This window comes from Prionailurus viverrinus, chromosome C2, assembly GCF_022837055.1.
Source record: "Prionailurus viverrinus isolate Anna chromosome C2, UM_Priviv_1.0, whole genome shotgun sequence".
Lineage (NCBI taxonomy): Eukaryota > Metazoa > Chordata > Mammalia > Carnivora > Felidae > Prionailurus > Prionailurus viverrinus.
The window spans coordinates 85,424-210,000 of NC_062569.1; the positions used below are offsets into that span (position 1 = coordinate 85,424).

The 124,577-nt window shown below is 41.4% G+C and overlaps 4 protein-coding genes and 1 long non-coding RNA gene across 22 annotated transcripts in view; 2 read left to right on the forward strand and 3 right to left on the reverse strand.

Annotated features, from left to right (window-relative positions):
- Positions 1–10,839, reverse strand: part of ZNF35 (zinc finger protein 35) — an 11,759-nt gene extending 920 nt beyond the window's left edge. The window contains exons 1-4 of one of the 2 annotated variants that reach the window (XM_047874347.1): positions 10,726–10,839; positions 8,047–8,352; positions 6,916–7,060; positions 1–1,172 (exon numbers count right to left, since the gene is read on the reverse strand). The exon at positions 1–1,172 is cut by the window's left edge and continues 920 nt beyond it. In XM_047874347.1, coding sequence (XP_047730303.1) covers positions 1–1,172; positions 6,916–7,060; positions 8,047–8,238 — 1,509 coding nt within the window. In that variant the 5' untranslated portion in view covers positions 8,239–8,352; positions 10,726–10,839. Of the gene's footprint in view, positions 1,173–6,915; positions 7,061–8,046; positions 8,356–10,725 lie in introns of both variants that reach the window. The other variant, XM_047874346.1, reaches the window with a different exon arrangement.
- Positions 10,840–15,052: 4,213 nt separating this feature from the next.
- Positions 15,053–38,743, reverse strand: LOC125174695 (zinc finger protein 197). Of its 5 annotated transcripts, none has more exons than XM_047874344.1 (6): positions 38,619–38,743; positions 31,030–31,499; positions 29,669–29,825; positions 29,159–29,250; positions 28,796–28,922; positions 15,053–17,702 (listed from the first exon to the last, which is right to left on the reverse strand). In XM_047874344.1, the coding sequence occupies exons 2-6, from the start codon at positions 31,426–31,428 to the stop codon at positions 15,385–15,387; spliced, it is 3,093 nt and encodes a 1,030-aa protein (XP_047730300.1). In that variant the 5' UTR covers positions 31,429–31,499; positions 38,619–38,743; the 3' UTR covers positions 15,053–15,384. The 5 variants fall into 5 exon arrangements, with proteins under 5 accessions (XP_047730300.1, XP_047730297.1, XP_047730299.1 ...); XM_047874341.1 differs by having other exon boundaries at positions 31,030–31,508; positions 38,610–38,743; XM_047874343.1 differs by having other exon boundaries at positions 31,030–31,508; positions 38,619–38,723.
- A 19,776-nt stretch (positions 38,744–58,519) lies between these two features.
- ZNF660 (zinc finger protein 660) lies at positions 58,520–90,984 on the reverse strand. Of its 12 annotated transcripts, XM_047875001.1 has the most exons (8): positions 90,641–90,776; positions 90,268–90,349; positions 88,573–89,113; positions 84,293–84,461; positions 82,748–82,839; positions 82,332–82,458; positions 78,848–80,260; positions 58,544–63,459 (listed from the first exon to the last, which is right to left on the reverse strand). In XM_047875001.1, exons 3-8 carry the CDS (start codon positions 88,993–88,995, stop codon positions 62,609–62,611), a joined length of 3,075 nt encoding a protein of 1,024 aa, XP_047730957.1. In that variant the 5' UTR covers positions 88,996–89,113; positions 90,268–90,349; positions 90,641–90,776; the 3' UTR covers positions 58,544–62,608. The 12 variants fall into 12 exon arrangements, with proteins under 12 accessions (XP_047730950.1, XP_047730948.1, XP_047730947.1 ...); XM_047874989.1 differs by lacking the exons at positions 58,544–63,459; positions 90,641–90,776 and adding an exon at positions 90,894–90,984 and having other exon boundaries at positions 78,292–80,260; XM_047874990.1 differs by lacking the exon at positions 58,544–63,459 and having other exon boundaries at positions 78,292–80,260; positions 90,603–90,742.
- On the forward strand, positions 90,891–103,519 carry LOC125174922 (uncharacterized). Its single transcript, XR_007155601.1, has 2 exons — positions 90,891–91,028; positions 103,344–103,519. It is a non-coding gene; the product is annotated as an uncharacterized LOC125174922 (long non-coding RNA).
- A 6,067-nt stretch (positions 103,520–109,586) lies between these two features.
- LOC125175259 (zinc finger protein with KRAB and SCAN domains 7-like) lies at positions 109,587–120,544 on the forward strand. 2 transcript variants are annotated; one of them, XM_047875654.1, is made up of 4 exons: positions 109,587–109,680; positions 115,790–115,881; positions 116,171–116,297; positions 118,368–120,544. In XM_047875654.1, exons 2-4 carry the CDS (start codon positions 115,867–115,869, stop codon positions 119,807–119,809), a joined length of 1,584 nt encoding a protein of 527 aa, XP_047731610.1. In that variant the 5' UTR covers positions 109,587–109,680; positions 115,790–115,866; the 3' UTR covers positions 119,810–120,544. The 2 variants fall into 2 exon arrangements, with proteins under 2 accessions (XP_047731610.1, XP_047731611.1); XM_047875655.1 differs by lacking the exons at positions 109,587–109,680; positions 115,790–115,881 and having other exon boundaries at positions 117,401–120,544.
- The last annotated feature ends 4,033 nt before the right edge of the window (positions 120,545–124,577 follow it).

The following is a 124,577-nucleotide window of genomic DNA, read 5'->3' on the forward strand; positions in this document are numbered from 1 at the left end:
CTCGTAGGGCTTCTCCCCAGTGTGGGTTCTCTGGTGCACAGTGAGACTCGACCTCTGCCGGAAGGCCTTGCCACACTCATTGCATGTGTAAGGTTTCTCCCCATTATGAATTCTCTGATGAATAAGCAGGTAGGAGCTACACGTGAAGGCCTTCCCACACTCATTACACACATAAGGGAGATCTCCACTGTGAATCCTCTGATGCACAATAAGGCAAGAGAGCTGACTGAAGGCTTTTCCACACTCACTGCAATCATAAGGTTTCTCTGCAGTGTGAATTCTCTGGTGCACAATAAGGTGCGAAAAACAACTAAAGGCTTTTCCACATTCTTTACACTCATATGGCTTCTCACCAGTATGGCTTCGCTGATGCACAATAAGGTTTGCACTCTGGGTGAAGGCTTTGCCACAATCGTTACAGGCAAAGGGCTTCTCCCCAGTGTGGATCCTCTGGTGGACAATGAGGTTTGAGCTCCGAGTAAATGTTTTCCCACACTCATTACATTCATAGCATTTTTCTGTAATGTGGACTTTCTGGTGCCGAGCAAGTTGTGAGCTATAACTGAAGGCTTTCTCACATTCACTACACTTAAAGGTTTTTTCTAAGGAGTGGATTTTTTGATGTACGGTCAGATTTGAACTCTGAGTGAAGGCTTTCCCACATTTTGAACAGACATACGGCTTCTGTCCAGTGTGGATTCGCTGATGCACAACAAGGTTTGCACTCTGAATGAAGGCCTTCCCACACTCATGACATTCAAAGGGCTTCTCCCCTGTGTGGATTCGCTGATGCACTACGAGGTTTGCACTCTGACTAAAGCCTTTTCCACACACACTACATGTAAAAGGCTTCTGTCCAGGCTGGCTTTTCTGATTTTTAACAGAGCTAGAACTAAGGCTATACCTTTCCCCAGATTCCTGACATTTCTGGTTTTCCTCTACTTTGAAGCTTTCAGGTACATGACAGTCCTTCACTGTCACTTGTCTGAAATCTTTCTTTTCCCTCTTGATTCTCTGCTTCTTTAACAGGTTCCCTTTTTCGCAGGCTTCTCCTAACTCAGGTTCTGGAGGATTAACTTTCTGGATTCTTCCTGGCATTATGCAGGGTTTTTCTGCTTCATCACATATCTCAGTTTTTGGAACCAGTAACTGTGGGTTCTTGGTTTCAGCACCTGAAACAATAAACAGAAAGTACAAATGTCAGCTTATTCTGGCCCATAAAAAGAACAGGATCACGAAGTGATAAACGTCAGGAAGTATGTGACTTCAGCGTATGTAAAATGGCTTCATCAAAGGAAAAGTATTCCCCCACGCATCACCTCTCCCCTGTAGGTTCTTTTGCCAGGTGTATGCCCTCTCCCGCACCTAGAGCAGAATCTACTAATTCATGGTCTTTCCAGCACTTCCACTTACCTCAACTAGACATCTAATCCAGTGCCTCATGCCAGGAAAGTCATCTTCAGACATGTCTCCTGGCTGTCTTAATTGTAAGACCAGTTATGAACAACACTAGTTTCTCCCCAGGCCTTCTTAGGTAAGGTAAGGCCTTCTTACCTTAGCCAATTAGTGTGAATTTGCTTACAACCCACCAATTAATTAGGGAGAGTCCCTCCCTGGGAATGAAGATCTATGCAACTTAGATTTCTGTGTCAGAGGAAGCTAGATATCAAAGAAAGGATAAGCATGGACAGAGAGGGTCACGCTGGATGCCAAAAGGACCAGCACAGCTAAGAGCACCCGAAACATTAAGGGTTTATGCAGCTCAGAGGTTAAGAACATGGATTCTGGAGCCAGACTGCCTGGTTTCAAATCCCTGCTCTGCCACTTACCAGCTGCAGGACTTTGGGCTGGTAACTTCTCTGTGCCTCAGTTTCCTTATCTCTAAAATAGGGACACTAACAGTATCTACCTCATAAGACCATGAGATTAACTGAGTTACTCTATGGTAATGGCTGAGAACAGCCATGGAGCATAGGAAGTGGCTCTGTGAGAGTCTGCAGTGACTCTGAGCCTGACTAGTAGTGCTGTGAGTCTAAGTGTTGGGGCCCAGGAGCAAAGATGAACCTTAGAGGAGAGGAGTTGTTATGGTGACAGATGGCAACATTAGAAGGGACTAAAGAACAATGTGAACAGTAACAGCTGAATCCTTGTATTAAACAAACAGCTTATGTCTTATGTCATATGAAAGCCTTATGTCAAGGAAAGCTAACCTTCCTAAGATTGAGTCATGGTATAGCCTGCTCCATTATGCCATTATCATGAAAACACCAAAACTTCCTCAAGTTTTAAAACTCTGACTAGTTTCTGGCTGCTCCACATTGCCTCAGAACCCTAATGGTGTCAAAAAGAAGTCCTGCTGTCAGCGACACCATAATTCTTTGTCTCCTCTCCACCCCTACCACTCTTGGTCCTGGAATGTCCATCCCATGCATCCATACCTAGTGTTGGTAGAGGGAACCCTTCACAGAACTTTAAATATACCAAACTCAGAAACACCACCCAGACAAGGCACATGAAACCAGGGCAAACAGCAGTGGGAGGCAAGCCTGCAGTGGAGGGAAGTGCTCCCACTGGTGCCGTCAGCCTAGAAGTGAGCAGGAAAGCTGTGAGCTGCAGCTCATGAAGCAACTGCAGCTGGTCAATCCTGCATCTACACAACATCCCACAAGTAGAGACCAGTGCAACTCTCTAATCTATGAGATGAGTGACTGGGACAGGCACGTTGAGGTACAAAGCAACATGGGGGGGGGGGGGGGCAGGGAAACAGTCCAGTTTGGCTGCCTGGTTAAGACAACACTAATATGACATTCCCATCACAATCATTCAGATAAGATGGGCAGTGCTGGAAAAAGGGAATGCCTGAGGGCTGCATATAGCAGAGCACTGAATGTAACAACAAATTCAGAAATGCTAGCCTTTTTCCAGTTATTTCTATTCCTACTGTTCTGATGTCTTTCTTAAATCTATTTTTCTCCCTGTAGATTTACTGCCCTTACATCATTTTCTTTTTTTCTCTTTATTTTTTTTTAACTGAAATATAATTAACATAGTTTGATATATTAGTTTCAAGTGTATTAACATAGTGATTCAACAATTCCATACACAACTCAGCGCTCACCACCCTTAGTCACATTTGTCACCATATCTTTTTTCTTATTTTACTTTTTTTCCCATTACCCCTTTCCCCTACTGCCTCTTCATCTGTCCTCTCTTGGTTTTTATTTTTAAAATTTGTGTGTGAAATATTCTGATTTTTTTTTCCCCTGTATGGTTTCATGTCTTTTCTGCTCTTCTTTTGTCCATTACTTTCTTCCATTGTTCTCTACTTTTCTTTATCCCATACATCTCACCTAATCTTCCCTCCTAATGTCTCCCACTCTGCTTTTTTTCCATCTCCTTCTTCTCTCCTTTAGCACCAGCCATCACTGACACTGGGGGCCTCCCATCCCCACCAAGCATCTCTCCAACAAAAACCAAGTCTAAGAATACTTCAGTCTATGACCTCACTTCCCCTAACCTCACTCTACCCTTTTTACCATGATATTTTTTTTTTCAACGTTTATTTATTTTTTGGGGGACAGAGAGAGACAGAGCATGAACGGGGGAGGGTCAGAGAGAGAGGGAGACACAGAATCGGAAACAGGCTCCAGGCTCTGAGCTGTCAGCCCAGAGCCTGACGCGGGGCTCGAACTCACGGACCGCGAGATCGTGACCTGGCTGAAGTTGGACGCTTAACCGACTGCGCCACCCAGGCGCCCCTTACCATGATATTTAGAACACGAGAAAGACATGAAAGATTAAGATGGATGGGGACTACTGGACCAATTAGAATAACAGAAACAAGTCTTTATATGTACATCATGCTTTATGTCAAAATTATTACAGAAGCGGATACAACTTAGGCCTACAAGGTCTTCATGTAGTGGCTACCTGACAGTTTCATCACAGGGATAAAGAGCTAGGATCTAGGCCAATGCCCAGGGTCTAAGAAAAGGAAAGAAGGCCCATTCTGTGTACTCAAGCTCAAATCCCCTTGGGTTAATTAATTAGCCATCGGCTGAGAACCTGTACCCCTGGCTTGTTTGAGATGCTATTTTTCCTCTTTTGGATCTTGAAAGATTACTGTAATCCTAGTACAGAAATAAGTATAGAAATAAACTAAAAACATACTTGTGATCAACTAGAGCACAAAGTAATAAGCTTTGAAATCAATACTTTTCTTTCATTTTTTTTTTTTAATTTTTTTTTTTAATGTTTATTTATTTTTGAGACAGAGAGAGACAGAGCATGAACAGGGGAGGGTCAGAGAGAGGGAGACACAGAATCTGAAACGGGCTCCAGGCTCTGAGCTGTCAGCACAGAGCCCGACGCGGGGCTCGAACTCACGGACCGTGAGATCATGACCTGAGCCGAAGTCAGACGCTTAACCGAATGAGCCACCCAGGTGCCCCTCTTTCATTTTTTTAAAAAGAAGAGTTATGAAATGCTATATAAGCCTGCCATCTTAGCTGGTGGATGTGTTCTGACATATGAAAGATAATTTACTAATTTTGTAAGTCATTACAAACTCTTTAGACTTACAAAAGCCATGTGCTTATCTAGGTTATAAGTGTAATATTTGTAAATCTAGCTACTTAGGTGTTTGAAATGTTTTAAAAAATTGGATATATTAAATTTGAAATTTAATACATTTTATATATTTTTAAGAAAATAGAAATAAGGAAATTTTTATATTAAAAAAATGATATGTAGGTGGAACAAATCTTTTAAAAAGTACAAAATTCTTTTTTTTAATTTTGAGAGAGAGAGAGAGAGAGAGAGAGAGAGGTGTGCACGTGAGTGAGCAGGAGAGGGGCAGAGAGAAAGGAAGAGAGAGAGGGAGAAAGAACCCCAAGCAGGCTCTGCACTGTCAGTGGAGAGCCCGGCAGGGGGTTTGAACTCATGAACCATGAGGTCACGGCCTGAGCTGACATCAAGAGTCAGACACTCAACAGACTGAGCTACCTAGGTGCCCTGTTTTAAAAAGCTTAAAAATTTAATCTGTAAAACTTGAAGCTTAACTAAACATGAATTAAAGAAAAAGTACAAATATTCTCATTTTTATAAAAAAATTTTCTAGATGTAGAAGTGAAATAAAAATGAGTTAGGTTTAAATGCTTAAAAACTTGGCTTTAAATGTATAAACTTTAATGAAGTCAATATTAGTTAATACATAGGAAACTGTAGATAAAACTCTCTCAGATATTAATATCTCAGTAACACATCAAAGTTTCCAAAGCACATTCATGTATATTATACAATTTTGTCATCAAGATGAAACTATTCTTTCACCTGTGTAGGAGCTTAAAAAAAAAAATAGTAAAATTTTAAAAAGGACAAGACTGTGTCTCATTCAGTGTATCCCCAACACCCAACACACTACCCAGCACAGTAAGCATGCCCCCAACAAATCCTCTATCTACTGAATCAGTACACCCAAGTTGACAGAACAGGAAATGGAGGTCCAGAGAGAAAAGACTCATTCAAGGTCACAGAGTTATCAAAAGTAGGAGAGCAACTACACTCAGCTCTCTCTCTCAATTCCTAGAGCTCATATCCCTGCTGTTACCTACAGCTATGCAAACGTCTGGCAGCACAAAGAAAGGTAAATCTTGGCTGGGAACAGGGTCTTGAGGTAAGAGGCAGAGAAGGAAGAAAGTCACCATTCCTAGTATATGGGTGCCACTGCTGGAGTTCAGACATTGAATGACTGATAAAGCAAGGAAACAGGAAAGAAGGGATGATACATCAGAGAGAATGGAACAGAGAGCAGAAAGTGGGCAACAGAAGCTGCTGAGAGTTAGGGGGAAAGATTAAGGAACAGATAAGAAAATGAAAGGTGGGGGGCGCCTGGGTGGCGCAGTCGGTTAAGCATCCGACTTCAGCCAGGTCACGATCTCGCGGTCCGTGAGTTCGAGGCCCGCGTCAGGCTCTGGGCTAATGGCTCAGAGCCTGGAGCCTGTTTCCGATTCTGTGTCTCCCTCTCTCTCTGCCCCTCCCCCGTTCATGCTCTGTCTCTCTCTGTCCCAAAAATAAATAAACGTTGAAAAAAAAAAAAATTAAAAAAAAAAAAAAAAAAGAAAATGAAAGGTGGTAATTTTAACCTTCCCCACAACAGTGGTTTAAGAAAGTGAGTAACTTGGTCAGCCTGAGGAATGGGCTAGGGACCAGAGTGGGTTCAAAATATTCAGGCATAGCCCTGTACCCAGCTGACATAGAATGTGAGTGCCAGAGGGGCCTTGGCAGTCATGCAGGGATTACTTCTACAACACAGGACCCACAGCTACCATATTCTTGGCCCACAGTTACACGTCACTTTTTCATAGATAAGTTTCTTCCACTGCTTGTCAGATATATCCTGAGTCCCAGCTTAGAGAGAAAACCAGGTGATAAAACCATGAAGACCTAGCTTTGAACATCAATATGGCTGACACAACTGTTCAAAATCCTCTGGAATCTGCATAAAGATCTATAAAAACAAAACATCTCCAGGGCATTTCCTCAAAATCACCACAAAAACTGACCCTTCCTACTTTAGCTAGCTTTTCTTGCAGGCTCACTGACCTATGATAAACACAAAGCATATGAACAGGATATGTCTCCATGTATGAATAGATAGGAAACAATAAATGGGATTAAAAGGTGAATTTGGAGTTTGCCTGTGTTTGTCTGGTGTCTTAAGACCGTGTGCAAAATATGGCATTTCCTGTGACAAATGCATAGGCATCTTTCACCATTCTATTATCCAGCTTTCCCTGATGGTTTCAATACCTCAATACTCTTACGTTTTTCAAGCTGGGAGACAAGACCACCAGTCTCTGAATGGATTCTGAGAAACCCCAATGGTCAGATTCTGAATCAGGGGTTGAACCTTACCTAGAGAGGTCATGTTCCCATGTGTCTCCAGTATCTCACTCTTGGCCAGAGTCCCTGATAATGAGCAGGTGCCAAGGGCTGAGGCAGGAGGTGCCTCCTGTGTTGCTTTCAGGACTACAGCCATGTTCCAGAACATGTTTGGATCCTAGAGACAAGTAAGCACAGGTGGATTTCTGAGAAAATTGTCAATGGGAACCAGTATGATTAGTTTTAAAGATGAGAACATAAAAGTACCTATTCCTGAACACCATAAAAGATTTTTTTTTTTACATTTTTTAAACTTTTTTTTTTTTTTAATAAAACAACAAAAACAGAAAATAAAGGCAGTCTTCTCTGATCCCCAAGGTGAGTTAGGCAGAGAATCAAGCCTGTGACTTTCTTCTCTATCTCTTTGATTTCACTTCACTGGCCACTCTGGCATCCAAGCCTGGCTTGCTAGTGGGTGCATGACAAAAGAGCAACACATGGGGAGATGTTCCAGGGTAGAGTTTTCTGAGGTCTAAAGACCAAAGAAGCAAGGTTATGATCTTTGGGGAACCTCAGCTCATCTGGCTAGTGATAGTAAGGAATGTTTCTGAAAACATCAAAGGCCACTGTATAGTGTATAGCCCCACTACTCAAAGTGTGATCCATAGACCACTATCACCTGGGAGCTTGTGACAAGTGTAGAATCTTAACCCAGACCTCCTGAATCAGAATCTGCATTTTAACAAGACCTCCTGGTGATTCCTATGCATATTAAAATTTGAGAAGCATATGTTAGAGCTATCAAACCTTGACTAGAGTCACCTGAAGAGGGTTTTGTTTTTTGTTTTTTTTAAATCTCAGATGTCTGGGTCCCAGACCAAGATTCTCCTTTAACTGGAATCAAGTATGGCATGAGCATCACGATTTTATAAAAAGCTCCCCAGGTAATTCTGTGCAGCAAAATTTGAGAACCACTGATTTACAGAAGGCATTAATGTCCCATCAGTCAGAAGAGACTGTTTCTATTACATACCAAAGGACAACAGACTTGAGCCCTACCCTGAAAATAATACTCCAGGTGGAAGCAGAGGAACATAGTTCCCTCTGAAACCACTTGAGGTGTTCAGGTCTCTCTTTCCTCCCTCCTCCAAGACTATTATTTACCTTTTCCTCCTGTTCTGATATGACAAGGCCTGTCTGGGGACTTTCCCCAGGAGCCCAGACTTTGATGTTCTCCGAGTGCACTTGTTGGCTAGATGCCTGACCTAGGAAGTTTTCTTCCTCTTCCTCCTCCTTTTTCACTGTCACTGAGCCCCAGGGGGCTAAGGCCATGGCCTCTCTCAGTTCTGCAGTCATCGTCTCTGCTCAGAAGGGGAACTCTTATAGCTGGGGGCTGCCCAGCAGAGGTCAAGCCCCATCTAATCTTTAAGTTTCTTCTTGAGTTTCTTCTCAGGGCCAGGATGATACTGTCTACTGAAAACCAGAAAACATTGTTAGCATCAAGGAGAGGTGTGCCTGGATGCCATTAAGCCTACTGTTGCCCAGTGCCTACACAGTAGCCACAGCAGCAAGAGTCTGCTCTGCTCTTCCCTCATAGGATAGAAAGGGTTCAATGGCAAACATGTAATTTGTTCCCATCATAATCACATTACAAACAGCTTTATTTAAAGTTTACTGATTTTTCCCCTGATTATAGAGTTAACGTATTTTTATTATAAAACTTGAAAAATACAGAAAATAACAAAAAAAAATCAACCCTACTCCACCTCCAAAAAGGTAACCACTGTATAGCACAGAATTTAAGACACTTCTTTTAAGGGAAAACCTTCAACCACACTAACAATTATGACTTAATAAACTTCTTGTTTTTAACTATGGGCATATATATATTTTCACAATTATCGCCATGGGTTTTTTTTTTTTTTTTTAAGTAGGCTTCACACCCAGTGCAGAACCCAATGCAGGGCTTGAACTCATGACCTGAGCTGAGATCAAAAGCGAGACGCTTAACTGACTGGACCAACCAGGCACCCCACCATCATTGTTTTGTTGTTTTTCTTAAGAAGGACTATTACAACACAAAGAACTTTTTTAATTGCCAAAGATACACAAAAGCATGAACTAAAGAAACTCAAGAAAAAGTTTGACAGTCTAGACACCAACATTTAGAGATAGATGGTCACCTCTGGGTGATGTAATTACAGATAGTTTTGAGATTCTTGTTTGATGTTTACTTTTTCCATTTCTTCCAAATGTCTTGTATTACTCTTAAGATTTTTTAAAAAAAAAGATGTTTTGGGACACCTGGGTGGCTCAGTCGGTTGAGCATCCAACTTCAGCTTGGGTCATGATCTTGTGGTTCATGAGTTTGAGCCCCATGTTGGGCTGTGCTGACAGCTCAGAACCTGAAGCCTGCTTCAGATCTTGCCTCCCTTTCTCTCCAACCCCCCCCCCCCCCAGCTCACACTCTCTCTCAAAAATAAATAAAAACATTTAAAAAAAAAAAGACGTTTTATGTTGCCAGTCTTCATACTTATCACTTTTAGTAGGTATACAATAACCTACTGGTGTTAATTCTATTGTTCTCATCCAAAAAGAGTCAAGAAAGAGAAAAATACATAGAATCAAATATATGCCCTACATACACACACGCACACGGTAGTTATCAGTGGTTTCTCTGCATTTCCAGATATGCACACCTTTACACACACTGCTTATTTTCCCAAAACAGAAATTAGAACACACTTGTACATTTTTCAGCAACTTGCATTTTGTTTTTTGAACTCAATGTCTTTATTTCACATAGTATTCCACAGTGTTAGACCTTTCAATATATGTACATACAGAGTTACTTCATTCTGGCATAGCATTCTAAATATAACTTCCTTAACCAATACTATTTATAAGCCATTACTTTGGTAAAAGGAATTCTGATCGTTTCCAATTTATTTTCTTAATAATTAATGTTAAATTTTTTTCTGTGCAAATAGCCTTTTCTTCTGCTGAATTATTCCTTTAGAATTGAGGGATACTAGTTCAAGCATTGACATATAACGCTAAACTGCTTTCTAAAAGGACCACATCAAATCACACCACCACCAACTTAACCATACCCCTTTATCACACCCAAGCCAGCGGTCTTTGCTGAACATGTGAGAAAAACAATCTTACTAGTTTAGTTTATTACGAATAGATTAAAATTTGTCTATTCCCCTTCAGATGTTTTACTGGGGTGGGGGGGGGAATGCCAAATTTTACTAAGTCTCCTTTTGCTACTATTGAAGTGATCACATACTTTCTCCTATGTCAACTTATTAGCAATGTAGTGTGCACAATTTCCTGAATAACGCAGTAGTACTTTCACTCCTGTAACAAATCTCGATCTGGATGATTATTTTTCCTATGACTAGCTGAATTCCACCAGGCGGAAAGGCCCTTAACATTCATTTCACCTGTGTATAAGCAAGACCGCCTACTGTGAGTATTCTTACCGGCCTGCTGACCAAACTCAAATCCGCCTCCAGCCCCACACAGCAGAGTCCCTTATCAAGGGATTCCCTTTCAGTGTCCTTTCCCTCTTTCCCAACGTGGCAACCTACCTCCCCCACGTCCATACCGTAAGCCCTATTCCCGGAGTAAGCCTGGCCCCTGGGGCTGTCCGTGTCCAAGCTCCCCCAGGCCAGACCCCCGGTAGGCTGCAGCCGTGTTCCCGAAGTAGAGGGACGCGGAGCCCGCCGGGGATAGACAGGCCTAGGCCCCAAGGGAAGGTCGCGGCGGTGCGCCCCTCTAATGGCCCCTTCCGCGCCTGCAAGGTCCGTGCCCAATCCCGCCGACCCCACTCACCGTGCACCGCGGAAAGGCCGGGCCAGACCTCGCGGGCTCTGCACCAGAACATAGGCTAGATCAGGCGCCCCGCGCCTACCGGTGCGAGAACAATGACCGGACAGGAAGTGCCTGGAGACGGGCTTCCGGCTTCCCAAGTCCCCAGGCCGGCCTCTCTAGGAATGTCGGAGGTGCTGTCTTCTCGATAGGTGTCCAATATCGCTGCGGACCAGGGATGGGAATAAAAGTGCGTAGGAGGGTGCAGGTGGACTGTGGCCCTAAAGCCTCAGGAAAGGGGACATCCCCTGGCTCGGCAGTGGTTGGGCGAAGCGTGTACGCAGGAACCTGAAGCTACAAAGCATTCGTCTGTAGAACGCCCTGATAATTTTGCCCCAAACGTTTTATTTTGAAAATATCAACAGTACAGAAAAGTTTAAAGAATGGTACAATGAGTACCTGTATCCTCCATCTGGACTCAACACTTGCCTACGTTTGCCTGATCTCTCTGTATATACTGAAAAAAATTTTTTGAAAGTTGTAAAGTTCAAAACACTTCATTCCATTCCAAATACTTCAATATGCATTCTTTCATAATATTCTCCAAACGTTATACCGCCATTACATAATGGTAAGAAAATTAACAATTCCCTAATATCATCTAATATCCAATCATATTAAAATCTCCCAACCACCCTAAAATATATATTTCATAATTTGGTTCTTCCAAATCAGTTTCACGCAGTGCATTTGGTCATGGTTTTTTAGGGTCTCGTTTTACCTTTCATTTTGAGTTCAACTCACAGCAAGTTGGAAAAATAATACCCTTCCCCCAGTTTCCCTCAACAAGTACAACTTACATAAGTAGTTTAGTATAAAAATCAGGAAATTGACACTTGTACATTGTGTATACTTCTACTTTTTATCACGTGTATATTTGTGTAACCACTACCACAATCAAGATATACTCTTTCAACACCACAAAGACCTTCCTAAGTGTTACCCTTCCCTCTCCCTGCTGTCCCTTCCCACCATCCCCAACCTCTGGCAACCACTAATCTTTCATCTCTATATAGTTTTGTCATTTTAGATTATATAAATAGAATCATACAGAATACCTTTTGAGATTGGATTTTTTTTCACTCAGCATAATTTTGAGATTCACTTGTCATTGCAGCATTAGGTCATCCCATCTTATTGTAGAGTAATAAGTATTCATGGTATAGATATAATACGGTTTTAGCCACTTGTTGAGGCTATTTGGGTTACTTACAGATGTTGACTATTACAAATAAAACTGCTATGAAGTTGTATACATGTTTTTCTGAACATAAGTTTTCATTTCTCTGGGATAAATGCTCAGGAGTACAAATACTGAGTTATATCGTAAATGCATGTTTGGGTTTTTAAGAAACTGCCAAACAGGGTGCTGACTGAGCATCTGACTCTTGACTGACTCAGGTCATGATCTCAGGATGATGGGATTGAGCCCCGCATCAGGCTCTACACTGAGCATGAAGCCTGCTTAAGATTCTCTGTGTCTGTCTGTCTGTCTCTCTCTCTCTGTCTCTCCCTCTCTGTCTCTCCCCACCCCCCCAACCTCTCCCCCGCTCAACATGCTAGCTCTTCAAAAAAAGGCAGGGGGCGGGGGAGGGGGGGGGGCGGGGAGGCTTAAAAAAAAAAACAACTGCCAAACTGTTTCCAAGAGTGTCTGTACCATTTAACAATCCCAGCAACATATGAGATCCAGTTACTCTGCATCATTGCCAACATGTAGTAATATTATTTTGTCCCCTTTTTCTAAGCTATTCTGATAGGTGTACAGTGATTTTTAACTTTTATTTTCCTAATGGCTAATGATAGTGAACAACTTTTCATTTATTTGCTACCTATTCTTTGGTGAAATCTTTACATGTCTTTTGCCCACTTTCTATTTGAATCTATTTATTATTGGTGGGTTTTGAGATTTTTTATACAGCCTAAAAACAACTCCTGTTGGATATATGGTTTGCAATTATTCCCCCCAAGTCCGTTATGTCTTGGCACTCTTAAAGTTTCTTTGCAGAGCAAATTAATTGTGATGAGGTCTAATTTGTCATTTTCTTCTTATGGACCCTGCTTTTGATATAAGTCTAAGAGTTCTTTGCTTAGTCATAGTTCCTATGTACGTATGTATGTGTTTTTGCCTATGGATATCTAATTGCACCAGCAGCATTTGTTGAAAAGGCTCTCTCTCCTCTACTAAACTGCACTTCTACCTTTGCCAAAAATCAACTGGGCATTTGTATGAGTCTCTTTCTGTCTTATGGCTCTTTAATACCTTTTAAAAACAACCTCCCTTGGGGTGCCTGGGTGGCTCAGTTGGTTAAGCAACCGACTTGGGCTCAGGTCATGATCTTGCAGTTTGAGTTTGAGCCCCGTGTAGGGCTCTGTGCTGACAGCTCAGAGCCTGGAGCCTACTTCAGATTCTATGTCTCCCCCTCTCTCTACCCCTCCCCTGCTCATGCTCTGTGTCTCTCTGTCTCTCAATAATAAATAAACGTTAAAAAAAAAAGTTAAAAAAAAAAAACCTCCCTTGTCCACTTTCATACTTTTCATTCTGGAAATGTTAATATATATACAAAAGCAGACATCAGTACAATGAACTCCCAATACTCATTCAGCTTCAACAATTATCACCTCCTGCCTTTTTCATCATATTTTTGAAGAATCCAGTGCAGTTTTCGTATACAATATCCTGTGTTCTAAATTTTCTTGTGGTGCCATTTATCTTGTTCCTCTGCCTCCTTTATTTCCTGTAAACTGGCAATAGGTCTAAGAAGCTTGATAAATCCAGGTTATACTTTTGGCTTACTGCATCACATGAGGAGGCACATTATGTAGGTTGCCTCAGTCTTAATGATGGTGTATTTTAAGTGGTTAAGAGGTGAATGCCAGCTTCTCCATTGTTAAAAGTACCTCTTTCCCTTTGTAATTATTATACAATCAGTAGTGATTCTCCTGTAGCACAAATAGAAAGCAGCTTTATATTCACTACCTCATAACAACTTTGTGAGGTAGATTTTCACCTTCCTGTTTTACAGATAAATCAAGGCTCAAGAAATGAAGGCATTTGTCCAAGGCAAGTGACAGAAACTGACTTGTATCCAGGCCTTACGACTTTAAATCTTGCGCTCCTTCCACTTTTCACTCCTGTGTACCTTTCAGTCTAATGGGGAACCAGACCTCAAGGAACTCTGGGGCTGAATTAGGATCATTTATCAACACGCCACTTTAATACTACTAGTATTAGAAACACAATCTTGATATTAAGGTTTTTTATAGACCAGTTACAGAACTGGGAATTTTGAAAATTACAGTATAAAATTAGCAACTCAAGAATACAGGATGAATTAGATCTAAGATTGGTTCATAAGGAGTGATGGGCCTGATTACTCAGAGGTAGATTCTGAATTGATTTAGTTAGAGCTTTAAGAACTCGGCTCTTTGTGAACCTTATGTAGTAAACTGAGTACTGGAACAGGATGTTGTTTCTTGAGTAACAACCTTTCATATGTCAGGAATGGTGAAATGTTGATCAGAACTGAGAATAAAGTGGCAGGGATCATTAGCTCAGGGGCTGGGGTTAAGGATTTTTCCCTATGAACAAGGAAAGCAACATAGGACTGTCCTTCCATTTTGAAATTCACCTTCTGCTAGGTTTCAAATTTGAAGGTCGAAAAATACTTTTCCTTGGCTTCAGTGTTAACAGCTGAACAGAATATTGCTTTTTCCATAATACGCCAATACTTTGCTATCAAAACAAACTACGCATATTATCTATTAACTCATTCTGAAAGCTATATTTTTAAAAAGTCTTCTTAAGACTATTAAAATCCAAAGTTAGCCATCTACCACCATACTTCCTCTTACTGTAAAAATGAGTGTTTTTGAGGCTCCTGGATTCAATTGTTCATTGACGTAATGAACAAACATTACATTATGCCATGTTCTGTATTTTGACCATACCTCTTTTATCCAACTTTATTGACAACTAAATTATTTCACAAAGTACATTCACAAACATCCTTTACTTAATCCTCAAACCTTGTGAGGTAGGCATTATATCAGCATTTCACTGACAGAGAAACTGAGGCCTAGAAACTGACTTAACAACATCACATAGCTAGTAAGAGAAAGAGCCAGGACCTAAAACTAGGTCTTCTAATTCCAAATACAGCACTCTTCTTAAGTTGCCCTCAAACAGCAGACTCTTGCCCACCCACATCCATGTCTGGCATGTCTCCATCATACTGTCCACAGAGACTTTCTGTAGCAGTGATGCAATTTTTAAAATGTACAATTTACACACTTTCAGAAACAATGTCCATTTTTTAATACAAAAATATTTTTGCTATCATTTACAACTACATCATTACATCTCATAAATTTTTTTCAGAGTCTAATTGCTCTAAGGTCCCTTTCTAGAGTCATAACAAATGGCCTGGAACAAAGTATTCTTTAACTAGAATTTGGTTTACGTTGTTGCAGTCTTGAAAGTCTACATTAGCTTTCTTCCACATGCAAATCACTGGTTTACAAAAGAGTCAATCATGATTTTTTTTCCTTGCAAGAATGATATACTGCCATTTGTCTAACAGTTACTTAGGTAGGTTGGAATTCTATCCCATTTTACATATGACACTAGATTTTCTGAATCTCTGTCTTAGACTCATTGGCATTTTGGAGCCAAGAGAATCCCTGCACAGTATGGATTTCTTGTTGAAGGTGAAGGTTTGAAGTCTGAGAGAATTCCTTCTCAGACTCATCACATTCACAGAGTTTTCCATCTGTATGAATTTTCTGATGTACAGTAAGGTTTTTTCTCTGCCTAAAAACTTTACTACAATCATTACACCCATATGGTTTCTCCCCTGTATGGATTCTCTGGTGGCCAACTAAATTCCTCTTAGAAGTAAAAGATTTTCTACACTTCTCACACTCATATGGTTTTTCCCCGGTGTGCATCCTCTGATGTACAACAAGGTTTTTATTCTGACTGAAGTCTTTTCCACACTCGTTACATTTATATGGCTTCTCTCCAGTGTGGATTCTTTGATGTACCATAAGATTTCTACTAGAGGTAAGAACTTTTCTACATATGTGACATTCATAGGTTTTTTCCCCACTGTGAATTCTCTGATGTTCAATAAGGTTTCTGTTGTAAGTAAAGCCTTTCCCACATTCATTACATGCATAGGGCTTCTCACCAGTATGGATTCTCTGATGGGCTATAAGGTTTGAGCGGTAACTGAAGACTTTCCCACAGTCACTGCATTTATAAGATTTTTCCCTTGTGTGAATCCTCTGATGTCCAATGAGGCTTTTCTTCAAAATGAAGCACTTACCACACTCATTACACTCATAGGGTTTCTCACCACTGTGGATTCTCTTATGTTCAATGAGGTTTCTGTTTGAACTGAAAGCTCTTCCACACTCATTGCATTCAAAGGGCTTTTCCCCAGTGTGGATTCTCCGATGTACGAGCAGACTTGAATTGTAACTAAAAGCCTTCCCACAATCCTCACATTTGTAGGATTTCTCCTGTGTATGTAGTTTCTGATGGACCATGAAACTTTTGCTCATAATGAAAGTTTTCCCACACTCTCGACATTCATAGGGCTTCTCCCCATTGTGGAGTCTCTCATGGTCAGTGAGGTTTCTGTTAGAACCAAAGACCTTGCCACAGTCTTTACACTCATAGAGATTCTCTCCAGTGTGAAACCTCTGATGTAAAATGAGGCTCTTCTTTAAAATAAAAACTTTCCCACATTCATTACATTCATAGGGTTTCTCTCCATTGTGGAGTCTCTGATGGTCAAAAAGGTAAGCACTCTGAGTAAAGGCTTTCCCACATTCAGTACATTTATATGGTTTCTCTCTGCTGTGCATCCTCTTATGGTCAATGAGGTTTGACTTTGAATTGAAAATCTTCCCACATTTTTTACAACCAAAAGTCTTCTTTTCTGTGTGTACTCTCTGGTGTAAGAGAAGGCTTTTGCTCCGAATGAAAACTTTTCCACATTCTTTACATTTGTACGGGTTCTCTGCACTGTGGAGTCGCTGATGGTCAACAAGGTAAGTGGTCTGAGCAAAGGTTTTCCCACATTCATCACACTTATAGGGTTTTTCCCCAGAGTGGATTCTCTGGTGTAGAATGAGGCTCTTCTTCAGAACGAAAGCTTTCTGACACTTGTTACATTTATAAGGCTCTTCCCCTTTGTGGAGCCTCTGATGATCAATGAGGTAAGCATTCTGAGAGAAAACTTTCCCACACTCGTTACATTTGTAAGGTCTCTCCCCAGAATGGCGCCTTAGATGTATAATAAGGCCTGAGTGCCTATAGAAGCCCTTTCCACACTCCTTACATTTATAAGGCTTCTCTCCAGTGTGGATTCTTTGATGGTTTAGAAGGTAAGCACTTTGAGAGAAGGCTTTCCCACATTCATTACATTTATAAGGTTTCTCCCCAGAATGGTTGCGTAAATGCATTAGAAGGCTTGAGCGCTGAATAAAGCCTTTTCCACACTCCTTACATTTATGAGGCTTCTCACCAGTGTGGATTCTCCGATGGTTTATAAGATGGGAGATTTTATTGAAATGTTTACAACATATATCACATTTGTAAAACTTCTTTCCTTCATTACCTATTAAACTTTCAGAAAGAGCTGAACCTAGAGTCAAGCTTTCTCCAAATTCCTTCCACTTTTGGCCTTGTTTTTCTGGTAGAGCCCTTTTCTTTGTATCTCGTTCACAGAGGGGACCTTTCTTCAGCGTATCTCTTTCCCCTGTTTCAGTCCCCCACTGACTTGCCACAATTTGCCATTCACATTCCTCCTCAAAATCAAGGGTCTGGGGAACACTTCCTTGAAGTCTTTTGGATGTTCCTTTCTGAGAATCTGCTCTTTGAGAAATGCTTGGCTTTGGTGTCACCTCCTCATTCTCAGTCATGGTCTCCCATTCTGGTAAAAGGAATTAAAAACGCAAATGTTACCACATCCCTACATTAGTAAGAACAAGATCTTCAAATGATTTTCAAACAAGCCAGGAGGTACACTTTTATATGGATACAAAAAGAACTTTTCACGAGATGAAGGTACGAGGCAGAATACTACCCTGACAAGGCTGACACAGTGGATTAACACAGAACTCACTCCGACACTTCTAAGCATTTTGTCTTCAGGGAGCAGATGGAGAAATATAAATGATGTTGAGTAAACAGATGCAAGAAAAAACCAAAGAGATAACATGAGATCATGTGTAGGCAGTTCAGACATGAGGCTCAGGAAGTCAGATTGAACAGGGAGAATCATTTGGCTTATAAAGAATTATCTTTTTATTTTCTTCATGCTAGGAACGGAGAGAAAATATACCTAAGAACCCTAAAGGCAATCTTTAATTTTTGAAGAGTCAAGGGCATAAACATTTTTTAATTGTTTGAAAGCAAGTAAACTACAGGGAAAAAAATCCACTAAAAAGCAACTTAATGCTTAGAATTCATATATAACTCCCACTATTCCTTTTAAAATTGAGAAATGGAAATTTTAAAATTTCACAGGAACATCAGGTCTGATTAAGACTCATATTAGAAGAAATACAGAATGAAAAGAAAAAAACATAGAGACATTTTAAAAACATAAATGTATCTACAAAATGATGCAGCTGAACTAGTAAACTGCCAAAGTCCCTTTCTACTCTGATGTTCTCAAATGTTATAAAATGTGAACTTATATTTTTGAAAATGTTTTTACAAACATTTTTCCTCACAAACGTGAGGAAAAAATATGAACTAGTTCCCCAAATTACCTAATAAGTAAAGTAATGTGAATAATAGTAATATTATCTTCTACTAGAGTAGAACAACACTCTTCTTCTACCTAAATAGAGAGAAAAGACATAGGAAAGGAGTAGCCGTTTTATTTCATTATAAACTTCTTTAATTTATGAGATGGTAAAGATAGAAAATATTCAATAAATGTTAACTTAAATTACATCCTTAGGTCAGGTTTTCCTATCTCATCTCGACTGCCCCTTTCTCCAGGATTCAGGCAGGGCTGTCAATCAAACTATTTCATCTGGCTACAGGGATGAGCATGTGTCCTATCCAGTATTGGTACTCCAGTTTCCTTATCCACAGTGATTGGATGAAGGAATGGTTTCACAGTTTAAGCTGGATGCTGGTCTCAGGAAGATTCTCTTTAAGTGGAAGTAGAAGTGTTTTAAAGGAGTAGAAGTGCTTTTAGGAAGTAGAAGTGTTGTAAGTGGTTAACTGAGATGAAAAATTGTTTAAGAAATTAGCAATTCTTGGGGCGTCTGGCTGGCTCAGTCAGTGAAGCATGCAAGTCTTTTTTTTTAAAGTTTATTTATTTATTTTGAGAGAGAGCTAGTGGGGAGGGGCAGAGAGAGAGAGAGAGAGAGAGAGAGAGAGAGAGAGAATCCCAAGCAGGTTCCACACTGTCAGCGCAGTCAGAGGAGGGCTTGAACTCGCAAACTGCGAGATCATGAACTGAACCAAAACCAAGAGTCAGTCGCTTAACCAACTGAGCCACCCAGGCACCCCAAGCATGCAACTCTTGATCTTGGGGTTATGAATTTGAGCCCCACTTTGGGCACAGTGTTTACTTGAAAACAAAAAGACAGAAATGCCTTAAAATTCATATTCAATATTCCAAATGTCTTGAAAGGAAAAAAATGATTAAAATTCTTTAAAAAAAAAAAAAAAAGGGAAATCAGCCAATTCTTGTATACACAGTAATTTGCTAGTTAAACTATCTGAAATTTCAGTATGGAAATCACACAACCTGTAGGCCTATTGAGCTTTAGAGGACTTGGTAGAAAAATGTCAGATTGATAGAGGAACCTGATTACTTTCTGCAATCTTGAATGAAGTCTACAAGAAACAGACAGGCTTCTCTACTTCCAAGCCTCCCCTCTTTAATCCATGTCCACTCCATCACCAATTATCTTTCCAATAAGTAAATCTGACCGTGTCACTCACCTGTTCAAAACAAATGATTCTTAACTACCTACAGGATAAAGCACAAATAACCAGCATAGCCCAAGAGATGCCCTCATCTACTTCCTGCGTATCTTTCTGGCTTTATTTTTTACCAGTACTCTTTATGCCCCTAGACTCTAGCCAGAAAGAACTACATGCAGATGCCCAAACATGTCATGTTTTTGCTTTCCTATCAGTGCCCATGCTTTTTTCTCTTCCTGAATTGTCGTTCTTCCTCTTCTCAATTCACTACAAGCCCAATACCTACACCCTTAAGCTCAAAAATCACCCTCTCTGGACATTACCAAATATTACAGAAATAAAAAGGATTATAAGGGAATACTAGAAATGCTTAAATTGAACAATTTAAGATGCAATAGGCAAATTCCTAGAAAGACACAAATTACTAAAAGGGACTCAAAAAGAAACAGAAGATCTGAATAGATCTATAAAAAGAGATTGACTCCATAATAATAATAATAATAATAATAATAATAATAATAATAATAAAACACCTGCAAAGAAAAGCCCAGGCCCAGAATGCTTCAATGATGAATTCTTTTTTTTTTTTTATTTTTTTTTTTTTAACGTTTATTTATTTTTGAGACAGAGAGAGACAGAGCATGAACAGGGGAGGGGCAGACAGAGAGGGAGACACAGAATCTGAAACAGGCTGCAGGCTCTGAGCGGTCAGCACAGAGCCCGACGCGGGGCTCGAACTCACGGACCATGAGATCATGACCTGAGCCGAAGTCAGGCGCTTAACTGACCAAGCCACCCAGGCGTCCCTTCACTGATGAACTCTAACAACCTTTAAAAGAAATTAATACCAAAAAAAAAAAAATTTAATACCAATTTTTCACAAACTCTTCCAAGAAACAGAAGAGTTGGGACCACTTTACAACTCATTCTATGAGATCAGTATTACCCTGATGCCAAAACCAGAAAAAGATATCACAAAAAAAGAAAAAGGAAAAGAAAGAAACCTACAAATGTATGAATATAGACCTAAAAATTCTCAACAGAATATTAGCCAACTTAATCCAGCAACACATGAAAAAAATTATACACCATGACCAAGTGGGATTTATCATAGGAAAGCAGTGTTGGTATAATTTTGGAAAATCAATTAATGTAATACATCATATCAGTGGATTGAAGGACAAAAATCACATAATCATCTCAACAGATGCAGAAAAAGCATCTGGTAAAAATCCAACAACCCTTCATGAATAACAAAGTAGGAATATAAGGGAAGTTCAGAGACCTACAAAAAAATCGAAAGCTAACATCATAGTTAATGATGAACGACTGATGCTTTCTCTCTAAGAACAGTAACAAGAAAAGGATTTCTGCTCTTGCCACTTCTATGCAATATATACTGCAGGTTTTAGCAAGGGAATTAGGCAAGAGAAAAAAATAAGTCATCCAGATTGAAAAGGAACAAGTAAAACTATTCTCTTTGCAGATGACAAGATCTTACATGTAGAATCCTAAAGGGGCACCTGGGTAGCTCAGTCAGTTAAGCATCTAACTCTTCCATTTTGGGTCGGGTCATGATCTCATAGTTAGTGAGATTGAGTCCCATGTAGGGCTCTGCACAGACAGCGCAGAGCCTGCTTAGGATTCTCTCTCTCCCTCTCTCTCTCTCTGCTCCTCCCCTGCTCATGATCTATCTCTCACAAAATAAACATTTAAAAAAGAAAAAAAAAAAAAGAAAATCCTAAAGAATCTACCAAAAAAAACTGTTAGAACTAAATAAGTACAGAAAGATTTCAGGATACAAGATCAATAAACAAAAATCAGTAGGATTTCTACATGCCAGTACTGAACCATCCTAAAGGGAAATCAAGAAAAACAGCCTAAGAAAGAGTAAAAGACTTAGGAATAAACTGATTGATTGATTGACTGATTTGGGGGAAGGGTGCAAAAAGGTGATTTTATTAGGCAGAAAGAGCTGCACGAGGGTTGTGAAGAGTGACTGGTTATATACTCTGGAGTTGGGGAAGGTAAAGACAAAAGGGAGGCCTCCAGAAGGACTTTCATATGCTAAAGAGGACTCATAAGCTACTGGAGGTCTAGCTATTGTCAAACTAAGGTTGGTTTTCCTCCAGTAAGGCATTAACATTAAGACGGTAGGGAGTTCTTGGAGAAATGTTATATTCCGTATTTGCCTCAAGTATCTGTCAACGGGCTGCAGGTTATAAGGAAATGTAATCTTATCTGCCATTTCCTTCTTGCCTTCGATCCCCACACCACTATTGGAGGGAAGGGTGATGTTAGGGAAACTGAGGCTATGGTTTCTGGAGATTAGGCTATTAATAAGATTGCCTTTTTCTTATAATTTACTAAGACATTCATAAACTGATGAAGACTCATATCCTACATGACTGGTCTCTATCAATTAACCATTATTTTTCCCTTTCCAGGTAGCCTGAATGCCTGAGGAATGTCACACATTATCTCACCTGGGGTAAGGGTGTTTGCAGGGTATCAGCTTGTCTTATGCTCCCTCATCATATATCCCTGAAAAATTTTGCCCCTTAAATCTTTAAGGTTGCTGAAGGAGAAAGGCATAAATTTTAAAAAATACAAAACTTACACTCTGAAAACTACAAAACACTGTTTAAAGAAGTTAAAGACTACATAAATGAAAACATATCAACATATCAACATATCCCATGTTCATGGACTGGAAGACTTAACATTGTTAAAACAGCAATAATCTCCACATTGATCTAAAAATTCAGTGCAACCCCTATCATAATCCCAGATGGCTTCTTCACAGAAATTGACAAACTAATCCTAAAATCAATATGGAAACTCAACAGGCCAAGAACAGCTAAAACAATATTGAAAAAGAAGAACACAGTTGAAAGGCTCATACTTCCCAATTTTATTATCTAAATGTTTATTTATTTTGAGAAACAGCGAGTGAGCGGTGGAGGGACAGAGAGAGGGAGAGAGAGAGACCCAAGCAGGCTCTGTACCATCAGTGCACAGTCCAACGTGGGGCTCGAACTCACGAACCGTGAGATCATGACCTGAGCCAAAACCAGGAGTTGGACACTTAACCGACTGAGCCACCCAGGTGGCCTTCATACTTCCTAATTTTAAAATGTACTTCAAGGGCACCTGGGTGGCTGGTAGGTTAAGGGTTGGACTCTTGATTTTGGCTTAGGTCATGATGTGAGATAACAAGCGCTGCATCAGGCTCTGCACTGATATTGGGATTCTCGCTCTCCCTCTCTCTCTGCCCCTCCCCCACTAACACACACATTCATTCTCTCTCTCTCTCTCAAAATAAATAAATAAACTTTAAAAAAAATACACTTCAAAACAACAGTAATAAGACAGGGTGCCACTGGCATAAGATAGACATACAATCAAAGGAATAGAACTGAGAGTCCAGAAATAAGCTGGACTGATTTATGGTTAACTGATCCTCAAAAGGGTACCAAAACAATTCAATGGGGAAAAATGGTCCTGAGATAATGAAATAGGCACATGGAAAGAATGAAGTTGGACCTTAATCACACCATATACAAAAATTACTCAAAATGGATCAAAGAGACCTAAACATAAGAACTAAAACTATAAAACTGTTAGAAGAAAACATAGACATAAATTTTAATGACCTTGGATTAGGCAATAGTTTCTTAGATGACACCAAAACATAAGCAACAAAAGAAAAAGTAAACTGAAATTCATCATAATTAGTAACGTTTGTGTTTCAAAGGACACCACTGACAAAGTGAAAAGACAACTCACAGAATGGGAGAAAATACTTGAAAGTCCCATATCTGGTAAGGTATTTGTATCTAAAATATAAAAACTCCTACAAATCAACAATAAAAAGACAACCCAATTAAAATATAGGCGAAGAATAATGAAAAGACATTGCATCAAAGACATACAAACAGCCCATAAGCACATGAAAAGTTGCACAACATCTTTAGCCATCAGGGAAATGCAAATGAAAACCACAATGAGATCTTTTTAGACCTACTAAGATGGCTAAATCAGAAAGTGTGATAATAAAGCTGGGAAAGATCTGGAGAAATTGGAACCCTTATACACTACTGGTGAGAGTGTAAAATGGTGCAGCAACTTTGGAAGTGTCAGCTCCTTATATGATTAAACATAGAGTTACCATATGACCCAGAAATTCCACTTCCTGGTATACTTCCAAGAGAAATAAAAATATACACATCCACAGAAAAACTTGTACACAAATATTTACAGCAGTGTTGTTTATACAACAGCTCAAAGGTGGAAGCAACATTTTTCAATGACCATCAACTGATGAATGAATCAAGAAAATGTGATATATACACACAAGAGAATATCATTAAAAGGAATAAAGTAGGGGTGCGTGGGTGGCTCAGTCAGTTGAGTGTCCAACTTTGGCTCAGGTCATGATCTCGCGGTTCACCAGTTCGAGCCCCATGTTGGGCTCTGTGCTGACAGCTCAGAGCCCAGAGCCTGCTTTGGCTTCTGTGTCTCCCTCTCTCTCTGTCTCCCACTCATGCTCGGTCTCTCCGTCTCTCAAAAATAAATAAAAACATTCAAAAATAATAATAAATAAACGGATAAAAGGAATAAAGTATTAATACATGCTATAACATGGATGAACCTTGAGAACATTATGCCAAGTAAAAGCAGCTGCAGAAGACCTGTGTGATTTCATTTACATAAAATGTCCATAGAACAGGCAAATCTAGAGAGACAGAAAGCCGATCAGTGGTTGCCTAGGGCTGGGTTGGAGGAGCAGTTGGGTGAAATGAGTATGACTGCTATATGATATAAGGTTTCTTTTGGAGTGATGAACTGTTATAAAATTAATTGTGATGAGGGTCGCACAGCTCTGTGTGTATACTAATTAAAGCACTGTAACCTTTAATTGGGTGAGCCACATGGTACATACATTGTATCTCAATAAAACTGTTATTAAAATAAAAAGTCACCCCCTCTATAAATCTTTCCCTGAGCCACCCACCCCTGCCCCGACTCTCCCAGTCCCTCCACCATCCCAAGCTCCTATGGGCTCCCACGCTTGTGCACATTTTATTATATAGCATCTGCCACAGGGTATTGTAATTATTAGTGTAAATGTCTACCAATCCAATTTGAATGTTTGAAGGCAGGGGCTAACTTTGACACAGGAAGTACTATTTCTTTAATTTCCTTCAAATTCTATTCCAATCTCTTAAATAAACGTATACAAATCTTTTACATATTGAAGCAGTGTATGCAAGCCATCTGAGAATCTGCTTTTCTACCAGTTTATCCATGCATGGAAACTGAGTGCACAGAATTGTCATATTTGATAATGTCATAGTATAATTCCAAGTCAAAACACCACAGTTTGCTTAGTACTTTCTCTATCTTGGTGAATTTGCTTGTGCTCAACTTTTAACCATTATAAATACTTTACTGGCACTATTAGACATATTATTTATTTTCCTCTTTCTGAACAATCTCCTTAAGGTATCCTCCTCAAATGAAAATCACTAGGTCAAAGGGCATAAACACCTGGGTATCTGCTTGCTAAAGCCCCAACAACACTGCAGTTAAAGAGTATCTTATTTAATAAAGTTGATTCAAACTTCTCTTTCCTCAAAGAGCTAGAATAAGCAATTCCATTTCCTCCTCCTCCTCCCTTTCCTCCTCCTCCTCTCCTCCTCCTCCTTCTTCTTTAGTTTAACTCTTAGACTAATCGAGAATTTATTTTGGCTTACAGCATGAGTTACACGGATCCATGGTGAGTGTTCATAAAATTCACCAATTTACTCATAAAACATTTAAAAAACTCTTAGAAAAGATGGATTATTGAGTAAATAGCATTGCAACTACTAAAAGTCATTTGGGTTAAAAAAACAAACTGGGTTCCTATGTCATTCTGTAGATCAAGATAATTTTTAGATCATGTAAAGCTCAAATGTAAAAATGAAACAGTAGGGGCACCTGGGTGGCTCAGTTAGTTAAGTGTCCGAATGGCTCAGGTCATGATCTCACGGTTTGAGAGTTTGAGCCCTGTATTGGGATCTCTGCTGTCAGTGCAGAACCTGCTTTGGATGCTCTGTCCCCCTCTCTCTGTCCCTCTCCTGCTTGTACCCTCTCTCTCTCAAAAATGAATAAACATTAAAAAAAAATGAAACAGTAAAAGTATCCGAAAAAAATACGAGTGATTTTTTAAAAAACAATTTTACTGAGAAGACAACAAAGACTATAAAGGAAAACACTGCTAAGTTTAATGCTACCATAAAAGATTTTCTAGGTCTTAAAAAAAAACAACTCATAAATAACATTAAAAGGCAAAAAAATGGGAAAAATATACGCAATACTTGACAAAGGGTCAGCAGTTTAATAAATAAAAGAAATATGTAGAAAGTATACGAATAGGAGTGAAACCAATAAACATGTGAAAGGATTTCCCCACACAATAATCAAAGAAATGACAACCAGAAAAATAGTATTTGTCATCTACCCAGCAGAGATTTAAAACAATGATCAAATCATAAGCACGTATAAGAGAAATGGGCCCTCTTTTACTCTTTTCATGGGAATGTAAATTGGTACATCACTGGTAGAAAGCAGTTTGGTAACATGTAATATAAAATCTAGGGGTGCCTAGGTGGCTCAGCCAGTTAAGCATCAGACTTCAGCTCAGGTCATGATCTTATGGTCTGTGAGTTTGAGCCCCATGTTAGGCTCTGTGCTGACAGCTCAGAGCCTGGAGCCTGCTTCACAATCTGTGTCTCTGTCTCTCTCTGCCCCTCCCCTGCTCACACTCTGTCTGTCTCTCTCTCTCAAAAATAAATAAACATTTAAAAAAAAATTTACTGGGACTTAGGGTACCTGGGTGGCTCGGTCTGTTAAACATCCAACTTGATCTCACAGTTCATGGGTTCGAGTCCCACATCAGGCTCTCTGCCATCAGCGCGGAGCCCACTTTAGATGCTCTGTTTCCCTCTCTCTCTGCCCCTTCCCCCCAAAATAAATAATAAGAAAACATTAAAAAAATAAAATTTATAAAAAATAAATAAAATCTACAGAATGTTGGGCCCACTATCGGTACATCTGAGATCATAAAAGATATATCCTCGGGGCGCCTGGGTGGCGCAGTCGGTTAAGCGTCCGACTTCAGCCAGGTCACGATCTCGCGGTCCGGGAGTTCAAGCCCCGCGTCAGGCTCTGGGCTGATGGCTCAGAGCCTGGAGCCAGTTTCCGATTCTGTGTCTCCCTCTCTCTCTGCCCCTCCCCCGTTCATGCTCTGTCTCTCTCTATCCCAAAAATAAATAAACGTTGAAAAAAAAAAAAAAAAAGAAAAAAAAAGATATATCCTCATTAATTGTAAAAATATACAGTATACATTACTGTAGACAATAAAATAGTAAGGTTGAGACATGGCAAAAAAAAAAATCAGTATTTTCACATATGTAAACCATAGTTAATTAGAAAACATCAGAAAAGACTCCAATTTCGAAGAACCAATGTAACCTGAAATATACAAGATCTAGATGAAGACAATTTTAAACAGGCCTGAAACATAAAGGCAGTGCTTAACCAATAGAAAAGCATGTAATGTTCTTAAACAGAAATTCAGTATCATAAAGCTGTCAAGGTAAAGCATGATACATAAACAATGGAATACTACATACTATGCAGCTATTTAAGCTGATATTATGAATCTGTATTTCAGTATAAATTCGATCAGTGCATTAGTTGATTCCTCAATTTTTTTTTTATTTTTTATTTTTTTAACACATTTATTTTTGAGACAGAGAGAGACAGAGCATGAACGGGGGAGGGGCAGAGAGAGAGGGAGACACAGAATCTGAAACAGGCTCCAGGCTCTGAGCAGTCAGCACAGAGCCCGACGCGGGGCTCGAACTCACATACCGCGAGATCGTGACCTGGGCCGAAGTCGGATGCTTAACCGACTGAACCACCCAGGCGCCCCTGATTCCTCAATTTTTAATGTCTATTTTTCCAAACAAAATCTTACCTTTTTCTTCAAAGTCCAGCACAAAGCTACTTTTTTTTTTTTTTTTAACATTTATTTATTGTTGAGAGACAGAAAGAGAAAGAGCACAAGCAAGATAGGGGCAGAGGGAGAGGGAAACACAGAATGTGAAGCAGGCTCCAGGCTCTGAGCTGTCAGCACAGAGCCCGATGCAGGGCTTGAACCCACGAACCATGAAATTGTGACCTGAGTCAAAGCTGGATGCTTAACCAACTGAGCCACCCACGCACCCCCAAAGCTACCTCTTTTATGGCCTTTCCTAGTCCCAGAAACGGTAATGGTTGCTTTGTCCCCTTCATTTCCATCTGAAAAGGTTTATCACAGTCTTATACTCTGCTTTGTTCATTCTTATTTTACTCTGCTTTGTTTATTCTTTCTATGCTCATTTCCCAAACCACGATAAGCTAATGGCAGAATCACATCATTTCCACCACATGATAGATATTTTAATGTCTATTGGAAGCACAAATGCCTACTAAGTACTTTTAAATGTTCTTACTTTATTAATAGTCAGAAAAATCCACCAGAGTATAAAGATATAACTTTAGAAAATCCTACCAGCAACCATTTAAAAGAATGGGATTACACAGCACCAATAAAGGCAGAGCAAAAGAAGCATTCTTATGTAACACTCCGCGGGGATCCCAGAAATCACTATGGAAAGGAATTTGGCAGTATGAGGCAAGAACTGCATAACAATTCAAACTTAAGCCTAGTAATTCTACTTCTAAAAAATAATGAGAAACAAAGAAAGACCCTAGGTATAGGGATAGACTATTAGAGAATTATCTAAAATAAGGAAATGGCTGAATTATGGCACAAATTATGTAGCCAATAAAAAAACTCATATAGAAAAAAAACAAAGGTAATATGTCAAAATTTTGATAGTAGTTGTCTACAGTGGGTTTAACAAAGTTATATTTTCTTCTTTCTAATATTCTATGTATTCCAAAATATACTACTTTCATAATCAGAGAACAAAGACTAATGAAATAAAGGTAAGAATGATGGGAAGAAAGAGTCCTTACCTAGGGAGGTCACATTTCCATAATTCTCCAGCATCACATCCCAGTACAAGGCCCTCTGAATTGGGCCCAGACACTCCCATTCCTCTGAAGTGAAGCATACTGACACCTCCTCAAACATCACCAACTCCTGAAATAACAGGAGTATGTGAGATTCTCCGTGCCTTGGAGCTCCCCTACTGAGATGAACAAGAACAATCAAAGAGTCCTAATGAAACCCCACATAAAGTCTACCCTCCAAACGCTTGGACTGTGATTTAGAGACAAGAACTGACTGGGCCCCAAACATTAGGATGACAGAGGGCACCTCAGCCAGTTTGGTAGTGCAGAGAGGGCCTTAGGAAGGAAAGAGAATGCAAACCTTACCTGGGGCTGGGCTGTTAGGAGCATGAGGGCCATTAATTGATTTCTTGGATTCTCTTCCTGGGAAAGGGCAGAAGCTTCAGGGGCAGGAGAATCTGAGGAAGGAGAAAAAGCTACATGTGAAGTTACTGCTGTTCCTGCCCACTACTCCAAGTCCTGTATCTTTGACAAACAAAGAATTCAGAAAGACCCAGAACTCCCAGGTCTAGACAATGATGGCTATAAAATGACTTACAAACCTTTTGAGTGACCCTGTGTCTCCCTCTCTCTCTCTGCCCCTCCCCTGCTTGCACTCTGTCTCTCTCCCTCTCTCAAAAAAAGTAAATAAATATAAAAAAAAAAAGAAATTAAAGGTAAGAGGGACCCAGGAAAGGGCAGGTAGGGAAGAGCAGAAAGAACTTGGTACCACAAGGGTTTCATATACAAGACAGGAGAGGAAGCAACTAACTGGGAGTACGGGGATGAGCCATAATAAAGATTCTGAGAAAGTCCAAAGCCAGGGCCACCAAGTACCATGTTGAGGATCCTGGAGATTGAACACCACTGGGTCAGTAAAAGGATTTTGGCAAATTTCAGCTATGTGGCTGCCACTGGGTGCATGAGGAACTGCTGCTCCTGGAGTACTCATCCCCTCCTGGAGAATGTCCTGGTCCTGAACAAGAACTGGAACCTGAGAATAAGCAAAACAAAATAAGCCAACTCTTCTTGTACCTCCAGAAAATGGACTCACCTAACCACCATGGACCTCTTTCTGCCCACAGTCTAGAACGAACTATGAGATCAGAGACCCACCTCAAGTACGGAGCATCAAAACAGCAGTAAAGTTTTGCCTTGAGAACAATGGAGCTGGCCCTCTAGCTCCACTCATGGCACTGGTGACCTCTCCCCCACTGAGACTGAACAGAATGGTGGAAACAAAGCCACACCTGGGTGTGGGCTAAGAATCAAATGGGAAGTAACAAGTCACAAAGGAATGGGTTTTAGCTCTAGATCTGGTTTTAGATCAGACTTAGGTTCAATATACTCTTCTACCTATTTACCCCTTTGTTATCCCTTCTTGCCCCAAGAGAAGGAACACTAGAGTCGACACATGGTTTTGTTGCTAGCTAGCTATCTGACACAATGCAATCGAGTGAAACTTTTTCTGTCTCCATTTTTTTATCTCTTAAATGAGGATGGATTAGTGCTTTATAATGAAATATTTAGCTCTAAAATTCTTCATTTTTATGATTAAAATAAACAAGCCCATCCCTGGCGCCATTCCCAAGTTTAAGTTAAGTTAACTTAAGTCTGAACTTAAGTTCAGACTTCCTTACGTACAAATGTTTCTAGTGGACTACAGATTGACAGAAAGAGATCTAACACACACTAGGAAATATATTAAGATTCCAATTTAATGGTCAAGAATATAAAATCTTTCCAGAAGTAAGATTCCCTGGGTCAGAGAATCCCTAGGGGCACACATAGGGAGATCCTGCCAGATTAAGAAAGCTTCAGTCTTGCTCCCCCTTGCCTTTCCAGACTTAATACAAACAATACATATGCTTCTGTTTAGGGAAATACTTAGAAACACTATGTTTTTCAGATTACTGAACCAAACCTCAGCATTAGCAAGCATCACCCAGAAGGACAAAGCACAGTTAATGCCTTTGTGCTACTTCTGAATTGGGCCCAAGGCCCCAGTCATAAATCCACTTCTCTGCAGATATGCCATGATGTGAAATAGCTCATGAACCTGCTGTAATAAGCATTAGGGTGGCTAATGTGCTATTAATTATTTATGAAAATCACAGGATCACCCTCCGGCACAGCTTGCCCTGGCTCAATTCTCTCCTGCCTTCCATCCCAAACTCTCTCCCCTCCCCCGTTCTCACTTTCAGTGCTGGTCCATCGAGGTCTTGCTGTAGCTCCTCTACCAGGGCCACGGCCTCCTCACCACTCCCAGGGCGATGGATCTGCACCCAGGTCCGAATCTCCCCAGGCAAGATGCTCAGGAACTGCTCCAGGACCAGCAGCTCCAGGATCTGGGCCTTGGTACGTGCTTCTGGCCTCAGCCACCGGCGACAGAGCTCCCGGAGCCGGATCAGCGCCTCCTGGGGTCCAGATGTCTCATGGTAACGTAACTGTCTAAAGTGCAGGTGGGAGGTCTCCCAAACAGAGGAGCTGCTTCCTTGGAAGCTGGTTCCCCATTTCCAAGTATCATCCTTCCCTTTAACAAGACCCTCTTGTCTCAGAGCATTGTGGCCCCAATTTTCTCTTGTCATTGTTGTCATTTAAGATAGGCTCCTCTCCGGGTCCCCTCGATCCTTGCTTGATTTCTTCCTTAAAGCTTGGAGAACATCATCTAGAAGACCTCAAGAAGTCATTGATAACATTAACCCAAAGGAACAACCAAGTTTTCGAGCCCCCAGTTTCTAGTGATGAAGAGAACCTCCCTGAACACAAGTTTCTAGGTGCTGAGCAGTGCTTCCTCTGACAGAAGCCCCTGCCCAAGGCTCTGAAGACATAGACACTCATGTTACCCAGACCACTGCTACAACCAAAGATATGAAATTCCTTTAGTCTTTTTTTTAATGTTTATTTATTTTGAGAGAGAGCGCGTACGCGCACACATGAGCAGGGGAAGAGCAGAGAGGGAGAAAGAGAATCCCAAGCAGGCTCTGCTTACAGTGCAGAACTCCATGTGGGGCTTGAACTCACAAACCCTGAGATCATGACTTGAGTCCAGATGCTTAACCGAATGAGCCACCCACATGCCCCCAAATTCCTTTAGTCTGCATTCACAGTGTCTCCTCCACCTAATTACAGTAAATCCTTTATCTACCACTCTAACAATGGGCATCCTGGCTACTCCTGTGTGACCCTGAATAAGTTACCTCACTTCCGAGTTTTAGTTCTTTTTTTTTTTTTTTTAAGCTTATTTATTTTGAGAGAGAGCGAGCGAGCAAGAGAGAGGACGCACAAGCAGGTGAGGGGCAAAGAGAGATGGAGAGAAAATCCCAAGCAGGCTCCACACTGTCAGCACGGAGCCCAACACAGGGCTTGAGCCTACGAACCGTGAGATCATGACCCGAGCTGAAACCAAGAGTCAGACGCTTAACCAACTGAGTCACCCAGGCACCCCTTTGAGTCTCAGTTTCTTAACCAGCAAAATAGGGGTAATAACAGTTCCTATCTCAGAGGCTTGTGTGAGAATTTGACATCTACATGCATTTCAAGTTTTGGACAGTGCCTGGTATACGGACTCAAAAATTAGTTACTATCCTTCTTTAATTAGCACTCTTTCCTATGTTCTGTGCAGTCAACAAGTATGGTCTTTTTTTTTTTTTTTTTTTTAATGTTTATTTTGAGACAGAGAGAGCACAAGTAGGGGAGGGCGCAGAGAGAAGGAGACACAGAATCTAAAGCAGGCTCCAGGCTCTGAGCTGTCAGCACAGAGCCCAGTGCAGGGCTTGAACCCACAAACCACAAGATCATGACCTGAGCAGAAGGTGGACGTTCAACCAACTGAGCCACCCAGGCGCCCCTAACAAGTATGGTCTTAATCCTGATACACAGAAGACAAAACCCTAACACCTTCTCAATTAACAAAGAAAAGCTGAACTAAGTTAGCTTTACTGTATATACTTTGGATTCTCTGAAAATTATTTATCCATTAATCAAAATATTTGGATACATTTGACTTTTATTATACAAAACTTAGGCTTGCTGCTCTCTAAAAATCTTCTTTTTTTAGAAATAACATTTATTGTTCTCATTACAAAACATAAAATTTGTAAAATCAAAAAACACACAAAACCAAAGAATAATCACTGCTATTGTTTTGTACTATTATCTTCTGATCATTTCTCCCTGTACCGATTTGGATCACATGATTGGAACCAATAGTACAGCTCTGTAACTTGCTTCTCACATGTTATCTCATGAACATGACATCACATAGTCTTTATCATTATTTTAGGAGCACATGAGACTATGCATACTTAAGTAGTCCCCTATTGTTAAACAATTAAATTATTTATAATTTCCTCTTATTATAAATTAGGCCACAATGAACATCTTTGCTGATGAATTTTTGGTTATACCTCTGCTTATTTTTTCAGGAAAAATTCCCAGAAACAAAAAACTGTTGGGCTGGAAGATGAGAATAGTTTTAAGCTTTCAAAGTCATAACGGTTAAAACACTATCAATGACATACGAATGCACTCTCACTAATTTTATTTAACACTCGGACCCTTAAGGAGCATGTATATAATTGAACAGAGGAGGCAGAAATGTAAACACAATATCAATATAATGTATAAGTAAAATTAATAGGAGGTCATACAAGCACAGAAAGAATTCATGGAAGGTAATTTTGGATTGGGCTTTAAAGAAAAATAAAGACCACTGGAGTATTAGGCAAGCCATTCCAGGAATAAAGAAACTATATTTTCAAAAGCATGGGGATGACAGTATAGCTCTATTACAAATGTGCTTTGAAAAAAAAAGAAAAAAGAAAAAAGAAAGAGGAAAAACAAAACAAAACAAAAAATGTACTTTGCAAACCAGAGAAGTAAACTCTGGAGGTAAGGCCATGGGAGTAGAGTCGAGAAGTAAACAGAAGTCAAATTCTAAAGGCTCTTAAGAGGCAGAACAAAGAGGTGATCACATACTATATGTGATAAGCAACCAATAGAGAGATTTTACTTTATATTTTTTGTTATTTTTTTTTAATTTTTTTTTTCAACGTTTATTTATTTTTTTTGGGACAGAGAGAGACAGGGCATGAACGGGAGAGGGGCAGAGAGAGAGGGAGACACAGAATCGGAAACAGGCTCCAGGCTCTGAGCCATCAGCCCAGAGCCTGACGCGGGGCTCGAACTCCCGGACCGCGAGATCGTGACCTGGCTGAAGTCGGACGCTTAACCGACTGCGCCACCCAGGCGCCCCTGCTATTTTTTAAAATAGGTAATACTGATTCAAAGTTTTAAATTATAAAATGTATACTGTGTAAAGTTTCCCTCTTCCCATTAGTTTCTTATTTATCTTATGTATCTTTACAGTTATTATGTGTGTATGTGCATATATATAAAACAATGTATAATATATATATTTCTTCATAAACGATAGGACACCATGAGTCATGTACTGCATCTTCCTTTTCTCAATTAACAATGTATCTTAGGGATGCCTGGCTGCCTCAGTCAGTGCAGCATGCAACTCTTGATCTTGGGGTTGTGAGTTCAAGCCCTAGGTTGGATGTAGATTACCTAAGATTACTTAAAAATAAAATCTGTTTAAAAAAAAAAAATGTATCCTAGAGATCTTTCCTATCACACATAGCTCCTCCTGTCTTTTTACCGATGCATAGTATTGCTGTATGGGTGTATCATAATTTATTTACCCACTCTATCACAGATGGGCAGTTTTTAATCTTTTCTAACTAACAATATTCTCATGAAAAACTCTGGGCATCTATCAATTTGCATGTGGGTAGGCATACACATGAAAAGTTCCTCGAAGCAGAATTGCTGGATCAAAATTTATGTGACTTTATAATTTTGATATTGCCTATTAGTCCTTCATTGGGCCTGGACTAATTTACAATTTACACTTCCAGCATGAGCAATATGGGAGTACCTTTTTCCTCACTCCTTCACCAAATCTAACTTGCATTTTGAGTAAATGAGTGTATTTTTAAAAGGAAAATTAGTCCTTTGTTACGATAGGAGTGGCAAATTTTTCCTTTGTCATGTCTTTGCCATATATCTCATGTGACTTTCTTTATATTTGTTTCACCATGCAATCATTTTTTTTTTTTTTTATGGCTCTGGGTTTTGTGTCAGAGTTAGAAAGGATTTTCCCACTCTAAGTGTGAAGGAAGTACTAACAAGGTCAGAAATCTATATAGGACGAATGATGGGGGAGGGAGGACTGGATCTTAGGAAGGCCAGTAAAGTTTTTGCAATAGTCCAAACAAATGATGAAATTCTACACTAATCAGCAGTAAGGATAAAACAATTGAGAAAAACTGAGCAGTTCTTGGCAATTGATCTGGGTGTGGGTGATGGAAAGGAACTTTCAAAAAGGATTTCTATTCCATGTTCACAGACCGAAAGATTCAATATTGCCAAAGTGCCAGTTCTTTCCAATTTATCTACAGATTCAATGCAATGCCAATCAAAATCTCAGCAAGTTATTTTGTGGACACCAACAAACTCACTCTGAAGTTTATACAAGAAGCAAAAGACCCAGAATAACCAATAAAACATTCAAAAAAAAGGACAAAGTAGAAGGACTGACACCACACAACATGAAGTAATGAAGACAGTGTGGTATTGGTGAAAGAACAAATTAATGGAACAGAATAGAGAGCCCATAAATAGATCCACATAAATATAGTCAACTGTTATTTGATAAAGGAGCAAAGGAAATACAATGGAATAAAGAGTCTTTTCAACAAATGGTACCAAGACAACTGGACATCCACATACTTATATACTGACTAACTAAATAAGTAAATAGATAAATCACTTAGACACAAATCTTACACCCTTCACAAAAATAACTCAAAACGGATCTAAATGTGAAATGCAAGAGGCACCTGGGTGGCTCAGTTGGTTAAGCATCTGACTTCAGCTCAAGTCATGACCTCACAGTTCGTGAGTTCGAGCCCCATGTCAGGCTCTCTGCTGAAAGTTGGGGGCCTGGAGCTTTCTTTGGATTCTGTGTCTCCCTCTCTCTCTGCCCCTCCCTTGCTCATGCTCTGTCTCTCCCTCTCTCTCAAAAATAAACATCCAAAAAAAATTTTTTTAATGTGAAATGCAAAACTATGAAACTCCTAGAAGATAACAGAAGAAAACCTAAATGATCTTGGGTATAGTGATGACTCTTTAGATAAAACACAAAAGTGTGATTCGTGAAAAAAAATAATAAACTGAACTTTGATAAAATTTAAAAACTTCTGCACTGTGAAAGACAATGTCAAGAGAGTGAGATAACAAGCCATAGACTGGGAAAAATATTTGCAAAAGACACACTTAATCTGATAAAGGACTGTTAACCTTTTTATACATTATACAAAGAACTCTTAAAACTCAACAATAAGAAAACAAACAACTCAATTAAAAAAATGGCCCAAACACCTTAACCAACACCTCACCAAAGAAGATATACACATTCTTGGGGCGCCTGGGTGGCTCAGTCGGTTAAGCGGCTGACTTCGGCTCAGGTCATGATCTCACGGTCCGTGGGTTCGAGCCCCACGTCGGGCTCTGTGCTGACAGCTCAGAGCCTGGAGCCTGTTTCAGATTCTGTGTCTCCCTCTCTCTGACCCTCCCCTGTTCATGCTCTGTCTCTCCCTGTCTCAAAAATAAATAAAATGTTAAAAAAAATTTTTTAAGAAGATATACACATTCTAAACAAGAATATACAAAGATGTTCCACATCATATGCCACCAGGGAAATGAAAGTCAAAACAACAGTGAAATACCATTACACACCTATTAACACCACCAAATCCAGAATACTAACCCCACCAAAAGCTGGTGAGGATGTGAAGTAACAGGAATTCTCATTCATTACTGGTGAGAATGCAAAATGGTACAGCCAACTTTGGAAGACTGTTTTGGCAGTTTCTTGCAAAACTAAACATACTCTTTAACATACAATCCAGCAGTCATGCCCTTTGGTATTTATTGAAAGGAGTTAAAAACATATGTCCACACAAAAATCTGCACACAAATGTTTATAGCAGCATTATAAATAATTGCCAAAATCTGGAAGCAACTGAGATGTCCTTCACAAGGTGAATGGATAAATGTAATACATTCCAACAACGGAATATTATTCAGCACCAAAAAGAAATGAGCTATCGAGCCATGAAAAGATGTGGAGGAATCTTAAAATGCCCATTACTAAGTGAAAGAAACCAATCTGAAGAGACAATCTACTGTACAATTCCAAATACATGGCATTCAAAAAAAGGTCAAACTACAGAGTCAGTAAAAATATCAATGGTTGCCAGGGGGTGGGAGAAGAGAGGGATGAACAGGCAGAGCAGAGAGGATTTTTAGGGCAGTGAAACCACTCTGCACGATACCATAATGGTGGATACATTATATATGTCATTTTACATATGTCCAAACCCATAGAATGTATACCACCAAGAGTGAACCCTAATGTAATGACTATAGAATTTGGGTGATTATGACATGACAACGTAGTTTCATCGATTTTAACAAATGTACCAGTCTATGGGGGATGTTATAAGTGGGGGAAGCTGTGCATGAATGAGGGAAGTATATGGAAAATCTCTGTGCTTTCTGCTCACTTTTGGTGTGAAACTAAAACTGCTCTAAAAACTAAAGTTTATTTTGAGAAAAATAAATAAAAGGGGAGAAAAGGATCTTCTACGGTAAATTATTAGAACTCTACTCTTCCTTCACAGATATAAATAAATCTTACAACATACATTTTGTTTACTTCCCACAAAACATTTGTGAGCTCTGAGTTAAAAAAGAATAAGAGAAGGCTCAGAAGAGCTAAGTAATTCACTCAAGGCCATTTGACTGGTTGTATGTGGGAGTAAATTCTGAAATCAGGGATTTTAATTCCAAAAGTCCAAAATACTTCCATCTAAAAGACTTCTGAAAGCCAAACAACATCCATTCTAAACCAAAAGTTTCCAAACACCAGTTCATTACAAAGATTTAATCTGGCAAACTGTAAAACAAAAAATACAGTAACTATACACAGTGACTAACAGAGGTTGGCAATGACCTTTCTTGCAAACGATGGCATTTATTCCGAGCTTACAGTGTCAGTACTTAGCTTTAAAATATATTCCTTTGGGGCACCTGGGTGGCTCAGTGGGCTGGCCAACAGACTCCTGATTTCATTTAAGGTCATGATCTCACTCACGGTTGTTGAGATGGAGCACTGCATCCGGCTCTGCGCTGACAACGCAGAGCACAGCCTGCTTGGGATTCTCTCTCTTTCTCTCAAAATAAATGAATGAATATATATATTAAATAATGGCGGCATGGGTGGTGTAAGTATGCTTTTTAAACACCATTACAACACAAAATTAAAAGATAAAAAGTAATCCATCCCTACCAAAAAACAAAAAACAAAAAAGTCCCCAGGAGTCTGGTTGCCACGGCTCTAGGAACTCCCAAGCTGTCTCTACCAGCCTCAGAAAAGACTGGGAAAAGCAGAAAGGCCCGGCTACTGAGGCAGCTGTCCTCATTGTTTGACTCGAGCACCACAGACACACAAAGACTCAGAGGTGCTGTCTTCACTACCTTCCCCACGCCGCCATCTGCCCAGTCCAAGCCACGGCGTCCACGCCAACACGGAACTGAGTAGGGGCCGTGCTGGGGGCCAGTGGCCAGGAGGGGTCGGCTAGGTGTGCGCTGCCCTAGGGAGCTCATGCTCGCTTCTCCGGCCGCCCACCCGACCCCAGCTTACCCCGCTCACCCGGGATTCCCGCTGCGCTTCCGGCCTTAGGTACCGCCGCCCGGGCACCAGAACTCCAAGAGATGACACGGGAACAGGACGCAACTGCGGCCGAGGACCAGAATAATGGCTGACCCGCTCGTACCGCTACTTCCGGTTGCTCACCAGCCCCTCCCATCCCTGGCTCTCTGGCAAGCCATATCTCTATGATTCGTTTTCGCCAGAGTAGAAGAGGCCGGCCGAGCTTCCGGGCGCTTGGGTTTCCATTACTCCGAACGAACTGATGGAGGCTGTTGCATCCCACACGTAAAGGATGCGACGATGAATAATTTGGCCCAGGCCCTCGGGACACTTGTTGGCTCCTAAAGGAGCTGAACCTACTCTCTTAGCTTATACCACCTGGACTTGTATAAAGAAGCTCATAGCTCTTGAAATACACTGTGCTTTGGAGAGACCCAAAAGCGGTAGTCCTGAAATCAATCTAGTGTCTCCTAGCCTTAGAAATGACTGGGGAGGGGCTCCAGGGTGGCTCAGTCGGTTAAGCGTCAGACTTCGGCTCAGGTAATGATCTCGGAGTTCATGGGTTCCAGGCCAGAGTGGGGCTCTGTGCTGACAGCTCAGAGCCTGAAGCTGGCTTTGAATTCTGTGTCTCCCTCTCTCTGTGCCCCTCTCCCGCTTGCACTCTCCCTCTCAAAAATAAACATTAAAGAGGCACCTGGGTGGCTCAGTCCGTTAAGCGTCTGACTTCAGCTCAGGTCACGATCTCATGGTCCGTGAGTTCGAGCCCCGCATCGGGCTCTGTGCTGATGGCTCGGAGTCTGAAGCCTGCTTCCGATTCTGTGTCTCCCTCTCTCTCTGCCCCTCCCGTTCATGCTCTGTCTCTCTCTGTCTCAAAAATAAATAAAAACGTTAAAAAAATTAAAAAAATAAATAAATAAACATTAAAAAAATTAAAAAAAAAAAAAGTGGCTGGGGAGCAGAACAAAATGTAACTCGGGCGCTTCCCAGTCCAAGGGATTGTGCAGATACTTTTGGGTACTAAAAAATGTTAGTAGTTACTACACAGATGAAGAGATTATTTCTACATACTAAATTATTTGAGTCAGGTATTAAAAGCACCTTCTGCTTGTGACCTGCAGTATATGCCATCTGTTCTCTATATACCATAATCACTTTGGCCTACCTGTGAATTTTGTGCAACTCTTGAGGAATGGTTCTATCCATCTTAACATTCTTCCATCTCCAGTGGGCACCATGACATCTCCGGTTATTTTGCCTCAGGGCTTTCTCTTCCAGCCCGTTTCAGGTACTGCCTGGAAGAAGTGGTGAGAATAACAGCCCCAAGGGCAACCCAGAAGAATGACAAATAAGAATTGGTGCATAAATACCCAAGCTTCCTGTGCTTTGACAAAAAAACTCTCAGCTATGTCCCACATGGGTTCTTAGGGGGCCCCAAGTGAGATTGAGCCTTAGTTGCTCAGACTGGAACCACTCAATATCTCACACTTTATTGGCTTTTCCTCTATTGTCTGTCTTATTCTCCCTGCTTCTCTCTTCTGCTTCTTGGGATCACCCCCCCCCCCCCCCCCAGTTATCTACCTATCCCTAAGTCCTTATCTCAAGTTATGCTATTGGAGAAACCTAAACTTATAATCAACAATTTAGATTCAAATAAAAATGTGCCTTCATCAATGCCCAATTTTGTGAAAACCCATGTATCAGTCTGGCTGGAGACTAATTATCTTGTTCCAGAGGATCCAGGAGCTAATTCTTTAACTTCTAGGTTAGATAGGACTTTTATAGGGACATGGATTAGCAAGCTTTAACACATCTCATCCTCCTGAATGGTACAGTAATGAGGAAAAGAAAGCATCCCTGGTTAAAGAGGGGTCTATGGTTAAATTTCTTACCACATGGAAAGGGATCCAAGCCCAACTAGCTAGAAGAGACTATGAGAAACAGGTCCTCATGGAGAATGTACCTTGATGGATGACAGTCTGGGAGCCTCAACAACAAAAATAAATGAATCTTTACCCTAGTGTTTCATTGTGAATGTAACTCAGTTGCTTCCTGTATATCTGTTTTCTCTCTACTTTTTCCACTGCTGCTCAGCTGTGAAGAAGAATCATCTGTCCCCCTTATAGCTTCTTCATTTTAGTTTCTGTTCTCTCATACTTTATTTGCTGTGGCTCCTAATGCTCTTTCCATACTTCATTTCATCTTCAGTTCCTGCTTTTAACTGCCTTATTTTTGTCCTGTTTCCAATTGAAAATTTCCATAGAGAGGTATTCCAGTTGGATCAGCCATTAAATATCATCTCTGTTTGGGCAGAGCGTTTGCCCCACCCAAGTCATAGCAGAGGTTGATAATTAACCTAGAGATAAGCTTCACATGGGTCAAGTGCCTGACCCTGGTCCAATCACCTGTAGAACATTATGGACTAAGTAGCGTCACTTGGAACAAAATATGGTTACCTCAGCTTCCCTCTCAACCAAAACTGGATCAGGGAAGCCTCCTGGAAGATGATTTTGGCAAGGCAGGTTCTGTGATTGACTAGGCTAGGACAGTAGTCAACTATGGAAAAGGTGGGCTTAAAAGTCAGGAACTCTGACATCTTCAACGTCTCATATACTAAAATGGCATGATAGTTTGTGGCCCTGGTTACAACTTGATTGAAAGTCATCAACATTTTCATGTTTAGCAATCATGATCATGATTATTCCGTCTTCTCCCATATTTGATTTGAGGTGCTTGCCACCTCTTTGTCTCCTCAACATCTTCTCCACGAGCCATGGTACCAAACAATGTGATGGTTGGAAAGGACCTTAGAGTTAATCATTTTACTAAGGATCTTACTTCTGTAAGATCATACCACAAAGTTGTCTGCTTTTCAACTGCCCTTCTAACTTGACTATGATGGTTCACCATTTGTCTGTCCTGGTATCTCTTCTACTCTCCTGAATTTATCAACTTCCTCTTCTCTATTTTTTTTCTGTCCCTGAAGAAAAAAAAATGAGCTATTTCCAATTTCCCCTCCTGTTTTCAATGTGTCACCTCATTCCTTACCCATATGTGAAGGGTTTTGTTGTTTTGTTTTTGTTTTGAGGTATAGGTTTCTTAGAGATTCTGTTTCAACCACAGGAAAATAAACTAGTAAAATCAGTTTTCTTCTTTATTTTGGCAGACGATAAGAACAGGGATGCAGAGTTCAGAGTTGACTCCAAAGAAGGAAATTTCTAAAAGGTCAGAATCATCGAATGGGACATCAGGAGGATCCTATGTGGTGGTTCCTGAGGGATCAGAAGCTATAGGCCTGTAAAGATACTTCAGAGGAACTAAAAGGCCAACCCTCACATGGAGAAGGAGTAAATTGGAAAGTGATTTCTTGGGAGTAATAAACAAGGAATGTTTAAAACACACAAAAAAGATGGATATGCTGAACATAAGGAACATCCTAATATGTCCTTCTGAACATCAAGGAGTTCTGAAGGAACAGAAATTCTATCAATGTGGTAAATGTGGCAGATCTGTCAATCAGAGCTCATCCCTCAATGGGCATCAGAGAATCCACACTGGAGAGAAGCCTTAAGAGTGTAATGAGTGTGGTAAAACCGTCAGGCAGAATTTTCCATCCAATGTATATTTTATCTCAGACATTATAATTTTAGAGGTTCAATTTGGGTGGTTTTATTTCTTCCATGTCTGAAAGTTCAATCTTTCCTCTAAGTTTTTGATTATGTGATATATAGTTATAATAATTGTTTTAATATCCTTGTTGGTTAATTCTAATATCTATATCAGTTCTGGGTCAGTTTTGATTGACTGATCGTGTATATCTATAAATCCAGGTTGTAATTCCTGTTTGTTTGCATGCCTGATAGTAAGTGTATGCCAGATATTTTGATTTTTACTTTGTTGGGGTCTGGATATATTTTGTTCCTATGAATATTCTTGAGCTTTTTTTAGAGAGTTATACAGGTAATTACATTATGGTCAGAGAACATGCTTTGCATTCTTTCAATCCTTTTAAAAGTACTGAGGTTTGTTTTATCATCTACTATATGGTCTATCCTGGAGAATATTCCATATGCACTTGAGAGAAATTTATATTATGCTGTTCTTAGGTTCAGTGTCCTAGAGATGTACATTAGGTCTCTTTGGTTAAAAGTGTTCAAGTCCTCTATTTCTTTGTTAATCTCTGATTTTTCTATTTTTTTTTAATTTTTAATGTTTACTTATTTTTGAGAGAGAGAGAGAAAGCATGAGCAGGGGTAGGGCAGAGATAGAGGGAGAGAAAAAGAGAATCCCAAGCAGGCTCCACACTGTCAGCCGAATGCAGGGCTCGAACTCACGAACCATGAGATCATGACCTGAGCCAAAACGAAGAGTTGGACACTTAACCAACTGAGCCACCCAGGCAACCCTAATTTACCTATCTATTCTTGAAAATAGGGTATTGATGTTTCCAACTATTGTTAAAATGTCTATTTCTCCTTTCATTCCTGTCGTTTTTTTCCTTCATATATTTTGGGGGTCTTTTTTTAAGTTTGTTTGTTTGTTTATTTATTTATTTTGAGAGAGAGAGAGAGAGAGAGAGAGAGAGAGAGAGAGCGAGCACATAAGCAGGGGAGGGCCAGAGAGAGAGGGAGAGAGAATCCTAAGTAGGCCCACACTGTCAGCACAGAGCCCAATGCAGGGCTTGAACTCATCAACTGTGAGATTATAGACTGAGTCAAAACCAAGAGTCAGATGCTCAACCAACTTGGCCACCCAGGCATCCCTGGGGTGTTTGATTAGATGCATATATAATCGTTTCATCTTCCTGATGGATTAACTCATCCCATTTCATATCATTATGAGATGTACCTCTTTATTGCTAATGACTTTTTTCCTGTTTCAAAATCTATTTTGTCTGATATTATTATAACCATTCCATCTTTGTTATGGTTGCTGTTTGCATGATATATCTTTTTCTATCCTTTTACTTTAAAAAAATATTTATTTACTTTGAGAGAGAGAGTGTGAGCAGGGGAGGGGAAGACAGAGAGAGGAAGAGAGAGAATCCCAAGCAGGCTCTGTGCTACTAGTGTGGAGCCTGACTGAGGGCTCAATCCCACCAACCATGAGATCATGACCTGGGCTGAAATCAAGAGTCAGACACTTAACCAACTGTGCCACCCAGGCACCCCTATCCTTTTACTTTTGATCTATTTGTATCTTTGAAACTAAAGTGTGTCTCCTATAGAAATATATAGTTGTATGTTGTTTCTTTATCCGGTCTGAGCATCTCTGCTTTTTATTTGATTTCTTAACCCATTCACATTTAATGTGATTATTGGTGTAGTTTGATTTATGTTTGCCATTTTACCTTTTGTTTTTCATACATCTCATGCCTTGTCCTCCTTTACTTCTTTCTTTTGCATTAAGTGAATATTCTAATATAATATGTTAATTCCTTTAATGATTTTTTTCACTGTATTTTTTACATTATTACTTAGTTGTTGTTCTTAATATATATCTTAAGTGATGAGAATCTAATTCAGATTTATACTAACTTCCAGTGAGATACAAAACTGTGTAGTTCCCGCATATCTCTCTTTTCTTTCCCCCATTTTTGTGCTATTATTATTATAATTATACCCTTATGTAATTTTATGTCTTTTAAAGAAGCTGAAGGACAGCAAGTATGTCTTATGGATCCTCCCAGGGTGGGTAAGTGTTGCATCCACACAAGTCCTGAAACAGAATGCTACGGCACCAGTGACAGTCACAGCAAAATTTATTGCAACGAAAGGCAAGGTCGACCAATCGGGCTGACGCTCTTGATCAGAGTGTGGCCTCGAACAGCCTAACAGCCGGGTACGGAGTTTTTATAGTCAACCACATCATCTTGTCATCACCTGGGAGCAGAACAAAGAAATAGTTCCCAGATGGGGGTGGAAACAGTTCTTCCACCGCAACCAGTTGACCTCCTTGACCCTGCCTCTGGGGCCACTTTTAAAACAAGGCTGTTATCTCTTAGCCTACAGTGTCAAAACAAAGCTGTTATTTCTCAAGGCTACAGGTTAGCCCTACACTACAATTTAACCCTTACAGTGAGTACATCTTAAATGAAAAATTCACTCTGAACATTGCAATCTCTCTAAGCCTTTAAATTCCTTTCCTCTAGTGGCACCTCAGTCAGTTAAGTATCCAACTCGTTTTTGTTTTGTTTTGTTGTTTGGGTTTTTTTTTTATGTTTATTTTTGAAAGAGTGCACGTGCACATGAGAGAGAGAGAGAGAGCGCGCAGTGGAGGGGCACACAGAGAGGGAGACAGAGGATCTGAAACAGGGTTCTTGCTGTCAGCCCAGAGCCCGACGTGGTGAAATCATGACCCCAAGCAGAAGTCAGACGCTTAACCAACTGAGCCACCCAGGTGCCCCAAGCATCCAACTCTTGATATCAGCTCATGTCTTGATCTCAGGGTTGTGAGTTCCAGCCCCACATTGGGTTCCATGCGGAGTTGGAGACTACATTTAAAAAAAAAAAATCCTTTCTCTAAATTAAACAAAGGGAGATTGGGAATTTCCAATTCACTCCCAGGGGGCTATCTTTTGGTTTGTGTTTCAGCCAGTCAATCAAACAAACTCCCAGAGTTTACCAATTCAAATGCTAAACTCTTCTAGAAATAACTTCACAGACACACCCAGAAATAATATCTTATCAACTATATGGTATCTCTTAGCCTAGTCAAGTTCAATATAAAGTTAACCATCACAACAGTTTATCCCTTTAATTGATGTGGAATCTCATCTAATTAACATCATCTCATTCAATCCTGATACAGGTACTTTCTGTCTTCTTTTCATCTTTACTAAGTCTTATAAATTTTATTGATATTTCTGAAATAACTACTTTGGAGGCCACCTGGGTGGCTCAGTTAGTTAAGCATCTGACTTTTGATTTTGGCTCAGGTCATGATATCATGGTTGTGAGATCCAGCCCTGCATTGGGCTCTGCACTGACAGTGCACAGAAACTGCTTAGGATTTTGCTGCTCTCTCCTCTCTCTCTGCCCCTCCCCTCTTTGCACGCTCTCTCTCTCTCAAAATGAATGAACTAAACTAAACTAAAATAACCACTTTGGGTTTCATTGATTTTCTCTATACTTTTCCTGTTTGTTTTCTAGTTTTCCACTTTGACCATATTATTTCATTTCTTCCTATTTTGACCCTCATTTGCTCTTCTGATTCTAGTTTCTTAAACTTTCCTCTTTTTTAAAAAAATTTTTTTAACGTTGATTTATTTTTGAGACAGAGAGAGACAGAGAATGAATGGGGGAGGGTCAGGGAGAGAGGGAGATACAGAATCTGAAACAGGCTCCAGGCTGTGACTGTCAGCACAGAGCCCGACGCGGGGCTCAAACTCATGGACCGAGAGATCATGACCTGAGCCAAAGTTGGATGCTTAACCGACTGAGCCACCCAGGCACCCCTCCTCCTTTCTAATATACACATTTAGTGCTATAATTTCCCTCTAAATACTGCTTTAACAACTCTCCATAAATTTTGATTTTCTGAGTCAATTCAAAATACTTTCTAATATACTTTTTATATTATGTTTGAAATAAAGATTTCATTTTTTATTTAAAAGTGTGTTTAGTTTCAATATTTGAGGATTTACAGGGGTCTTGCTATTATTGATTCAATTTTAATTCCATTGTGGTATGTTCTGTTGTTGCTGGCTGGAGTGTTCTTTAAGTGTCCGTTGGTCACTTGGTTGGTAGTATCGTTCAAATTTTCTTTATCTTTGTTTTCTCTCTACTTATTCAATCATCTATTGAGAGAGATGTGTTGAAATCAACTATGCATGTGGGTTTGCCTATTTCTACTTACAGCTGGATCAGTTTACACTTCATGTATGTTAAAACTGTTTTTAGGTGTATAAATGGTTAAGATCATGTCTTCTTGATGAACTGACCCCTTTTCATTAGGAAATGACCTATTTGTGTATAAACCATACATTTTATTAACTCATTATGATAGCATGGAAAAAACTAACTTCATTAACTTGTTTTGGATTTACATGGAATAATCTTTATGAGCACTTTATTTTATAATTTTTTAATGTTTACTTATTTTTGAGAGAGAGAGCCAGAGCTTGAGTGGGGGAGGGGCAGAGAGAGGGAGACACAGGATCCAAACCAGACTCCAGTCTCCAAGCTGTCAACACAGAGCCCAATATGGGACTCAAACTCACGGACTTCCAGATCATGACCTGAGTCGAAGTCGGACGCTTAACCGACTGAGCCACCCAGGCACCCCAAATGACCACTATAGATACCAAAAACTTTCCATTACCAAATAACATTTTTTGTGGTTAATTCTATGTATGTATTCATTTATTTTTTTAATTTACATCCAAGTTAGTTAGCATACAGTGCAATAATAATTTCAGGAGTAGATTCCAGTGATTTATCGCCTATGTGTAACACCCAGTGCTCATCCCAATAAGTGTCTTCCTTAATGCCCCTTATCTATTTAGCCCATCTGCCCATCTGTTCTCTCTGTATTTAAGAGTCTCTTATACTTTGTCCCCCTCCTTGATTTTATATTATTTTTGCTTCCCTTCCCTTATGTTCATCTGTTTTGTATCTTAAAGTCCTCATATGAGTGAAGTCATGTGATATTTATCTTTCAATGACAGACTGATTTCACTTAGCATAATACCTTCTAGTTCCATCCATGTAGTTGCAAATGGCAAGATTTCATTCTTTTTGATTCCCGAGTAATACTTCATTGTATATACATATACCACATCTTCTTTAACCATTCATCTGTTGATGGACATTTGGGCTCTTTCCATACTTTGGCTATTGTTGATAGTGCTGCTATAAACATTGCGGTGCATGTGCCCCTTTGAAACAGCACATCTATATCCCTGGGATAAATAAATACTTGTGCAATTGCTGGGTCATAGGTTAGTTTTATTTTTAAGTTTTTGAGCAATCTCCATGCTGTTTCCCAGTGGCTGCACCAGTTTGCATTCCCACCAGCAGTTTAAAGAGATCCTCTTTCTCTGCATCCTCACCAACATCTGTTGCTGCCTGAGTTGTTAATTTTAGCCATACTGACTTGTATCAGGTGGTATCTCATTGTGGTTTTAATTTGTATTTCCCTGATGATGAGTGATGTTTTAATTTGTATTTCCCTGATGTTGAGCATTTTTTCATGTGTCTGTTCACCTACTGGATATTTTGTTTGGAGAAGTGTCTATTCGTGTCTTTTGCCCAATTCTACACTGGGTTAATTTGGTTTTTGGGTGTTGAGTTTGGTAAGTTCTTTCTAGATTTTGTATACTAACCCTTTATCTGATATGTCATTTGCAAATATCTTCTCCCATTCCATCGGTTGCCTTTTAGTTTTGCTGATTGTTTCCTTCACTGTGCAGAAGCTTTTTATCTTGATGAGATCTCAATAGTTCATTTTTGCTTTTGTTTCCTTTGCCTCTGGAGATGTGTTCAGTAAGAAGTCGCTGCAGCTGAAGCCAAAGTGGTTTTTGTCTGCTTTCTCCTCTAGGATTTTGATGGCTTCCTGTCTTACATTTAGGTCTTTCATCCATTTTGAGTTTATTTTTGTGTATGGTGTAAGAAAATGGTCCAGGTTCATTTTTCTGCATGTCGCTGTCCAGTTTTCCCAGCACGATTTGCTGAAGAGATTGTTTTCATTCCATTGGATATTCTTCCCTGCTTTGTCAAAGATTAGTTGGCCATACTTTTCTGCGTCCATTTCTAGGTTCTATATTCTGTTCCACTGATTTGAATGTCTGTTCTTGTGCCAGTACCATACTGTCTTGATGATTACAGCTTTGTAACACATCTTGAAGTCTGGGATTGTGATGTCTCCAGCTTTGGTTTTCTTTTTCTGGATTGCTTTGGCTCTCGGGGTCTTTTCTGGTTCCATACAAATTTCAGGATTGTTAGTTCTAGCTCTGTGAAGAATGCTGGTGTTATTTTGATAGGGATTGCATTGAATATGTAGATTGCTTTGGGTAGTATCGACATTTTAACAATATTTGTTCTTCCAATTCATGACTTTGGAATATTTTTCCATTTTTGTGTGTCTTCTTCAATTTCTTTCATACACTTTCTATAGTTTCCAGTGTATAGATTTTTCACCTCTTTGGTTAGGCTTATTCCTAGGTATTTTATGGGTTTGGGTGCAATTGTAAATGAGATCAATTCCTTGATTTCTCTGTGACTTCATTATTGATATATAGGAATGCAACTGACCTCTGTGCATTGATTTTATATCCTGCAACTGTTGAATTCATGGATCAGCTCTAGCAGATTTTTGGTGGAATCTTTTGGGTTTTCCATATAGAGTATCATGTCATCTGCGAAGAGTGGAAGTTTGACCTCCTCCTGACTGATTTGGATGCCTTTTATTTCTTTGTGTTGTCTGATTGCTGAGGCTAGGACTTCCAATACTATGTTAAATAACAATGGCGAGAGTGGACATCCCTGTCGTGTTCCTGACCTTAAGGTGAAAGCTCCCAGTTTTTCCCCATTGAGGATGATATTAGGTTGGGTCTTTCATATATGGCTTTTATTATCTCGAGGTATGATCCTTCTATCCCTACTTTCTTAAGGGTTTTTATCAAGAAAGGATGCTGTATTTTGTCAAATGCTTTCTCTGCATCTATTGAGAGGATCATGTGGTTCTTGTCCTTTCTTTTATTCACGTGATGTATCACATTGATTGTTTTGCAGATGTTGAACCAGCCCTGCATCCCAGGTATAAATCCCACTTGGTCATGGTGAGTAATTATTTCAATGTATTGTTGGATCCGGTTGGTTAGTATCTTGTTGAGGATTTTTGGATTCATGTTCATCAGGAAAATTGGTCTATAGTTCTCCTTTTTAGTGGGGTCTTTGGTTTTGGAATCAAGGTAATGCTGGCTTCATGGAATGGGTTTGGAAGTTTTCCTTCCATTTCTATTTTTTGGAACAGCTTCAAAAGAATAGATGTTAACTCTTCCTTAAATATTTGGTAGAATTCCCCTAGAAAGTGATCTGGCCCTGGACACTTGTTTTTTTGGGAGATTTTGGATTACTAATTTGGTTTACTGGTTATGGGTCTGTTCAAATTTTCTATTTCTTCCTGTGTCAGTTTTGGTAGTTTATATGTTTCTAGGAATCCATCCATTTCTTCCAGATTGCCCAATTTATTGGTGTATAATTGCTCATAATATTCTATTATTATTGTTTGTATTTCAGCAGTGTTAGTTGTGATCTCTCCTCTTTCATTCTTGATTTTATTTGGGTCCTTTACTTTTTCTTTTTGATCAAACTGGCTAGGAGTTTATCAATCTTGTTAATTCTTTCAAAGAACTAGCTCCTGGTTTCATTGATCTGTTCTACTGTTTTTGTTTTTTGCTTTTTTTGTTTTGTTTTTGTTTTTCTTTGTTTTGGTTTGTTTTGGGTTCTATAGCATTGATTTATGCTCTAATCTTTCATTTCCCATCTTCTGCTGGTTTTGGGTTTTATTTGCTGTTCTTTTTCTAGCTCTTTAAGGTGTAAGGTTGGGTTGCGTATCTCAGACCTTCCTTCCTTCCTAGGAAGGCCTATATACTTCCCTTTTATGGGATTGCTATATACTTTCCCTTTATGACTACCTTTGCTGCCTTCCAGAGGTTTGGGGCTGTAGTATTATTATTTTCTTCGGTTTTCATGTACTGTTTAATTTCCTCTTTATCTTCTACGTTACCCTCATCCGTTTTTTTTTTTTGTTTGTTTTTTGTTTTTTTGTTTTTTTGTTTTTTTTTTACCCCATTCATTCTTTAGTGGGATGTTCTTTAGTCTTCAGGTATTTGTTGTCTTCCCAAATTTTTTCTTGTGGTTGATTTCAAGTTTCATGGCATGGTGGTCTGAAAATATGCACGGTATGATCTTGATCTTTTTGGGCTTGTTGAGGGCTGATTTGTTTACCAGTATGTGATCTATTCTGGAGACTCTTCTATGTGCACGTGAGAAGAATGTGCATTCTGCTGCTTTAGGATGAAATGTTTTGAATGTATCTGTTAAGTCCATCTGGTCCAGGGTGTCATTCAAAGCCATTGTTTCCTTGTTTATTTTCTGTTTAAATTATCTATTGTTGTAAGTGGGGTGTTGAAGTCCCCTATGATTATGGTATTATTATCAATGAATTTCTGTATTTTTGTGATTAACTGATTTATATATTTGGGTTATTCCACGTTTGGAGTGTAAATGTTTACAATTGTTAGATCTTCTTGGTGGTGAAACCCTTAATTATGATATAATGCCCTTCTTCATTTCTTGTTACAGTGTTTATTTCCAGTAATTACTCAATCTAGTTATAAAATCTAGATCACCTGATATGAATATGGCTGCTCCAGCTTTCTTTTGGCACCATTAGCATGATAGATGATTCTGCAGAGCTTGAACTGGTAAACCACGAGATCATGACCTGAGCAGAAGTCAGACACCCAACCGGCTGAGGCACGCAGGTGCCCCTGCCCTATGTCTTTTGATTGGAGCATTTAGTTCATTGACATTTAGAGTGAGTACTGAAAGATACTAATTTATTGCTATTAGGTTGCCTGTAGAGTTGGAGTTTCTGGTGGTCTCTGGTCCTTTCTAGTGTTTTTTTGTTTTTTTTTTTGGTCTTTTTGGTCTTTTTTGTTTGGTATTTTTTGTTTGGTTTTGGTCTTTTTTGTTTGGTTTGGTTTGGTTTGGTTTGGTTTTCATCTTTTCTCCCCTCAGAGAGTCCCCCTTAAAATTTCTTGTAGGGCTGGTTTAGTGGTCATGAACTCCTTCAGTTTTGTTTGCTGGGAAAATTTTATCTCTCCTTCTATTTTGAATGACAGCCTTGCTGGATAAAGAATTCTTGGTTGCATATTTTTCTGATTCAGCAGATTGAATACATCCTGCCACTCTTTTCTGGTCTGCCAAGTTTCTGTGCATAGGTATGATGCAAATCCAATCTGTCTTTCCTTGTAGGTTATGGACTCTTTTTCCTTTTTGCTTTCATAATTCTTTCCTTGTCTGTGTACTTTGTGAATTTGACTATGATATGCTTTGTTGATGGTCAGTGTTTGTTGAATCTAATGGAAGTTCTCTGTGCTTCCTGGATTTTTATGTCTGTATCTTTCCCCAGGTAGGAAAATTTTCTGCTATGATTTGCTCACATAAACCTTCTACCCTTTTTTCTCTTTCTTCATCTTCTGGGACCCCTATGATTCAGATGTTATTCCTTTAAAAAAATTTTTTTTTCAACGTTTATTTATTTTTGGGACAGAGAGAGACAGAGCATGAACGGGGGAGGGGCAGAGAGAGAGGGAGACACAGAATCAGAAACAGGCTCCAGGCTCTGAGCCATCAGCCCAGAGCCTGATGCGGGGCTCGAACTCACGGACTGCGAGATCGTGACCTGGCTGAAGTCGGCGCTTAACTGACTACGCCACCCAGGCGCCCCAATGTTATTCCTTTTTAATGAGTCACTGAGTTCTCTAATTCTTATATCATCCTCCTTTGCCTTGCTTTCTTTCTTTTTTTTCTACTTCATTAGTATCCATAATTTTTTCTTCTATATTGCTGATTCGCTGCTCTGCTTCATCAATCCTTGCAGCCATGGCAGCCATTTGATATTACATCTCAGTTATAGCATTTTTAATTTTGTCCTGACTAGATTTTACTTCTTTTATCTCTGCAGAAAGGGGTTCTATGCTTTTTTCAACCTCAGCTAGTATTCTTATTATCATGATTCTAAATTCTGGTTCACACATCTTGCCTGTATGTGTTGATTAAGTCCCTGGCTGTCATTCTTCCTGTTCTTTCTTTTGGGGTGAATTCCTTAGTTTTGTCATTTTGAAGGAAGAAAAAGAATTAATAAAATAAAAAAATAACTAAAAAATTAAAAATTATAAACAACACAAAAAATCAAATAAAGGGTGCTAGATCCTAGGTGTTTTTTGGTCTGGTTGTTGAAAGAAGTTTGGTAGAATACAGAAAAAAAGGGAATAGAAAAAAAGAATAAAAGGAGGGAAGTGAAATTGTTTGAAAAAATTTAAAAATGAATACAATAAAATAGAATAAAAATAAGTGATGAAAGTAAAATAGAATTTTAAAAAATTACAAAAAAGTAAAAAATACAGTAGAGAAAATTAAAGAAAAATCTTTTTTATAAAAACGGAAAATAAAAAGTTTTTTTCTTTCTGTATTCAAGAATAAGATAAGAAAAGAAAAAGAAAAAACTTGAATAGGTAGACCAGTAAACAGAATGAAATACGATTGAAATTACATCCAGTTTCCCCTAGAAGTCAAACTATGAAGCACTTTATAGTCTGTAAACTAAGCAGGCAGAGAAATTTCTGGTGTTCCTCTTTAAATTATATCCAGTTTCCCCTAGAAGTCAAACTATGAAGCACGTTATAGCCTATAAACTAAGCAGGCAGAGAAATTTCTGGTGTTCCTCTAGAGCATGGTTGGCCCTGCTGGATGGGACTTGGTGTAATGTCTCCGTTCTCCATTAGATGGCACTGCGTAGTTACTGGGGTGGATCGTTGTGGCATTTGTTGGCATGTATGCGCATGCATGTAAGGGATGAAAATGGAATCACCCAGCTACCCAGTCTCTAGTGTCAGAACTCCATGCTCTCCCCAACTGGCAATCAAGCACCCCTCCTTTGTCTCCGGCTTCCGTCCACTGCCTGCTTCTGTGCTGTCCATGACCAAGCCGTCAGCCTGCCAGGCAGCACCTCCCTCCTGAGTTTTATCTCAGATGGGGCTGTCTTTCCAAACCCCTCACTTCTGAGGGGCCTGCATCTTTGACCCACTCAGACCCTCTGGTTGAGGCCGGGTGGTGACCTGCTCCCAGGAAGGTTTGCATGACTGCACCTTTGCAGATACCTAGAGACTGCAGCTGGGTACCAACCCACCCCTGAAAAAGTTCACGCAATCATGTAGCAGCAGCATTTCATGGACTATGGTAAATCACAATACACATCTGGCACCAGGCTTCACCCTCAACATCCTGGTTCCAACATCAGTGAACATGGCTATACTCTGGGGTCTGCTGAGACTTTTGCCTGTGGGGAGGCTGCACAGTCTCTACCAAATGTCCTCCCAGCAGGGGAGCTGCCTCTCTCTGTGTGGTCCAAGGACCCCTCGGATCTCACTCTGCTCCTAGGGATTTGCCCTTCCCACTGGAGCTCCGCCAGGTATCAAGCTGCGGGGTCTCAGACTCTGCACTCCCCTGTTCATAGAGTCATTAATGGTATTTAAACCCTCTCCTTTCTCTTTTCTCCCTTTCAGTCCCTTGCAGGTGTTTCCACTCTCTCTTTTTCTCCAGCTGCTTTCAAGGGGGTGCTTTTCCTGTACTCTCCCATCTCCCTCCTCTCTGCAAGCAAAAATAGTTCCCTGCCCTCCACAGCCTCTCTCTCCCCCAGTTCACCTCTCCATACTGTGTACCTGCTGAGTTCTGTGGCTCAAGTTGTGCAGATTACTGTGTTAATCCTCAGATCAGTTTTCTAGGTGTGAAAGATGGTTTGGTGTTTACCTAGCTGCATTTCAGGGATGAGAGAGGCAAAAACCAAAACAAACAAAAAAACTTCCATGCCACTCCACCTTCCCAAATAGCTTTTTTTCAATGTAGAATTATATATGCTCATAACATATATAGGATGGAATTAAATTGCAATCAGTCTTATTTAGTTCTTTTCTTTGTTGAACTTTTTTGGGGGGAGGGGGATAACAGGAAGTTAAAAAAAACAAAACAAAACAGTGAGTTCCTGTGTACCTTTCACCCAGTTTCCCCCAGTGGTCACATCTTGCATAACCAGAGCACAACATCACAACCACACAAATTGTATGTTACAATCCACAGAGCTTATTCAGATTTCACCAATTTTGTATATACTAATTTGTGGGCATATGATTCTATGCAACTTTAACTTGTTATTAACTATAACTTTGTTTTGTCATTTTAATGATTGCTTTGGGATTTATAGTATGTATCTTTATGAGTCTACCTTCAAGTGATATTATACCACTTTCTGTATAACAGTGGTTCTCAACTTGTTTAGTAGGGGTTCTCCCCTGGGGGCACTGTCTACACATACAGATATTTTTGAAACAACTGAGGGCATCTAGAAGCCATGGATGCTTGAAACAACTGGCATCTAGAAGCCATGGATGCTGCTAAATGTCCTATAATGCACAGGACAACCTAAAAGTGACTTTTCCAGTCCAAAATGTCAATAAGAGAGAAGCACCTGGCTGGCTCAGTTGGAAGTGTGCAGCTCTTCATCTTGGGATTGTTTGAGCCCCATGTTTGGTGTAGAGATTACTTAAATAAAGTTTAAGAAAATGTAATACAAAGGTTGAAAAATCCATATTTCCATCTGATGTCATTTTTCTTATTCTTGAAGGACTTACTTTAACATTTCTTGTGCAGGTCTGCTACTAATGAGTTCTTTCAGCTTTTTAACGTCTGAAGATGTGTTTTGGTTTGTGTTTGAATAATATATTGACTGGTGTAGAATTCCAGGATGGCAAGTTTTTCTTTCAGTGCTTTAAAGATGTTACTCAATTGTCCTCATGTTTGCATGGAATACAATGAGAAATCTGTTGTAATCCCTATCTTCTTCCTGTGCACATGTGTTTTTTTCCTCTGGCTGTTTTTATAATTTTTCTCTTCTTGACTGGTTTTAAGCAATTTATGATGTACCTTGGAGTAGTTTTCTTCAGATTTATTCTATGGCTTATTTTCTACTGCTGAGGTAAGCCCCTTCGAGTACTTTATCCAATGCACAAAGGAATTGCTTTTTTTCAGTCTGGTTTGTGGGAAGACACTATTCCTGGTCTTGTTTTTGTGCCTAGAAGTGTTCACATAAATCCTATGGAATGCCCCCCCCCCAACCTTAGATGTTTCTTCATTCAGTACTTTGCTGAATATCCTGCAGGGACCATTCACAGATCCCCAAAATTCTGTGTAGTTCTCTCTCCTCCAGTACTATCTTGTGAACCCTACCTGCCTTAGTCTCCTTGGATTCTCAGCTCTCTTCAACTCAACAATTTCACCAGACTTCACCTGGTTCTCTCTCCCTATGTCACTGCCTGTGGACTTTCTTAAGGCAATAAACTGGGGCACATAAGGACTCACCTCACTTGTTTCCATCTACCAGGGATCATTGTTTTTTGTTGCTGAGGTCAATGTCTTAAAAATCATTGTCTCATTGGGTGCCTGGGTGGCTCAGTCAGCTAAGCATCTGACTCTTGATTTCAGCTCAGGTCATGATCTCATGGGATTTAGACCCACATTAGGCTCCTCACTGACAGCATGGAACCTGCTTTGGATTCTCTCTCTCTCTCTCTCTCTCTCTCTCTCTCTGCCTGCCTCTCCCCTGCTCATGCTGGCTCTCTGTCAAAATAAATAAACTTTTAAAAAATTATTGTTTCATATATTTTATCTGGGGTTTTTGTGTCAGGTGAGAATGCAATTCTGGTCCCTATAACTCCAATATGGCCAGAAGAGAGAGTCTCTCCTTTAGTTTTATTCTTGTCTAGGTATTTTCTCATTTTCATTAAGTTTTCTTCTTTAACTCATGAATTATTTAGAAACGCTGTGTTTAAGTCCCAAGTGTACATGGTTTTGTTAATTTCTATTCTAATTGCATTATGACCAGAGTAGAAGACATTTTGTTGAACTGTCTGTATTTCCCTGGATTGTCCCCTTGCCCTCCAGCTCACTAGAGGGGCAGGCTAAAAGTCCTCAACTGTCAGTTCTCTTCAGCAACTATCCTCAGCTAAAGAAATATACCTCACTGAAGATCATGGTTCCCATTAGGATGGTGTGATGGAGCTTGTACTCAGTGATTTGTTGATGAAGGGATACAAGGGCCCAGACCTCTCACCTTAGGTCTGGACCATTCTGAAAGGCCAGCCCAGTCTAAGTCTGAAGGTAATAAGGCAACACAGGTAACTGCATCTGCAACATAGATGACTTCTCCTACTACTAATCTGGTTTTCTCCCCTCTCGCTACTTTCCCCTCTCTCTTCTCCTTCTCTATTGGGTGTTAATTCCAATAACACTCTCCAACAAATTTGCTGCATGTTATTCTTTGTCTATGTATACTTTCTAAAAGGCTCAACCTGTAACAATCACATAACTCATTTTTTAAAAATTTGTTACTTTTTAAATAACTGTTCCATGAATACTTGGAAAAGCACATATCTAATTTTATATTACTTTCTTGGTTTGGTGTTTCCCAAATTTGAACCCTAAATTACCATGAGGACAGACTCATGACTTTTTTGTTTGTTTGATGTTTATTTATTTTTGAGAGAGAGAGATTGAATGTGAGCTGGAGAGGGGCAAAGAGAGAGGGAGACACAGAATCTGAAGCCAGCTCCGAGCTGTCAGCACAGAGCCTGATGCAGGGCTCGAACCCACAAACTGTGAGATTATGACCTGAGCCTAAGTCAGACACTTAACCGACTGAGCCACCCAGGGGCCCCTAGGGAGACTTTTATTTTCCACTTAAAGCCCATGACGAGTCTCACAACTTATGTTTTTCTCTGCTCCTGGTTGATTTTTTTTCATGTTTATTTTTGAGAGAGAGAGAGAGAGAGAGAGAGCATGAGAAGGGTAGGCGCAGACAGAGAGGGAGACACAGAATCTGAAGCAGGTTCCAGGCTCTTGAGCTGTCAGCACAGAGCCTGATGTGGGGCTCAAACTCGTGAACCCCGACACTATGACCTGAGCTAAAGTTGGACACTTAACCCACTGAGCCACCCAGGCACCCCTCTACTCCTGCATGACTTCTAATGCATGCTCTCACTGAGGGTGTACACTTATAAACATCTGGGCTTCCTATGGAAATCTGTGCCAATTCTCCACCTCTTACAACCCCACAGATTCAAATTGCACCCTTAAACCAGATAAAAATCTACATTCCTTGATGTCACCAAACTGCCTCACAGCACCCAAGGTATCATCACCCACTTATTTTTCTGGCTTCCACTCCCTCTTCATTTTAGGTTCTGTGGATTTATCTCACCTTCTTGAAAGCCCTTTAAAAGGATGTTTAAATTTTACCCAGAATTTCTAGGTTTTGTTTTGTAGCCAAAGGGCTTTATGATTATCTGGTTTGTCATACTGTTCTATTATACTTTATACTTTTTAAAGACATGAATCTCTGCTCAATTCTGTGGTAAAACAAACACTGCAAATGTGACAGCATTGTATTTCATACTCAGTAAACTGGTTGCTAATTTGTCATGATCATACAAACATTGGTATATGTCTCAACCATTGTGTAATTTATAGGTTCTTCTGAAGGAAAAATGGACAATCATTATAAAAGTAGTCATGTAAAGAGTCAAGGTTCCTAATGAAAAATGTTTTTCAATTCCCACTGTGAAAGTGTTATTTCCTATAGATTCCTGGACTCTGCTCCAGATTTGGTGGGCCTGGGACACTGATCTGTATGTGTGCTGTTAACTCATGTTAACTCCCGGATTTGGAGTTCACTGGCCTTAGTTTCAGAGACTGGTTACACCTTTTGCATGTCCACAATCCCTGTGGTCAAATTGTGCCATGTGCATTTACACGGTCAGTAGGAGTGGGAACTAGTCAGGTCCTGCATCTGTGTTGTCCAGAAAGGAGTCTGCCATCACCTTTTTACCCCCTCATGAGCCTATTTTCTGGAGCGGAAATGGACTTCAAGGAACATAGCTGGTTTTATACACCCATGTGAGGTCTACATAATAGTACAGATTTGAAACACAGATGAGGCCAGAGAAAGGACACTTTATATTGGCTAGAGAGCTCTCATTTCTGTAATATGAGTATGAAAATAATAAGCTTCATGTTGTGTTTAAATCAGACACAAGTCAAATCACTTCATTCCAAAAACAGATGCTTAGAAAAGCAAACTGAACTGTTTTCTTCCCACTCTGAACAAAGGAAACAACACGAAAAAAAAAAAATCAGTGATATTTAAAACAAGTAAATAACAACAGATTTATTGGAGGAATTATAAGTATGTCCTGCAAAAAGTTTTCTAACATCAGAGGTGATTAAAGACAGTCTAGTTTCTAAAAACAATCTAATAATATGAGCATACTATTTTATTTATATTAAATGGAATTGTTTATATTAAGTGGAAAAATTTTTTAAAAAGGAAGTTTATCACTGAGAATATAGAGCAAACATGAAATTTGGTGTTATGAGATTTAAATGCAACAGAATTGTTCAGTTATTTAAAGCCGTTTTGGGTTTTGATTTTCTTCTCTGTTCCAAGTAAGCCCTGATATAGTATACACCATCAATAAAAAATATCTCTATCCTAGGGAGATTCTCTCCTCTGTATGCAGAATTCTTTATCTTTCACATTTCCCTTTAATCAAGGCTATATAAAATGAAACTTTATTTCCATACTTCCTCAACTAAAAGGAGACACATATATTTCTATTCCACACAAGAGCAATTCTATGCAACTGGGATGTCTGTGGCTAAAAATATCACCTCTTCATATTCCTCAGGAATATTCTGGATACTAAACACATGAGTAAGTATGAGTGCACAGGAAGCCAGTAGGTAATGAAAACAGGGATGGGTAATACACAGTAGTCTAATGATGTATATTTCAAAACAGCTGGGTTTTTTTTTTTTATGGAGAATAGAGAAGAAATGCAGTAAAGACAGGTAAATGGATTGAGGGAGACAAAAACTAACAATTGAGGGGATGCAGAGGAAGCACTGCTATTAAGCAACAACTAGGTTTCCATTAGTACCGGAAGCTGGAAAAAACACAAACAGACCCTGAATCTAGAGTGTATCATGAAAAGGCCTGAAAGTGTGGTAAGAACTTCATAATTAAACTCTGACTGAAATAAACAGCTGACAGTCTTGAAAAAGTCCCTGGAGGAAGGTGGATTATCAGTTCAGATTATATTGCAGAATATTTATCTGAAAGGGTATGGGGACCGCTTATCAACATGTACTCCTGCAGCCTAAGACAAGTATCAGCCTAGAAAATGGGTGAGGGTCTATTCTTGTAGCTTGCCTGGGACAAGAAATGTGAAGATCTGTATTCAGATTGCTGGGTTTGAGATGACACAGTATCCTTCCAGAAGGCATTTACTCTTGAAGATCACAAAAGTCTTTTAAGATGAAAAAGAAAGCCTATTGGACGAAAGAATATCAGGCACTATGACACAGTAATAGGAAAATGTTTTTGGTCAGAGGTTACCTGCTCAGTAACATATAAAAAGCATCAACAACTCTGCTCAGTAATAATTAGTGCTCAAAAAATAACCTCTGACAGGCACACAAGAAGCCAACTGCCTGTTTTCTTAGTTTCGACAGCCAATAGACATTAGTCATGGGGAGTTTCCACATAGGTAATCAGCAGGTGAGGATGGCTGACGTGACAAAAGGCAAAGTATACTAATTACAAACACCTTCTTTAATATTAAAAGGACATGTGACAAGGGAAAAATGATGGAAGGACCCTTACTGCTATAGTAGTGTAACTCACTGCTCCATGTAGGTTACCCTACTCTTGTGTCCGCCCAGACTCTCAGGGAAGTGCCTACCCAATGGTGATACAACAGTTCTATCCCTGGAATGCAGCAAATTCATTCCAGAGCCTCCAAACCTTGCTTTGAATAACTGTGCAAAGAGGGACAATTACATCACATAATTGCACATAAGCCACTATCCTATCAAAATAGGACAAAACCAAACAATCCATTTTCACACAACTATACCCTTCACAACCTTTTGCTTCTTTTTCTCCAGTAATAGAAAGGCAGAAATATATAATCATTAAACTAAATTACAAGGTGCAGAGATAAACCATAAATCAAACTCAGAGGAGATAGATAGCATCTTCCTCATGAAACCATGGGCAAATAACTACCCAGATACAATTACCTTTCACTCAGGAGAATCCCAACTGGCCTCCCACTCATGTACAGAACCACCATGGCAGGCAGAGGTACTTTGGTATAATGAAGAAAGCGTGGACTTAACACTCAGATCTGAGTTCAAATCCTCATTCCAATCACTAACTAGCAGTCACCTAACCTCACTGAGGCTCAATTTTCTTGTACAAATGTTATGGGATAACAATACTTCACTATGTGCATAAGACAAGTGGCATTAGGCTTAGGGATTCACTGCATACAAAGCAAGAGGAGGACCACATTTAAGAATGAGCAGATTCTAAGTATTCCCAGATGGATTTTGAGCTAAGGACTTAAAGGTTTATATATTGGTTGAAAATGGGTTAAGGCCTTCTCAAAGGACCAGACATAAAGAAAGGCAGAGGAAGCTAGCAAGTGCCTGTAGTACTGACTGCATAGCATCCCGCCCTTCTTTTGAGAAAGGTTTTTCTCGGTGATAAAAGGAAGAAAGCAAACAGATCAGAAAACCTCAGTTCCTTTCCTCACTTCCTGACTTTGAAACAGAGTTGTGTGAAGAGAAGAGCTTGTAGCTATAGCCAACATCTTACTACAGGAAGCTCCAAAAATGAAAGCCAATGTGCTGAAAATTACGGAGTTAAGACTTAAGTTTAGTGAATTGCTCAGTTGCCAAACCAAACTTGGAACTGCTTACCTCTAGCCTTCCCCATAAGTAAACAATCAATGTTCTTAAGGTTTTCGCTACTAGTACTTGATACTGTGTTCATTACACCCAAAAATATCCTAAATGCTACCTTACGTAAGGGTTTTCCTGAATCACTCTACGTGTTTAGAAACACTGCTCCAATGTCCCATACTTAAGCTATTTTCATTTACTATGTATGTGCTAGCCTTGTCACACAATACGTGCATTATCTCATTAAATCATCACAACTCTGTGAGATAGGTAGTTATTCCCTTTTTACAGATAAGTTGAAGGCTCAGAGCAGTTAAATGACTTGTCCAAAATTGACAAGCTAGTATGTGGCAAATCTGGGATCAGAACATGTCTCTCATTCCAAAGTCCGTGCTTTTAACTACTAAATTGTACATAACGTGAGAAGGCAGTGTCTTTCCCTAGTTTTAGATTATGCTGACTGCATCTTTACAGGTTAGGAACCTGCAATTTGCAATTTCAGTTTCATAAGAGGACATTTTTTTCTGGTTTTGTAGACATGTTGAAAAAATGAAGCCTCTATTATCTGCAGATCCTTCAACAACTGTGGGAGAGAATATAGTGAATTTTTGCTGTTCTTTTAACCTAACAGTGATTAAGTGGATTATACATCATGTTGACAGCCTGTAAAGTCAGCTTATTCTAAAACTGCAAAAGATCAATAACTAGTGTTTATGACTTAATAAACAGGAAATAGGCTCTAAAAGGAAACGACCTCCTCATGGTTCCACTGCTACTAAGTGCCAGTATTAAGGTGGAATCCCATGAGTTTAGGGTCTATGTTCTACACACCTTCATAACACTGCTGAGTGAAAATGAGCATGTACACTCATTGCAATTAAAAAAATACTGTACTTTCCTGAATATAAAAGTAGTATTCTCATTGTACAAAAGTCTTTAAGAAGCATAGAAAAGTATATGGAAGAAAATAGAATTCGCCTATAATTCTATCACCCAATGGTAATCACTGTTAACATTTTGGTTTGGTATTATTTCATTCTCATTTTTCTCCTATACGTAAATTTTTTTTTTTTTTAATTTGGATCAAACTTGTTTTTTCTTTATCTTCCATTTTATACAAATAATTTCCCCCATGGCATTAAATATTCTTTAAAAATGTTTATAATGGCTGCAAAACCATCATGTGGATAGACCATTATTCATTTAAACCCAGTGTTACTGAAAATCTAGTTCTCTTCCTTCAGTTATATATGATGCTGGCATGAATATCCCTTTGTTAATCTTTGTGTACTTCTGGTAACTTCCCCTGTATGGAGTCTCAGAAATTGAATTAAGGTTGATAATAATGAAAGCCGGTTTTTCCAAAAAGTAGCAGTTAGGCCTACTATCCACAATACATGTCATTTATGAGGTTTCCTTCTCCTCGTTATGTTTTCTCTGGTGTTGAATAAGCTGTGAGCTATAACGGTAGGCTTTCCCACATTCACAACATTTATAGGGTTTCTCCTTAGTGTGGGTTCTCAAATGTAGAATAACTTGAGAAGTCTGTCTGAAGGTTTTTCCACATTCATTACATTCATAGGGTTTCTCACCAGTGTGAACTCTCTGATGATCAATAAGGTTTCGATTAGAAGTAAAAGCTTTCCCACATTCATTACACTTGTAAGGTTTCTCTCTACGGTGAAGTCTCTGATGTTCAGTAAGGGTCTTCCTTAAAATGAAAGCTTTTCCACATTCATCACATTCGTAAGGCTTCTCTCCTGTGTGAATTCTTTGATGGTCCATAATCTTTGTATTAGAGACACATATTTTCCCACACTCCTTACACTTGTAAACTTTTTTTCCTTTGTGCATTCTCTGATGTTGAGTAAGGTTTGAACTACGGCTAAAGGCTTTCCCACACTCGATACAAGTGTAGGGCTTCTCCCCAGTATGAACTCTGTGATGTGAAATAAGACCTGAACTCCGACTAAAGGCTTTCCCACACTCCTTACATTCATAAGTTTTCTCCCCACTATGGATTCCCTGGTGCCGAATGAGGTGTGACTTACCACTGAAAGATTTCCCACATTCACTGCATGTGTAGGGCTTCAGTCCAGTGTGGATTCTCCGATGAACCACAAGGTTGGAGCTATGACTGAAGGCTTTTCCACACTCTTTACACTTATAGGGTTTCTCCCCTGTGTGGATTCTCTCATGTACTGTAAGGTTTGCACTCTGACTAAAGGCTTTCCCACACTCAGTACATACATACTGTCTCTTTCCAGCATGAATTTTCATGTTTGTTGCAGTATCCGAGCACTGACTACCATCTTTTTCAGATTCTTGCCCACTCACTTCTGTAAGTGTTTTATTGTCTTTAACTGTCTTATGTCTGAAGTTTCTGGTCTTTCTCCTCATTTTCTCTTGCCTGAAGCATCACATTGGCCTCTTGAGTCTTCTCTTTCCTTTCAGAGGAGCTTTCTAAATTTTGACTTCCCTGGCAACACCTCTGTGGAGTTCTCTTCAAAGTGTGAGATTCTGACTTTTCAGGAATGATACTTTGGAATCAACACCTCCTCAGTCCCAGTTTCACCATCTGACAGAAGAAAGAGAAATTGCACATATCACCCATTCTCTACACTAGAGGAAGGAGAATTATCCAAAGATAACAAGATGTGGTAGATCACAGGGCCTTACAAGGAAGAGGAAGTGTTCAAAGTCAGAGAGAACTGATTACAAATAAGATGAGAAAAATAAGGGCAGACCCAGAGGCCGAGGTAAAGGCTTAAGGGAAGACAGGACAGGAACCCAACATGTCCAGGATCAGGATCAGCAATGAGTAATATAAAATCCACCCTGGTTTCCTCCTATCTTATACTCTACTCCCAGAATTGGAGTCATCTAACTCCTCATCTGGTCCCTAGACAAAATGAACTGAAAGATCCTTAGTTCACCAGCTCTTCAAAATAGTTTGGCTTTTAGTTCTTGCTGACTGATTCCCCTAATACCAATGATATAGTGACTGGCACAAAACAGATGCTCAAGAATTGTTTCAATGATCAGCAACTGAGATTGTCTTGGGGTATGACTAAGATTTCATCTTTTGCTCTAAGTCCGGGTATGAGTCCCCTATACACATCTCTGTTCTTAAGACCTGTCTTAATAAGGGGTAACACAGTTCTTCCAATACAGAACCTACTGGAGCCTAGTCACACCATAGCCTACTTTGTAGGGATTGCTCTGTAGCTGAATCTAGCCACATGTGCTCATTCCGCTTCTCATCAAGCTACCACTCTGACAAGCTATCACTAAATCTACAGTGTGAAACTCAGAGGCTGAGGGGGGAACAGGATTAACTAAAATATGGCACAGGAAACTCTGATAAGACCTTGCATGATACAATGGTAAAGTATCTAATAGTGGCAAAAGGGTGAAAATAGGAGACGGCACAACCAAAAGGGGCCAATACATGAAACCCATGTCAGGAATGAGCAGGAACTTCCCAAAGAATTTAACATGAAACTTGGGACATACAGGTAATCCGTGCCTATCTCAAATATGGAGAAGATTGGGTCATAAAAGGAAAACAGAAAGATGACTGCATGATACGAACACATAATTAATGTTCCTTTTACTATGTTCCTTTCCAGACTTGTCCATATTTATAGTTATATAATCACAAATATATGGTAGATATAATTTTGTATCCTACTTCTCCAAGTTTTCATATGTAATCTTCCACATTGCTATTTAATCATAAGATCATTTTATGACTATATAATACACTGCCAACTGAATTCATTATCATTTACCTACAATTTTGCTAGTGTCAGACATTTCTGTTGCTCCCTGAGGTTTAACCACTGTCAATAATGCTATCATGATCACTTTTTATTAAGTCTATTAATTTATTTTTGAGAGAGAAAAAGAAAGCATGGGGAAGGGGCAGAGAGTAAGGGAGAGAGAGAATCTGAAGCAGGTCCCACGCTGTCAGCACAAAGCCCAACTTGGGGCTCAATCCCACAAATCATGAGATCACGACCTGAGCAGAAACCAAGAGTCGGACCCTTAACCGACTAAGCCACCCAGGAGCCCCTATCATGATCACTTAAACAAAGTTTTCTTCCTACTGAAATATATTCCTAGGATAAAAGCTCTACAAGTGAGTTATTGAGTCAGAAGAAATGAAATTGTTTTGTAGTACTGCCTTTGCCTTTCATAAAAGTTTGACCACTTTCCATTGTCTCATAGCTTTGTGATAAACTGAGTCACACTCTCTGAAGGAGAAGCATGTCCAATGGTGAGTGCTCAAGACCAGCGAGGAAGGAAGAGAACCTCCAACTGAGGTTAGAGTTCACATCTCAGGAACATAGGTGCCACTGATGCCATACAGGGACACATACATACGAACTTGTGCCGATGATATAAGGGGGAGGCAGAGAAAATGATGGTAAGGGGGCGGACTCTTGTCAGGATCCTGAAGCACACTCACATCCAGCTGCCACTACCCCTCCTAATCAAACAGGAAGAAAATCAGTAAGAAGCTAGGGGCCTGCAAAGCAGAGTCAGACAGTAAGTGAAGCCACTTCCAAAATTCTCTCTGAGAAAGTTGATGGTTCTTTTTGAGTTGTTTTTTCATTTGTAATCTTCTCTGAAACTTTTCTTCATACACGCTTTAAAGTAGTAATTACTGAGCATTCTACTTTGTACAAATCTCTGTTTTGGATATAACAGGGAAACTTTTTAAAAGCATTATTGCAGAAAAGGAGAAAAATACAAACTAAAAGTAGAAAATACACACTCTCGGTAGTATGAATGAATGGATGGATGAAAAAGTGGGTAAGTTTATATATTTACTGTTATTGAGGGCTCTAATCTTGCTAAGCAAACTGTGTTCTGCTAACTTGTATTTTTTAATTCTTTTTGTAAGTATTACTTAGGAAAAGTTGGGAAATGACTTTAGAGGAATGGATTCCCATAACTACTAGAACAAAGGATTTTAGAGATTCAGAATGAGACAATGCCTTGAAGCCAGTATGTCTCATTTCTAGGCATGACTGATCTGAAGCTTCCCAGTTAGCTAGTGACATAACTATTCTATTGCTCAAGGCTGCTATGGAAAAGATCTTGTTGTGGCTTTCAAGAAAGAGGTATCCATGGAAAATGTTAATAGCCAGGTATTTACATGGCTAATCCCCAATATGACTGTATTAGAAGATGTGACCTCTAAGGAGGTAATTAAGGTTAAATGAGATCATAAGAGTGGAACCTTGATCTGACAGGATTAGTGTGTCCTTTCAATAAGACATGAGAGAGAGCTCACTTTTGTTTCCACTCCTGCCTCCCCTCCCCGCAACAAACTGAGGACAGCCATATGAGCACACAGTAAGAAGGTTGCCATCTATAAGCCAGAAAGAGAGTCCTAAGTCCTTACCAGAAACTGAATCAGGTGATCACCTTAATCTTCGGCTTCCAGGCTCCAGAACTGTGAGAAAAGGAATGTCTGTTGTTTAAATTACCCAGTCTATGGAATTTTGTTACAGCAGCTTGGGCACACTAATATAAGCATAAAGTATCACACCTACCTTTAAGGAGCTTACAATAGAATAAATGGCAAAAAACTAAGAGACCAAATTAAAATTTATGAAGTACCCAATTAGGAAGTGAAGGGGGCTAGGGAAGGGAGTGATTACTGGGGCCAGGAATGCTCGGAGAAAGGTGCCTTAAAAAGGCAAACCTTTGGCTGAGCCCCAAAAGAGGAAAGAATTGTTTCCTCAGAAGGAAATGGGAATTGACTTGCACAGGGCCAGTGTACTTAGAAATAAGTGGGAGATTACACTATCACATAGCTTCATGATGTGTGGGGGGCCGGGCCCTGGTGCCAGGCTGAGACCAGGTCGAGCAATGTTCCCCGTTGACTCAAGCCAACCCGGTGGTTCCCTCTCCCATTCCCCCACTTTCAAGGGCATACGAAAGCCTTGTCAAGGCCGAGAAAGTTAATTCCTGAAGCCTGTGGTCTGCAGGTGTTGGCAGTAATGCTACCTCCCTTTTTCTATCCCAAGTCAGATAGAAACAAACATGGGAATTGTGTTTTGCTAGCAATCTTATCAACAAGGTCTTGTGACCCGTCTAGAAAATGCACAAGAAACACAGAACTAAATGTTTTGGTTGGCAGCGATTATGTGAAATCCGTTTATTCTTAGAATGACCTGACCCGTAAGAGTCTGGTTATAAAAGATTGTGTACAGCAGCAATAAAGCCGTCACTTGGGCCATCAGCCCAGGGGGCCCTCCTGTTCCCAAACTTTCTCTTCTCTCTTTTTTTCTTGCATTCCCCTACCCTCAGGCCCCTGACCTCGGTGTTTGTCCCGCCGGTCGTGACAATGATGGTGAGAATTCTGTCCATTTTGTTCACCTTTGTCTTCCCAGCATCTAGCACAGTTCCAGGCATATAGTAGGCACTAAAAAAAATTTTTTTTCATGAACAAATAAACGAATGAAAAAATTACGTTGCCTGAAGTCATATGAGCCTGAACACTGAAATTATGGGGCATATATGGATATAATTTAATATATATTATATATTTGATATATAATTTGAAATGAGTACCAACCATTCTCATTTTCTTTCCCGATTCTATATTCTTTTTCTACCTTGCTGTTCTCTCTCACTCTCACTTGTCAAGAATACAGTTTTTCAAGCATTATCATTCATTGTCCCTCGTCCCCATACTTCCCTCCACATCCCAGCACATTAATATTTCTCTCAGCATCATGAAGTAGAAAACTGGAGAGAGGCAGCTGGGTATCCTATGAGTCGTATTTGAGGGATATAAAAAGAAATAATCCAAGAGACGCTACCTAGGAGTAGGGTGCTCATATATCCTGGTTGTCCCAGAACAGTGCTGGTTTATACTTGCTATTCCAGCATCATTAACGGCAGCCCCCTTAACTAACAAAAGTATACCAAGTTTGAACAATAAGTTTTTTATCATCCTACATAAAAGTGAAATTGGGAATAGAATGCTTTAGGGTATAATATTGTATGTCAACTACACTTCAAATAAAAATCTTAAAAAAAAAAAATGCTTTAGGAAGATTAGCCTGGATGGGTTAGAGGTGAAAAAAAGGAATGGAGGAAGGGAAATGAGTTGAGAGACAACTTTAGGAATGCAGTATGGGTGACCATTAGAGGGTCTGCCACTTTCTAGGTGCCCAATAAATGTTTGTTGAATGAATGAACAAATGAATGAGATAGTCAGACCCCAGTCCAGGATAAATACAGGATAGAGAACAATGAAGTCCAGCTGTTTCCAGGAAAGCATACACTTTTATCAGACTAGATACAGAGGATGACTAAAAGAAAGAATTCAAGGTTATCAGATCCAGGTCTAAATATCTATAATGGTAGTGTCACTGAGAAAGATGAAGATGTAGGAAAACACTTCAGATAAGAAAAGGAAGAATACGTCAGGAATGCAAATTTAAGAATAAGAGGTGACAGAGGAAGTCATGAGAAAGTATAAGCTCACTGAGATGGAGATTTGGGTTAGAAGAGTAGGAAGGGAGAAAGAGAAATGCACAAGGATGTGCATAAGGAAACCCAGGGCCGTTCTGGGGGACCGGAGAAGGAAGCAAGACTTATCAGCTCAGGAAGGGCCAATCCGAGGAGAAACTGGTCAAATGGAAACCTAACTATTTGTCCTCTGCCTGACTGGATGGAAAATTCCCTCAGAAAACCTGGAAGAATTCCCAGGCACTAGGAGGGAAAGTGAACTCTTGGCTGAAGAAGTAGGAGCAGGGATAGATAGATGAGACCACAGAGCCAGCAGGACACTAGAGATACCCAAGCAACTGTGCATAAAAGCACACTCTCAGACAACTGGTAAACGGATGAGAACCAATGAGGCCCCCCAGATTTCTGACCCACAAATCCCTGAGATGGATGGGTGAGTGTTCTGATCTCAGGACCACCATTCAGTTCAGGCTGTGAGAAACTCACAAAGAGCAGAAAGAGAAAGAGAAAGAGAAAGAGAAAGAGAAAGAGGTTTTACCTTGGGATGTTGTATTCCCTTAATTCACCACATCACCTGCCTGTTCAGGTCCCTCTGACCAGTGGTCACATGGCCCTTGGTTACTGATTGGCTGCAATGGGGTGAGGAATAAGAGGGAACACCTGAATATTCCAGACAGACAGATGAATGAAAGATAAAAATGAGGGTGCCTGGGTGGCTCAGTCAGTTAAGCATCTGACTTCAGCTCAGGTCATGGTGTCACGGTTCATGAATTCAAGTCCCACATCCAGTGAGCTCAAGCCCCACTTCAGGTGAGCCCTGCTTCACACCCCCCCCATCTCTCTCTCTGCCCTTCATGGGTCTCTCTGTCTAGCTCTTTCTCCCTCTTTCTGCCTCTCACTCACTTGCACCCTCTCTCTCAAATAAATAAATAAATAAGTAAATAAATAAATTTCAAAAAAATCGAAAGGAAGGAGCACCTGGGGGCTCAGTCAGTTGAGCGTCCAACTTCAGCTCAGGTGGTTTGTGAGTTTGAGCCCCGCATTAGGCTCACTGCTGTCAGCACAGAGCCTGCTTCAGATCCTCTGTCCTCCTCTGCCTTGCCCCTGCCCTACTCTCTCTCTCTCTCTCAAAAATAAATAAAACAATTTTTTTTTAACTGAAAGGAAAAAAAATAAAACAACTGGGAGAAAATATCAGAGGAACTACTTGACCTCAGGAAGAAAAAGGCCTGTGCCTTAAACATAAAACAAAGCCTGACGTCATGACCAAACTGGATAGATTTTACCATAAAGAAATCTCTGTACTTCGAGGAAACACCTTAACAAATCTGTAATATAAACTAGAGTTGCTTTATACTAGAATTAATTGGGTGTATGTCTGTGTCACTCTGCCTCACAAGTACACACTCAGCTCTAAGCCCCAAAGAGCAAGGCCCGTGGTATTCATATGTGCATCCCACAAAGTTCCTAGCACAAAGAGGGCTAAGTAAATGTTGTATGATTTGAAATGTTAAACAAATTTAAGATTTTAATTCAATCTGGGTGTAGGGACGGTGAGAATCGCATCTGACCTCCACTTGTTCATCCCTTTAGTGCTTCATACTTGTCTGAACACCGTGACAGTATATGTGCAATCTCAGCAATGCTGTCGCAATGGGGCCATGCAGGGGCCCCAGTTCCCTGAGAAACTGACCTAGTCAGAGATTCTCAGAATGTCAGAGCTAGAACAGATCGTCCAGACCTCCTGGTGTCCTATATTAAAATGTCGTGATGGGGAGACCGAAACTTAGAGGAAAGCTGCGGCTCAAGTCCAAGTCTCCTGACACCCAAATTTGAGTTCAACTATATTACCTTTCCTCCCATCCCCAAACTCTATTCCTCAAGGCTCAGAGGCCCCACTCCCACTTCTCTGCTTCTTTCCTCCTCAGTAAATAGCCATCCAGAAAGGCTCCCTTTCAGCTGTGGTCCCCTTTCTCTAGCATGTAGGATTCCTGTCCCCAGATAACAAATTTCACAGCATAGGTCTCACCTGCCCAGCACAGACAGCCTCACTCCAAAGATCTGCCCAGCACAAATCTTGCCTGATCTCTTCCTTGAGTTTGGTGTGGAAGTTCCTAATGGGATGCTGAATCACTGTAAACAGACAGAAATGATTGAGTTCTCGGAGAGCTCAACTCCCAGTGGACACTCAGGGCAGTGTCACATACTGGGCACCTTCCTTTCCCAGAGAACTGTGAGCAGTAAGGGTGATAATTCCCACTCTGAAGATGAGGAAATGAAGCTCCCAGAGGTTGAGTGACTTGACAAAGGTTGTGCAGCAGGTGAGAGACAAATCTGTGTCTGAAGGTAATCCTCGTTCTATCAAACTACAGTTGCTCCTTTTCACTTGTTCTGTTTGATATCTAAAAATTCCCGTATTCTTCTCTAACCGCAAAATAAATTCCAACTGCAATCCAACTTTTTCCAGCAGACGTCTGCAGCAGAGGGATGAGAAGGGAACCTTGCTGAGTCAAATATCTTTAAAGAGAAAACTAAGCCCTTAAAGGGAGGATAAGAGGAGAATGTTTTCTTGTTTCTTGTTTTTTTAACAATTGCCTATTTCTGAGAGTTACTGGCCGTCACAATTCGTTTTGTGTTTTCAACCTCTCCAGATTCCCATACTCTGCTTCTAACCCTTCAAGCTTATTCCATCTCTTCCCTACCAGAAAATACCTCTGTTTTGTACACAACTGTAACCACAGGAACTAGCATCTAGTGGTAGGTACTCAGTGAGGATTTGTTGAATGAATGAATGAATGAATGAATGAACGAATGAGCGAGCAACCTTTGGGAAAACCCTGTCCTCCTGAGTTCCTTTCCTTCCTGGGAACACAGCGGGGAACGGACCGGTGTTCCGATTCAAACCGGCGTTGAAGACGGGTTGTGGAGTCCTTTGAGCCTGGCTGGGATCTCGACTGCTGTGACCAGGGCAGCCTGCTGACTAGGGGCGGGGATGACAAAGTTCTGTCACCACTATCAGCTCTGTCAGAGCGAGCAGCTACGCGGAGTGAGAAAGGAGACCCCGGACAAAGGGGCAGCACCGAACGCGGGGAGGGAGAGGCCCACGGAGAGGCCCACAACTACCAAAGTAGACACCTCCCTCCCTGTCGCCGAGCGTGCTGCCCTCAAGGAGGCCCGGCTCCCGGGCGGTGGCCCCACCCACTCCCAGAACGCGGACCGAGCCCCCACGCCAGCCTGCCACATACCCCTCACCGAAAGCGCCCGACCCACATCTTGGAACACAGCGGAGAAGGAACTGCGTCACGGACTCCCCACTAACCCCCCTCCTCACCCTCCGACCCTTCTAGGCATCTGGAGGTTTCCGCATCTCTGTGTCCCGGAGGCTGGAGCCTCCCGCCCCCTCAGGAGACCTCTTGCCCCGCCTCCCGCAGTTTTTGCCCGGGCATTGGCTGGGAGGATGAGAGGGCTGGGGGAGTGCGGAAGATTAACTCTCGAGGGCTCCAAAAGGGGTGGAGCCAGGGAGAGACTTGGTTAGGGCGGGAAGAGGAACCAATCAACTGGGAAGCCCTTCTGTATCCGAGAGGCTCCCTGAAGTCACGTTCATCTTTCCTTGCACAGATCCCGTGCCTTTCAGGCTCAAAGCCAGGTGCAGTTACCGCTTACCCGCAGCGTATAAAAATACGTATTGCGTGCCTACTGTGTCACTGTTTTAGACGCTGCAGATGCGGTAGTGAAGAAAATGAACTCGCTGCCTCGTGAGGCTTACTTTCGAGTCAAGGGATGCAATGATAAATAAATACCTCTGGGGGAAGAGTATTCCTAACAAAGGGAACAATCAGGAGCAAAGGCCTTGTAATCAGGAGGGAGGTGGGGCACACATTTCAGTCCTTATAGACCATAAGGACTTTGGATGTGTCACAAATAATATTGGAGGGTTTGGGAACCAAGGAGGGACATGATCTTACCTTTTTCTTTTCTTGCCACATATTCAAGGTTTATTAGCTTAGATACAAAAGAAGCCAAGAAACTTGTTCCCACAAATTCTGCAAATTTCTTGCTGGTAGTCCCTGGTCATTCTGACAAAAACCTGACATGGACATTTCACTAGATGACATAACGTTTTAAAATTTTGCTTTAGCTGCTCTGTTGAGAACAGTCTGTAGGCGGGTGAGAGTAAAAGCTGGGAGGTTGAGGCTATTGTAGTATTCCAGATGAGAAACGATGAAGGCTTGGATTAGTTTAGAAATGATAGAGGTGATGAGAAATGCTTCTGCACATAAAGCTGATGCTTGAACAATGCAGGGGTTAGGGTCACTGACCCTGTGCAGTAAAAAATCCACATATCACTTTTGACTCCCCCCAAACTTAGCTACTGTTAAGCCTGTTGACCAGAAGCCTTACAGATAAGTCAATTCATACTTCCGTAGGTTATATGTATTATGTACTGAATTCTTACAATAATACCAATTTTTTCCTAAAATTTTTTTTGTATTCCCAGGCTACACAGTTCTTCTGTGAGTTTTCTCAAATTGCCCACATCTCCGAGTTTTTCCAGTAAATTTACTGGAAAAAAAAAAAACACATATAAATGGACCCATTCCAACCTGTGTTGTTCAAGGGTCAACTATATTTTGAAGGCATGGTCAACATGATTTGCTAATGAATTGGTTGTTGGTTAAGGATGACTCTACAGTCACTGATGTGAGCAACCAGAGTAAGTTTGCCTTTTAGAAATAGAGTAGACTGAAAGAAGAATGGTTTTAGGGAAAAGGATCAATAGTTTTATTTTGGATGCGTTAAGTGAAAGATGTCAACTAGACATCCAAGTGAAAATGCCAAACAGGCAGTTGGAATAAGTGTACCAGGAGCTCTCTTATCCATTAGCTCACATAGGTGAAACAACAACCCTGCCATATTTCAAGAAGGAGACTGAGAAACAGAGGTTCAGAGAAATGATAAGACTTACACAAGTTCATGCCCCCTAGTTGATCCTGGACGTAAAACTTAGGTCCATGACACTATTGTCACAATATCAAGAAACACCTAAGAAAAATATTCATGTACATTAAGACAGTTATGACCAATTAAGTCTAACTTTTCATGTATTCTTTTATTTGAGGGAGGGGTCATTAATTCTGATTCAACATGGTAACTCTACATTTGGTCCCAGGAGGTAATGATTACTCCTTAATATTCTAGCCCAGTTGTTCTCAAATTTTAGAAAGCATAAGAATCAGTTGGACCCATGTTAAAAATACAAGTTCCAGGGGTGCCTGGGTGGCTCCATCAGTTAAGCATCTTTTTTTTTTTTTATGTTTATTTTTGAGAAGTGGGGAGGAGCAGACATAGGGGGACAGGGGAGCTGAGGTGGGCTCTGTGCTGACAGCAGGCAGCCTGATGCAGGGCTTGAACTCATGAACCATGAGATCATGATCTGAGCCAAAGTTGGACGCTTAACCAACTGAGCCACCCAGGCACCCCAAGCATCTGACTCTTGATTTCAGCTCAGGTCATGATCTCACAGTTCATGGGATCAAGCCCCACCTTGGGCTCTGTACTGTCAGTGTGGAACCTGGTTGTGATTCTCTCTCTCTCTGATCCTCCCCTGCTAGTGTGTGCTCTCTAAGATAAATAAACTTAAAAGAAATACAAATTTCAGTGCCCCTCATTCAATTTGTTGCCTTTATCTAGAAGCGTATTCTTTTTTTCCGACAAAAATCTATTCACTCAGTCCAAAATGACATCACTGTTCAGAATCAGGGTATTTTGAGGGTTACAATTGCCTAAATATTCAGCATTTCCATCTTTATCATGACATTTGCCAGCTAAAGAAATTCCAACTCATATTTGGGTAAATGAAGTCAATATCCAATTATTCAGGTCTTACTTTATTGGTCAAAATAGTGATAATGCAATGCTTCCCTTTGGAAATTCAGCCTATTTGAATATAGGTCTCTCAGGCTGTTAGAAAGGATCAAGATACTTCACTTCGAGTGATATATGCACCCCTATGTTTATTGTAGCATTATATACAATAGCCAAGATATGGAAGCAATCTGTGTCCATTGATTGATGAATAAATAAACGTGCTATTGATAGATGAATGCATAAAGATTCTTGTTTGGGACAGGGCAGGTAGGGGCACACCTTTACCTCTGCCCCAATACAAGCTGTTCATTAACTTTGACTCTAGCATATTGCTCTGGACAAATCAGAGGCCCCTGACCAGATGTGCAACTTCTCTTATTCCTGCAGACGGTTGGGAACTGCCCAGCTGTTCCTGATCCTACTGTTCAAGTATCCCACATGTTCACTCTCAGAAGAAAACTTAGGGAACCCCTGAGACGAGGTGAATTGTCTAGTTTTTCCCACGTGGCTCTCTAAGGTCTCTTAAAGAAAAACCACAACTATCATTGCTCCAGTGCTCCTCACTAGGATAGATGTCCATAATAAACATACAGCTCAGAGAATACAGTTGTTAGTGGTTTAATATTTAGCACCATGGCAGCTGCCATGACCACCTTTTCCATAAATGGCCCCTGTAACAGACCGCATACATCCCAAATCCTAAGGGCACCAGCGTGGTGGTTCCCAAGGAAAAGCTTGAGTGTCACCAATTTTTGCTCACTGCCAAAGCAGCCTGAATGCTGACTGGAGAGTTTCACTGGTGGTGTCTTCTTGACATCAGGACATGCTCTATGACTTGCCAGGGCCGCTACAGTTATGATGTAATTGCATTTGTTTTGGCCCCTCCACCCTTGGGAAGCAACATAGACAGTCACAGACATAGACAGCAACATAGAGTCTCAGTAAGGGGATATAACATTTTTCAATTTTTTTCCAAAATGGGACTCAAAGTATATAATTAATGTATACAATCTAAAGGCTGACCATGTACATTTGTGCCCCATGGCCCTGAGCATGCAGCTATGGTTACCACTCCCTCTTCAGTCTAAGGGGAATATATATTGTCCTGTGATTACTTTGTCTAATAATCTCACCATAGCCAAATATTGGATAACTATTGACTCTGTTCATCTCCATCCACAATCCATATGGCACCAAGTTGGCATTCAGTTGGGAAGCTGAGTATCTGTAAATGTATCATCCATATAGAAGACAATGCAACTGGAAGGGATCTGGGGGAAAAGCCTGTTAGATTATAAGATTATCATTGTTTTTAATGAGCCAACAATTCCTAACCAAGCAACACTTGAGGAAGACCCACAGGTCAGAAAAGGGGTGGGTCATCATACAGTTCTTTCCTACTGTGGTTTCATGTAAAGCATTCACATGCCTTAACAGGGGATCTGTACCTCATCTTACGTAGCCCTGTGCATACATTAGTGGGAAGACTATTGTGGTTCAGTAAGAAATATCTACATTGTCCTATTCTAGATCAAATAGTTGTACCATTAGTTACCTGGAGCCAGCTGACATGACACCTTCTCTTTATACAGCTGGAACAAGTGCTTCCGTGAGGCCCCATCAGGCTAGAAAATGTCCTAACGTTAGAGTCAGAGGATGATATTTTCCATTAAGCAAAAGCTACCTTGTGAATAGTCACAATTTGTCCCTAACAACTAGAGGTTTTCATGAAGTGAAAGTTTTCATGAAAGTATCCTTCATAGCAGGAGGTCAATGCCTTGACAGAAATGTTTCCCATTTAGTACAGAAATGGGTACTGAGTATTGTCTAACTCAGTAACTTTTTAGTACCCATAGTCTCTTGACCTTTCCTACTAGGTTTAAAAGCGGAACAATTAGGGTTGGGGATGTAGAGTATAGGTGTGGAATATTTTCTTTCTGTGCATAAGAGGTAAGAGGATAATGTGCATATGAGGTAAGACGATTAAGTGTCCAGCTCCTAGCACTTTTACTGTCATATCTGACCACTTAAACTATCTCCTGGGTATAAATTCACACTAATTTTTAAAAATAAAGTGGGAGTCCTTTATGCCACTACTTAACAGTCCAGTAAAAATGATTTCTGGATATACATTACCAAAATTTACAGAGGGAGAAATCTAAAGAGTACAACCACTGAAGAATCAAAATGTTGCTAAAGATATGTCCCTCCCAATTACCTCCTCCTCAAAAAAGGATCTGGCCACTATTTTTAGCCTTCAGTGAATAATTCCCACATTATGCAAGCTATTTCAGAAAACAAAAGAGAAATAAACTTTCCATATACATTTTGGAAAGCCAGCCAAACCTTAGTAAATTAAATCTAGTTTTCTACATAAAAATAAAAAAAAATCATCACAAACAAATGGATTTTATTCCAGGACTTCCAGGAAACTTCATTTGGAAGGTTGTCAAAAAAATATGAATTACAAAAAGAATAGATGACATACACCAACACATTTTTAAAAAACTTGACAGAATTTAGCAACTCTAAGTGTAATCATTGCTATAGTGGGTACTATGTGCCAAGAGCTGTTCTAAATGCCTTATACTTACTAATGAACTAATTTTATCCTCACAACCATAGCTTTAGTTTACAGATGGAAGGACTGACACACAAGGAAGCTAAGTGACTTGGCCAGGGCCACATACCCTAGATGAGTGGTAAGCCAGGATTTGAGTTAGGATACTAGGCACAAAATCAGTGTTCTTAACTACTGTACTATCTTGCTTCTTCTAAAAACAGGAATAGAAGGAAACTTCCTAAACACAATAAAGTACCAGAAACCAACAAGGAAGTAATGGTGGCGAGATGTCCAGAATACATGGGGAAGTTCTCAATAAGGCCCCCAAATGTGATATTCTACAATGAGATGCTGCTTCCATCTTTAGAAGCTTCTACTCTAGTTGGGGTGAGAACAGGGATATCAGGCCCAATTTAAGGATGGTCCACCTAGAGAACAGAGTTTTTAAAAATTATTTATTAAACAACTACTATATGAAAATTATCTATATGCTAAAAGAAATACATATCATATCTAGCCTCAAAGGGCCTACAATAAGTTGATATGAAAGTATACACATACACACTGAGAATAATTGACAAGGTAGTTTAACAACAGTTGCACCAGCTGTAGCACCAGCTAATTGGAAGCAGTAAGGTCAAAAAAATAGATGTTTAAGAAGGATGACGGAGGATTTCAAGAAAGCCTTTTAGTGATTAGAGGGATCTGAAAGGATCTAAGGGACATACATTAGCAAACAGGAAGAAAAGGTTTTATAGATAGGGAACACAGGTGATGAAGGTCTGGATTATTGTGGAAGTTTAAAATCTATGGGATGGGGCACGTGGGTGGCTCAGTTGCTTAAACACCCGACTTCGGTTCAGGTCATGATCTCACAGCTCGTGAATTTGAACCCTGCGTCAGGCTCTGTGCTGACAGCTCGGAGCCTGGAGCTGCTTCAGATTCTGTGTCTCCCTTTCTCTTGCCCCTCTCCCTTTCCTGCTCATGTCCTGTCTCTCTCCTTCAAAAATAAACAAACATTAAAAAAATTAAAATCCGGGGTGCCTGGGTGGCGCAGTCGGTTAAGGGTCACGACTTCAGCCAGGTCACGATCTCGTGGTCCGTGAGTTCGAGCCCCGCGTCAGGCTCTGGGCTGATGGCTCAGAGCCTGGAGCCTGTTTCCGATTCTATGTCTCCCTCTCTCTCTGCCCCTCCCCCGTTCATGCTCTGTCTCTCTCTGTCCCAAAAATAAAATAAAAACGTTGAAAAAAAAATTAAAAAAAAAATTAAAATCTATATAGGGAGAACCTTTGCCAAGAGTAAAGGAAAAGATGAACCTGACTTGGAAAGTGACTTATGCAGATGGTAAAATGGAGGAGATGTAGCACACTAAGAAACATAGATTCTCTGTCCTTGAGAAGCACACAATCTGATTATGGGATACATAACTAAGAAACTGGATTTCTCAACAAATCCAATGAAAGAATGGACAAACGAATAAATGAACTTATAAGTACATGAAATGTGTAGTCCTTACTTTACCAAGACTGAGAGGGGATTACACTGTGACTCCCACTTTCCTACCTTCATGACCCACCAGAAAGTATGCAGAGAATGGCACATTTTGAGGAGCAGTTTTAAGAGATCAGGATGAGCATCCTTCTTATAAAAAAAAGCTTAATTCAAAGTTCCTTGGAAAATCATGCCTTAAGAAACTGAGCGAGCCAGACCTGAATGTTTGTCTCCAATGTGAGTTCGCTGGTGGTGATTGAAAGTGGAACGCTGACTAAAGGCTTTCCCACACTCAATACACTCGTAGGGCTTCTCTCCAGTGTGAACTCTCTGATGTACAATGAGCTGTGAGCTGTCACTAAAGGCTTTCCCACAATCACTACATTTATAGGGTTTCTCCCCAGTATGGGTTCTTTGATGTACCATGAGACTGGAGCTATAACTAAAGACCTTCCCACACTCATTACATTCATAAGGCTTCTCACCAGTGTGAATTCTTTGGTGTATAATGAGGTGTGAGTTTTGATTGAAGGATTTTCCACACTCGTTGCATTTATAGGGCTTTTCACCTGTGTGAAGTCTCTGATGTCGAATAAGACATTTACTGAGACTGAATGCCTTACCACATTCATTACATTCAAAAGGTTTTTCTCCAGTATGAATTCGCTCATGATCAACAAGTTGAGAGTTCTGATTAAAGGCTTTCCCACATTCACTACATTTGTACGGTTTTTCCCCAGTGTGGAGACTCTGATGTCGAATAAGACATTTACTCCGACTGAAGGCCTTGCCACATTCATTACACTCATAAGGCTTTTCGCCAGTATGGATTCTCTGATGATCAGTAAGATTTCTATTAGAACAGAAAGCTTTCCCACATTCACTACACTTGTAAGGTTTCTTACCAGTATGAAGTACCTGATGTCGAACGAGACTTTTACTCCGAATAAAGGCCTCACCACACTCACTGCATTCATAAGGTTTCTCTCCAGTATGGGTTCTCTGGTGGTCAATTAGTTGGGAACTCTGAGTGAAGGCTTTAGCACATTCATTGCATTTATATGGTTTCTCACCATTATGGAGTCTCTGGTGTTGAATAAGATGGGAGCTGTGTCGGTAAGTCTTTCCACACTCACTGCACTCATAGGGTTTTTCCCCTGTATGGGTTCTGAGATGAACTATGAGCTGAGAGGTCTGCCTGAAAGTCTTCCCACACTCATTACACTCATAGGGTTTCTCTCCAGTATGGATTCTCTGGTGCCCAATGAAGTGCGAATTCCGATTGAAAGCTTTACCACATTCATCACACTGGTAAAATTTCTGTCCCTTGAGAACTCTCTGATGATCTGTAGCACTAGAGGACAGATTTGGATCCTTATATTCATCACATCCATCTTTTGTGGATTTACCTTTATCCTTGTGTGTTAGTTTGAAGAAATCACTTTCCAGTCTGCTCCCTTCCTCATCTGAGGGTTGCCCTTCCAGCTTCTCTAAAGCACCTTCATAGGCAGTTCCTGCCTCTGGTTCCCCAGAAACCACCCCACAGAGGCCTCCTGATGCCCCATCAGATGACCCCAGTCCTTTAGAAACTTCCTGCTTTGCAGGCAAATCTGGACACTCCATCCTAGTCTCATTTGCTGCCAAAAGAGAGAAGAAAACAACTTTTATTCATTTTGCATCCTATTAAGGAAACAGAATCATCAGGAGTCTACGTACCTGAAAAAACCTTCACATTAGGGGACACATTAAGAGGCGACACAGTAAGAACAGGACAAAAGTGGGAACTAGCTCAAGTTTTTCTTCATGGACAGAAAGATGAACAGGGGAAGGACGATGAGGGGGGAAGAGAGTGGACAGAGCTCTGTCCTGATAGCTCTTAATTGCTCCAATTAATTACCCAATTCAAAAGAGCAATTAGGGGCACCTGAGTGGCTCAGTCGGTTAGGCATCTGACTCTTGGTATCGGTTCAGGTCGTGATCTTGCAGTCGTGGGGTCGAGCCATGTGTTGGGCTCCATGCCGAGCAGAGACTGCTTGGGATGCTCTCTCCCTCTCTCTCTGCCCCTCCCCAACTTGCGTTCTCTCTCCCTCTCAAAATAAATAAATAAACTTAAAAGGAAAAAAAAAAAAAAGAGCAACTGGAGGGCAAGAGAACAGACTGTACAGACGGGTGATCTTACAGAAGTCACTTAGTAAAATGATGAACTCTAACATCCTTTCCAACCATGCCATTGTCTGCTTCCACGGTTCTCAGCAAAGATATTGAGGGGAGAGAGGAGTGGCAAATTCCTCAAGTCAAATATGAGAAACAGTGTAGGCAAGCACAATTAGGAAAAAAACGGACCAAAAAAAGTGATTCTCACGTGTGAGGACAATGACAAGATTCAGAGAAGCCATGGGTTCAGAAAAGCATGCAGGGGACAGCAGAGCTCTAAAAGTGGGGGTCCTCTAGTCCCTGGGGCACTGAACTGGTAGAAGGCAGTACTGCATTCCTACGAAAATTAAGAAAGGGATCGATAATTTGAAATATGACTCAAAATATGTCTTTGGTATCTTGGTCATCTGGAATCATAGGAAACTGAACAGTTCAATCTTTCCTTTGGAATCTAGAAAAGATGGGAAGAAGCAGGCAATCAGTCACGGCTAAACACAAAAATGTTGGTTCCTTTTAATCACATCTTAAGCAGGGCCACAACCCATCATGGCATTTTAGCACATGGAAAGTTATAGATATCGGGCTCCTTGGCTCCTAAGCCCACCCGCCCTCTTCAGATTTGGCTACTGTCCTAGCCTTGCCATCCAGAGAACCTGCCCCCAAAACATCCCCCTCCAGGAAGCTGTCCCGCCTCCGTCGTTCCTGAAGGGGAAGCTGAGGCAGCCATGCTTTGTGCCTCATGACAACTGGTCTCATTACATCTCAGACCACGACTGACCAGGGCACCAGGCCCAAGGGTAGCTTCTCTGTACCTTACACATCAGCCTCTGCTGTGGCCAGGAGCAAAGTCTGCCCAAATAGAGATGATACTTAATGGCTGAACCACCCTTGGAGTCCCTCTCTAAGTAAATCTGCAACTGGAAATGGGGCAAAATAAAGAAAATAAAAACAAGTAGGAGCTCTAAGCTGAAATGAGGCAAGGAGAGAAGCCAAGCCATTAGGAGCCACGGCATGCAAAAAGCATGAGGGAACAGAAAGTCTAATCAAGAAGATGCCACGAGAGGACAAAAGGTTCGGAGTGAAGAAAATAGGTAGCCGTGGAAGGAGCAAACAGGTAAGCAGGGAGCAACTACCACATTCCCTGGCATAAAAATTATTTGCTGTTGTTGCTGAGGACCCTGTGCTGCTCTGGGTCAGGGCCCAGTTTCCATGGGCCCCATTTCCCAAAGGATGGTCTAGCTGGCAGGTTTGATCAGGGTTTCCATTCCTTCAGCCTTACTGAAGTAACACAACTCAGGACTTACAATAACATGAGTGGTTCCCTACTCCTTACAACTACAAATTCTAACCAAACCACCTAGCTCAATTAAAAATGAAATAAAGACACCGCTTATAATTAGAAAGCTGAGTGATGGGTGCGTGACAGTTCATCACACCGTTCTCTGCACTTTGTCTTACGTTTGCAGCTTTTTGCAATAAAAACTTGAAAAAGAAGCACATAGCAAAGAAAACATATAGAATGCAGACTACGTTACTGGGGAACAGAATCATTACCCAATGAGGCCACTCTGCGATAATTTTCCGGCATGAGGCTCCGGTACACGGCTCTCTGACTGAGTGCCGGACCTTTCCACTTCCTCTCGGTATAGTCCACAGACAGGAACTCGTACGCTGCAGAACCCTGGAATGACAAGCTTCTATTGCTCAGGGATATTCCCGGCCTGAAGGGCAGAGACATCAGGGTACCCAGAGCCCAGGGTGGGGCCCTGGTGGGCAAAAGGGTGCTGGAGGGAGAGAAGCTGGGATGAAACAGAGTTCATGAACTCAGCAGGCAGGACCCAGTTCCAGAGGGTGCGATCAGGCTGGGAAACCACAGGAGCACTTTCAGAATGGGCCAGGGCCCGGAGATGAGTGCTAGCTGTTCCTGCACCACACACTTGGGAACTCAGGGAAGACAGACTCAAGCTCACCTGGGGCCTGACCATCCGAAGCACAGTTGCTGCTGCCTGGTCTCCTGACTTCCCGGCTTGGGAAACGGCAGGCACCTGGGAAGCACACTGACCTGACGGAGGAAAGAAAGCTATGAGGACAGCCCTGCCTTGGCTCCAGTAAGGTCTGTGTCCCAGTGAGTGGATTCAAGAGAACCCGGGCGGCTCCACACACTGCCTCTCATCCCTCTTCCAGGCAGGCATTTTTCTGAGGGTGCAGAGGGTCCTTGGTCAAACTGAGAGCTGGCCATTCCTCCCAGCCCTCACTCGCTTCAACCTCTCTGAAGGAAGCTATACTTCTGCCCGCTTTCTCTCCCCATGGCTTCCCTAGCATCAGCCCAGCCTGCTTTTCCTCTCACATCTCTGGCCCCTCGTTCTGGTTTCACTTCCTTCTCTTGCCTTCTCATTATGGACACTGGAGGCTCTCAGACCTCAGAGCATCTCTTTTTTGCTCACCGACTATCAATGCTCTAACGCTGCTTTCGCAGTTCCTAGCTCTTTCCTAGACTCCTATCAGAAGCTTCCAGTTACCTACAGGACGTTTCCTTTGGGTGTCCCTCATCACCTCAAATTCAAAATAAAAAATGGATGTTCTGACCATCTTCCTTTCCTGACTTTCCACTTTCTGTCAATGAATCCATACACTGGCCAAACCCCCTAATTCTTCCTTTCCACTGTCTCTTGGATTCTTCCTTCCTATGTGTGTCACACCAGTCAATTTCTATTCCACTCAACATTGCTCAGACAACAATTGCCTCACATCCATTCTGGCACACTAGCCTCTTACAGATGCTCTAAGCCATTGGTCTTACCATTCAATCCACAATGGTTACATGTCAGAATAGTCCTCTTGAAATACTGTTTCTAACACATCAACTCTTGCCCACCAAAATTTTCCTAGCATCAACCCTAAGGCCCTGTATAAGCAGACCCTGGGCACTGAAAAATAGTCCTTCCTCATTACACTTCACTGGGGTCCAAGGAACCCTCATTTACAGTTTTTGTTTATATCCTCTGCTCTGGTGCCTCTCACTTTTCTCCCCCCTTCAAATGCTACCCCATTTGTCATTGTTCAATCCCACTGCTTCCTTCTCCAATAAGCATCCCCTATCTGCTCCAGCCCACAGTGATTTTTCTCAATGTTTATGATGTTCATTATGTTCACTCTCATGGCATCAAATGCCTGGGGATAGATGTCACTCAACGTTATCTTACAAAATGCCTCTTCTTGCAGTTATGATTCACTCTCTGCCAACTGGATAACAAGCTCTGTGAAAGCAGTGACTGTGTACTATATCTCTCTGGTCCCCAACAGTGCCTAACCTATGACATGTGCTTGACTGAAACTTGCTAAATACATGAATGATTGGAGAATAAGCAATAGGAACAGACAAAGTTACTAGAAAAGAAAGACAGAGGGCAGGACATTGAGGGATTCCAACAGGGTGGGAGATAGGGAGATAAAGGAAAGGAGACTTGAGGAGAAAAGGGAGGCAGCACTTGAGGCCAGAGCTGGGAGTTGAGTACCAGAGGTCCCATTGTGGAGGAGGTATGTCCCTGGGTCCTGAGGAGGATCCAGGTGGGCTTCAAGGGCTGAACCCTCACTGAGGGGCGAGGTAGGAAGAAATTCTTCTGATGTGCCCAGGGCTGTGGTCTCCTCCAAATGTATTTCCTGTTCCTGTGCAGGAGTTGAAACCTAGGAACAAAGTATTATAATTGGATTCATAAGAGTGCCCTTCAAGGTATGGAACCCAAAACCTCTAAGAAACATCCCCAAAAGAAAGCCAGGAAAAGAACAGCCAATGTCGTTCCAGCCACAACAGTACAGCCTTCTGGAGAAAAAATTGTCAAAGCGCAATCTATAGCATGCAATTCTGCTTGCTATCCCTCTGTTGAACCTGTCGGTAGGAGCTTGAAGACCAGATTATAAAACCATTTCCATTTTGTCAATTCTTCACACACAAATTTGCTTACGAAGAACAATCTAGAAAAAGGAGCCAGGAGAGTAATTCTGTACACTCCCTGTGACCTTAGCCTACAAAAAAAGGCCAATCAGAAGTACCTAGGAAATTGGGGCGCTAGGTGGCTCAGTCAGTTAAGTGTCCAACTCTTGGTTTCAGCTGAGGTCACGATGTCACAATTTCTGAGTTTGAGCCCCACGTCAGGCTCTGCACTGACAGCTTAGAGCCTGCTTGGGACCCTCTCTCTCTCTCTTTCTGCCCCTCCCCTGCTCCCTTTCTCTCTGTCAACATAAACAAATAAACTTTAAAAAAGTACCTAGAGAATAAAAAATGATAGATGTATGTACATATATGTGCATATATAATGCTACTGAAGCTGACAGCAGAAGCAATGGCCCAAAATAGTGCTGACAAACCACGACAGTGTTTCTAATTTCTCTCAGTGAAAGTGTTTCCTCTTTAGAGAGGCCATCTCTGACCATACTGACAAAGCAAGGGTAGTCACTATCTCCCAAATAACCTGGTTACATTTTCTATATGTCTTAATCCTTAAATTATCTTATTTATGCCTTTATTGCCTATTTATCCCCCAATGAAATATAAGCTGTCTGAGGGTAAGAACTTTGTGTTGATCACTTGCCCCTAGAACAATTCTTGGCCTAATGTTGGTGTTAATATTTGCTGACCTTCTCTTAATACTTTTTGTTTCCTTTCAATACTTAATACTAGTTTTTAAAGTTACCTGCAAACCCAGTTGTCAATATGTACTATGCCTCCAAAATAATTTATATAAAAAGTCAAATAAGATCAGATAGCACCAATCTTTACAGACCTTGAAAATACCTCAGATCATAGGTATTTCTAACTCTTGCTTATTGTCATCACACCATCTCCGCACAGTCTCACGGTTACTTTTTCACCAGCATTTGGGGCAGAAAACCTAAGACACTATCTAAATGAGTAACGTTTATAGGTTCACCTGCTTGCACTAACACGTACATAGTACAGCTTGGGTGCATAGGTGCAAATAACTTCTTCACAAACCCTGCTGGATTTACCCCACTGGGTTACATCTGCTGAAATATGAAGGGACTCATTCCTTTATTGTATATCTCTCCAGCATAGTGACAAAACCAAGAGGCTCCCTGGAGTCTGTGGTGCCCAGATTCTCCACTGGGCAGTCTTATAAATGGGAGTTCCAGCTCTTACATACAATTGCTGAGTACTGGCAGAAGATAGAACCTAACTGCATTGTGATAACACAATCTTGAAATTCACCAACAATTAAATGCTGGTCCAGTTCCTGTTTATTATACAGGACTCAGAAACTCCTAAGTTTCTTTTCTTTGTAGGCAAGAAAACCCCATTCCAATTTTCATTCTAAGATGGCATTCAACAGCAAGATACTAGGGAAAAACTAGTGGCTTAGAACCTAGGGAGCTGGAAAGTTCTGATTCCCACACTCGGTGGTAATTAGCAATAACCACACTTCGCCTAAATCTCATGGACAAAGAGAATATTCACTAACTCTGCCATCTTAGATGAATCAATTACTTTTCTGTCCTTCTATCACTTGTCAAATGGAGATGATTACTCTCTGCATATTTTTTAAGCCTGCTAGGAGCTGAAATAAGATACAGGATATAGAAGCATTTTGTAAATTGCATGATTCTACAGCCCAGCAAGGACTACCCTACAACCCTCTTCAGCCTCAAAGTGCACATTTGCACATGCTCACTCCTGCTGAGCAGAATGACTCTGATCTGCCCTGATATTCTTTAATCTCCTCCTGGCAAACTGCCATGAAAAGCTTGTTTACTCATTTAGCCATAAATACATTTTCTGAGCCTATGCTAGGAAAGACAGACCCGTATTCTTTTTTTTAAAAAATTTTTTAAATATTTATTTTTGAAGGAGAGACAGACAGAGCATGAGTGGGAGAGGGAGAGGGGCAGAGAGGGAGACACAGAATCTGAAGCAGGGTCCAGGCTCTGAGCTGTCAGCACAGAGCCTGATGCAGGACTCGAACTCACGGGACTGTGAGATCATGACCTGGCCGAAGTCGGATGCTTAACCGACTGAGCCACTCAGGCACCCCACGACAGTCCCGTTTTCATGTCCTCCCTGTCAGAGAACAAGCCAACAATAATGGCTGTAAGAAATAAGAGTCCAAAGAGCCTACTCCTAGGCAGGAGCGAAGAGTGGTCAGCTGCCCTGTCAACTCTAAGTTGCTCTCTTGAGTTTCTGACTTAGTCACCTTTTTCTGAGGCTCCCTGGATAAAAGATTAAGTTTTGATGGAAGGAACATTCTCTTCAGCTTAAGCATATGAAGGTGGGAAAGAGGGAAAATTTCCTTCCACCCTCCTCACTAAATGGCACTCAGAACATTTCAGCCACTAGTCTCTGCCCATGGTTGAACCTAGTTGCTCTCTAGATCCTGGTGATGGCTGATTTATCCCTGCGTTTACTTCCGTATCCAAAGAAATAATGGTTGACAATGGATTTAATGCCAAATGGGCATGGCCAGTACTCTTGGGAAAAAGTCTAGTCCTCAGACTCCAATCAACTGGAATTGATTCCCTAGGCCTAAATATTGTAACTATTTTTTTTTTTTTAAAGCAATGAATACAATGATATGCTGGGTACTTGGGAATTTTCATATACTGGTTTTCCCTGGTAAAGTACAAAGGAGTAAAAGTAGAGGAGAACCTAATCTACCCTACTCAGTTAGTTATAAGAGCAATTTTAGACTCATAAGAGCTAACTTACCATGTGTGATAGTCTTTTAATGTGTCAATTTAGCACTAATCTGGGTGTTGTTGTGAAGGTATTTTGTACATGTGATCAAAATCCATACTCAGTTTACTCTAAGTAAAGGAGATTATCCTAGATCATCTGGATGAGTCTGATTCAATCAGTTGCAAAACCTTAAAATCACAGCTAGAAGTTCCATGAAAAAGTAATTCTGCATGTAAATAGCAGCTTCAGCTTGTGCCTGAATTCCAGCTGGTCCTTCCTGATGGTCTGCTCTATTGATTTCAGACTTGCCTGCCAGTCCCCATAACCACATAAGCCATTTTGTGGCAATAATGTAACTATACACACAGATGTAAGTATATAATATATATCATTTCCTACTGGTTTTGCTTCTTTGGCTAAACCCTGACTGATACACATGGTCACAGAGTTAGTTCCCTCTGTTGTCCTAGAAGCCAGATTTTCCACTGTTGACACACTGCTGACTCTCCAACTTTTCCTCTGATTTGAATTCCCTTGGCTTTAAATTTGAAAGAACCCTAGGAAATAGGATAAACCAAAATTAGAATTAAAAGAAAAAAAAAGGAGAGAGAGACCTCAGTTGGGTTTGGAAAGCTAGAAAAGAAATAAATGATTATGATGCCCTGAAATATCACCTCTGATAAGAAACCTAAAAGACAGCAAGAGAGATAACAGACTCTGAAAAGTATGAGGAAGTGAGCAGTGAGAACTTATCAAATGAAGGCCCATGTGACCAACACACCCCAAAAACTACCTCTCCCTACCATACTCCCCCACTCTAACCAGCGTGTTGATCTTCTACCTGCCAGGAGTACTGTGTGGATCTCTAGGCTGAAGCTAGGCTCACGACACAGTATTTCACAAACTGATGCACAGAACTTGGCTGGGATGTGCATTTTTGTTTTTTGGCTTGAAGCACAAAAACTATTTCCTCTGTATCCACGGAACGAGCTTAGGAATCCTCTGGGCAAACCAGCCTAGATCTTAGGGAATGGAGAATTACTATTCCCAGGTTAGCCCAAGCACTAAAGAATGGTTCCAGAGGCCATTCTAGACTCATCTGCTCACCTCTCCTGGTCCACTGAGGTGTCTCTGGAAATCCTCCACCACAGCCACAGCCTCCTCACCATTCTCAGGTTGATGCAGCTGCACCCAGGTCCGGAGCTCCCCAGGCAGAATGGTCAGGAACTGCTCCAGCACCAGCAGCTCCAGAATCTGCTCCTTAGTGTGTACCTCTGGCATGAGCCACCAGTGGCAGAGCTCCCGGAGCCGGCTCAGTGCCTCCTGAGGCCCAGACATCTCATGGTAACATAACTGTCTGAAGTGGAGCCGGAAAATTTCACAGACGGGAGGGTGGTTCTTTTGGAGATTGCAGGCCTGACCCCAGGTCTGGCTCCCTGGCTCCTGCTTCATGGTCTGGCGCCACTCCTGCTTCTGCAGAACCGCACCCCTAGGGATGAGGCCTAAAGTTCCCCTGCCTTGGGTGGCCATTGTGACCTCAAAGAGAAGCTTGTTTTAGCTGCAGTTTGTCCAATTAAAATGATGCTCTATAATTCAGGTTTCAGGAGCTGTTTTTCAGAGTTGGGGGAATAGGGTGATGGGGTGTCACCTACAGAAACACCAAGAGAGAAATCAGAGTCCCAAAGTGTTCAGTCCCAGGCTGATGACAGACCATCCACAGTTAAAACCCAAAGCTCCGGGGGGAGAAAAAGGGCACAATCAGGGCAGTCTCTCTAAGCATCTCTCCAAGTGACTTGCCTTCTTAAACTTTTCAGTGGCTCCCATCATCTACAGGATAAAACCTAAATGTCTATGACTAGCATTCACAGCCCTTTACCACCTGGCCTTAGGCCTCTTTTCTAGACACACCCTCTAACACTCTCTCCAATGCCCAGACTAGAAAGGCTGTAATGATCTCCAAATGAGGAATATGCAAGGCGATGCAAAGAATATATAAGAACATAGTAAGTTGCTATTTAATTCCTATTTAGCCTATGTCTTATGTGTACTGAAATTCGCAAAACAGTACATATATTTAATTTGTAAGTAAACTTATGTTGGAAGTAAATAAACCTATGTTGGAAGTGAATGCTCAAATCTCTTCTTTATTGTGACAGAAATGCACAACATAGATTGAGACTAGCGCTCCAGAGACACAGCTAGAATCACATATACTCTTACCCTGATTGGATTTTTCTTCTTCAACTTTTGATAAACTCCTGCTCATCTGTCAAGCCCCAAAACAAATACCATTTTCTCCTGAGTGCTTTCCTGATTGTCCCGTGTAGGAAGAGAGCTGGTAGTCTCTCTCTCTACTTCTCACTGAAACACTGCTGTTTTAACTAGTTTATGCACAACTCGTCACTCACACCCTCCTGCTAGATAGCCACCAAAGGAAAGGAACCGAATGGAGTCAGAAAATGCCAGACCTTTTTCTACTCAACCACCTCCCCTAGAAAACCTTCCTGATCTCTCGAGGCTTAAGTGTGGTTATTGCCTCAGTGGGCCCACAGCACCTTTTTCATTCAAACCTCTGCTAGAGCACTTCTCACACTGTTTGTGGTTTACACTGCTGTCTCCCCCACTCTGTGGAAGGACTCGAACGGCAAGGCTGTTTCCCAGTCTTCTTTGTATATAGGTGTGCGTACAGGGCATACAGTGGTAAACATTTGCTAGACAAATGAATGTGACTCATTCAGCTGATACTGAAGTGGGGGAAAAGTTGTATCCAGCTTATATAGGTAAAACTCTGAGAATCAGCACCTTCATTGTAACCAGAGCGTCTAGGCTAGTCACCATGCAACTCAGGAACCTCGGTAAGCTACTTCTCTCTAGGCTTCAGTTCCTGTAAGGAAAAAACAAACACAAACAAACAAAACACTTTAAAATAATCCGTTAATTCCGCTCTGAAATCCCACACCTGTAGAAAGTTCTGATCATTTTCCTACTTCTCTAACAGTTCCGAATGCTCAGCAGCTAATCTCATCTGCACTTTTGAGTCTCCAAGTGTCACTTGACGTTTGAAATTTCGAGACTGTCTCTCACTTCTGACGCTTCCTATTGTCTTTCAATGCAAGGTTGGGAAAACATCCACCTACATTTCGCGTTAAACCAGGGCTTCTGCGGCGCCGCTCACCTGGCCACGTCTGCCCTTTTCAACCGCTGTACCGGCAGGTGCCCGGCTCCTGGCCAGGCACGGCTGATCAAGGGCACTGGACAAAGAGGAGGCTCTATAACCGGCGGCTTCCCGTCACAGGGACCCGCCGCCGGCCGCGGGGGCGAAGCGTGGGCCGGGCCGGCGTCGCCGATCAGTGCTGCGGGCGGCCGCGGCTCCAACCCGGCGACCCCGGCCCGGGCAGCACCTCCCTCCCCGTCCCTGGTCCGCTCACCGGGGTAGTGTGGCGGTGACCCCTGGGTGCGGGACACAACCGTGGCCCGCAGAAGCGAAAACAATGGCAGAGCCGGAAGCGAGAACAAGGCCCACTTCCGGCCCCTCCAGGATCCCGGAAATCTCTGTGGCGAAGGTGGGCCCGCTTCCCTGCCCTCGGAGAAGGGGGGCTGGGAAGGGTGGGGGGGAGGCGTGGCGGGACCGTGGTCGCCAGTACAAGCTGCTCCCGGGCCAGGCCGGGCCACCTTAGAAGGGAGAGAGGGCGGAGACTCAAATGAGGGCTCAGGCTGCGCACTTGCTCCTCTCAGACCTTTCCCAAGCCGACCTTGGGAAATAGACCCAACTTCTGAGACTTTTTGTCATCCGAAAAATGTAGAGCGTAAAGTGTGCCTCACTGGGCTAGGAGTGCTGACAGGAGTAACATACAGATACTACATAGCAAATGGCCTGGCGTATCCTGAGCGTTCAGTTATTATTACATTATATGTGATACCCAGGGCATTTTCACCCAATCTGAGTTTCACTGAAGTGAGCAACAGGGCATCTCCATCTTACTAATGAAGAAACAGGCCCAGTGAATGATATTTTGGTCTATGGATGTGGTTAATCTTTCCTGAAACAGTCCAGGCAATCTATGTCCATGGAAAGGTCCTTAGGGAGTGTGGAGCAGCAGGTAAAAGATGGAAAGGTATGGAGACAACATAATATAGATGCATTTCTCTAGTCTAGTATCTGGGAGGCAGGAGTTACCCAGGTGGTCCTCACATGGAAGAATGGTTTGCATATAGAAGCAGGTTGTGAACAGGTCCTGCTGCTAACATGATTGAGTAGGCCCTGAAGCCACAATCTCTAGGTGTAATGGCCATGGGTGAGGGGCAGAAGATAAGATCAGGCCCTTTCCCATATAGTTAGCTATATCTTATGTAGCTTATTGTAGCCCAACAGGTGAGTCATTTACAGGGTGCAAAGTAACAGTCTCCTGGGCTATCCAAGCATCACCAATATGTCAAGAGTTTCTGGGCCCATGTCTGGACTTGATAGGAGTCCCTCAGTTCCATGAACAAGCCAGGACAGAAAAAGACATCAGAAGACCTACTGCAGAGTTTTTGCAAAGTCTAAAGGAAGTCTTTTGAAGTAGTCTTTGCCCACTTGGCCTAGAGTGGCCTTCTGATAGCAAGATCATCCTCTACATTTGGAAACCTCACAGGGAGGACTTGGCCATCTCATCCTAGCTTCTGCCTGGCATTGCCATTGGATGTGGCCCATTGGTCCATTAAGTCCTCAGAGACTCAGCGTTCTTAAACAAGAAATTTCTTAATTCCAGACCAAATGCGTCAGCTTCAGTTTTCAGGTTTCCCTGACCATGTGTTGTCCTGCAGTTCTGGCTGCTTAGGAGTGTGTAGGAGACTCAAGAATCTGGAAAACAAGATTGAGTTCTTTTATTCCTCAGAGCTGTTTCATGCCCAGGTGGTTGGCTTTCCTAGTCAGCTTTATCAGGGCAGTGTGTCTAAACTTCATAGGTCCCTCTGTAGCCAGCAGTGTGGAACTGATATACCATGACTGGATTGAATCCCAGTGAGGAAGACATCTCCATGCTGCCTCCCATATAGCATCTTGGACACTGGCATTTGGGCCAAAAAACTCGGGAGATCTGAGGGAACACTACCCTGACCTCTTTGAGAAACCATCACACTATCTTTGTTATGAGAGCTAACAGAAAATGTAACCCAAATTCTAGATGCTTAAAGCAGAACTCATCATCTGTGAAGCTCCACGCATGTTCCCATCACCATGAAAGACACTGTCATTCACCCAGAACCCCAAACCAGAACCCTGGATGCCATACCATGGGTTGGGTGACCATAGCCAAGTTACTTAGCCTTTCTGTGCTACAGTGCTGCATCTTCCTCATCTGTAAAATAAAGATAACAGTAGCTAAATCATAGAGTTAATAAGAGGACTGGATGAGATAATATATAAAAAGCACTTAGAATGGTGCCTGGCAGATTGTAGGTATAATAGGTGTTTTCTAGTATGTTTCCTCCCACTTCTTCATCCACTGTATGCAGATTACTGCCAAGGCCTGCTGAGTCTTTGACCCATTTGTATGTAACAACAACAACAGCGATGACAATAACAACCTTTTGATTTAAGGAGACCACAAAAAGAGGAGCACAGTCAGGTCTGGAGATTCTCTGTCCCTAAACTGCTCAGACCTTGTCACATTATCTATGTGGACAGTCTCCTTTTCAATAGCCAAGAACTCTTATACATCTTAAAAATAAGGTGTGTCCCTAGAAATATGGGCAGGAACATCCAGCTACTGTGCTTGAATGGGAGTGGATGGAGCCCAAGAGCAGAGAGACTCTCCTATTACCTTGAAAACTTCTACTTGTTCTTCAAGACTTACCCAAGAAATCCCTTTCTCCAGGAAGTCTCCCCTATATCCCATCTCTCCACCTGGATTAGGTGCCCCTTCCTTTGTGTTCCTGTGATGGCCTGCCATGTATTTGTAACACTGTGTTAACACTGTTTACTTGTCAGCCTCCTGCACTGTACAGTAAGCCCTATGTGAGCTGATACCATGTTCATAGTTGAGTCCCCAGGCACAAACTCCAAGCTTGGCTGGTTTTAGTATTTGTCTTCTTGGCTGGAAGGAAAGGTCAGGCCACCTTTGTTTCCCTGGTGTCCAGCACAGAGCCTGGTCTAACCACTAAGAAATATGTCCTTGATCTGGCTTGCTGTGGAAGACTTTTTAATCAGAGAAGGAAAATCATAGGACTGGGTTGTGATTGCCAGCTATACTGAGAGGCTTAGAGGGAAAGAGACAGGAACATCCCTTATATCTGCTTTGCAATTCCAGTGCCTTTGTGAGATAGAATCGTTAGTTTGCAGGTGAGGCTTGGCAAACATCCTGCTATCTGGGAAATATTTTACCGGCTAAAAAGGGCAAGGAAGACTTTGAATTCAGGTCTATAGCCATCCCCTCCTCTTTCTATTGCAAGATGCTATCTTTCTCTGACCCTCATTCATTCCTGTTCGTTATTACTCTATTCCTTCCTGCTAATGGAGTTCCAGGTCCTGTTAGGAGCATGGTGGGGGGCGGGGGGTCAGTGACAGTAACAAAACATAGCTTTGAGGTAGACACAGGGGCGCTGCATGAACTGTTTTCCTCAAGTAGAGGCCTCAGGGAGGCCCACAGTCCTACTTACTGGAAGCAAATCCCAGGCAGGAAGACCAAGGAGATGAGCAGGTCTCTGAGCTGCCTACATGGAACTGGAAGTTGCTTCAGGGGCCCGAAGAACATGAAGGGATCACTTCCCGGTGCTTCCTTGGTTCAGGACTCTAACCAGGTGACTTCTGGTAGTGTGGTGGTTGGGCTGGGCTGGGCTGGGCTGGGTGTGCCATTTCAGAGCCCTGCAGTGGGAGCTGCAGTCTTGGGTTGTGTCCGCCCACTTTTGCTGCTGATATTGACCCTCACAACTGACATAGATGGGGATACCCACCCAGAAAGCGGTGGGGATGATCCAGGGATCCCAGCACATTAGCAAAGGCATTTAATGGGAATGCTGACCTCTGCCTCCATGCCTGGTACCATCCCAACTCACTGTGCTTCCTTTCTGGGAATCCAACCCAGTAGTCTTAGGAGAGCAGGGGCTATACCCCCTGTACTCTGTTCTGGCTAAATCCCTGCTCCAGGCCTGTCATTCTGACCTCAGCCTTCTCAGCCTACCTCCAGCTCACCCTCTGGCCCTTCCTGCTGCAAATCTGCAAAGTGCAAAGAGCATTTTCAGGTCTAATCCTACCCACAGCTCCCAGCCACCAAGGTTGTTGGCAAGGACCAATGGATTGCACGAAGTATCCTTAGAGTCGGTAGTCTGGCCACCACCTTTTTTTTTTTTCCTGTTAAAAAAGTGGGGTTTTTAAAATATAATTTATTGTCAAATTGGTTTCCATACAACACCCAGTGCTCATCCCAACAAGTGCCCTCCTCAATGCCCATCACCCACTTTCCCCTCTCCCCCATCCCCCATCCCCCCTCAGATTGTTCTCAGTATTTAAGAGTCTCTTACGGTTTGCCTCCCTCCCTCTCTGTAACTTTTTTTTTCCCCTTCCTCTCCCCCATGATCTTCTGTTAAGATCCATATATGAGTGAAAACATATGGTGTCTGTCTTTCTCTGACTAACTTATTTCACTCAGCATAATACCCTCCAGTTCCATCCACGTTGCTGCAGATGGCCAGATTTCATTCTTTCTCATTGCCAAGTAGTGTTCCATTGTATATATAACCACATCTTCTTTATCCAATCATCAGTTGATGGACATTTGGGCCCTTTCCATAATTTTGCTATTATTGAAAAGTGCTGCTATAAACATTGGGGTACATGTGCCCCTATGCATCAGCACTCCTGTGTCCCCTGGATACATTCCTAGCAGTGCTATTGCTGGGTCATAAGATAGTTCTATTTTTAATTTTATGAAGAACCTCCACACTGTTTTCCAGAGTGGCTGCACCAGTTTGCATTCCCACCAACGGTGCAAGAGGGTTCCTGTTTCTCCACATCCTCTCTATTATCTATTGTCTCCTGATTTGTTCATTTTAGCCACTCTGACTGGCGTGAGGTGGTATAGCAGTGTGGTTTTATTTGTATTTCCCTGATGATCAGTGACGTTCAGCATCTTTTCATGTGTCTGTTGGCTATCTGGATATCTTCTTTGGAAAAGTGTCTATGTTTTCTGCCCATTTCTTCACTGGATTATTTGTTTTTTGGGTGTGGCCACCACCTTCTTATTTTACAGGTGGGGAAATGGGACCACAAGCGATATAAGCCAAAATTTCCTGCCTCTCATTCCAAAGATGTCTCTTTTTCTGAGCCAATGTCCATGACCTTGATTCTCCTGAAGCACCATTTGGTCTTGGAAATAATAAACTTGACACTGTTGGTTATAATATTTCAGTTTCTGAGTTTGTTGGACCTCAGATTTGAAATCCAAGTTCTTCCAGAAGTGTCTCAAACATAGACTGGAATTTCTTTCCAGCCCTGTGAGTATGACGGACCTAAGCTCTGCCACTTACCATCTGGGATTTGTGACAACTTATGTATCCATTTAGTCTTAAGTCTCTATGTGTGAAATGGAAAAAAAAAATCGATGCCTGCTGACATCTCCAAGTTAGGAGGATTAAGTGAGGTAAGTTGTGAGCTTTGGCATGTCCTATACAAACATCTATGTAAGAAACGTCGGATTCTAGGAGGGAGATAGGGGAGTAAGACTGGACCTTGAAAATATCAAGGCAGATAGAGATGACTAGCAAAAGGCAATATGTGAAACCCAACATAGGAGAAATGCAGAGAGCCAAGGGAAGGTTTGATCTTGAAAGGGATCACAGACAGCCTCAAAGGAAACAGCATTGAGTTGAGCCTTGAAGTTGGATTTGGACAGATGTTGAGGGAGAGGAGACAACATGATCAAATGTTGAGAGAGACACATTTTAAGGAGGGGGGTAATCATTATTTCCATTCAGGTTATTTCCTGTTATAAGCTGTAGAAAATTAACAAAAAAGTGATGCAATCTCTAGTTTTTATGTGTAAAATCTCTATGCCCCTAAACCACCATAATATAATGTCTCTTGATCCTGTTCTTTTTTAAAAAAATATTTTTAAAAATATTTTTGAGTTTTTTTAAATTAAAGTATAATTAACATACAGTGCTATATTAGTTTCAGGTATGCAATATAAGATTCAACATTTCTATACGTTGCTCAGGGCTCACCACAATAAGAGCACTTTTTTTTTCCTTTCAGAATAGAAAGACATGTTGGATTAAAATTTTCCCTTTTGTCTGAGTTTATGTTCCCAGTAGCCCAAATATATCTTAATATTTATTTATTTTTAATATATTTTTTAATTTTTAAATTTTTGTTTATTTATTTTTTAATTTACATCCAAGTTACTTAGCATATAGTGCAATAATGATTTTAGGAGTAGATTCCAATGATTCATCCCCTATGTATAACAAACAATTCTTATCCCAACAACTGTCTTCCTTAATGCCCCTTACCCATTTAGCCCATCCCCCCACCCACAATCCCTGCAGTAACCCTTAGTTTGTTCTCTGTATTTAAGAGTCTCTTATGTTTTCTCCCCCTCCTTTTTTTTATATTATTTTTGCTTCCCTTCCCTTATGTTCATCTATTTTGTATCTTAAATTCCACATATGAGTGAAGTCCTATGATATTTTTCTTTCTCTGACTAATTTCACTTAACATAACACCCTCTAGTTCCATCCAGGTAGTTGCAAATGGCAAGTTTTCATTCCTTTTGATTGCTGAGTAATACTCCATTCTATATATATACCACATCTTCTTTATCCATTCATCTGTCAGTGGACACTTGCGCTCTTTACATACTTTGGCTATTGTCGATAGCGCTGCTATAAACATTGAGGTGCATGTGCCCCTTTGAAACAGCACACCTATATCCCTTGGATAAATACCTAGTAGTGCAATTGCTGAGTTGTAGGGTAGTTCTATTTTTAATTTTTTTAGGAACCTCCATATTGTTTTCCAGAGTAGCTGTACCAGTTTGCATTCCCACCAGCAGTGCGAAAGAGATCCTCTTTCTCTGCATCCTCACCATCTGTTGTTGCCTGAGTTGTTAAGTTCAGCCATTCTGACTGGTGTGAGGTGGTTATCTCATTGTGGTTTTGATTTATATTTTCCTGATGATGAGTGATTTTGAGCATTTTTTCATGTGTCTGTTCACCTACTGGATGTCTTGTTTGGAGAAGTGTCTATTCATGTCTTTTGCCCAATTCTACACTGGATTATTTGTTTTTTGGGTGTTGAGTTTGGTAAGTTCTTTCTAGATTTTGTGTACTAACCCTTTATCTGATATGTCATTTGCAAATATCTTCTCCCATTCCATCGGTTGCCTTTTAGTTTTGCTGATTGTTTCCTTCACTGTGCAGAAACTTTTTATCTTGATGAAGTCCCAATACTTAATTTTTGCTTTTGTTTCCTTTGCCTCTGGAGACGTGTTCAGTTAGAAGTTGCTGCAGCTGAGGTCAAAGAGGTTTTTGCCTGTTTCTCCTCGAGGATTTTGATGGATTCCTGTCTTACATTGAGGTCTTTCATCCATTTTGAGTTTATTTTTCTGTATGATGTAAGAAAGAGGTCCAGGTTCATTTTTCTGCATGTCGCTGTCCAGTTTTCCCAGCACCACTTGCTGAAGAGACTATCTTCATTCCATTGGATATTTTTTCCTGCATTGTCAAAGATTAGTTGGCCATATGTTTCTGGGCCCATTTCTGGGTTCTCTATTCTGTTCCATTGATCTGGGTGTCTGTTCTTGTGCCAGTACCATACTGTCTTGATGATCACAGCTTTGTAACACAGCTTGAAGTTTGGGATTGTGATGCCTCCTGCTTTGGTTTTCTTTTTCAAGTTTGCTTTGGCTATTAGGGGTCTTTTGTGGCTCCATACAAATTTTAGGATAGTTGGTTCTAGCTCTGTGAAGAATGCTGGTGTTACTTTGATAGGGATTGCATTGAATATGTAGATTGCTTTGGGTAGTATTGACATTTCACAATATTTGTTCTTACTATCTAGGAGCATAGAATATTTTTCCTTTTTTGTGTGTCTTCTTCAATTTCTTTCATAAGGTTTCTATAGTTTTCAGTGTATAGATTTTTCACATCTTTGGTTAGATTTATTCCTAGGTATTTTATGATTTTTGGTGCAATTGTAAATGGGATCAATTTCTTGATTTCTCTTTCTGTTGCTTCATTGTTGGTGTATAGGAATGCAACCGATTTCTGTGCGTTGATTTTATATCCTGCAACTTTGCTGAGTTCATGGATCAGCTCTAGCAGGTTTTTGGTGGAATCTTTTGGGTTTTCCATATACAGTTGTCATGTCATCTGTGAAGGGTGAAAGTTTGACCTCCTCCTGGCTGATTTGGATGCCTTTTATTTCTTTGTGTTGTTTGATTGCTGAGGCTAAGGCTTCCAATACTGTTGAATAACAGTGGTGAGAGTGGACATCCCTGTCGTGTTCCTGACCTTAGGGCAAAAGCTCAGTTTTTCCCCATTGAGGATGATATTAGTGTTGGGTCTTTCATATATGGCTTTTATTATCTCGAGGTATGCTCCTTCTATCCCTACTTTCTTTAGGGTTTTTATCAAGAAAGGATGCTGTATTTTGTCAAATGCTTTCTCTGCATCTATTGAGAGGATCATGTGGTTCTTGTCCTTTCTTTTATTGATGTGATGAATCACATTGATTGTTTTGTGGATATTGAACCAGTCCTGCATCCCAGGTAAAAATCCCCCTTGGTTGTAGTGAATAATTTTTTTAATGATATTTTTTAAGATATTAAACTTGTTGAGGATTTTTGTATCCATGTTCATCAGGGAAATTGGTCTATAATTCTCCTTTTAAGTGGAGTCTTTGGTTTTAGAATCAAGGTAATGCTGGCTTCATAGAAAAAATTTGGAAGTTTTCCTTTTGTTTCTATTTTTTGGAACAGCTTCAAAAGAATAAGTGTTACCACTTCGTTAAGTGTTTGGTAGAATTCCCCTGAAAGCCATCTGGCCCTAGACTCTTGTTTTTTGGGAGATTTTTGATTACTAATTAGATTTCTTCACTGGTTATGGGTCTGTTCAAATTTTCTATTTCTTCCTGTTTCAGTTTTGGTAGTTTATATGTTTCTAGGAATTCATCCATTTCTTCCAGATTGCCCATTTTACTGGCATATAATTGTTCATAATATTCTCTAATTATGTTTTTATTTCTGCTGTGTTGTGATGCCTCCTCTTTCATTCTTGATTTTATTTATTTGTGTCCTTTCCTTTTTTTTTTTTTTTTTTTGATCAAAGTGGCTAGTGGTTTATCAATTTTGTTAATTCTTTCAAAGAACCAGCTTCTGGTTTCATTGATCTGTTCCACTGTGTTCTTTTGGTTTCAATAGCATTGATTTCTGCTCTAATCTTTATTATTTCTTATCTTCTGCTGGTTTGGGGTTTTATTTATTGCTCTTTTCAAGTCTTTAGGTGTAAGGTTAGGTTGTGTATCTGAGACCTTTCTTCCTTCTTTAGGAAGGCCTGGAATGCTATATATTTCCCTTTTATGACCACCTCTGCTGCGTCCCAGAGGTTTTGGGCTGTGGTGTTATTATTTTCATTGGCTTCTATGTACTTTTTAATTTTCTCTTTAACTTCTTGGTTAGCCCATTCATTTTTTAGTAGGATGTTCTTTAGTCTCCAAGTATTTGTTATCTTTCCAAATTTTTTCTTGTGGTTGATTTCCAGTTTCATAGCATTATGGTCTGGAAATATGCATGGTATGATCTTGATCTTTTTGTATTTGTTGAGGGTCTTCTGCCCATTTCTTATGAGGGTTGTTTGTTTTTTGAGTGTTGAATAAGTTCTTTGTAGATTTTGGATACTAACCCTTTATCAGATATGTAATTTGCAAAAATCTTCTGTAGGCTGTCTCTTAGTTTTGTTGATTGTTTACTTCACAGCACAGAAGATTTTTATCTTGTGAAGTCCCAATAGTTCATGTTTGCTTTTGTTTCCCTTGCCTTTGGTGACATGCCTGGTAAGAAGTTGCTCCAGCTAAGGTCAAAGAAGTTGTTGCCTGTTTTCTCCTTTAGGATTTTGATGTTTTCCTGTCTCACATTTAGGGCTTTCATCCGCTTTGAATTTATTTTTGTGTATGGTGTAAGAAAATGGTCCAGTTTGATTCATCTGCATGTCACCATCCAGTTTTCCCAACACCATTTGTTGAAGAGACTATCTTTTTTCCATTGGATATTTTTCCTGCTTTGTTTAAGATTAGTTGAGCATATATTGTGGGCCCAGAAGCCTTTCAAAAAGCTATGTTATAAGAGACAACTTCACCAGAACTTTCTCTTATATCTTAGAACTATGCATATGGTCACCCTTAATTCTAAGAGAAGTGAGGAGACTCATTACTCTCAGTTTCTTGCCTCTAGAGCAGTAGCTCTATCCAATAAAAGGTTCTTTGATGATGGAAGTATTCTATATTTGTTCTAATAATATGATAGCCACCAGCCATATGTGGTAACTGAACATTTGAAATGTAGCTAGCTAGTATGACTGAAGAAATGAATTGAATTTTATTTTATTTAAATTACCTACTGGCTAGGTATGCCTAGTGGCTACCATATTGTATAGCTACAGCTTTAAAATAAAAGAAGTCAAGGAGAAAAGGGGTTGGAAAAGATGAGTAAGCCAACCTAGAATATCTTCTAATGTACTTACATACATTAAGATCAGCTGATACCTTTGGACTTTGTGCCACCACATTAGCGTCTGTTACACCCCATGCTTTCTCCTACATTCCTCCTTTCTGCTCCTTGATATAGTAAAAGTTGGTAAGAAAACCAAAAACAGGGAAGCTTAGTAGGAAGCTAGTGCAGTGGAGTAGATATGAGACAATTACTGCCTGGACTGGAGTGGCTTGAAGTAAAGGGAGGATATAAGAGGCATTCTCAAGGAATAATCTGTGGGAAGGAGGGGGGGAATCACAGTTGTGAGAGGTAGTTGTGAGGATGCCAACGTTGGAACTGTGGCATGAGGAAAGAGATTAGTTTTATAGGAAAAGAAGATGAAATTTAGACGTTGACTTTATGGTGCTGAGGGACATCTAAGTAAATTGTCCAGCAAGCAAGAAAAAGTGTGTGGGAGGCTTCAGGAGAGAGTTTGGAGTCCTATTTTTCAGAGGCCTGTGGAAGTATATATGGAAAGCCAATATCTTACTTTACCATGTGCCAAATCCATCAAAAGTGAAATCAGCCAGCAAAAATGTTTTTACCTAACCAAGTTAAATATCAAAAATATTTGAGGAAAATATGGCAAAGAGTATGTTACAAGAGATGCAGGAGGAGCTGAAGCCCTGTACCAAGTGAGAACAAAGAACATGTGATGAATTGCCACAATCAGCCTCATTCATAGGATGGGCAGGGGGCAGCATCTGTGCTGTCAGTTTGCCATTTTTGACATTCTTGTAACTTTGTACACAAATAGTCATTTTGCAAACAAACACTTTCGGAGCAGGGTGTCTGTTTATCTCTGACTATTTATAATGGGCATGTGAAAGAAGTCCTTATACAATAAAATTGAAATGGTTAAAAGAACTATTTCTGTTTATCTTTCACCCACAATGTTTCCAATCCTCAGTTCTCTGTTTTCATCAGATTTCAACATTTCACTGACCAATCTTAGTAGTCTAGTACCTTCAGAAGTTTATTTATAAAAGTAAATAGATTGGAAGACAATTACAGTAATTTTCATTCTCCTATGTCAACAGATACCACTTAAAAATAGCTTCCCATTTTGAAAGAATTTAACATTCATAAGAAGTTATACGAATAGTATGGAGAGTTCTCATAGACCTTTCAGCCAGCTTCCCCAGTGATAACACCCTGTATAGTTGGAATTCATTGTCAAAACCTGAAAATTGACACTGATACAACACCATCAACTAAGCAAAAATCTCATTTGGATTTCACCAGATTTTACATGCGATCTTTTTATGGGAGGGTTTTGGGTGTAACCTGAACAATGGCTCCCCTAAAGATATCTACATTCCAATCTCTGGAACCTGTGAATATTACCTTATGTGGCAACAAGTATTTTGCAGATGCCATTACATTGAGGATTTTTGAGATAGGGAGATTATCCTGGTTTATTCACATGGGCCCCGAATAGAATCACATATATCATTTTAAGAGAAAGACAACAGAAGATTGACACAGATTGAAGAGGAGAAGGTAATGTCAACACAGAGGCACATTGGAGTGGTGCAGCCACAAAGCCAGTGGTACAAACCACCAAACCAATAATGACTGTTACCAGAAACTGGGAGAAGCAAGGAACAGTCTGCCTCAGAGCCTCTAAGAGAGTACAGCCCTTGCTAACACCTCGATTTTGGTCCAGTGAAACTGATTTTGGACTTCTAGTGTCTGTAAGTTACATGTAAGAGAATAAATTTTCTTTCTTCCTCCCTCCCTCCCTCCCTCCCTCTCTTTCTTTCTTTCTTTCTTTCTTTCTTTCTTTCTTTCTTTCTAATGTTTATTTATTTTTGAGAGAGATAGAGTGTGAGCAGAGTGTGAGCAGGGGAGGCGGGGGCAGAGAGAGAGGGAGACACAGAATCTGAAGCAGGCTCCAGGCTCTGAGCTGTCAGCACAGAGCCCAACATGGGGCTCAAACCCACCAGCTGTGAGTTCATGACCTGAGCTGAAGTCGGTGCTTTGCCGACTGAGCCACCCAGGTGCCCCAAGAATAAATTTCTGTTTTAAGCCATTGTTATACATTGTTATACCAGCCACAAGAAAGTAATATCAGGTGTTGTGAACCTGTGTAAAACCTCTGAGCGTGAGAGACTATATTTGGACTAAAACTTCTTTCTGTTTTTGAAACAGGATATTGAACTGGACAAAACCATATGACTAAACAGAGGACTGCTACACTCATATTCTGGATAAAAATTGGACACTCTGCAAAAAAATTTTTTCCTAGTCACTGTCACACTGTACTCAGAAAACCAATGGATGGCCAAATGTAATTGTACCTTCCAATCACAGTCTTTGGAAAACAACTTGTGTAAGTTTCCTGATACCTCTGCAATTTGCTGATACATAAGCCTGGCTTTTACTCCTCAGTGGGACACAGTTTGGGTTGCTACCCAAATCAGTGCTCCCTGAATTTCAATTCTGAGAAATCAAATAAATGCTTTTGTTGTATTTCAGTTATTCCTCTTTTCTGGGTCCCACAGTGTATAGTATGAAATGTTATTAAATGTATCAATTCATGTAAATACCACCATGATCAGTATATAAAACTTCCATTACCATAAAGAAACTCTTTTATGCTACCCCCCATCCCCTTCATTACCCTTATATCCATTTTCTCTTCAGTGAGACCTGGACTTGAATTGCCAGCCCCTTATCAACCCCTCATTCCTTTTGACATGTCAGTGGTAATTCTTCCACAAATCCATATGGAGAGAGAAATCCACTTGGCTCAGGGGGCTTATTTCCTCCCCTCATAGAGAAATGGTTCAGCAGGTCTGAATCAACTTAGCAAAGAACAGGCTGACACTAGCCTTGGGATGTAAGGCTCTGTTTCTAACAAAAGCCATACTCTCCTAGGATGCTCCCATTCACATAGTCATCTCCCTGGTCTCTATTCATACATAGCACATTGTGGTGGCAGGGTACCTCTCTGGGAACCTTTCCCATGACAGGTGAAATCATGGTATTTCTCTGCTTAAGCCCTGCTCTGTGGGGAATGATAGGAATATTTGTGTAAGCTCCACAGGATATTTGTGTAAGCTCCATTCCCCTGTGTGTTTGTGCCCCATTCCCCTATTTCTGAACCCTATTTTACATTTATACCTGGAGCCCTAATGGTGTGGGTGTCCATGCCACCAATATAATGCCACTAGGGGATGGTTCCCCGCGTGGCCCCCCACCCCCACCCCCCACTTGTATGTCCCCACATTGGAACAGAGTAGAGCCTGGAGCTGGGCACTGCAGGTGGCTGGCATTCAGCAGTGACAGAGGCCAAATGGCCCAACATGCCTCTTGAGAATATCTCTGTTTTGTAGAAGAACAAGAACAGACTCAGTTTTCCTTGCTTCAGATCTTTGCCTGCTTTCTTTTTTCTCTCTCTCTTTTTTTCTCTCATTTTTCTTTTCCATCCTCTCCTCCACTGAACCTAAAAACATTAACAGATAAGCTACAAGACTTACAAAGAAAGCTCTCCAAAATAACTGTTCTGACAGTTGCCAAAATGAGATTGCACCAAAGATCCTGAGAAAGAACATGAAAAGCCAAATACATGCTACTATTCCATCCACAAGTTTTATAGCAGTTGCAGAGAAAACTGTAGCCAGGAACACACATGTACCGCTTCTTCTCCTTGTCTATAAAAACTCCAATATTTCTTTGGCTTAGGGAGTTACCTACTTTTGAGTTGCTCCCAGATGCCCATCAGCTAATTAAAGCCTTCAACCTCTATTTGATTAACTTTACCTATTTTGCCTCCTTGGGAAGTTTTTCTGTCCAACATTTCTTTGAGAACAGGAAATGCAACATAATTGCCTGCATCTGCAATAACCTGCAAATGGATAGTAAGAGGACAGGACTCTGCAGCTGAAACAGGCAGAAATAGGCAGCTACTGGAAGCTGTGGGCAAGTGACCCCAATGTAGTAAGCCCGAGGTTTTTCAGAAAGCAAGAAAAGAAAACCAGTACTGAGTTAAGCAGAGACTGATCAAGTGTAATTTCAAAGTACAAGTTAAATTTGTACCATTTTAATCTTCCTTTAAACATATCTTTAACAAATATGAAAAAAAAGTAGCTATTGGTATGAAAATGCAAGGCCTTTCTATAACTAAATTGTGTTTTTCTAACTCTTCTGTTCTCCTGCCCAAGAAAGGTAATCTGTAAAGGTGTCATTCATGAACAGCTCCTGGATTTGTAATAGCTTCTGTGAAGCCATGGTTATTTTCTTTTGTGGCTATGTTGAATTTTGCTTGAGACCTGTGATCCTAGTAAACAGTGATGGTTAAGAAATCCCCTTACTCTTTTGTGTTCAAGAAAACAGCTTACTGCAAAGAACCACACTTCCCCATATGGTTTAGATAAGATTTGCAGGTGCCCTCCTTTTTCATCTACAACAAAACCAGACACAGCCTGTCTAAATGTCCATTCTGTACCCCATTAGCTGTACTGCTTGTCCTAGTGATCAACTGGAACAAAATGCTTGTTAGCCAAATTTTAGTCCGGCTTCTCTCTTCCCTATACACCTTCCCTGAACTCTGCTTGCCCCCAAAGTAGAGCAAGCACAAAAATGTGGAACATGTCCCCTTTTCAGCTTCTCCTGGGAATTGGCTGACCACAAGAAGATACTTGCCTGTTTTCTGTTTGATTTTGAGACATTTGTGGGCCTTATGGTCACATTCTCCCTGTTGCAATAGTCCCCCTTCTGAGTTCTTTTGACTAAGAGTCTCTCCTTACGAAGTCTAGATTTGTTTTTCTCTGGCAGTTTCCTACCATGTTTACCATCTTTCAGTGTGCAGACATACCAAACTCATGGCCACCTTAGGGCCTTTGCATGCTGCTCCCTCAGCTGATATCTCTTCCCATCATCACTGGCCCAGTAGGGCAGGAAAACTACAGTCACTAAATCCAGCCCACACTCCAGGGGAGGGGAATTAAGTTCTACCTCTTGAAGGGAGGAGTAGCAAAAAGTTGTGGACATACTTGAGAAACACAACACTGTGTTGTTCCTCCGTGGGCTGTAAAGACAGCAGCAGCCCCATTGCTGCATCCATACCACCATTCCACCCTTGTCTCTTTTGAAGATCTTGATGTCAGCCTTTAGCACCCACTACTCCTCATGTCAGGAATTACACCCATATATTTGTTTTGTTTATTTATTTATTTATTTTGAGAGAGAGAAAGAAAGAGAGAGAGAACCCACAAGCAGGGGAGGGGCAGAGAGAGAGGGAGACAGAATCCTAAGCAAGCTCTGTGCCATCAGCTCAGAGCTCAACGCAGGGCTTGAACTCACAAACTATGACATCATGACCTGAGCTGAGATCCAGAGTTGGGTGCTTAACCAACTGCACCACCCAGGCACCCCACACCCATGTTCTTCCACTCATGAAATGTACATCTTGGCCACGGCTAAGTCTGAAAGCCCTTAGGGATTATAACACTTCTTCCAGAACCCAAACCAACCTCAGATGGGTTATCCCAGACCTCATCACTGACCTATGTCCCTCATATGGTGACAGCAGGTAGCACTGACACTCTTCATATGAGTCCCCTGTCCCCATCAGTTATGGCCCACCTGTTCATCATGGAGATGTTCTGCCTCTATGACTTACCTCCCCAGCCAGTTGATTTCTGACTACTGTCTGCAGTCTATCTCCCAATTTGGGAAAAAAAGAGTTGAGGCCTTTTGACTATGTATTTACCCATTCTCTGCCCACTTTCCACTGATCAATGACCACATTGTACACTCTTGTGTATGAAGTATCAACTGTATATTTGAGAACATCTTCCTAATAAGTCCTCTGGTCTTCTCATCTTGCCTCGTGCAAGTTTGCATCCAACTTCTTATATTCCAACATGCTCAACAGAACGATTATGGCTACTACATAATCCTGCTCTATATACTCTTAGCCCTGCAAACACCCTGGCAGCCAGGCCACACGAGAGAATCTATACCTTCTGCTGGCCCAGAAAGTAAGATAACCAGAACCGGGTCATGTAGGAGGCCATGAGCATGAAACACATCCAGCTATCCTAGCATGCACTGCTACATCTCCCACCCGTGCAGAGAACATTGTTAAGAATGGAAGAGGTCCTTAACACCATGGCACTCTGAAACCAGCTGGCCACACCTTGTGAATCCACCTCATCTTTCATTGCTCGATAATCATGCCAACACTGAATCATACATATGATCTAGATGAAAGGATTAATTAGGGGATGGGGAGAGGAGCTGAAGGAGGTCTCTTCTACCTGGTCTCATTCTACCAGTTGCAGGGATGGAGGGATTTTTGGCCCCTTCAATGACTCTCAGTCCACAGACAGAACTGAAAGGGCTACTTAGGTCTCTATTCCCCTCAGGGGTGTGTGAGAGGCTGGACCTGGTGCTAGGCTGAGACCGGGTCGAGCAATGGCTCCCTGTTGACTTAGCCAACCCGGTGGTTCCCCCTCCCATTCCCCCACTTACAAAGGCATACGAAAGCCTTGTCAAGGCTGAGAAATCTAATTCCTGAAGCCTGTGGTCTGTGGGTGTTGGCAGTAATGTTACCCCCCTTTTTCTACCCCGGGTCAAATGGAAACAAACATGGGAACTGTGTTTTGCTAGCAATCTATCAACAAGGTCTTGTTGTGACCCATTTAGAAAGTTCACAAGGTACACAGAACTAAATGTTTTGGCTGGCAGCGATCATGTGAAACCTGTTTATTCTTAGAATGACCTGATCCATAAGAGTCTTGATATAAAAGATTGTGTACAGCAACAATAAAGCTGTCACTTGGGCCATCAGCCCAGGGGACCCTCCTGTTCCCAAACTGGCTTCTCTTCTCTTTTTTTTTCTTACATTCCCCTACCCTCAGGACACTGATCTCGGTGTTTGTTGCGCCGGTCACAACAGGGGTGATATTTAGAATATTAACAATTTGTACCAGCCTGAGTGGATGAAAGTAAGTCTGAAGGACCCTTGATGGCATTAGCCCTTTAGTTGTTGGATCATGTAAATGATTCAGGAGGACCGCAGTTGGGTGAGGGAGGGTCAGGGTAGCTATTTACCAATTGGTATATGGATTCTTAAGAAAAAGGTAAGATAAAAATGGTAAAAACCATAATTGCTATAACTGTTACTGAACTCAAATTTTGCTGTGCACCCAATCAATACCTAGTAAGACAATGTTTGAGACATCAGTTTTGAAGCAAGGAAAACTATTATCAGAAGGGCAACCCAATGAGAAGGCAGAAGATCATTCCCAAAGCTGCCTCACCCTGTTGAGCCTAGGGATAGCTTACATATGTTTGGGGAAGGAGGTGAATACATGAGAGGAGGGTGAGGGGTTCCTTGAAGCCTTGAGCGGGGATGCCTTGAAATAATCTGGAGGTATGTGTTCTTCTGAACAATGAGGTGACATATGTGACCTGGTATGTCAGGTATGTCAGAATAAATCAGTAGGTAAACAAGGAGTAGAAGTGAAAAGGGCAAAGTTAATAACTGTGCAGGAGGTTAAGAGGTAATTAGGTGGAGAACCAAACAAAACATGGAGCTAAATTAATAATGCAATGATATAACTATAGTTCTGCTTATGCTTTCAAAGCAGGTCCAGGAACCAGATGCCCAGCTTCATAACCATATGTACAGATTAAACTTTATACTGTTTTGTGTCTGCTTCTCAAGCTATAATGCCACAAAGTCTCTTCAGGTTATAGTCCAGGAACCGGTCAGTTCTGACTTTCTGGTGTAAGATTTGACCTCATCTTTGCTTGCTGTTGTTGATCTTTGAGAATACGCTTAACCTTCATATTTCGGATCATCCCTATTTGACTGGTAATGCCCTCTCTCAGACAAGGTCTTTAGTTTTCTTTGGAAACTTGCACTTCAGTCTTTATAACCCTCCTTACAACCATGTCCACAACCTCCTTCCACCTGCCTCTGGGATCCAAGCTCAGAGTCATGCCACCCATATTCTTCCTATAAATGCAGATGGAACTAAAGAGATAGGATAGAGGGCTGCAGTGAAAAGACCAAACACACAAACAGCAACCTCTTTGACCCCAACCATAGAAACTTCTTACTTGACACATCTCCAGAGGCAAGGGAAACAAAAGCAAACATGAACTATTGGCACCTCATCAAGATAAAAAGCTTCTGCACAATGAAGCAAACAATCAGCAAAACTAAAAGGCAGACTGCAGAAATGGGAGAAGACATTTGCCAATGGCATATCTGATAAAGAGAGTGGAGGGCAGGCGCTCACAGGGGAAGACAGGGCTGCTGAAGACAGGTCAGGCGGCTCACAGGCAGCTGAGCACCGCGCTGGCGCCAGGGAGAAGGCGAGACGTTGGCCCTCCCAGCTTCCTAGAGCGGCCCCGAGACGCAGGGCGGCGGCGCGCCTGCGCGACCTGGGCCACCGGAGAGCTGGTCTCTGGGCCACGGGTTCTGGGCGGGTGGTGTGGCTGGAGGACTCGGTGTCGGGGACCTGGGGAGGTGAGCCACCGGGCGGGGCGCGGGGGGGGCGGGGGGGGGGACGACCGACAGTGGGGGTGCACGGGTCGGGAGGGCGGCGGGGACGCTCGGCCCCTCCCGGGGTGAGAGTCAGGGGTCGGGGGTGCTGGCTGAGGCCCGGCCTGGAGGCGGCGCCCGGGGCGGGCGGTCTGGCCGGGCGGGGATCCGGTCCCCGCTGCGGTGAGGAGTGTAGCTGGAAGCGCTTTGCAGCCCCGGGCAGAGAGTTGGGAGTAATGGCTTCTGTGCTTTATCCTTTCTCCCAATTATGCAAACAAAGCGTACTCATTAGGGACAATTAGATGACGCGGGTGGGAGCCAGAAAAGTGAGAATAACCGCAGTCCGCAAATAGTTTCGTCTGGATGCTTCCTGACATTTTAAAATTTGCTCACAATTATGCACATTCATACACGGGTGCGTGTGCCTTTCGAAATGGGATCGTACTGTGGCCTTTAAAAACTTAGTATTATTGGGATGCAAAAGTATTGTGCTAAAATGTACATAATACTTACCATAGGGTACAATAAAATCGACCACTTTAACCATTTTCAAGTGTGGCAAATTGAGCGGCATTAAGTACATTCATACCCTTGCGTTTTGAAAATGATGATACCTTCAACAGGCGGAATGCATTTGTTCACATAGCGGTCAAAATTGGTGCTAGCGTTAGTTAGGACGCCACCGAGACATATTTCTGTGAGGATAATTAAAAGGAAACGTTTTCGTTGCAGTTTATTTTCCGTAGTTAGTACACACTACACAAAGCTGTAATGCTCACAAAGTGACGCTTGTGCAGGAAAATAGCAGAATCTTGTGTATTAGGGTGGCTGCCTCTTTTCAAAATGAAAGTGTAGCATATAAAAGGGAGTTTTAATTTTTTCAATATACATTTTTAAAGATTTTATTTTTAACAAAAAGGGTTTTTTAAAGATAAGGTACAGCTCTTAAAACCACCGTACTGTCTCTGACTTGCATAGGCCTAAGAAGTCAGAGAATGGTCGGTCCCCTTCTAAGTTACAAGTGGTGGCCAGGAAAGAACACCACCCTGTTTCGAGCTGTATGTAGTGCAGAAGTGAAAACGCAGTACTATTAGTACATTATTTGCAAGGAAATGTCAGTGAGTGGTTTTAGTCATAATTTGATGAAGGGATTTTGGAGAACTTGCATCTGCTTACACGTGTGTGTATGTGTGTGTGTGTGTGTTGAGGGTCTGATGAATGGGGGTGTTCTTACCTGTCGTGTTGATGCTGAAGAAAGGCGGACAAATTTTGGTTCAAAATGTAGTCCTTACTGTAGGTCGAAATGATGGGAATGTTTTGAAGATAAACCCTCAGTATATACTTAGAAAGGAAACTGACAACAGCATCACAAATACTAAGTCTGCCACTTGAAGTTTTCTGAGGCTCCTCGTATCCAGGAAGTATCAGTGCAAGGGCATTCTGTGATGTCGGAGTTGCTTGGGAGTAGAAATACATAACGTATAGTAACCGTAACTTACCTTATTTGTCAGTCTTCAGGATTTTTGTATCAGAAACGCTCTGAAAGAACTCCCCAGGTGAATCATGAGATGCTGTACAAGATTGGATTTTTGAGCTTAAACTTCTGCCTGATCTTAAACCTCTTACCCTCCTTCCTTGTTTTATTACAGTGTGTCAGACCAGACATGCCTATCTAACATGCCATGTGTTTTCTTCATTTTCTGTCTTCCTGTAAGCTCTGCAAGGCGGTGGTGTTTTTTGTTTATTTGTTTTGGTTTCTTGTGGTGTTTTGTTTTTGGTATCCTTATTCGTTATGTAGTCCTTGGTGCCTGGGGCATAGCTGGTGCCCAGTAAGTACTGTTAATAAAAGAATGAATCTAAATTGAGATAAGAATAACAATATTTAATATCTTTGATTGCCACAGTTTTGTTTTGTTTTTTTTTTTTAATCTAAGATAGAAATACATCAGAAAAAAGTGATAACAGTTCTTCCATTCCGAGACCGTTTTCTTGAGGTGCCTGGGTGGCCTAAATGGTTAAGCGTCCAACTTTGGCTCAGGTCACGATCACAAGGTCCGTGAGTTCGAGCCCCGTGTCAGGCTCTGTGCTGACATCTCAGAGCCTGGAGCCTGCTTCCGATTTTGTGTCTCCCTCTCTCTCTCTGCCCCCCTCTCAAAAATAAGTATATATTTAAAAAACAACAACAACAACAAAAAACACCCTTTTTCTTTTGAATAGTTGTGGACTTAGAGAGGGTTGCAGAAACCGTACCGAGTTCCCTTATATTCTTTGGTCAGTTTGCCTAGAGTTAATATCTTGCGTAACCATAGTATAAGTCCTCAAACTTCAGAAATTTACAGCGTACAATGCTATTCATTAAACTGCTGACTTTAATTACAGAGTCCAGCAGTTTCTCACTAGTGACCTTTTTCTGTTCCAGGATCCGATCTAGAATCCCTCATTCCACCATTCCGTGTAGTTGCCCTGTCTTCTTGTTTTCCTTCAATATGTGACAGTCTCTCCATCTTTCCTTGTTTTTCATGACGTTGACACTTTTCAAGTATGTTGTATGGGTATTTTTAGAATGACTCTCACTTTGGTTTTGTCAGATGTTTTTTCCTGCTTCAATCGAGGATGATGTTGCTATGTGTTATTACTGTCAATACTGATTTTGACCTAGTGGTGTCTTCCATGTGTCACCATTGTAAAGATACTGGCTTTCCCTTTGTAACTAGTGATTATTTGGGGGAAGATACTTTGAGACCTTGCATGGCAATATCCTGCTTTTCTTTACTGTTCACCCACCAATTAGCCTTCTTGGTGGATCTTATCACTGTAATGGTCTAGTGGTGACTTTGATTTCTGTTATTCCTTCTCCAGATAATAATTGGAATATTTCCTGAGGAAGAGTTGTGCCTTCTTTCCCTTTGTTTTATTTCTTCAATTATTTGTATCTGTGTGATGTTGGATACATATCCTTTGGGCTATGATGCGGTGCTGATGGTACTTATTTTGTTGCTTAAATTATTCCAGCTTTGGCCCTTGGGGGCTCTTTGCAGTGGCTCCTGCTTCCCCTTAAAGTGTCCACATCCTTTTTGGTGTCTTTCCCTGACTTTCTGGCCCCATACATTAATTGTGTTTGTTGTATCTTCCCTTCCCCAGCCCCCGAGACCACCACTTCTCCAAAGATCCCTAGTTCCTTTCTCCATGTTCACGGTTTCTTGGAGAATGATACTGAGAAACCAAGTTTTGGGCGCTAGGTTTGAGCTCACTTCTTAACTGATGTACGGGTTCAAGTATACTGTAACACTCTAGTTATGTACTGGAAGCGGTCTTTCTTGTTTCCTTATCAGCGTATAAAATAAAGCATATGTACCCTCACACTGGTAGGAAAAACACGGGAATAAGAGACTGCTGAATGAGGATTAAAAAAAATTTTTGTTAACATTTATTTATTTTTGAGAGAGAGAGAGACAGAGTGTGAACTGAGAAGGGGCAGAGGGAGAGAGAGGGAGACAAAGAATCTGAAGCAGGCTCCAGGCTCTGAGCTGTCAGCACAGAGCCCGACGCGGGGCTGAAACGCATGAACTGTGAGATCATGACCCGAGCCGAAGTCCGGCACTTAACCAACCGACTGAGCCACCCACGTGCCCCATAAATGAGGATTTTAAAAGAAAACGAAGTACGTCATGTATGAGCTGAAGAAGCAAAATGACAAAAAAGGAAACTGTCCCTGAAAAATGCCCAGATAATTGTTTGGGATTTCCCCTGTTTTTACAAAGCCATTTTCATTGCAGGATTGAGACTGGGCCTAAGGTATGAAGCTCTGGGAGAAGAGGCCCGATCAGCTCAGGTTGCCTCCTAGGCCTGGGATGGGTGAAGTTTTATTTCTGTTCTCAAAAGCTGGTTGGGACATGGAGAAACCCTGAGGCATTAGGAAACCTGAATTTAACTGGGCAGCTTCAGCTCACTGGCCCCCATGTCTTTACTGTGCCCTGGGTCTTTCCAGAGTCTGACAGGCCCTCGAGGTCTTTAGCTTTCTCCATGTTCATGGTTGCAGAGGCTAGGCCAACCCTTTCTCCCCGATTGAAGGCCTGGAACCCCTCGCCAGGTTCCTAGGCTTTCGCCCTCTTTTTCCTGTCAGTTAGTCTTCTCATCACCTGTGTCCAGGTACTTCGCTGGCCTCTTTGGACATTTCTGTAGCAGCTGCTTTAGAACAGGCCTGCTTGGAGGCTTATTTTTGGTGCTAATTGTGCTGTGGATCTCCATTTCCTGAGGTAGGTCTTGCCATTTCTATTTCCTGCTGGGTGCCTTCCTTCAGAACATTTGTCTCTGGGCTCAAGTTCATTCTCTTTAGCCTCACTGCCAGATTTCTGGTCACTGTGAGCAGCTTTCTAGTCCTTTCCTAGTTGGGTTTCTTGCTCTTCTCCAGTCTATTCTGCAGGTTTGTTGGGGAAAGTCTCTGTCCCTCTTCCTCTGACTTTCAGCTGCCTTCTGAGCAGTTGTTTCTGCTGCTGGGGCTCAGCACGGCTGGAGCCTGTCCCTCTTGCTCGGCTCAGCCTTCTTTTGTTGTTGCTGGTCTTCAGGTGTGTCTGCAGGCCTTCAGCCACTTACTTTATCATTTCCCTCCTTTTCCTTTGCTTTTGTTTCTCCAGTACTTCTTCTTTTTCTCCACTGTTTTTCCACATCAAAGCTTCACTTCTCTGCCAGAACTTTAGCTGACTCCTCAGCATGCATGATCCCTAATGTAGTTCTTGACTGGACTGACTCTTCATGCCCTGAAACAGGAGTGTAGTGTTTTTGTGTGTGTTAGCTGGATGGCAGCCTGCTTTCTGGCATGAGCTCTTTCCGTCTGGTTAGTCACTCTTTTTTCTCTGTCTTGACAGCATTGGCGGAGTCTGGGAGATAGCGAATAGGTATTGGTTTATAACCAAGTAGGAGATGGCTTCGGAGTGAAGGGAGTGATTTCTTTAAATGTATTTAATGGTCGCAGGAGATGGAGGGTGGTTTCAGGGGACGATGAACATCATTTGTGACTTGGTGCACTCAGTTATGGGACCCTTTACAAGAGGTACCAAGGCCTGCTCTCCGTATAATTTACATACGTGTTCCATAGTAGGAGTCAAATTTTCCTGTTTTTATATGAACATGTAGTTTTCCAGCATCATTTGTTGAAAAGTCTGTTCTTTCCCCTTTCAGTGCTCTAGTGACCTTTCTGAAAAATAAGTAATATTCGATGTATTGGTTAATTTCTGGACTCTTATTCTATTATAATCATCTATGTGTCTATCCCTATGCCAGCATTTCAGCATTCTGATGACTGCTTCTTTGTAATGTAAGTCTTGACATTGGAATTATGAGTCCTTCAACTAATTTTTTCCCAATTTTTTTGGGGGGGGGGATATGCTAGAATTCCTTGGTATTCCATATGAATTTTATTATCAAGTTTTCAGTTTCTAAAAGAGGCTCAATCAGAGACCATATTGACACTGCAGATTAATAGGGGGATATTTATTAGATGTGAGTTTAAGGAAAAGAGAGAGAGAATAAGAAATGTCTAGAATCATGGACAAACTTGGGAAGTAGAAAGGAAAATGGTCAGAATGTCCATTTTTGATTTTGCATATGAGGTGAGGACCCAAAGGAAACGTCCTGTAGGTAACTGGAAGCTTCTGATAGGAGTCTAGGAAAGAGCTAGGAACTGCGAAAGCAGCGTTAGAGCATTGATAGTCGGTGAGCAAAAAAGAGATGCTCTGAGGTCTGAGAGCCTCCAGTGTCCATAATGAGAAGGCAAGAGAAGGAAGTGAAACCAGAACGAGGGGCCAGAGATGTGAGAGGAAAAGCAGGCTGGGCTGATGCTAGGGAAGCCATGGGGAGAGAAAGCGGGCAGAAGTATAGCTTCCTTCAGAGAGGTTGAAGCGAGTGAGGGCTGGGAGGAATGGCCAGCTCTCAGTTTGACCAAGGACCCTCTGCACCCTCAGAAAAATGCCTGCCTGGAAGAGGGATGAGAGGCAGTGTGTGGAGCCGCCCGGGTTCTCTTGAATCCACTCACTGGGACACAGACCTTACTGGAGCCAAGGCAGGGCTGTCCTCATAGCTTTCTTTCCTCCGTCAGGTCAGTGTGCTTCCCAGGTGCCTGCCGTTTCCCAAGCCGGGAAGTCAGGAGACCAGGCAGCAGCAACTGTGCTTCGGATGGTCAGGCCCCAGGTGAGCTTGAGTCTGTCTTCCCTGAGTTCCCAAGTGTGTGGTGCAGGAACAGCTAGCACTCATCTCCGGGCCCTGGCCCATTCTGAAAGTGCTCCTGTGGTTTCCCAGCCTGATCGCACCCTCTGGAACTGGGTCCTGCCTGCTGAGTTCATGAACTCTGTTTCATCCCAGCTTCTCTCCCTCCAGCACCCTTTTGCCCACCAGGGCCCCACCCTGGGCTCTGGGTACCCTGATGTCTCTGCCCTTCAGGCCGGGAATATCCCTGAGCAATAGAAGCTTGTCATTCCAGGGTTCTGCAGCATACGAGTTCCTGTCTGTGGACTATACCGAGAGGAAGTGGAAAGGTCCGGCACTCAGTCAGAGAGCCGTGTACCGGAGCCTCATGCCGGAAAATTATCGCAGAGTGGCCTCATTGGGTAATGATTCTGTTCCCCAGTAACGTAGTCTGCATTCTATATGTTTTCTTTGCTATGTGCTTCTTTTTCAAGTTTTTATTGCAAAAAGCTGCAAACGTAAGACAAAGTGCAGAGAACGGTGTGATGAACTGTCACGCACCCATCACTCAGCTTTCTAATTATAAGCGGTGTCTTTATTTCATTTTTAATTGAGCTAGGTGGTTTGGTTAGAATTTGTAGTTGTAAGGAGTAGGGAACCACTCATGTTATTGTAAGTCCTGAGTTGTGTTACTTCAGTAAGGCTGAAGGAATGGAAACTCTGATCAAACCTGCCAGCTAGACCATCCTTTGGGAAATGGGGCCCATGGAAACTGGGCCCTGACCCAGAGCAGCACAGGGTCCTCAGCAACAACAGCAAATAATTTTTATGCCAGGGAATGTGGTAGTTGCTCCCTGCTTACCTGTTTGCTCCTTCCACGGCTACCTATTTTCTTCACTCCGAACCTTTTGTCCTCTCGTGGCATCTTCTTGATTAGACTTTCTGTTCCCTCATGCTTTTTGCATGCTGTGGCTCCTAATGGCTTGGCTTCTCTCCTTGCCTCATTTCAGCTTAGAGCTCCTACTTGTTTTTATTTTCTTTATTTTGCCCCATTTCCAGTTGCAGATTTACTTAGAGAGGGACTCCAAGGGTGGTTCAGCCATTAAGTATCATCTCTATTTGGGCAGACTTTGCTCCTGGCCACAGCAGAGGCTGATGTGTAAGGTACAGAGAAGCTACCCTTGGGCCTGGTGCCCTGGTCAGTCGTGGTCTGAGATGTAATGAGACCAGTTGTCATGAGGCACAAAGCATGGCTGCCTCAGCTTCCCCTTCAGGAACGACGGAGGCGGGACAGCTTCCTGGAGGGGGATGTTTTGGGGGCAGGTTCTCTGGATGGCAAGGCTAGGACAGTAGCCAAATCTGAAGAGGGCGGGTGGGCTTAGGAGCCAAGGAGCCCGATATCTATAACTTTCCATGTGCTAAAATGCCATGATGGGTTGTGGCCCTGCTTAAGATGTGATTAAAAGGAACCAACATTTTTGTGTTTAGCCGTGACTGATTGCCTGCTTCTTCCCATCTTTTCTAGATTCCAAAGGAAAGATTGAACTGTTCAGTTTCCTATGATTCCAGATGACCAAGATACCAAAGACATATTTTGAGTCATATTTCAAATTATCGATCCCTTTCTTAATTTTCGTAGGAATGCAGTACTGCCTTCTACCAGTTCAGTGCCCCAGGGACTAGAGGACCCCCACTTTTAGAGCTCTGCTGTCCCCTGCATGCTTTTCTGAACCCATGGCTTCTCTGAATCTTGTCATTGTCCTCACACGTGAGAATCACTTTTTTTGGTCCGTTTTTTTCCTAATTGTGCTTGCCTACACTGTTTCTCATATTTGACTTGAGGAATTTGCCACTCCTCTCTCCCCTCAATATCTTTGCTGAGAACCGTGGAAGCAGACAATGGCATGGTTGGAAAGGATGTTAGAGTTCATCATTTTACTAAGTGACTTCTGTAAGATCACCCGTCTGTACAGTCTGTTCTCTTGCCCTCCAGTTGCTCTTTTTTTTTTTTTCCTTTTAAGTTTATTTATTTATTTTGAGAGGGAGAGAGAACGCAAGTTGGGGAGGGGCAGAGAGAGAGGGAGAGAGCATCCCAAGCAGTCTCTGCTCGGCATGGAGCCCAACACATGGCTCGACCCCACGACTGCAAGATCACGACCTGAACCGATACCAAGAGTCAGATGCCTAACCGACTGAGCCACTCAGGTGCCCCTAATTGCTCTTTTGAATTGGGTAATTAATTGGAGCAATTAAGAGCTATCAGGACAGAGCTCTGTCCACTCTCTTCCCCCCTCATCGTCCTTCCCCTGTTCATCTTTCTGTCCATGAAGAAAAACTTGAGCTAGTTCCCACTTTTGTCCTGTTCTTACTGTGTCGCCTCTTAATGTGTCCCCTAATGTGAAGGTTTTTTCAGGTACGTAGACTCCTGATGATTCTGTTTCCTTAATAGGATGCAAAATGAATAAAAGTTGTTTTCTTCTCTCTTTTGGCAGCAAATGAGACTAGGATGGAGTGTCCAGATTTGCCTGCAAAGCAGGAAGTTTCTAAAGGACTGGGGTCATCTGATGGGGCATCAGGAGGCCTCTGTGGGGTGGTTTCTGGGGAACCAGAGGCAGGAACTGCCTATGAAGGTGCTTTAGAGAAGCTGGAAGGGCAACCCTCAGATGAGGAAGGGAGCAGACTGGAAAGTGATTTCTTCAAACTAACACACAAGGATAAAGGTAAATCCACAAAAGATGGATGTGATGAATATAAGGATCCAAATCTGTCCTCTAGTGCTACAGATCATCAGAGAGTTCTCAAGGGACAGAAATTTTACCAGTGTGATGAATGTGGTAAAGCTTTTAATTGGAGTTCACATCTCATTGGGCACCAGAGAATCCATACTGGAGAGAAACCCTATGAGTGTAATGAGTGTGGGAAGACTTTCAGGCAGACCTCTCAGCTCATAGTTCATCTCAGAACCCATACAGGGGAAAAACCCTATGAGTGCAGTGAGTGTGGAAAGACTTACCGACACAGCTCCCATCTTATTCAACACCAGAGACTCCATAATGGCGAGAAACCATATAAATGCAATGATTGTGGAAAAGCTTTCAACGAGAGTTCCAAGCTCTTTGACCATCAAAGAACCCATACTGGAGAGAAACCTTATGAATGCACTGAGTGTGGGGCTGCCTTTAGTCGGAGTAAAAATCTTGTTCGACATCAGGTACTTCACACTGGTAAGAAACCTCACAAGTGTAGTGAATGTGGGAAAGCTTTCTGTTCTAATAGAAATCTTACTGATCATCAGAGAATCCATACTGGCGAAAAGCCTTATGAGTGTAATGAATGTGGCAAGGCCTTCAGTCGGAGTAAATGTCTTATTCGACATCAGAGTCTCCACACTGGGGAAAAACCGTACAAATGCAGTGAGTGTGGGAAAGCCTTTAGTCAGATCTCTCAACTTGTTGATCATGAGCGAATTCATACTGGAGAAAAACCTTTTGAATGTAATGAATGTGGTAAGGCATTCAGTCTCAGTAAATGTCTTATTCGACATCAGAGACTTCACACAGGTGAAAAGCCCTATAAATGCAACGAGTGTGGAAAATCCTTCAATCAGAACTCATACCTCATTATACACCAGAGAATTCACACTGGTGAGAAGCCTTATGAATGTAATGAGTGTGGAAAGGTCTTTAGTCATAATTCTAGCCTTATGGTTCATCAAAGAACCCATACTGGGGAGAAACCCTATAAATGCAATGATTGTGGGAAAGCTTTTAGTGACAGCTCACAGCTCACTGTGCATCAGAGAGTTCACACTGGAGAGAAGCCCTACGAGTGTATTGAGTGTGGGAAAGCCTTTAGTCAGCGTTCCACTTTCAATCACCACCAGCGAACTCACACTGGAGAGAAGCACTCAGTTCTGGCTCGCTCAGTTAGTTAAGACATTCTCTAAAAGCCAGAAACTTGAGTTAAATTCATTGTTTTTGTAAGAAAGATGCTCACCCTGATCTCTTGGTATCACTGATGAACAGCCATTCCCTACATTCTGCTGGGTCATAAAGTTGGAAGAGTCACAGTGCCATCATTCCCCACTATCAGGGAAGTAAGAACGACAGATTTCAGGTAGTTGTAGGTTTCCTTCCTTCTCTCTCTCTTCAAAAATATAGCTCTGGTTTTTGAATCCCATAGTCAGATTGTGTGCTTGTCAAAGACAGTGATTACATGCTTCTTTTCTATTGCAGCTAATTCATTTCACATTTACGTAAAGTTACTCTGCAGTGCTCTGATACTTACCTATCTTGGGCATGGCCTTTTCAAAAGTTCTGTTGTGATCTAGATCCTCATCACCAGTATTCCCTACCTAGAAAAGCTCTTCTTATTTGTTAATGTTGGCCTCTCAGACCCTTTAAGATCCAGCTCATCTCAGAAAGACTCTTCTTGAAATGCTTTTCCTTCCTCCTAAACTTCTGTTGATTTGACCTCATGCTTCAACTTACTTTGTGCTGTAATTTGCAATTGTTATTAAATTGTCTTGACAACTATTCTCAATGCATATGTGTATAGTTTCATACCAATTTAATGTAGGCTGTTTGAGGTCGGGTATGGGATCTTTGTCTTTTAGCACATAGACAATTCTCATATACTAGTTGTTTAATAAATAAGTTTTAAAAATTCATCTCTCCAGGCTTTTTTAACTGAGCATGAACTCCCCTTCCACCACTGGACCAAAGACTTAAAGATGAATATCATAGGATACCACATACAAAAGCCTCATTCATATTTTCTGAGTATACCTCTGGAAGTCTTCCTGCTATTACCTCAGCCTCAAAGAGCTATTGATTTGTGCTAGAGCATCCCTCTGTGTGTGCTTGTGTATACGTGTTGTCCAGGTGTTGGAGTCAGCACTCATGTTCCCCTGATAACATACTTTTCCCTGTTTTCTGTGATTGGAATTCACAGTGACTCTGATATCCCTATCAGGTAGTTCTCTCTACCTGCAACTGCCATCTAATTTCAAGGTGAGAGGAGTACACTTAACTATTGTAATTATCTTCTGGGTCATCCTTAATTCCCTATAAGGATAAGAAACAGTAAGTCTTTTTAGAGTCCTACAGTCATATATGAGACATTAGCTTGAACACCTTCTCCCAGTCTCGCAGGAAGGCCCCAGTGCTGGGGAGCTGTTGCCTCTGGTGTCCAACCCTTTCCTCTTAGGGCAGTAGGATTAATAATGTGGTATAGGAGGAGAAGGTTAGAAGGGCAATATTAGATAGGTAGCCTGGAGGGGAGAGGTTTTTGTGAGCTGTGATTTCTGTCAGACAATGGAGAAGAAAGGAAAGAGAATTGAGTCTCAAGAAAATACAAAATACATGTCATTTGGGGGGAGGCATCTCAGAAAAAAGTCAAAAGAATATTTATTGGAGAGGTCTATAAAAACTGCTGAACCAAAGACACAATTAGAAATTTCCCATCTGTAACTTTTAAATTAGATTTTTGTTTTAAGATTGTTTAAGATTTGTTTAAGATTTTGTTTTAAGATTTAAGATTGTCTTTGTGGTGTTTATTTCCATTTTCCTTTATAAAATCTGCAGATAGGACTTTCTTAAAAGTGTTTTATCTTAGGAGTGCCCAGATGCTGGGAAGGAACCTGACTCTGTAATAGAACATGGGCCCATCCTTCCTCTGTGATTTGCACATTACTGGTCATGTCTTCAGTGAAAAACCCTGCCTATTGGATGCTGTAACTGTTTGTTGTGTGCTCATCTTGTTACCATCCTGAGTCTCTCTGGAGGGGGAAATCCAGCACTATTCATATTACTCCCCACTACCAATCTGGTATAGGTGTTCAGTAGGAATGAATGTCCTTACCTCCTGGAAAAGTACTCAGGCTCTTGCATGGAGGAAGATGGGCTATATAGGAAAGCCATACCTCAATTTCTTTTGGTATTGCTAGTATTAAAAAAATTACCGAGTTTTAAAAATGTTATTTGGATCCAATTGCTTTGCTAAATTATTTTTAGTTTTAATAGTTTTTTTGTTTCATTTCCTAGCTTTTGTAAGTATACAATAAATAATGGTTAGTGTTCTCTTAATTTCCAATCTGTATGTCACTTAAGTTGTGTGTTAGCAAAAATTTTAAAAATAAAAAGTTTTTTTCATGTTTATTTATTTTTGAGAGAGAAAGAGAGACAGAGTGTGAGCAGGGGAGAGGCAGAGCGAGAGGAAGACACAGAATCTGAAGCAGGCTCCAGGCTCAAGCTGTGAGTACAGAGCCTGACGTGAGGCCTGAACTCCTGAATTGCAAGATCATGACCTGAGATGAAGTTGGATGCTTAACCTGCTGAGCCACCCAGGTGCCCCCCCCCCCCCAAATTTTTAAATAATGGTCAACGGACATTCCATGTCTTGTTTGTAACTTTCAGGGGAAATGTTTTGGCATTTTGAAATTGCATACAGTGTTCACTCTTGTTGGTTGCTGCTAAATATTCTTGTGTTTAGGAAGTTTTTTCCCATTGTTTTTAGAAGAAGTAATACAGTATAGTGGTTAAGAGCACAGACTTTGTACCTTGCACCCTTGTTCAAGTCTTGGCTCCACCAGTTTCTTAGGTGTGTGGCCCTGGGCAAGTTACTTAGCTTCTTTGTATCTCAGTTCTTTGATCTGTAAAAGGGAGCTGCCTCATAAGGTTGTGAGGACAAAATTAGTTCATAAGTGTAAGACACTGAAAATGGTACTTGACACTATAATAATGGTACCCACTGTAATAATTACAATACTTAGAGTTTTTATTAGGTTGGTTGGTAAGTTTTCTATTTTTCAGGGTTTTTTTTTTTTTTTTTTTGCATTCTAAAAATCACATTTATTGAGTCATAAAATAGGTGTACAAACTACATCTATTTAAAGTATACCATTGAGTGAGTTTTGATAAGAAACTCCACGCAGGAATTCATCTCCACAATTGAAATACAGAACATTTGCATCGTCCCCAAAAGAGACCTCCTATAGCCCATTCCTATTCTGGCTAAAGCCCCAGGTAACTACTGATCTGCTTTTTGTTACTGTAGATTTGTTTACCTTTTTAGAATTTTATAAAAATGGGTATATCTCTACTAATGAAAGCCAGGGAAGGTGCTTGGCATGTTCCAGGGTTCCCCACCTCAGCTCCTCTGTGAAGGTCTGGGGGAATGGGTATGACTAGGGCCACCAGAACATTGTAGGCTGTTGGAATTCTTGAGAGGAGTTTGTTAAGAGGGTCTGGGTAGTACTGGTGCCTTAAGGTGGAAAGAATTAGCAAATTGAAGTAAATCTAGGAAGATAGGAGGATATCTAGTAATGATAACTGAATCATATCTATCTGCCTACATAATTTCTGAAACAGGCAAAGACATAATTGGGCCATCATCATATGATATTGATACACTAATTAGGGAGCTTGGGAAGATGGCAGAGTAGGAAGACCCTGAACTCACCACGTCCCGCATTCTGAGCTAGATACCATCCACATCCAAGTCAGTAAACCAGAGAGTGATCCAAAGACTGTCAGAACAAACTCCACAAGTAAATATAGAGAAGTTGCATCTGAAAGGTTAGAATGGTCAGAAAGGCAGAAAGAGGCTGCCTGTAGGAGGGAGGGAGCTGCACACACAAAAAGGATGAGGAACTGACCCTTTAACCAGGGAACTCACACGGGGAAGACATCCCCATAGCATTTGGCTTTAAAAATTAGATGGGCTGAATTCTGTGAGTTCTTAAAACCAGTGAGTCTGGGAACGTGGAGCTTTGGAGGTCAGCTGATGAAGCACTAGGCAAGCCAGGAGAGCAAGTGATAGCTGGGTTGCTGCCCTTAGTGGCCTGCATGGAAAGGGACATAAAAACGGCAGTTTGTGCAACACCATGAGCAAACAGGAGACGAATCTGTTCATACTGATTTTGGAGTCTGTTGGAGGACCTTGAAAACAGAGTTTTCAAGTTTGAAAACAGAGTTGGCAGTCCCATTTTCTTCCCACACCCCCCAGTAGAAGCACAGAAATACGTGGGGGAGGCAGAGTAGCATAGCCACTTGCTACCTAACCTGTTAGCAGTGCACTGGGCCCCGGGAAAATTTTGTTAAAGCTGTGTGGGTGCCCAGCTGCTAGGTACACAGCTGCCACCACACGTCACACATACCTGCCATGCTTTGCCCAGCTGTATGCCCCCAGCCACCCTCATGTGTCTCACCCAGCTGCACGCTGGCCACAATTGTGTGCTGTGCCTGTGTGACTGGCCATGTGCCCCCAGGCCAGGCACCACCAGACACCATTTTACACCACACCCAGTTGCATACCCCTGCTGCAGTTGCCTACCTTGCCCAGCCACCAGGTACACAGTTCTAGCCTAGCCCAGACACTGTGCCAGGCCCAGCTGCCACATCGCACCCAGCTGTGCATCCCCAGCCACAGCAGTGCTTCAGGGGATCCTGCATAGGACTAGTGGCCTACCGCAAATTTTGCTAACACCATTGTCCCCCTCCCAAGGTTCCCAGCAGGCACACCTCCCACCCCCACTGAGTTCACCTGCCTGAGTACCATTAATCCCACAGCAAGCACACCCCACAACAGGCAGAGAGTCAGTGCAGACAACTGCACTGAAAGGAAAAGTGATTTAGACACAGCAGCAGAGCATAAGCAACACACATAGGATATTCTCCTGAAGTGCCAGGTTCTGGTGAACA

Coding starts and splice junctions, on each gene's coding strand:
- LOC125175259 (XM_047875654.1), top strand. Junction 116,298..118,367: donor TCGCAGAGTGGCCTCATTGG/GTAATGATTCTG, acceptor CTCTTTTGGCAG/CAAATGAGACTAGGATGGAG.
- LOC125174695 (XM_047874344.1), bottom strand. CDS start 31,428: ATGACAACAATGACAAGAGAAAATTGGGGCCACAATGCTCTGAGACAA. Junction 28,923..29,158: donor TCCTAACAGCCCAGCCCCAG/GTAAGGTTTGCA, acceptor CTGTTATTTCAG/GAGTTGGTGATGTTTGAGGA. Junction 17,703..28,795: donor TGGAAATGTGACCTCCCTAG/GTAAGGACTCTT, acceptor TCCTTTTACCAG/AATGGGAGACCATGACTGAG.
- ZNF660 (XM_047875001.1), bottom strand. CDS start 88,995: ATGGCCACCCAAGGCAGGGGAACTTTAGGCCTCATCCCTAGGGGTGCG. Junction 82,459..82,747: donor TTCGGATGGTCAGGCCCCAG/GTGAGCTTGAGT, acceptor TTGTCATTCCAG/GGTTCTGCAGCGTACGAGTT. Junction 80,261..82,331: donor TCGCAGAGTGGCCTCATTGG/GTAATGATTCTG, acceptor CTCTTTTGGCAG/CAAATGAGACTAGGATGGAG.